This window comes from Trachemys scripta, chromosome 7, assembly GCF_013100865.1.
Source record: "Trachemys scripta elegans isolate TJP31775 chromosome 7, CAS_Tse_1.0, whole genome shotgun sequence".
In the NCBI taxonomy this organism is placed as follows: Eukaryota; Metazoa; Chordata; order Testudines; family Emydidae; genus Trachemys; species Trachemys scripta.
The window spans coordinates 52932876-53077054 of record NC_048304.1 but is presented as its reverse complement, the minus strand read 5'-3'; the positions used below and the strand labels follow the sequence as shown (position 1 = coordinate 53077054).

The following is a 144179-nucleotide window of genomic DNA, read 5'->3' as shown; positions in this document are numbered from 1 at the left end:
GGAGCTAAGGGAAGTGCACTCACTAAACTGTCCTTTCAAGGAATCCAACATTCCTTAGCCCGTGTGTTAGGATAGTTCTTCATTGGCAACTTAAGATACCCAAAACAAGATGTGATTTGACCTAATGTGGGAAGCCTTAGCCCCTTGCCCCAGTTACGAGCATCCTACCATCTCAAACAGGCACAGAGCACATCCTAGCTGAGGCAGAGCTAAGCCTTATCTGTGCAGTTTGGATTCCAATGCAAACTTTCCCACAGGTTTGGAGGGACTGGGCTCAGCCTGTTATGAAAAAGACAGTCAGCTGGGAAGTTTAGATACATAGGAGGATCTGAACTAACCCAAATTCTGAGGCTGTTTGGTTACTGTGAAGTTTGGGCTTAGACCCATCTCACAGACTATGACACCACTGCCAGTCATCCCCTGCACACAACAGACACAAGCCTTCTCAGATGTATTCAGAAAGAGAGGAGAGCCTTTTTAAGCAAGCTGTGCTCTGCTCCCCTGGTTTGGAAGGATGCTTGTCTAGATTAACACCACAGGAGATTGAATCAGTTTGGAAACAATTGAGAAATCTCCCAAGCCCTCACTCATTTCTAGAATGAAACTTGAACCCAACATTCTGAAGCCGGGATGGGCCCGAGACAGAACATGTGGATCCAGGGAATGTTTTATCTGGGGTTTTGGTCCAGGTCCATCTCCAGTTTTAAGGTTCTGAAATGCTCCAATATTTCCCTCCCTCCCACACACGCTCTTGTGGTTTCTGAACACTGAAGTCAATGGGAGCTTTGTCATTGATTTAAACAGGGCCTGGATTTCATGCCTTATATCCAAGTGAATTCCAAAATCCTCTGAGGGTGGGGTGGAGCTATCCAAATCTATCCTACCTTAGAACAGTACCTGTTCCATAGGGGATTGCAGCAGCAAAGCTAGGACATTTCTTGTTTCTTGTAAGACAAGGAACTCAGGCACTTAAAGTGGGAAAGAACGTCTCCAGCATTCTCTTTCCAAGGCTAGTAGTTCACAGCCTCCTGATAACACTGCCCATAGGACCCTACTGGGCCATTTGTGTGAATAAGTCTGAGCACTGAATTGCAGGAAGTGACACACACCTGGAATCAGGAGATAGACAGCTGGTGCTGGGGCTCAGGAAGACCTGGAGTAAAAGGAGCAATGAGGAGAATGACCTCAGAGATGCCTATAATCTGACTGATGGCCGAGCTTTCCTGCTAAAGGACCCAACTACGAAAAAGGTAACTGATAAGCTAACACTCAGACAGACTGGCAAAGCTGTGATGACAGGGCTGAGACAGCAAGGGGAGCAACCATCAGCCAAATGCTAGGGGATCAAAGTGAGGTTTTGGAGACTGTACAAAATTAGGGACTGAGAAAAATCTGCTGAGAAATGGGAGTCAATAAGAGCTGTGGGTGCTCAGCACCAGGCCTGAAATGAGGACATCAATACACTTTATCTGTGGCTTGGAATGTGGTGGTGTAACAACAAGCCTCCGGCCCAAATTCAAACCCAACCCATGCTGATGTGACGCCCTTGTGAAGTCAAAGAAACTCTGGCCGGGTGTTTTTCCTCTTCAGCGCTTTTCCATTGTTTATGGCATCTCTGCACTTTCAGGTTCTGGTGGGGATCAGAAGTGTTGGGATGCTGGGCGAGAGGCTGTAATCGCAGTGTTACAGTTTCACAGGAGAGAGAAAGCAGTGGGAATCTTACAGGAAAGTGCCTGTAGGAAGTTTCCAGCCCAAAGTTGCACACCTAAGTGGTTCAGATTGTTTGCATGAGCTTCAGAGACACAGTCAAGGCTTGATCCTGAAAGGTGCTGCGTGCTCTGGCCCTAACCCAGCAAAGCATTTAAGCACAACCTTAACATTAAGCACATGAGAAACCCTTGTGATTTCAGTGGGGTGCAGGATCAAGCTCTCACAATTTAGGTGCCTATTGAAACAGAACTGTTCGGAGATCCTACTATTATTGACATGTGGATTCCATTAAAACACAATCAGCATTTTCCACACCACCACATTTCACCTTTCTACGGTCTCCATGGGATACTCAGCAATCAGAATGGGAAATGCAGCATTAAATGTAACTGCAGGTGGTAAATGCTGATCTTCGTCAGTCACCCGAAAGTACTTCATCCTCAATCTAAGTGAAAGTAAAGCGAAAAATCAGAGGTAGGATACACTTACGTTATTGTAGTTATGTCAGCAGGGCCTGGTAGAGCCATCCAAGATGTGGTAGGCGCTGTATACTTAAGCTTACAGTCCTAATAGACATGAAAGACAAAGGGTGGGAGTAAGGAAGGCGTATGATCCCCATTTTACTGATGGAGGACAGAGAGATGGATTGACTTGATCATGATGAAGCAGGGAGTGTGTGGCAGAGCTGGGGAACTGAGCCCAGGCTAGTGCCCTTTCCACAAGATCAGCCCTCGCTCCGGCTAATTCTGATTTTTCTTTTGCCTTTGTTTTCAGAGGGCTGACCTCGGTAAGAGTATCCCAGTAAGTACTGACGTCGTTACATGTATTTCCCTTCCACATAGTATTTCTAATATCAGTATTTATTATGAGTGTTATCAATCATAGTACCTAGCAGCCCCAGTCATGACCTAGGAGCCCATGGTGCTAGGTGCCGTACACACACAGAACAAAAAAGACGATCCTTGTCCCCAAAAGTTTACAGCCTAGTAATAGAGCCAATAGTGCCACAGTCCCATCTGCTGATTGTTACCCCTTCTGAGTGTTCTTCACTGGAGTTGCCTCAGCCGTCCTCCATCCTCACTACAGATAAAACAGTTGCCCAACGCATCCTTCACAAGGAAAGAGATTGAACAATTTGTATTGGGTCTTTCTTTAATGTAGACAGTGTAAGCTTTTCTGAGCAGAGGCTATCATATACTCTATGTTTGTACAGTGTCTAACACAATGGGACCCCAACCTAGCTGAGGTCTTCAGACCCTACTACAATATAGCAATGGTGATTTGCTATTTTAGCTATTATCCTGGCCTCACTTAAAAAAAGTTAACTTGGTATCAGTTAAACTAATATTTCAATCTTCATCTGAACCTACGACAGATGGTATGAAACTTAGTAGACCCTGAATAAGCTTAACAGTGATAAAGTCTCCTCTCCTGAACTTGTTTTGCAGCACTGGTATGTGCTGGTGAATAGTTGTCTGATTCCACTCCAGAGGTGGCTGCAATTCAGTGCTTTCTGCACTCTATTACATAGCATATTAAAGCACTTCAGGAGTCTTTCAATTAACATGGGAAACATTTTTCTTCTCTTTCAAAGGTTTCCTAGCAATGGCTCTGGGAATTTTATAACAAGGTGGTGTTGGACATCAAGGCTTTTGAAACAGGAGTAACAAAAGGGGTACCCCATGAGAACTTAGGATGAGTTCAGCCCCAGATGGAACATTAGAAAACTGTTAACAAGAGGCCTTGATTTGTTAAAAATAAAAACAGATTGTAATTAGCATTTAGAAATGAAGTTTTGAATTGGCGTGGGTTGCTGATATGAAAGGAAAAAAATCTGGGCCTGATTCTCATCTCATTTAAATCAGTATAAACCAAGAGCAGCTCTACTGAAACCAGTTGAGTTACACCAGTGTAACCAACACTAGGGTAAATGAGACAGGAGTCAGGCTGTGATTTTTAGGATGATTTTTTTTGTAAAGCCTCCCTGGGTAGGTGTAAGTGGGCAAGGAACCAAATCAGTTGAACTATTTTTGTCCTTCAGAGAGTTAAACAATGAGGTGAAATGTGCCTTAAGGCAGCTCCCCAGCACCACCCACCACCCACCAACTACCTTTCACTCTCTAAAACATTAACTTGGAAAGATCTATCATGGGCACAGCAATGTAAGTGGGGGAAAATGGCAGTAGTAGAAATTTATTGGAGGCTACAGGAACCTCTACCTCCATGTCATGTTCAAGCCACACTACATAATGGTCATAACTGCAGACTGAATACCAAGGGGGGGAAATTGCTAACTCTAAAGTCTGTGGAATAATCTCCCAAGGACTATTATAAATCAATTTGTTTGACCTGAAACTAGACAACTAATTTTTTCGAAAAAAGAATAGTCCTGTATTGGCACCAAGAGGGACAATAACTCTGATGTTCTGGCTAAGTTAGTATTTTAAGCAGAAATCTCCCCTCTAAATCAGTCATCCTGGAAGCACCCTTTAGTACTGCCCACTGGACAGGGAATTTTCTCTAGGTATCAGCCTAAGTTGTGGTTTGGTTTGCACTGCCCAGGGTGAAAGCCACGCTTGGGGCAGAATGAGGGATCTCATGAAGAAGACCAGGCTGAGGAACCAGAGCAAGTTGGGACTGTCATCGGCAGCTCTGAAGAGGTCCTGCCCACAGCTCTACAGGTAGTACCTGCCAGGACTGGGATGTTCATGGGAGTCTTTAGTTTGTAATTGAGAGGATGCAGTGAGGGGGCTTAATGAAGATTTCTCTATGACTGCACATGGCAGGAGAGTACTTTTCTGAAGCTGACAACTCCCTCCTCATCTCTAGCCATTGCAGTTTGCTGCTAGTTCTGGTAAAGGTACAAGTTATTTGTGTCTTCTCTTGTCCAGCCAATTTAAATTTCCACCTGGCCTGTAAAGATTTCCTGCTGTGCCGTGTGAATGCCATTGGATAACATTGAAGTGCTGTAAAAAAGATCCTTTTCCCTAACATGGCAGAGGAACCTTCGGACTCCTGGACAGTCCACCTGAGACATCCAGCGCGTAACTAGCCAGGGCCAATTCAAATCCAGCCCATACACCAATTTTTATTCCAAATCCTTTTGAGCTATATGCTGCCTTCAATCCCCCGATGCGTCTCCATTCAAGGGGAATGGTAACCCCATGTTGTACCCAATCTAGTTCGGAGATGCAGAGTGGAAAAATCAGAATTGGTGTAAAGATTTCCATTCAACTGAGAAGCAGATAATCATTTGCTGACTATGTGTATACTTGGATGGTTTCTATTCATCGTTATGGTTGGGTAATTGGGCAGAAAGCAGAGCATCCCACCTCTGCTAGGTAACCTATGCTGGTCCCTTGGATGGACACTAATAACACATTCACTTTATATTACATGGCCTATCTCTACATATCACCATGCAGTATGGGTGAGTCAAATACTATGGGTACGTCTACAGTATGAAATTAATTCAAAATTATTCTATTCGAATTTTCTGAAGCAATTTTGTACATTCAGTGTTGTGTGTCCCCACTAAAGCGCGTGAATTTGGCGGAGTGCATCCACAGTACCGAGGCTAACATTGAATGTCGGAGTGGTGCACTGTGGGTAGCTATCCCACAGTTCCCGAAGTCCCCACCGCCCACTGGAATTCTGGGTTAAGCTCCCAGTGCATGATGGGGCAAAAAAATTCTCGTGGGTGTTTCTGGGTGTGTGTCGTCACTCGCTCCTCCCTCCGTGAAAGCTACGGCAGATGCCATACTGCCAGCAGATGGTGCAGTGCGGTGCACCGCCTGTCTCCTGGTACTATGAATCCACCTCGCATGTCCTCTTGTGTTTCTATCTACTCTTTTATCTAACCATTTCCCGCCTTTTTTCGGCCACCATGAACCGAGCAGCACAGTTTCCTCTGCTCTCTCACTCTTGCAGCACTTGCTAATTTCTCCATGTTGTCTATCCTGGGCTCCTGTGGAAACTACAGACGGCAACAATTTCCCGCTGTTTTTTGGCCATCGTGAACTAAGCCACACAGCTTCCGCCGCAAACTCTGCTCTCCCGCACTTGCAGCTCTAGAGAGCTTCCCGCCTCCGTGAAAGCTACAGAAGACAACCATTTACTGCCTTTTATCGGCCATCTTGAATCGAACAGCTCTCCTATGTTTTGCGCCCTTTTTCCAGGATTACCTGTGCAGGGCGCCATAGCGTGGTAAGCATGGAGCCCGCTCAGATCTCCGCTGCAGTTTTGACCATTGTAAATACCTCGCGCATTATCCAGCAGTATGTGCAGTACCTGCAAAACCTGGCAAGGAAGCGACGACAACGCGATTACTATACTGATGAGGACATGGACACAGACGTTCCTAGAAGCACGACATGTGGCGATTGGGAGATCATGGTGGCATTGGGCCAGGTTCATGCCGTGGAATGCCAATTCTGGGCCCAGGAAACAAGCACAGACTGGTGGGACCGCATAGTGTTGCAGATCTGGGATGATTCCCAGTGGCTGCGAAACTTTCGTATGCATAGGGCCACTTTCATGGAACTTTGTGACTTGCTGTCCTCTGCCCTGAAGCGCAAAGACACCAAAATGAGAGCAGCCCTCACAGTTGAGAAGCAAGTGGCCATAGCACTGGAAGCTTGCAATGCCCGACAGCTACCAGTCAGTCGGGAATCAGTTTGGAGTGGGCAAATCTACTGTGGGGGCTGCTGTGCTGCAAGTAGCCAAGGCAATCATTGACCAGCTGCTATTAAGGATAGTGACTTTGGGAAATGTGCAGACCATTGTGGATGGCTTTAATGCACTGGGGTTCCCTAACTGCAGTGGGGAGATAGACAGAACGCATATCCCTATCTTGGCCCCGGCACACCGGGGCGGCCAGTACATAAACTGTACTTTTCCATGGTGCTTCAAGCACTGGTGGATCACAAGGGACGTTTCACCGACATCAACGTGGGATGGCCAGGAAAGGTGCATGACGCGCGCATCTTCAGGAATTCTGGTCTGTTTGAACAGCTGCAGGAAGGGACTTACTTCCCAGACCAGAAAATTACTGTTGGGGATGTTGAAATGCCTACAGTTATCCTTGGGGACCCAGCCTACCCCTTAATGCCATGACTCATGAAGCTGTACACAGGCACCCTGGACAGTAGTAAGGAGCAGTTCAACTATAGGCTGAGCAAGTGCAGAATGGTGGTAGAATGTGCTTTTGGACATTTGAAAGCACCCTGGCGCAGTTTACTGACTCGGTTAGATCTCAGCAATATTCCAATTGTAATTGCTGCTTGTTGTGTGCTCCACAATATCTGTGAGAGTAAGGGGGAGCCATTTATGGCGGGTTGGGAGGTTGAGGCAACTCGCCTGGTGGCCAATTTCGCACAGCCAGACACCAGGGCGGTTAGAAGAGTACAGGAGGGCGTGCTGGGCATCAGAGAAGCTTTGAAAACCAGTTTCATGACTGGCCAGGCTACGGTGTGACAGTTGTGTTTGTTTCTCTTGAAGTTACCTGCCCCCTATATATATATGAAAGGAAATAAAGTCACAGTTGTTTAAAAACCCTTTTTTATTATTTGTTCCACAACACATTGCGAGAAATCAGAAGGTAGAGGGGGGAGGGGGAAATTGGGTTAGGGGGGTGGAGGAGGAGGGAAGGACAAGTCCAGAAACCAAATCAAAAGTTTGCATATGCCAACTTTCTGCTGCTTGGGCGATCCTCTGGGTTGAGTGTGTGGGTCCTTGTAGCCTCCCCACTCACGTTCTTGGGCATCTGGGTGAGGAGGCTATGGAACTTGGGGAGGAGGGAGGGCAGTTATACAGGGGCTGCAGCGGCAGTCTGTGGTCTTGCTGCCTTTCCTGCATTTGATCCACCATACAGCGGAGCATGTCAGTTTGCTCCCCCATGAGCTTGACCATAGCATCCTGCCTGCTCTCATCGCGCGCGTCCCTCCTCTCTTTGTGTTCCTGTAATGCTTTACGGGACTCCGCAATTGTTTGCCTCCACACATTCAGCTGGGCCCTATCAGTGCGGGAGGACTGCATGAGCTCGGCGAACATGTCGTCCCAAATTTGTTTTTTCCGCCTTCTAATCTGGACCAGCCTCTGAGACGGAGTAGATAGGGGCCAGTTGAAACATTTGCACCTGCGGGAGGAGAAAAAGGGAGGGTAGTATTTTAAAAGATACATTTCATCATGAAACAGGCAATTCATAGTACACAGCACATGTTCTTTCTGTACAAGTTAGCATTTTGCCTCTTATACTGAAGTGCCTGCCAGTTTGGTGTGAGTATGCCATCACACATGGGCAACAGAATTCAGCTTGCAGGCAGCCTAGGGGCACGCAGGGTTCTGCTTCTTCCACATTCATTTCAATGCTTTCAAACTGCTGGGCCCCCTTTCCCATAGCAAGCAATGCCTGGTGGGTTTGCCATATAAAAGGAGGGTCTGTGGGCTCTCTGGGATGATCGCTTCACACAACACCCCCCTCCCACCCCCTGCACCCACCGTGTGGCTCCGATGAGCCTCTGAGCAGGGATAAGCCCTTTAAACTAAACGCAAACAGCCCAGTGCGGCTGGGTTTCACGCCCCACCGCGTGGCTCCCATCAGGCTCTCACTCACCAGAAATACCTTCTCCAGGGTCATGGTCCGGGAGCCCACCTTGGGAGTGGTAGGAGGCTATTGGCTCCAGCGTTAAGAATAGTTCCTGGCTAGGGAGGAAAACGGATTCCCCACTTACCGCCTGTGCACTGTCCTCCTCCTCCTCCTCCTCTTCATCCTCCAATAACTCATCCTCCTCACTCCATGCAACTCCCCCCTTGCAGGTGTCCACAGACAGTGGTGCGGTAGTGGTGGTGTCACCCCCCATAATTGCATGCAGCTCACAGTAGAAGCGGAATGTATGGGGCTGTAACTCAGAGCACCCGTTTGCCTCCCTGTCTTTTTGGTACGCTTGCTTAGCTCCTTGATTTTTGTATGACACTGCTCTGTGTCCCTGGAGTAGCCTCTTTCTGTCATGGCCCCGGAGACTTTAGCGTACATATTTGCGTTCCTTTTTTTGGAACGTAGTTCTGCCATAACAGATTCATCTCCCCAACATGCGATGAGATCCAGTACCTCCCATTCAGACCATGCTGGAGCTCATCTGCGAATCCGGGACTGCGTGATCTCCTGTGATGGTGGACTCTGCATGGTCACCTGTGATGGTGGACTGTGCTGATGGTCACCTTTGCTGATGGTGACCAAACAGGCAATGAAATTCAAAAGGTCCCGGGGCTTTTCCTGCTCACTTGGCTAGTGCATCGGAGTTGAGAGTGTTGTCCAGAGCGGTCACAAGGAAGCATTCTGGGATAGCTCCCGGAGGCCAATAACGTTGAATTGTGTCCACGATACCTTTAACCCGGGATTGCAATCTCGATTTAACTGCTACTCCTCTTGCCGAGGTGGAGTACGGAAATCGGATTAAAGAGCCCTTTAAATAAAAAAAAACAGTTTAGTCGTGTGGACAGAATCTTTTTTTTTTTTAATTAACTCGGCTAATTCCGAAATAACTGACTAGTGTAGACCAGGCCTATGACACCACTGCCAGTCATCCCCTGCATGGATGTTCCTTTAGTTATCCAAGCTCTCTCATCTGTTTTAATGAATATCTGTTGCTTTGTGTATATAACTGGGTAACAGGAAAAGCCTGGATATCTTACTCACAAGGGCGGGAGGATTACATGGCACAGTGCAACCTTCCCATGTTTTTTCAGCTGGGGACTCAGTAGTATTGACAGCAATTGTTGCAAAGAATGCAGGCTATTTTCAATTTTCAGCTGGCAGAACAGCTGTTTAACTCAGGAATGTCCCAGTGTTTTGGGAGGTAGGGTGCACCTACATTATGAAGACACATTTGAATTAGGATCCATGTAGTTACAGCTGGAAAATCCTCTAATGGTTCACAGAATGGCTTTCCCAGCTGGAAAAAACTTGGTGTGGGACCAAATCCACGTAACAGGCAAGCTTCCTGCTATTGTTTGGGAAACCGAAACAAATACAAAGCAGGAAGAAATCAAACAGCTTCAGCTAAAGTATGTGGCATGGGCAAATCAGCCAGGGAGAAAACACAACCCTTCCTGAACCTTCACTCCAAGCTTGTATTGGACCCAAACTGCATTTAGGGTTCAAAAGAGTTCTGGCTACATCTGTCTCTTTCTGACTGTTTAAGATCCTACCTGGTCTTTGGCCTGCTCTGTGCAGTGCTGAGAATATCACCAGTGCTCCATAAATAAGAATTATGCTGGTGTACTTCAGCATAGCTCCACTGAAGGCAATGGGAGCAGCTGAGGACTGGGTCCCATAGCTCTTTATACAATTGTTTTATCACTGCTGCACTTACTGGTTTCAGCTGGGACCCAGTGGAAATGCTGGGATACCTCAAGAACAGACAGTATGTCTCATCTGGATAGAACTGGGAAGCACCAGAAATATGTTGATTTTCCACTCCTGTTCCTTCCATTAAATCCCTCTCCCCACTCCAAGCCCACTGTTGACCCCTTTCCTCCCCATTTCCAGCTCCCCATCCACTCTCAGTCCTTCAACCCAACTTCTCCTCACCATACTCACACAGCTCTCCTGCGCTCTTTGGGGATGCACTTCCTGCAGCCACTGATGGAGGCAATGACATGGCTCAGCAAGAAGAGATGGCTAGGCTAGATTCAGCAGCAAAGGCAAAGCACCCCCTCCTGGTGGAAGAGCAGGGTTTATGCCTGACCAGCATTTACGAACAACAAAGTATTTTTATATTTTTAAAATCTGGGGACTATGGCTCTTTTACGAACGCCTGGGGTTTGGCCCCAGCCCAATCTCCACTGGGACCCTAGCTATGGGAAATGGAGCATTAGACCTTTATCCCATTTGTAAATACAGTGAAACTGTGATGATCTAATCTTCACTTATCCTAACTTCCCCAGCATCTGAAATAGGGTCAAGTCTCCTGTGATACTGAACTGAAGTAAGCTAGACCTTAATTTCCTCCAGGACCGCAAGCTCGTGCTTGGGGCAGCAGATTCTATGGGGCAGTTTGTTTTGTTCGCCGATCCAGCCGCCCTGTAGGGGGCGGCGGCACAGAGGAGGGGAGCGCCCTGCTGGAAGCGGGCTGCACACTCCGTCGGCCCCAGCCAGGGAGCAGGTCTGTAGCAAGCCTGGCAGGGCAGCCCGCGTCCTTCCCCCCCGCTGACTGGAGTGGCGTGGAGCCCTCCCAGCAGGCGGCGCAGCAGTCAGGGCCATGTGGCGAGTGCCCCGCTGAAGCCCTGGCCACCCACCTTCTCTCTCTCCCCTCTCTCCCCCCGCTAGCCGGGGCACATCTGCAGTGCAGGGAGTCCCCGTGCACAGTGGCTCCAGCCACCCCGCAGGGTTTTTTTTTTTCCTGCTTTGCCACTCCGGCCGTGCTGCAGGGTTTTTTTTTTTTTGCTTTGCCGTTCTGGCTGCCCCGATTTTTTTTTTTTTTTTTTTTTTTTGCTTGGGGCAGCAAAAAAGCCAGAGCCGGCCCTGATTTCCTCTACTAACAGATAGCTCCCAGGGAATTGAAGACTGGTAGCTTTTTACACTTAGTCCCACTTGAGTTATTCAGGCAAATAGGGAAAGTCGCTTTGTTTTTGTTTTTTCACTTAGGTCAAAGCAAATCCCCTTTCATGGGCCCATTCTGGTTATGATGAATGATCTGCTCTGAGGTGTTTTCACAACTGCAAAAGAATTCTCCTATTAGAAAAGGAACAATTTGCTTTACATAGCAAAAGATGGGCTCCTGCAAAGGCAAACCCTTGGCCACGAGCAATGTGGTGTGCCTCATAATGTCCAAAACAGACTGATTTTTGTATATGCAGTTGTCATACTGATTCTTTACTCACGTAGGGCGAAATTCACTCCTGTGCACATAGCCTATCCATCACTAGGGAACTCAAGTGGTGCACAGACCTGGGTCTGGTCCTCAGGAAAGGAGTGAAGAGATCATTCCTAATCCCTTTCTCTTTGGCTGATTTATTGGATTTAAGATGTTCTAAAGTCATATGTGAACTTCACACAGTCAAATATTTGCTCCAGACAAATAGCTAAACATTGGTGCTTCTTCCAAAATCATGGGTAGAATCCAATCTTAGGCATGGAAATCTGGTCTGGAAATCTGCCTTGGTATTTTTACTGCCCCCATCACCATGGTATCTGAGCACCATATCTGCCTCCATCACCATATAGCACCGTAAAGCCCTTAGGAGTAGTCTATGATTTGATCTGAATAGTCACCTCTTCTAGGGTGACCAGATAGCAAGTGTGAAATATGGGGACAGGGGATGGGGGGTAATAGGCGCCTACATAAGACAAAGCCTTGAATATCAGGACTGTTCCTATAAAATCAGGACATCTGGTCACCCTAACCTCTTCCCCCACTCCAGGGGCAAGTAGGGTTCCGTAGCACGACTGCTTTCTATCCTACTCTTTCTTAGCCCACTGAGGATAGGCAGAGTGCCAGAATAGGCTCTCACAGCATCTCCAATATGTCCTTCTGGGAGAGCTACAAATACAGCAAGAGCAGCTTCTCTCAGGGCTAGAGCCCAGAAGCAGCCATGAAAATTAAAAGTAATGGAATCTCCCTAGCTATTTTCAGGGGCATCCGAGGTTTTCTGAAGCAAGCCCACAAGCCTTTAGAGGTACACAGCTCACTAATCCTGTCTAGAGCTGGATCTGAGCTGTGACGTTTTTTGGGTGGGGGGATGACCCACTCACTATTGATTTTTCTGTCTATGTACATATGAACATTTTCATTTTCAAAAAAAGTCTAAAAAAAGTTCAAAAAATTTCAGCTGGCTCAGCAACGATCTTTCACCAGCCCACTGTGCCTGATCCAAAGCCCACCAAAATCAGTGGGAATCTTTATGGTGACTTCAATGGGACCTTCAATCAGGTTGTACACACATCAAAAAAACTGAAGCCAAGACTGATCCAAATAATCAGATATCTTGCCCCTCCAAAGAGCATTTTTCTGCCCATCAAAAGAACTGGATTTTTAAAGGTGAAACTTCCCAGCAATAGGGTTGATTTGATATTTTCTGCCTGTCACTCCCCACCCCGCATGTGGGGACATACTGCGTATTTTCCTGCAGATGGTATTTGTGTCAGCCTGTTTGTTATGCTGGGACAGCATGTGTTTTGGAAATTTAGGCTGGAGCTGGAGAAAATAACAGATCTGGATGTAGCTCAGATGTGTGCATGTAGGCCCAGTGTAATATGTGCAAAAACACAACCACATGTTCTGAGTCCTATAAACATTAATAGCATTTTCCCATTGGTTTAGACCAGAGGTTAAGACTTCGGATCGGAGGAAGATGGAGAGGAACTCCATGATTGTTCTGGGGCAAAGCACAAAGAATGAAAACATCTGGCCTTTCTGAGCATCTGAATCCAATGGACCAAGGTAAAAGAGTTATCAGGGAGGAGGCTTTTTCCTTCCTCCAGCAGAGAAGTAATTTTGCATCCCATTACCAAGTTATGTTTCCATGGGCAAAGACTTGGGTAAGGTCTGATAGCTGTAAATAGTAACTAAGCCCATGGAACTACTGTCATTTACAAGAGCTGAGGATCTGGCCCATGTATATTTATTTTAAAATGAAGACTAATTTGGGGTAAAACGACCTAGATTTTTAAGGCCAGAAAGGAACAACAGGTAATGATCAATGGCTCAATGTATAGTTGGCAGCCGGTTTGCCCCAGGAGTCTGTCATGGGGCCGGTTTTGTTCAACATCTTCATTAATGATCTGGATGATGGGATGGATTGCACCCTCAGCAAGTTCACATATGACACTAACCTGGGGGGAGAGGTAGATACACTGGAGGGTAGGGATAGGATCCAGAGAGACCTAGACAAATTGGAAGATTGAGCTAAAAGAAATCTGATGAAGTTCAACAAGGGCAAGTGCAGAGTTCTGCACTTAGGATGGAAGAATCCCATGCACCACTACAGGCTGGGGACTGACTGACTAAGTGGCAGTTCTGCAGAAAAGGGCCTGGGGATTACAGTGGACGAGCAGCTGGATGTGAGTCAACACTGTGACCTTGTTGCCAAAAAGGCTAACTGCATATTGGGCTTCATTAGTAGGAGCATTGCCAGCAGATCGAGGGAAGTGATTATTCCCCTCTATTCGGCACTGGTGAGGCCACATCTGGAGTATTGTGTCTAATTTTGGTCCCCCCACTACAGAAAGGATGTGGACAAATTGGAGAGAGTCCAGTGGAGGGCAACAAAAATGATTAGGAGGCTGGGGCACATGACTTATGAGGAGAGGCTGAGGGAACTGGGCTTATTTAGTCTGCAGAAGAGAAGAGTGAGGGGGGGTTTTGATAGCAGCCTTCAACTACCTGAAGGGGGGTTCCAAAGAGGATGAAGCTAAGCTATTTCTCAGTGGTGGCAGATGACAGAACAAGAAGCAATGGTCTCAAGTTGCAGTTGGGGTAGTCTAGGTTGGATATTAGGAAACACTATTTCACTAGGAGGGTGGTGAATCATTGGAATGGGTTTCCTAGGAAGATGGTGGAATCTCCATCCTTAGAGGTTTTTAAGGCCAGCTTGACAAAGCCCTGGCTGGGATGATTTAGTTGGGGTTGGTCCTGCTTTGAGCAGGGGGTTGGATTAGATGACCTCCTGAGGTTCTTCCAACCCTAATCTTCTATGATTCTATGAACATTCTGATCATATTGTCTGCCCTCCTGTACAACTCAGGCCTGAGATACTCATCCAGCAATCTCTGCATTAAACGCACTAACTTGCCATTGAACTAGAGCGTATATTTTAGAGTGACATCCAATCTTGCTTGAAAGATTCTAAGTGATGGAGAATCCACCCCATCCCTCAGCTCTTGAGAGCATCCCCATATTCAAATCTGAATAGAAACGGATTCACCCCATTCTCTAGGTCTGTGATGGAAAAGCAATTGACTGTAAGGGAGAAGAATGCCTCCCTTTCTGTTCTCCCCCATGAGCTGCTACATTCCACGGCCTACATTCTTGTTTCAGAGGTAAATGAACTGGGGCGCTGCTGGACATGAAATTGAAAACCACGAGGCTACATTGTGCAGACCAAGCTCTACAGCAGGATCAGCATCAAGGCAGCAGGGAGGGAGGAGAGATAAAAGAAAGATTTGCTGAAGGGCAGGGTGCTCAGCTGTACTAGAGTTTACTCTTGACATGAATGTAAAAGTGAACTTAAAACAATGCTATATACCGGGAATATAGTTACCATCTCAGCAATAATAACCAAGCAGATTTGATACAATTTCATAAACAAGCTACCTTAAGTCCTCCTGCTTGTGAAGTATTATTGATCTCCTGGGCTTTATTCAGCAGAAAGAGGCTAAACCCTCATAGAACACCAGTGCTTTAAGGAAAAACAAAGATTGGGAGACTACATGTAGTAGACACTGCTGGGTGTGGGCAGCAGTGCAAGACTTAAGGGATTTTTTTATATCTCCACGTGTGGGTATTACTAACAAGTCTGCACATTTTAAAGGTCTCCACCCAGCAGTGATTGGCTGGGGAGTTTTACTGAGGTCCCATGCAATGTCCAGCTCAATCAAAGCCAGCAGCCAAGATTTTCTAAAGCTGGATTTGTAAGTGCAAGGTTAGGTGCCAGTCTTGTGCGTGTGACCCCCTTTGCCAGTCTGGAGCTTCACTGACCTCAATAGGTCCAGGGCCGGCTCCAGGCACCAGCCCACCAAGCATGTGCTTGGGGCGGCACCTGGAGGGGGGCGGCGCGGCGTGGCGCGGCACTCCGGCCCGAGAGCGGGGCTGTGACTGGACTCGCCGCCCTCCCCGCGGCGCTCCGGCCGCCGGGGAGAGCAGAGCCGCAGCGGGCTCGCCGCCCTCCCCCGGCGCTCTGGCCTGTCGGGGAGAGCGGAGCCGCGGTGGGCTCGCCGCCCTCCCCCGGCACTCCGGCCGGTCGGGGAGAGCGGGGCCCCAGCCGGGCTTGCCGCCCTCCCCCTTGCACTCTGGCCGGTCGCGGAGAGGAGCCGCAGCAGGCTCTCTGCCCTCCCCCCGGCGCTCTGGCCGCCGCGGAGAGCAGAGCCCCAGCCGGGCTCTCCACCCTCCTCCTGGCGCTCTGGCCACCGGGGAGAGTGGAGCCCTGGCCGGGCTCTCCGCCCTCCCCTGCCGCGCTCCCTGCTGGGGGGGGTTGGGAGGCTTTTTTGCCTGGGGCGGCAAAAACGCCAGAGCCGGCCCTGAGTGGGTCCCCATGCAGACAGACGGTTACAGCCGTGCAGAGATTATTGCAGGACACTGGGGCCTTCAACCGTTCAGCACCTAATAAGTGGCCTGATTTTTAAAAGTGCTGAGTGAGCTGCCCACCTAGATCCATGGTTTCACTGGATACTCAGGCTTTTGGAAAGCCAGGCCACTTTATTAGGAGCCAAATGCAGGCTCCTGTTTTTAAAGTTTATGGCCATATTGGGTGAAGGCTCCTGGTCTGTTTGGCTGCCTTTGCATCACCATGTGCCATAGGATTTAAGAGGCAAAAAAGCCAAATGAACTTAAACCTATGCCTGTGGATCAAGTGCTGGATTGGGGCTCCCTCTGCTGGGAAAGTTAGAATAATAGGGAGATTGGGGATGGAAAGGAAAGTTTAAGTCTCTATTACAAGCTAAGGTAGTTTTTTTTCCAGCTAAGGTCTATAGGCCTGCCCTCTGTTATCTACTAGATAGCTTTAAGGCTATGCCCAGCTGTTTGGATGCTGCACTGTTGCCACTCATCCATCGTCCACCTTTAACAGATTCAGAGGACATAGACCATGGTTAAAAAGGTCCCCCTGAAGCCATGACTACAGCAGCATCTCTGTGCATGTGCTATAAACCCACATTTCTTTTTTGCTACAAGCTCAGAATCCAAAGACTCACCCACATGGAGTGAAAACTAGTCTTTGCCTATTGGGGGAAGTGAATTCTGTCTGCTAAATTGGAATTAGACAGCTGAGCTGTTTAGCAAACAAAGTCCACAGACTCAAGTTACTGCTGACTAAAGCTCCAACTTCACATATATCTGGAACCCTAGGACACTCTCAGAAACTAACAGGCAAATTTCAAAAGGTTCAGATTGAATAACTCTCCAAAACCTTAAGTGAATTTCCTCTGCTCATTTGGGCTATCAGGAACCTATTCGTTCTACAAAACTGGGTTAGAACTCTCTGGAGGACAGGATCTCTCAGGATATGCCAGTATTGCTGCCCAAGTGCGGAGCCAAAGGTGTAAATAAAGTAAGCTAGCCAAACTAGAGCTGGACCCAACTGCAAAAGTCAGAACAGGATCCAGACTTGGGGAGGAAGAGGATGTTAAATCCAGGCAGCTTATCTAGATTTAGAACCCAGTAACAAAATTCGGGATCCAAATTTACTCCACATTTTTGGCTGGTTTTGGCCCATTTTTAATACAAACACTTGAGAATATTTTATAAAGAATTTTGTTCTCATGACAGACAATGACCTGAGGTGAAACAGCTGTTATTTATCAGAACCTCTTTGGACATACAGGCCAAAAATACCAAGAATGTTCTCTAATTGGGGGAGGGGGGGCAGGGGGAGCATCTTGAGATGCCTTCAAAGGTGCTGAGCACCTACAATTCCAAGGGAACTCATATGAAGCTATGGGAAGCTCAGTACCTCTGAAAATCGGGCACAAACTGTCTCAGATTGAGCATCCAAAAATGAAAGCACCCAAAAGAAGGTGCTCTGATAGATCTTTCAGCTGTGCAACAAACTCAGCTGCCACTCTGGTTTTCAGTTAGTCAGTGTATGTCCTGCCAGCTTTATCCAGAGCTGGAGAGGTTTTATCTTGATTATTCTGTGAATAATCATTGTGTCTTCATTAATGCAGCAGGCCAAATCCTACATTAATTTACAGCCTCTGTAATCTCACTGACTCCAGGCAGAATTGGGCCATACGTGTTATAATAAACAGTATAATGAACTGGTATTTTTACACTTAAATGACTTTATGTATAGTTTTTATAAAATGAATTATCACTCTTCTGTTATGATGTTATATGAAATATATTCCTACATTTTCAGCAATAAATATATTTATTCCCTGCAACATATTGTGTATTTCCCCATCCTAGGATTCATTGTGATAGAAATGTAAGGAGCTTAATAAAAGCATCATTATTATGGAATACATTTGATCATAGCATTTTTAAGAGAGACAAAGAGAAACAGGGTGAAAGTGTTGGGAAGCTGAAGGATACATTTTTTAATTCTGAGTGCCTCATCTGAGACACCCATCTTGGACATGATTTTCAAAAGTATGAAACATCCATAATTCCAATGGGAGTGAGGGATGCTGTTGCACATTTCTGAAAATAAGGCTCAAGACATCGTACGGGGAACCCAGAAATGGAGATGCTCAAAATTAGAAGCTACTTTTGAACTTTTCAATGTTATTGCTCAGCTACGAAACAGCCTTTTACAGCAAGAGATGAAACAAGAAGCAATAGTCTCATGTTTCTGTTGACTGATGTCACAATACCCTTTCTGAGTTATGTAATACATGGGTTACATGAAGGCCACTTCCCTCATCCACCAATACACCTTCTCCACTTTCACCCTTACACCTTCATCCGCCCATCCAGCCATATTTCCATTCATCCCTTCACCACCAGTTCATAAAAATGCTTCATTATAACCAAGCCACGAGTCACTCCTGATTGTCAGGGGGACAAGTTGGAAATTACTTAGCCATCTCTCCTGGCTAAGTAATCACGTGATTGATTCGTGAAAATTCTTCATTAAAAACAAAAAAGAAATCCCTGCTGAACCTTTAGGGTGGCAAAGTTCTAAGACAGTGGTTCCCAAAGTGGGGTTCACAAAATGTTACAGGGGGTTCTCGGGAAAAGATTCCCTAATGGCAGACAGAGCTGTCCCTAGGAACCCCGGGCAGCACTGGGCCAGCAGCCCAGAGTCCCTGGACTTCCAAGAGCTAAGCAGATCAAAGCAAGCATATCTATCACACTGAGGAGATTTAAACTTCATGACTCCTTATAAGAAATGGAAAGGGAGGTGGATATTTTTTTGCTGTTTTTAAAATTAAATAGGCAGCTAATATTGTTTTTAAAATTATTGTGAAGAACGAGTTTAAGCTTTGTTGTAATGTGCGTTATTTACCTGTACTGCTCAAGCCCTGAATGCTTATGTAGGAGGAACGATTTGAGTTGGCTTCTTAAATACCTTCATGCTGTTTCACATCTGATTCTCCTTGATGAAACATAGGAGCTTTGTCTTATAACAGGCTTATTCAAAGTGATACAAGCTACGAGATCTTGGAAGAGTGAGATCTTGGAAGAGTGTTGCAGTTTTCATAATGTAATAACAGTATTATAATGATAAATAATCATTAATAATAAATAGTGTGTAATAAGCATGTCATAAAAACAAATTTTATATTTCCAAGATCACTGCTTTTATAATTTATACTCAAGTAAAGGAGAAAATCCCTGGAAATATTCATTTTTAGGAGGGGGTTCACAAGACTTGACATTTTAGTGAAAAGGGTTCACAGGTTGTTAAAGTTTGGAACCACTGTTCTAAGAGAACTCATTGCAGAGCAATTAGGAATCTCTCCTGACAATTCAGACAATGTCTGTTGTGAAAGTTCTTCATTGCAACCAAGCAATCATTCTCTGGTGATCACCTATTTGAAATGCTCTCAATCTTCATTGCAAAGCATTAAGATGCTCTCCTGACATTTCAGTGGATATCGGTTCGTGAAAGTTCTTCATTGCAACCAAGCAACTATTGAGGGCCAAAAAGTCCTCAGCGAACCTACATTGCAAAGCAGTTAGGAATCTCTCCTGACAATTCAGGGGTGATCTCTCATCAAAATTCTTCATTTCAGCCAAGCACAACTGATAGTTTAGGATGACAAAGTTGCTGGAAAATCTGAGTATGAGAGAAAAGGTGGGGAATTGCGGATGAGTGGTTAGGTGGATTGATGGGGAAGGGTGGTTTGGGGGATTAGTGGGGCGGGTGGATGGATGGGGATGAGTGGATGGGTGGGGGAGGGGTTATGGGTGTATGCCTGGAAAAGGTGGATGGGTGCATAGGTGGATGGGTAGCAGAGCATGCATGGGTGGGTGGATATTGGTGCTGGGTGAGGGTGGCTGGGTGAGGGTGGGGAGTGTGCATAGGTAACTAAGTGGACGGGTGGTGAAGGGTGGATGGATGGTTGCGTTGGGAGTTGGTGGATAGGTCAGAGGGTGGGGGAGCATGGATTGGTGGGTTGGTAGATGGGTGGATGTGGGTGCATGTTTGGATGCGTTTATTGATGTATGAGTGGATGGGTGTGGGTGGATGGGTGGGAGGAGATGTGAAATAGGTGATGGAGCATGTATGGGTAGGGGAGGGTGTATGGTTATGGGAGAGAATATTGGTGCATGAGTGGATGAGGATCTTTGGGTGAATGGTAGAAGAGGATGGCTGGGTGGAAGAGTGGATGGGTTTGATAGGGTGGATGGGGACTGGTGGGTGGAAGGGGAAGGTACATGCATCAGGGATGGTGTATGGAGTAGGGTGGCTGGTTGGGGAAGGGGGAATGGGAGGACAAGTGGAAGAGTGTTGATGGGGACTGATGGGATAATGAGGGAGGGTGTATGGGGTGGGGGTGGGCATATTCATGGAGAAGAGTGTATGGGGATGGGTGGATTAGTGAGGAATGTGTATTGGGATGTGGGGGGTGGGGGGTTGATGATGGTTGGGGCAGGGTGTATGTGTATTGAGGAGGGTGAATGGAGGGGGATAGGTGGATGGGTGATTCATAGATTCTAGGACTGGAAGGGACCTCGAGAGGTCATCGAGTCCAGTCCCCTGCCCTCATGGCAGGACTGTCTAGACCATCCCTGATAGACATTTATCTAACCTACTCTTAAATATCTCCAGAGATGGAGATTCCACAACCTCCCTAGGCAATTTATTCCAGTGTTTAACCACCCTGACAGTTAGGAACTTTTTCCTAATGTCCAACTTAAACCTCCCTTGCTGCAGTTTAAGCCCATTGCTTCTTGTTCTATCCTTAGAGGCTAAGGTGAACAAGTTTTCTCCCTCCTCCTTATGACACCCTTTTAGATACCTGAAAACTGCTATCATGTCCCCTCTCAGGGCTTGGCTACACTTGGGACTTCACAGTGCTGCCGTGGCAGGTGTAGTCGCGCCGCCAGCGCTGCAAGAGAGCTCTCGCAGCGCTGTAGGTACTCCACCTCTCTGAGGGGAGTAGCTTGCAGCGCTGCAAGCAAGCATGCAGTGCTGCAGGCACTGATTACACTGGTGCTTTACAGTGCTGTACTCGCTGCGCTTGGGAGGGTGTTTTTTCACACCCCTGAGCGCAGCAAGTTCCAGAACTGTACAGCGCCAGTGTAGCCAAAGCCTTCTCTTTTCCAAACTAAACAAACCGAATTCTTTCAGCCTTCCTTCATAGGTCATGTTCTCAAGACTTTTAATCATTCTTGTTGCTCTTCTCTGGACCCTCTCCAATTTCTCCACATCTTTCTTGAAATGTGGTGTCCAGAACTGGACATAATACTCCAGTTGAGGCCTAACCAGCGCAGAGTAGAGCGGAAGAATGACTTCGCATTTCTTGCTCAAAACACACCTGTTAATGTATGGCGAAGGTGGATTAATGTAATGGGTGGAGGAGGATACGTGGCTGTCTGGGTGGGTGGGTGAAGGTGTATTGGGGGATGGGTGAGGGAGGGTGATGGTTGTATGAATTGGGGAGGGTAAATGGGTGGAGGAGTGGATGGGTGGGGGAGGGTGGATGGGTGGGTGGGGAAGTTGGATTGGCGGCTGGGTGTATGAGTGAGGGAAGGTGGATAGGTGGGCGAGGGTCTATGGGTGTATGTGTGGGGCTGGGTAAATATGCGAATGTGTGGGGAGGTTGGATGGGCGAATGTGTGGAGAAGGTGGATGTGTGGATGGGTTGGGGAGAGGGGAGGGGTGTATTTGGGTATGAGTGGGGAAAGGTGAAATGATGTACTGGTGGGGGACAGTGGATGGGTGGGTGGGTGGTGGAGGGTGCATGGGTCGTGGATCGTGCAGGCTGGCTTCATACGCCCTGCAAAGAATGGGAACTGGCAGCAGCTTTCCTGGGTACAGGTCAGGGAATTGCAACCAGCTCAGCTAGGAGCAGCCAGCCAAAACCTCCCCCTGCAGCCAGGGAGACACCGCTCAGGGGTGGGGGACTGGAAAGATCTCTCTTACCTTCTCTCCAAGTGGTGCCCTCCCTGGGAGCAGGGGCTGAGGCCCAGGAAGGGGTGTCCTGGCCAGGCTGGGGTCTCTGCACTGAAGCAGCAGGAACGTTACTGCTAGAGATTCAACTCTCCCAGCAGCAGCCAGGGCTTCAGGGTCCCCAGCAGCAGCCCCCAGGACTTAGGGGTCTTGCAAGAAATGTGGGCTCCTCACAGCATCCCACAGTCACTGCAGGGAGTGAGATTGACTTCCTGCCGCTGGGACTGAGTGACCCCAGCCATCGCTCCCAGAGCCGCATCCCAGATGCTCCTGGGTCCCAGCAATCAACTGGTTGCACTGCAGCCCCCCTGCCCCAGACCCTGCCTCCTGGGGGCCCCACGTCCCCTAGGCATGGGCAGCTTCTCTCAGCATTAAGGGGGAACTGTGCATTGAAGCCAACATGTCAATAGGCGCACTCAAAGGAAACGTTGCCAAGTCTCACAAGAATAAAAAATGGCGCTGCCTTTCCAAATTAGCCCAAAACAAGCCCAACCCTTTTCAAGCAAGCCAAAAACAAGCCCAGCCCTTTCCACAGGGAGTGGAATTCCATTTTTTTTAGTAATAATGTAAGTACACACAAATGTAGTATTTTCAGATTTTTAATGTGTAACTAAATGTTGTGCGCAGCAAAAACTAGAACTAGAACAAAAAAAGGTCATCCTTGCTCTCCCCATCCTCTGTGGTCTTGGTAGCTTCAGTATGGTACGTTCCCCTGTTGAACCATTGAAGCTTCTCTCTTTGTGGGACAAAATCCTTACAACAAATTCCCAGTCTTCTTAACCCATAGCAGAGATGTGGTAAACTGCTCAGAATCTGGTGATCCATCCTGTTCTGGTGCTTGGACTTCACATTGTTCATCTGAGAGAACACTTGTTCCATATCACCATTACTCAGAGGCATGGCGAATAGGGAAAGTGCAAACAGGGCTAGCTCTTTAAAGCACTGTTCACCTCTACTGGCTTGAAATTTGTATACTTCCACCCAGAACTACTCTGCATTTTTGTCATCCATGCTCTTCCATTACTGGGAGGTGATGGTTTGATACAGTGCTTCCAAGGCCCCCAAGTCACCTTTGAAAATTTTAAGCATGGAGATGGTCATTAGTTGAGGTTTTCCCTGAGAGAGAACAGCTGACAGACTGAACGCTGACCTAGATTTCCACAGATTAATATTTGCTGAAAATCTCGACTGCACTTGTTTAGCAGCTTCAAGAAATAAGTCTTGGCATCTATTCTTTACATTAGCTTCAACAGTATTGTCAAGCTTTGCATCTCCTAAAGCAACAGTAAACAGTATGCCAAAATTAATAGCACACAGTGGCAAGTGGCTGTATGGGTCACACAAATTGACTTCAAGGAGTTTACCATCAGATAAAGGGATCCTTCCTGAAAGTGACACTCTTGATATAAGAGTATGAAAGAAAGACTGGAGGCAGTCCAGCATTTTGAAGGCATTACCACCAGATTCGAGTTGGAACAGTTTATTGATTCTAGCAAATTCCTGCAGAATTGGTGTTAGAAACTGTTAATACAATTTATTAGCAAGGTCACAATACATCTGATACAAAACTTCTGCATCATAGCGTTGTTGTTCATCTTTGCTCACTTGGAAATGCAACTTTAACTTGTCCCAATGATCTAGTACAATGGTTTTCAAACTTTTTTTCTGGGGACCCAGCTGAAGAAAATTGTTGATCCCCATGACCCAACAAAGCTGGAGATGAGGGGTTTGAGGTGTGGGGCCAGGAATGAGGGGTTCAGGATGTGGGAAGGGGCACTAGACTGGGGCAGGGAGTTGGGGTATGGGAGGGGCTCAGGGCTGGGGGTGCAGGCTCTGAGGTGGGGCTGGGGATGGGGGGTTTGGGGTGCAGGAAGGGCTCCAGGTTTGAGGGGACCTCAGGGTTGGGGCAGAGGGTTGGGGTTATGGGAGGGGGTCAGGGCTGTGGGCTGGGGGTTCAGGCTCTGGGCTGGGGCTGGGGATGAGGGGTTTGGGGTACAGGAAGGGGTTCTGGGTTGGGGGGGGGCTCAGGGCTAGGGCAGGGATTTGGCAGGTGGACTTACCTCCCGTGGCTCCCGGTCAGCGGTGCAGCAGGGGTGTGGAGGCAGGCTTCTCACCTGGTCTCACACCACAGACTGAAGCCTGAAGCAGCCAGCAGCAGGTCCAGCTCCCAGGCGGAGGCACACAAGCAGCTCTGCGCAGTCTCACCTGCAGGCACTGCCTGCAGGCACTGCCCCCAAGAGTGCAGAGCCGGTGCTTGGGGAAGGGGCAGCATGCAGAGCCCTGTGGCCCCCTTGCCTAGAAGCTGGATTTGCTGCCAGCTGCTTCTGGGGTGCAGCACAGTGTCAGAACAGGTAGGCACTAGCCTGCCTTACCTAGGCAGCACTGCCGATGGGACTTTTAACGTCCCGGTCAGCGGTGCTGACCAGAGTGACCCAGTGCCTTATATGCCACGATCCAGTACTGGGTCGTAACCCGAACTTTGAACAACGCTGATGTAGTATGTGCACACAACAATCATAAATGGAGAGCCATCTAGTGGCTGATAGCTGAATGAACGTCAGTGGCTTGTTACCGTGATTTATCTTTGCATATTCACTGTGTCTCAGAGGCCTGTGAGAAAACCAGCTTTAGGAATGGGAGACTAAAAGCTCTAGATTGCATGGCAGAGTTTCTACAGCTTTATTGGCACACACGTGGATTGCGTGACATACACATTTGATCAGCCTAAGATTCTCATGCCTTTGGAGGAGATGTGTGTAGACGGAATTTTCCTTCCTGACCATGATGCTACAGCTGTCATTCCCAATCCCAATACACTTGCTGAAATCCAGACCAACCCTGTCAAGAAACTGAATCAGTGCTGTAGCAATTGCTTCTGTTGTTTTACTTTCCAAAATGACTAGTCCCAAAAATGTAGACACAATTTTGTTTAAGGAGGAGCTGAAGTAGCGCAATACAGTGCAAAGCTGCTTTACTGCAGCAATGTCTGTGCTCTCATCTATAACCAGTGAATACGGAGACTCACCAATGTCTTTGATGAGGTCAGAGAACATGCAGGGAGCAATAAGATTGTTTATTAACGCTGTGCATTTTGTGTAATGCAGACTTACAGCTCTCTCGAAAGCTGATCCAACAAGTTCCTCGAGGTGATTCTTGGAACTAACCGCTGAGTGCCAGGCAATGTAGCAGGCCAGTTTTAGCTCCACTTGGTGCATCGTGATTGACGGTTTCAGTACCGTAAAACCAACATCTGTCAGGCACATAGAAGAAAATGGTGTTGCATTTCTTTTAGGTTTGTCAGTTCCTGCATGCTGCACAAGGTCTGTATGATGTGCCCGAATCACCCCTTTTCTTTTTCCCATGCCTTTCTGTATTTTTCCATATTTTGCCCATTTTATTGGCGACATACTGGTCTTTCATTGGCTTAGCCTCAAAATGGCCTAAATTGGAACATGATAGGATGTGTCAAGTGGGTTGGCCAGAAAGTTGATGAATTTGCCCCCCACCCACAAAGGAGCTCAGGGAGTGGGACTTGCAGGGAGTGGGACTTTTGATTATTCCTTGATGTCCACCCCATGGACTGTCACGATACTGTTCAAAGAGTTATAGGGCTTGTTTCATGGTGTGCACAATGACAACCTTTCTTCCTTTGGCAGAATGGAAAAGTGTCCCCTCTGATAATCAGAGAAGATGGAGATGTGGTGATGGCATCAACTGTTGTGCTTAAGCAATTATCAGATATTTTCAAAGTCATAGATTCATTATAAGGCATACACGTATACAAGATATCTGAATACAGAATGGATTGTCCTGCCTTTGATAACGGGGGGAGGGGATTTCAATATATCACTGTAAGTAGATGTTGAAAAAAAAATTTAAACTAGAAGTCATTGCTCAATGAAAAAAATTAGACTTTTTTGGTAATATTTATTGTTCATACTCTTTTGTCATGTAACTGAGAAATACATTGTTACAGTGCCTACATATTTAGGCAAAGGAGATTTTCTTGGAAATGTGAAGAAAACTAGTGATCCTAATCCTGGTCCCAGTGAAGGTAAATTTAACACTTCAAATAATCCCAGTGTTGTAGGACAGGACCATCATGTATATGCTGAAGATTCCATTGTGTTCTCTGTCTTTATTACATGAGAAAAAGAATTGCTTACCTTCCAAAGAAAAGTTGGCAGCAAATCGACACAGGTTAAGTCTGCCTGCTTTATTCATTCCGTCAGGATATGTGTTGCTCCTTTATATGCCAGACCTTTGCAATTTTTTCCTCAAAAGATTTCACTAAGTATTGATCACAGAAGAGAACATTACACACTGTTAACATTCATAAAATTGCAAACATCAAATATCTATGCATATAATAACCAGCGTTTTCGTTATAAGTATGCCATGAAAATTGCAGACATATAAGCAGGGAAAGCCGAACTCAATAAACTCCACAATGCAGCATCATTCATTGGCCAATCACAAAGGCTAAATAAATACATTTGAACTATGTGCATAAATTCAAAGTATTTCTGGCTTACAAAGTCTGGCAGCATTTGATCCATGGAAATCACATTTCATTTGAAATAATGAGATCACCTGTAACATTTTAACAAAGTAAAATCATAGTAACTCAGGATAGGAAATATAACAGCACAAGAATGTGAATTTAAAAAAAAAACACAAGCAGGGATGTTTGCAGACACTGTTTAATATATTCAGAAATCAACAGACTATATATATGGAGACCCTCTTCTTACCCACTTTATCTGCCATACTAATGTTTATTACAGGGAGTTTCTTTCCTAGTCAAGTTTTTTTTTTTAAATCAGTTTTCTGAAATTCGGAAGGATCTGAAATACATAAACCCATGTAACACACACTGTACATTTATGTATCATGATGATAACAGACATGAAAAGCCTTTAAAAAGCAAAAGCATGTATTTGTACAAAAAATAATAATCTCATAATCATATGACAGTTCTTAATTAGGGGGGTTCAGGATCAGAGTGTCACAGCCTTATGTGCATGATGTTTATTACTCAAGAAATCATAAGTGAAACTTCAGCTATACATCCTCACAGTACCTATTAGACAACACTTGATACCAAACAAATTTTTGGAGTAGAGAGAACAAAGCCCACATTCATATCTTTTCAGAACTGTTTAAAACGCATTTTGCAAGTGGAATTTCATGGCTATTGCATGAAAAACCCTTAATGAAAGTCTAAGCAATCTTTATATTAGTCCCTTTCCACGGCATAGTAGGTCACACAGTCTATTAGTAAAGAAACATTGAATGCACACAAAACATTGAGAGTTGTGAAAACCATTATAAATAGTATTTGAAATACTTATGAATTCCTTTTGAAAACAAGCTCATAGGCAGAAAATCTGACATGCTTTATACAGACTTCCACTTTTGTCACTGTTACACATATATGGAGCAACAAGGTATCACCATAAAAATTACACTCAGAACCGTGGCACTCACATGTCGCCTCATTGCTCTCTGGTTTAATTTTTGAGACATTTTCTTGAGCCTTTTCCTTCATTGTTAAAACTTAACTTGTCTTGTTTTCATTAGTTTTTTATCAGTGAGGAAAAGGCCTATGTCTGCATAATGTAGACAACATATACTGTACACACCTGGAGTCTTCAGTGATTGATAATGTTAGATTCTTCTCCTTCTCAGTATCCTGATCTGAAGTGTTTGTCTTCCCAGTGTCCAGGTTGCTTCCAGCGAAGGTGAGTGAAGATATTGAGGTGAATGCATGAGCTTAAGTACATGTGCCTGGAAAATACTTGCCCAGACAGGTGCTGATGGGCTTTGCAGAGTGAAATTATTCATAAATACCCCTGGTATGGTCTGTCATTGAATTGGAAATCCACTGATTACAACTCCCATTAACGAGTAATGGCTGGCAATGAGCATTCAGTGCCCACCCGGCTGTATATTCCCTCTTTTGTTGTCACTGGAGAGCAACTCCCAAACTTACTTCAGTGACAACCATATTTCAGTAACAACCATACAGCAAAAATTCATAATTTCTTTTAGAGGGCTTTCCCTTCACCCTCCCACTTCCCTGATTTTTGTCACGTAGACAGCAAGCAGCAAAAGACCAGAAGTCCGAAGTGCAGACAATGCGATGTTTATTGGAGTTAGTTTCTGTCACAACAGGGTCACCTGGGCCTTCTCTCCTCTCAGCCGTCCTCTGACCCCCTCTGGCCAGAACCGGCTGGTCAGGTCACTGGGGTCCTCTCTCTGCAGCGCATTGTCCTCCCACTGGCCAGAACTGGCTGTGACTCCCAAGCTGGGCCTCCCAGTCACCAGGTCACCAGTCGCTGGGGTATCCATTCTCCAGCCATTGGCTGGGGTCCCAAGTTCCCTCGCTGGTTCTCTGTAACAACAAACTCCCTCTTCCATCACCTTGTTTAACCAGTAACACCCAGGGAAACAGTCCTATCCCCTCTGCATGCAAACCATTGAAAAAACCAAGAAAACCACCCACTTCGTCACAGTTTCCAAGCAAGCATATTCTGAAGCCCTTCATACCAGTCGGGCTTATCTCTATATGCTGATAGAGACTGTTCCCTAGTGTTCCGTTCCCAGCTCTGATGCCATAGAGCATTTACCTCATGTCCCCCTTCCTAGCTCTGATGCTGCAGAGCCTTGCCTGTGTCCCTATTCCCGCCCCCCACTTAGCAAGCATGATTCCAATTTCCCTTCCACTTCCTGTTTGACCCCAGTTTATATAGTAATATTCTCAGCTATACCTTAACCAATCATTTTACTGAAATTTAACTAACTAATCCTAACATATTGTAACATAATTTTCTAACCAATTATATCCCACTACCCTAATTAACTTACACCTAGCAAAATTAATTATACAGCAGACAGAAACAATTAGAGAACCAGACAGATTAAGAATAGAAAAGTGGGGGCCATAAAGATAAAACAATACAGAAATGAGGGTTTCACAACCACAACCATTGATAAGTGATTTCTTGCCAGACAGGATGCTATCAAACTAAGTTTTCTTTAACCATCTTAAGATCTGGTTCTTTTTCTGGTGGTGATGGGCACTATCAGGACAAGATTGTCTTCCTAACAGCCCAATACCACCTTATTTCAATGTGATTGATTTGGGATGTGAGGATGTGACCATAGGCTTCCCAGCTTATGACTGCCCCAGCTGCTTAGCCAAAGGCCTTAGCCTAAGAACAAGGCCTTAGACTATCCTAGTGAGAGAAGGCCCATACACAGGTGGACTTATGATTTTGATTCTTTGTTTTATACCTCTATAACTAGCTAAGTGATAAAAATACACCTAAGTTCTTAAAGTATAGGCCTTTACAGACAGGCCTGAATATCTATATTCTAACAACTTCATACGCACTAACGATATACATACTCTGACAGAACAATGGGTTTCAGCAGATCCTGACCTTTCATGTGATATGTGACATATGACATTTCTTTGTATGAAATATAGCTTATTTCTGTGTGAGGTGGCAGACAGTGAGGAGGGCCAGGCAGGTTTGTGGATTTAGAAAAAAAGATGCAAAAGTTATGTATAAGTTTACAAATGGTATACATATAAAATTAGGGGATGGTTAACAATGCATTATTGGAAGTTGATCTCATGATCACAATCACTCCTGTGCGATCTGTTTGGGCCCCAGCATACAATGCCAAACTAAACCTTCCCAAAATATAGTGCGGTGGACAGTGATGAATTGCACAGTGGGATATCTATTCATGGTGCACCTCACTCTGAATCAATACAAGTGCTTCTGGTGACTACCCTCACTGCCGAGACAAGGAGTCCAGTAGGCATGCACACAAGTGACACAGTAACTGTAGCAAGACTATGCTGACATAACTTGAGTTAACATATGCTTGTAGTGTAGATATAGCCTTAGATTCATAGATTCATAGATTATAGGACTGGAAGGGACCTCGAGAGGTCATCGAGTCCAGTCCCCTGCCCGCATGGCAGGACCAAATATTGCCTAGACCATCCCTAATAGACATTTATCTAACCTACTCTTAAATATCTCCAGAGACGGAGATTCCACAACCTCCCTAGGCAATTTGTTCCAGTGTTTAACCACCCTGACAGTTAGGAACTTTTTCCTAATGTCCAATCTAGACCTCCCTTGCTGCAGTTTAAACCCATTGTTTCTGGTTCTATCCTTAGAGGCTAAGGTGAACAAGTTCTCTCCCTCCTCCTTATGACACCCTTTTATATACCTGAAAACTGCTATCATGTCCCCTCTCAGTCTTCTCTTTTCCAAACTAAACAAACCCAATTCTTTCAGCCTTCCTTCATAGGTCATGTTCTCAAGACCTTTAATCATTCTTGTTGCTCTTCTTTGGACCCTTTCCAATTTCTCCACATCTTTTTTAAAATGCGGCGCCCAGAACTGGACACAATACTCCAGCTGAGGCCTAACCAGAGCAGAGTAGAGCGGAAGAATGACTTCTCGTGTCTTGCTCACAACACACCTGTTAATACATCCCAGAATCATGTTTGCTTTTTTTGCAACAGCATCACACTGTTGACTCATATTTAGCTTGTGGTCCACTATAACCCCTAGATCCCTTTCTGCCGTACTCCTTCCTAGACAGTCTTTTCCCATTCTGTATGTGTGAAATTGATTTTTCCTTCCTAAGTGGAGCACTTTGCATTTGTCTTTGTTAAACTTCATCCTGTTTAACTCAGCCCATTTCTCCAATTTGTCCAGATCATTTTGAATTATGACCCTGTCCTCCAAAGTAGTTGCAATCCCTCCCAGTTTGGTATCATCCGCAAACTTAATAAGCGTACTTTCTATGCCAATATCTAAGTCGTTGATGAAGATATTGAACAGAGCTGGTCCCAAAACAGACCCCTGCGGTACCCCACTCGTTACGCCTTTCCAGCAGGATTGGGAACCATTAATAACAACTCTCTGAGTACGGTTATCCAGCCAGTTATGCACCCACCTTATAGTAGCCCCATCTAATTTGTATTTGCCTAGTTTATCGATAAGAATATCATGCGAGACCGTATCAAATGCCTTACTAAAGTCTAGGTATACCACATCCACCGCTTCACCCTTATCCACAAGGCTCGTTATCCTATCAAAGAAAGCTATCAGATTGGTTTGACATGATTTGTTCTTCACAAATCCATGCTGGCTATTCCCTGTCACCTTACCACCTTCCAAGTGTTGGCAGATGATTTCCTTAATTACTTGCTCCATTATCTTCCCTGGCACAGAAGTTAAACTAACTGGTCTGTAGTTACCTAGGTTGTTTTTATTTCCCTTTTTATAGATGGGCACTATATTTGCCCTTTTCCAGTCTTCTGGAATCTCTCCCGTCTCCCATGACTTTCCAAAGATAATAGCTAGAGGCTCAGATACCTCCTCTATTAGCTCCTTGAGTATTCTAGGATGCATTTCATCAGGCCCGGGTGACTTGCAGGCATCTAACTTTTCTAAGTGATGTTTAACTTGTTCTTTTTTTATTTTATCCGCTAAACCTACCCCCTTCCCATTATTCACTATGTTAGGCATTCCTTCAGACTTCTCGGTGAAGACCGAAACAAAGAAGTCATTAAGCATCTCTGCCATTTCCAAGTTTCCTGTTACTGTTTCTCCCTCTTCACTAAGCAGTGGGCCTACCCTGTCTTTGGTCTTCCTCTTGCTTCTAATGTATTGATAAAAAGTCTTCTTGTTTCCTTTTATTCCCGTAGCTAGTTTGAGCTCATTTTGTGCTTTTGCCTTTCTAATCTTGCCCCTGCATTCCTGTGTTGTTTGCCTATATTCATCCTTTGATATCTGTCCTAGTTTCCATTTTTTATATGACTCCTTTTTATTTTTTAGATCGTGCAAGATCTCGTGGTTAAGCCAAGGTGGTCTTTTGCCACATTTTCTATCTTTCCTAACCAGCGGAATAGCTTGCTTTTGGGCCCTTAATAGTGTCCCTTTGAAAAACTGCCAACTTTCCTCAGTTGTTTTTCCCCTCAGTCTTGATTCCCATGGGACCTTACCTATCAGCTCTCTGAGCTTCCCAAAATCTGCCTTCCTGAAATCCATTGTCTCTATTTTGCTGTTCTCCCTTCTACCCTTCCTTAGAATTGCAAAGTCTATGATTTCATGATCACTTTCACCCAGGCTGCCTTCTACTTTCACATTCTCAACGAGTTCCTCCCTATTTGTTAAAATCAAGTCTAGAACAGCTTCCCCCCTAGTAGCTTTTTCAACCTTCTGAAATAAAAAGTTGTCTCCAATGCAGTCCAAGAATTTGTTGGATAGTCTGTTCCCCGCTGTGTTATTTTCCCAACATATATCCGGATAGTTGAAGTCCCCCATCACCACCAAATCTTGGGCTTTGGATGATTTTGTTAGTTGCTTGAAAAAAGCCTCATCCACCTCTTCCACCTGGTTAGGTGGCCTGTAGTAGACGCCTAGCATGACATCTCCCTTGTTTTTTGCCCCTTTAAGCCTAACCCAGAGACTCTCAACACTTCCGTCTCCTATGTCCATCTCTACCTCAGTCCAAGTGTGTACATTTTTAATATATAAGGCAACACCTCCTCCCTTTTTCCCCTGTCTATCCTTCCTGAGCAAGCTGTACCCATCCACACCAACATTCCAATCATGTGTATTATCCCACCAAGTTTCAGTGATGCCAACAATGTCATAGTTGTATTTATTTATTAGCACTTCCAGTTCTTCCTGCTTATTCCCCATACTTCTCGCATTTGTATATAGGCATCTAAGATACTGGTTTGATCTTTCCTCCCAGTTTTTTCCTGACTCTCCTTTCTCTCTGCCAATATAGCCCACACTCCCTCTTGTTTCCGACTCACTTCCCCGGTCTCCATGTTCCCCACTTACCTGTGGGCTTTGCTCACCTGTCCCCGTCGAACCTAGTTTAAAGCCCTCCTCACTAGGTTAGCCAGTCTGTGTCCGAATAGGGTCTTCCCTCTCCTCGAAAGGTGAACGCCATCTCTGCCTAGCAGTCCTTCCTCGAATAGCATCCCGTGGTCTAGGAAGCCAAAGCCCTCCTGGCGACACCATCTTCGCAGCCAGGCATTCACCTCCATGATGCATCTGTCTCTGCCCGGGCCCCTACCTTTGACAGGAAGAATTGAAGAGAATACCACCTGCGCTCCAAACTCCTTCACCCGTGCTCCCAGAGCCCTGTAGTCACTCTTGATCCGCTCAGTGTCACACCGCACAGTATCATTTGTGCCCACATGGATGAGTAGCATGGGGTAGTAGTCAGAGGGCCGGATAATCCTCGACAATGCCTCCGTAACGTCTCGGATACGGGCCCCCGGCAGGCAGCATACCTCCCGAGATGAAATGTCAGGGCGACAGATGGGCGCCTCCGTCCCCCTCAGCAGAGAGTCTCCGACCACCACTACCCTACGTTTCCTATTCGCAGTGGTGGCAGCAGACTCTCCAGCCTTAGGGGTACGAGGCTTCTCCTCCTTTACTGTAGGGAGTGATTCCTTCTTTCCTGTATCAAGAAGAGCATAACGGTTACCTATAACCACGGCAGGAGGGTTCGGAGCAAGGGTGGAGCACTGCCTGCTGCCAGAAGTAACCAGCTGCCAGCGTCCACCCTGAGCCATTGCCTCCTCCACCAGTGGTGTATCAGCAGTCCTGTGTACTGGGACAGCTACCTCAGCTGTCTCCACATGGACACTGTCGAGGAATTGCTCGTGGATACGGATGCTCCTCAACCTAGCCACCTCCTCCTGTAGCTCTCCCACCTGCTGCCTGAGAGATTCCACCAGCAGGCACCTTTCACATTGGATGGTCCCCCCAGCCTGGATATCAGTAAGTGGAAATTGCAAGTTACAGTCTTTGCAAAACCACACCAGGATCTGGGTAGAGGCATCCATGCTTAGGCACTCTGTCTGGCTACAGGCACAGGTGGAGGAGACAGTAGCAGTGCTGGCACAGGTGTTGCGGGTCTTCCTAACCATCGTAAGCCTCCCTCTGTCAAACTCCCGTCTGCAGCCCCCTGTCAGCTGAAAGGGTTGTTTAAGCAAACAGTTAGAATGTAGTTGCTTTATAGGTATTAAGGGGAATCAAGAGAAAACAGATGGAACCGGCAAGGGACCCTCGCCCCCTTCCTGCTCCCCTTCCAAACTCCCTTGCGAAACTCCCTGTTAGCAGCCCCTGGTCGCAAAGCTCCCTGGTCGCTTGTGCGCTGCTTTATAAAGCCCTGGCCTGTATGAATGCCCCGCCCACTGATAAAGGCTCAGCCACTTACCAGAGACTTCTAGCTTTCAAACCTTCCAACTGCCAGCCACAGCACACGGTCCTTCAAACAACCAAAACAAACAAACAGACTGACAAACACAAGCTCAGCACACAGCAAGTAACCCTCAAACACAAACAAACACACACTACAGACAGTCACTTACCCCAAAAGGTTGCTGTATTGCTCCTCCTTCACCTGGAGAACTCCCTTGCGAAACTCCCTGTTAGCAGCCCCTGTTCGCAAAGCTCCCTGGTCGCTTGTGCGCTGCTTTATAAAGCCCTGGCCTGTATGAATGCCCCGCCCACTGATTAAGGCTCAGCCACTTACCAGAGGCTTCTAGCTTTCAAACCTTCCTTTGAAGCTCACAGCTTCCAACTGCCAGCCACAGCACACGGTCCTTCAAACAACCAAAACAAACAAACAGACTGACAAACACAAGCTCAGCACACAGCAAGTAACCCTCAAACACAAACAAACACACACTACAGACAGTCACTTACCCCAAAAGGTTGCTGTATTGCTCCTCCTTCACCTGGAGAACTCCCTTGCGAAACTCCCTGTTAGCAGCCCCTGTTCGCAAAGGTATATGAAATGTTTGGGAGAGGTAACAGGAAAAGTATTAGGGTAGACCAAGATTCATTCAGGTGTTTAGGCTCCAGCTTTTGTGGTACTGGTCTTACTGTACCCTAAAGGCTCAGAAACAAAGAGGCACATAAGAACAAAATATCATGTATTTATTAAAATTTCTTTACTTCAGGTGTATAACTCATGTTTTTAGAATTCTTGTGGTTGTCAAGCTATCTTGGGGTTGTAGATGTGTGTGCATTATGTTTTGAAGGCCAAAACTATAAATGGGTTTGTGGTGGGGCGGCTGCCCCACGCCCAGAGAGTGTGGGCTGCGGCAGGCCCAGGCGCCTGCGTATTCCGGCAGCCAATGAGAGAAGGGCTTGTTGCGAGCCAATCAGAGAACAGATTGGGGCCAGCCAATCAGGGCCCAGCTCAGCCATATAAAAGACTGCTCAGGGAGAGAGCAGTCAGTCTGTCCCAGACCTCCAGAGGGGAAGGTCTGTCTCCAGAGCTGGGAGGCCAGCACCACGGACAGCGCCGTGCAGGCCAGCCTTAGAGAGCAGGAGAAGGTCCTACTCCGTAGCCTGCCAGGCGGCCGGCCTTGTAGGAAAGGACCTAGCGGGAAGGAGGGCCGTTGGGGAAGCGGTCCAGAGGAACAGTCAGAGGAGGAAGGAGAAGGAGGACAGCAAGGCTGTCGCTAGAGGGCCTCTGGACCGGGACTCAGAGTAGTGGGCGGGCCTGGGTCCCCCCCCTTCCCCCCTTTTTTGTTCCCTTTGACCATACACTCAGCTATAGGCCGCAGGGAGCGGCCAGCCGGAACCATGCCAGATCCTGGACTGTAGGGATCGGACTTAAAGGTGTGGGACTGTTGATCATTCCCCCCCCCCCGGAAGGGGGCACGAATAGACAGAAGGACACTGTCGGAGGGCAGTGTTCCAGAAAGAGGACCCTGTGTGTCGGGAGCACAGCGGGTCCACACGCCAATCCCTGGCGGGATGACAGACGGGACACCACCAGAAGGATGCGCTCTACTGGATCGAACCGATTCCCCGAGACGACCAGTAGGAGACGCTGCAGTGGTGAGTCCCAAACCTGTCACACGTGGTACCAGAAGTGGGGAACTGATCCGGACCTGTTAAAAGGTCCAGAGTGTGGGGGTTGCGTCGGGAGTATCCCGCTGACCCCCAAGATGGAGGCCGAGAAGCTCCTGAAGTGGATGCTGGAAAAGCAACAGGAGCAGTCAGCCCAGCAGCAACAGCAGCAGGTGCAAATGCTGCAACAAATGACTAGCCAACAGCAACTGCTGATGACTCAGCACCAAGAGCACCAGCAGCAGCTCCTCCGGGAGTTGGCCGCCCAGGAGCGGGCGCAGCAGGAACACCTGGTACAACAGATGGCTGCGCTATTACACCTGGCGGGAGGCACCTCTGCCGCACCCATGGGGACAGGACTTGGGGATACTTTGGGTGCACTACCAGTACATCTCACCAAGATGGGGCCTGAGGACGACCCAGAAGCATTTTTGGTGATGTTTGAGCGGGTGGCGACCGCTGCCCTGTGGCCCTCAGAACATTGGGCCACCTTGCTAGCCCCCTATTTGACGGGGCAAGCTCAGGCCGCACACCGTAGCCTCGACCCCCGGGAAGCCCTCGAGTACATCCGAGTGAAGGCGGCCATCCTGGACCATACCGGCATTAGCCCGGAGACCTACCGCCAGCGCCTCCCCAAGGAACAGTACCCCCCGGGGGCCCAACCCCGCACCATGGCCCAACGCATCCAAGACCACTGCTGGAAGTGGTTGAACCCAGAAGGCTTGACGGGACCCCAGGTGGCGGAGATGGTGGCCCTAGAACAGTTCACCCAGGTCCTGCTCCCGGGAGAAAGGGCCTGGGTACGACGGCATCGACTGGCCACCTTGTCAGCAGCGGTAGCCTTGATGGAGGACTACTTATCTGCTGAGGGGGCTGAGGCGCCACCCCGAGCGGCAGGGAACCCTAGTCGCAAGGGCAGGACAGAGAAGGGGAACATCCGCGGGTTGGGACCCTCCGAACCACTGGCAGGCAACCGCCATGGACATCCGAGGGCCCCCCACCCCGAGCCCAGACACAAGTTACCACAGGTGACGACTCGAAGGGAACATCAGCCCCCGGAGCGAGCAGACCCCCTTGGGGGAGGCCCAGGACCGGCCGAGGCTCGAGAGAGATGCTGGGGTTGCGGACAAAAAGGACATTTTCGACGAGATTGCCCTTTTATGGACTGCCGCTACGGGCAAGCCTGGGTGGCCGGATGAAGGGCTCAGAGGAGAGGGATAGGAAAGCTGGTAGTCCCTGTCCGGGTCAAGGGGACCCCCACAAACACCCTCGTAGACTCGGGGTGCAGTCAGACCCTCATACAAGAGGGGCTGGTCCCAAACCTTAATCTTTCGGGGCCCCCGATCCACCTGCAGTGTGTGCATGGGGACATCCGCCCCTACCCCACAGCCTGGGTCAAAATAGGAGTAGGCTGCCTAGAGGAAGGTCTTCGGGTAGGAGTGGCCCCCAGGCTGGCCTACCCAGTGGTGCTGGGATGAGATTGGCCGGACTTCGGGGAGGTTCTCCTGAGGTACCAGCCGCCCAAACCCCGACCCGACAGGACTAAGGCGCCTAGAACGGGACTGCTCGGGCGCAGACCAAGGAGTGACCCCGGCGAGGGGACCTCCACAACCCAGGACGCCCCCATGGATCATCCTGGAGATAGGCCCCATTCAGTGGAGGACGCCCAAGCAGAACTAGAGCGGGACGGGGACTTCTTACAGGAACAACGAGAAGACCCAACCCTAAGCAGAGCCTGGGAGCAGGCCACCAACCCCAATGCCGAGGAGGACATGATGCCACGACCTCCATAGGGCCCCCGCTTTGAAATATGGCGGGACCGCCTGTACCACATAGTGCAGGAACCCCAGACCCGAGAGACATTCCGTCAGCTGTTGGTCCCCCAGAGACTGCGATCCGGCCTCCTCCAACTAGCCCACGCAAATCCTTGGGCGGGACATCTGGGGCGCGAGAAGACCCTACAGAGGGTAGCCCGCCAGTTTTTCTGGCCGGGCATACACCGAGAGGTGGGGGACTTTTGTGCATCATGCCCAGAATGCCAGCGAGCCGGGCCGAAAGGGGTAGCCTGCGTGCCCCTGGTACCCATGCCTGTCGTTGGGGTACCTTTTGAGAGGATTGAGATGGACCTCGTCGGCCCCCTTGAACGAAGTAAGACAGGGAACCGCTTTATCCTAGTGGTGGTGGATTATGCAACGCGCTATCCCGAAGCCGTTCCCCTAAAGACAGTGACAGCACCAACCATCATGAATGAATTAGTAAAGATTTTCGCCCGGGTTGGGATGCCCGAGGAAATATTGACTGATCAGGGCACGAACGTGTCCTCCAAATTAATAGCAGAGCTATGTTGCCTCCTCCACTTACGGACTCTCTGGACATCGGTGTACCATCCGCAGACCGATGGCCGGGTAGAACGATTCAACGGCACGCTAAAAGCTATGCTGCGGAAGTTTGTAGAGGAGGACCCCTCGCATTGGGACGCCTTGTTGCTGGCCTTATTAGAGGTACCACAGGCCTCGACGGGGTTCTCGCCCTTCGAGCTCTTATACGGGAGACAGCCCAGGGGGATACTGGACCTCCTGAAGGAGGAGTGGGAAGCCCAGGAAACGCGGGTCCTCGGAACCACGCAATATGTGCTACACCTCCGGAAGCGATTCCAAACGTTAGGGGCCTTAGCCCAGGAAAACTTGGAATGGGCCCAGGCATGCCAGGAATGCCTCTATAACCGCGGGACTAGAGAGAGGAAATTCAGCCCAGGCGATCGGGTGCTGCTCCTACTGCCCTCAGCGGAGTCGAAACTCCTGGCCAAATGGCAAGGCCCCTATGAAGTAATCCGACGAGTGGGGCCGGTTGACTACGAAGTCAGACTACCGGGACGACATAAGGAGACTCGCATTTATCATGTCAATCTTCTGAAGGCCTGGAAAACACGGGAAGCCCTGTTCATTGGCCCGTCCACCCCAGACTCGGAACTTGGACCCCTAGTAGGAGATCTTCCCGACCCCAGACCAGCCACGCTGGGGTCAGGCCTCAATCCCAGACAGAGAGGGCACTTACAACAGTTGGTGGAGGAATTTCCGGATGTTTTATCTGCCCGCCCGGGCCGGACGACTCTAATGAGTCATCATATCGCCACTGACCCCGGGAAGAGGGTGAGGGACAACCACCGACCGTTACCCAAGAGAATATGGGATACAGTCCGACAGGAGGTAGAGACGATGTTGGAGATGGGAGTGGTGGAGGAATCAACGAGCGAGTGGTGTAGCCCTATCGTCTTAGTCCCGAAGCCAGACGGGATGACCCGGTTTTGCATCGACTTCAGAGAGGTCAACGCTATCTCCCGCTTCGATGCATACCCAATGCCGAGGGTGGATGAATTGTTGGAGCGCCTCGGGGGAGCCAGGTATCTGTCAACCATAGACCTAACTAAAGGATACTGGCAAATCCCCCTCACGCCAAACTCCCATGTAAAGACGGCCTTCCCCACCCCTTTCGGCCTTTTCCAGTTCATAACCATGCCATTCGGGTTACAAGGAGCTGCGGCTACATTTCAGCACTTGATGAACAAGGTCCTCCAACCTCACGACCAATACGCGGCGGCCTACATAGATGATATTGTAGTTTATAGCCTCGACTGGGAGAGCCACCTACACCACCTGGCAGAGGTGTTACAGGTCCTCAGAGCGGCTGGCCTAACGGCTAACCCGGCAAAATGCCACCTAGGGCAAGAAGAAGTGACCTACCTGGGATACACGGTAGGAGGGGAGAAACTAATGCCCCTGATTAGCAAGGTACAAGCACTCAAAGACGTACCCATCCCCAAGACGAAGAAGCAAGTGCGTCAGTTTTTAGGATTAGCTGGGTACTACCGCTGTTTTGTGCCGGATTTTGCATCCATAGCTGCCCCCCTGTCAGATCTGACAAAGAACTCTCAGCCCCAACAGGTACAGTGGTCCAAACAATGTGAGAGAGCCTTTGCCACACTAAAGGAACAGCTCACTCGAGAACCTGTCCTACGACACCCCAACTTCATGAAGGAGTTTATACTTCAAACAGATGCATCCGAAGTGGGCTTGGGCGCAGTACTCTCCCAAGAAATAGACGGGGAAGAGCATCCGGTACTATACCTAAGTAATAAGCTGATTCCCTGGGAAAAACATTTTTCGACGATAGAGAAAGAGAGGCCCTAGAGGTACGGTGGGCTATCGACGCCCTACGTAACTACCTGCTGGGAAATAGTTTTAAGTTGAGCACAGACCACTCCCCTTTGCGATGGATCCACAGCATGAAGGACACAAACTCTAGAATTATGCGGTGGTACCTCTCCCTCCAGCCTTACGACTTCCGTGTGTTCCACCACCCGGGTAAGGCCCATACTACTGCAGATTTCTTCTCCAGGCTGGGGGAGGAGGGCGAGGAAACGGACCGAGATGGCGGATCCTTAGTACAGGGGGAGGTTTGCGAGGGGGCAGCCAGGCCCCAACCCAACTACAGAGGCACCAGGCAGGTAGCCCTGATGGCGGAGGACTCGTCCCGCTCGTACTGGGTATGCCCCAAGTGCACAGAGAGTGTGAAAGGATAGAGCATACCCCAGCCCAGACAGGCAGCCGAAGGGGAAGGACCTATCCGGGAAGCTCCGGTGGAGGACCAGCCCGCACTCCTGAGGCCGCCGGGAACCGGGACTTCTCCAGGTTGGGGTGGAGCCTCACTGTGGGAGGAACCAGAAGAGGCGGCGAACCTCGAGCCCCATGGAGATTCAGGAGACCCGTGGGACACCCCAGCATCCAAACTGATAGGAAGCAGTCTAAGGGCAGTGACGGACTGGTACGTCGGACCCGGTAAGCCTCAGCGTGTTTCGGTGGGACCCCCCGCTGAGACGGTGACTAGGCCATGTTGCCCTGTGACAAGGGCTAATTTCCGGGACTTTGGGCCAGTAGGCCTTGTTGCCCTAGGACGGGGGCTAATTTCCTAGACTTTGAGCCAGTAAGCCGGGCTGCCTTGGGACAAAGGCTAATTTCCGAGCTCTAGGCCATTAGGCCGGTTAGGACCTCCCACCTGGGAGGGCTCTTAAGGGGGAGGGTGTGTGGTGGAGCGGCTGCCCCACGCCTGGAGAGTATGGGCTGCAGCAGGCCTGGGCGCCTGCATATTCTGGCAGCCAATGAGAGAGAGGCTTGTTGCGAGCCAATCAGAGAACAGATTGGGGCCAGCCAATCAGGGCCCAGCTCAGCCATATAAAAGACTGCTCAGGGAGAGAGCAGTCTGTCTGTCCCAGGCCTCCAGAGGGGAAGGTCTGTCTCCAGAGCTGGGAGGCCAGCACCACGGACAGCGCCGTGCAGGCCAGCCTTAGAGAGCGGGAGAAGGTCCTACTCCGTAGCCTGCCAGGCGGCCGGCCTTGTAGGAAAGGACCTAGCGGGAAGGAGGGCTGTTGGGGAAGCGGTCCAGAGGAACAGTCAGAGGAGGAAGGAGAAGGAGGACAGCAAGGCTGTTGCTAGAGGGCCTCTGGACCGGGACTCAGAGTAGTGGGCGGACCTGGGTGCCCCCCTTCTCCCTTTTTTGTTCCCTTTGACCATACACTCACTATAGGCCGCAGGGAGCGGCCAGCCGGAACCATGCCAGATCCTGGACTGTAGGGATCGGACTTAAAGGTGTGGGACTGTTTATCATCTCCTCCCCCTCCCCCTCCCCCCGCGGAAGGGGGCACGAATAGACAGAAGGACACTGTCAGAGGGCAGTGTTCCAGAAAGAGGACCCTGTGCATCGGGAGCACAGCGGGTCCACACGCCAACCCTTGGTGGGACGACAGCCGGGACACCACCAGAAGGAGGTGCTCTACTGGATCGAACCGATTCCCTGAGACGACCAGTAGGAGATGCTGCGGTGGTGAGTCCCAACCCTGTCACAGGGTTCAACAAAGAATTAGATCAGTTCTCAGGATAGGTGCATCAGCTATTAGCCGAAATAATCAGGGATGCATCTATATGCTCTGGGTATCCCTAAACCTCTGACTTCCAGATTCTGAGAGTGGACAGTGGGATGGTTCACTCAGTGATTACCTGTTTTATTCATTCACTCTGAAGGACCTGGCACTGGCCGCTGTCAGAAGGCAGGATATTGGACTAGACAGACTATTGGTCTGACCCACTATGGCAATTCTAATGATCAGAAAAATTACAATAGATTTTTGCCTTTGAGAAGGATGTTACATGAGATAGTATACTGCCTTTATTGAATATTTGAGAATCAAGTTCTACACAATGGCATGCGGAAAAACACTAAGGATTGGATTGAGAGGCAAAATAACAGTTGCAAAAGGCAATCACCATTGGTGGATTGAATGAAAACACAGTTTTGAGACCAGGCCAGAAATTCAGTCAGACTGGAAGTCAGATGATCCAACAGCTCAAACAGGGCCCAGCTGGCCTTGATAAGAGGGCTGTGGGGGAGGAGCTGAGGAGGAGTCTCTCTCTAGCGGTGGAGAGAGAAGGACCTGGCTGCCTGGGAGCTCAGGGTACGAGGAGTAGAGCAGCGCTGGGGAAAGGAAAGAGGAGCTGGGGAGCTCCAGTTTGACACATCCCCAGGCTGTGGGCCTTGCTAAAGGCCTAAGCAGGTACTGGGGTTGCAGAGGTGCAGCCTGGGGTTAGGCAGAGGCAGCTGGACAAACCCCTTGCCAATGATGAGCGGTCTTTACAGACTGCAGTCTGCCCCAGGGAAAGGGGGCTAGATGATGACAGGCAGTGGCCACTGCAGCAAAGTGGGCTTAGAGCAGGGGTGGGCAAACTTTGTGGCCTGAGGGCCACTTTGGGTTTCTGAAATTGTATGGAGGGCTGGTTAGGGGAGGCTGTGCCTCCCCAAACAGCCAGCCGTGGCCTGGCCCCTGCCGCCTATCTGACCCTCCTCTCTGCTTCTTGCCCCTTGACCGCCCCCCCCGGGATTCCTGCCCCCATCCAGCCCCCCCTGTCCCCTGATGGCCCCCATACATGCCCCCCTGACCGCCCCCAGGTCCCCTGCCCCTGACTGCCCCCGCTGCCCCATCCAACCCCTCCGCTCATTCCTGACTGCACCTCCAGGACCCCTGCACCATCGAACCACTCCTTCTCCCTGTCCCCTGACTGCCCCCAGAATTCCTGCCCCTGATTGCCCACTGCTGCCCCATCCAACCCCCCCCCCCGTTCCCTGCCCTCTGACCGCCCTGATCCCTATCCATACACAGAACCCTGAGGTAAAGGGAGAGACATGGGGCCTAAGGCAGGTCAGCCACCGGCCAGCAGAGGGCACTCCGGGCTGCACAAGAGCTAATTCCCAAGACAACCAGCAGGAGACGCGCACTGGTAAGTCTCAGCTCTGCTACAGTCATCCATACCCAATTCATAGGTCTCAGGGTGTACTCTTTTTCAGGTTTATGGCGTCTTTTACCAGTGAAAGAGTCTTACACAGTAATATCCTTAAAAAGTAACAGAGTCCTGTGGCACCTTTAAGACTAACAGATGTATTGGAGCATAAGCTTTCGTAGGTGAATGCCCACTTTGTCAGACGCAAGTAATATCCTTAATGTCTATTTATTAACAATTACAAATACAGACTATACACACTAAGCATTCAATGCCCATCACTCCCAATAAGGCAGATGAACTTTTCTTGATGCCCAGTCAGGATTGGATCATCTGGGAAACTCCAGCTTCTGCATGATGATTGGCAAGGTGTTGAGGTCTGGCAACTCTGATCTCAGGGCTGTGTCCTGGAGTTGGTTCCAAAGAACTTCCTTTTGGACCCCAGTTTATATAGTGAAACTTGAGTCTTGCTTAGCTATACCTTAACCAATCATTTTACTAAAATATTACTAACCAATCCTAATATATTGTAAAACAATTCTTTAACCAATCATACCCCACCACCTTAATTGATTTACACCTAGCAAAATTAATTATGTAACAGATAGAAACAATCAATGAACCAGACAGAGACCATACAGATAAACAATAGAGAAGTGGGGACCATAAAGACAAAACAATAAAGAAATGGGGATTTCACACCCACAACTATTGATAAGTGATTCCTTGCCAGACAGAATGCCATCAAACAACGTTTTCTTTAACCATCTTAAGATCTGTTTGTTTGTTCTTTATCTGGTGGTGGTAGGTGCTATTAGGACAGGATCGCCTTCTTAACAGCCCGATATTATATTATTTTACTGTAATTTAGATGGAACATGAGGATATGACTTTGTGCTTCTTCGGTCATGGCTGGTGCTCTCCTAATATGGTTGCAGGAAAAGGCCTAAGCCTTGTGGACATAACATATACTGTACACACCTGGCTTCTTCAGTTGTTATAACAACATCAGCTCCTTCTTTTCAAAATACAGCAGTGTTGTCACCAAATGAAGCCCTCTCAGCAGACATGTGCTTGTTCCTGCAGGGAAGAACCACTAGGTGACATGGCTGTGTTAAGATGACTGATTTCTTATATTTCCCCGCCTTGCGACCTGGTTGGCTTAGCTATCAGGTGACTACACAGGAATGACCTGGAAGATGGATTGCCTGCAACAAGAACTGCCTATGTCTCCCCTGCCCCGCTCCAAAAAGCATGTGTATTAATTGCCATCACCCTACTGTTTCTGGAAAACTGATAGCTCCGCACATGTGCAGACACACAGCATCACAGAGTTATAAGTTAGTTGCAAACATCTTTCTTGTAGCCTTTCAGAATGTGTCCTCAAACCTTTGGGGCTATCTCAATAATCAACTCATAAATATTGCTAAGGAAACTTAAGAAAGTTGTAAGTGATAATAGTCTGAAACCCACCAACAGTGCTTTGTTGTTCTGTGACTGGAGAGGTGTTAACAGGCCACCGAACATGAAAGGATCTCTTACAATATGTGTTAACTACATATTTACAATAAAGAAATCCATTCCACCTTGTGTTTAGTAGAGAGACCTCTGACTGACTGATAGCAATCTGGTGTCGCAGGTTGCCATAGTGCAATCTATATTTGTGGAGAAGTGTGGTGTGTCACTGATAAGTATCCCACTGTGCAACTCACCCCCATGCAGAAGTTTTGGCAATGCATGCTGGGGCCAAAATGGGTCAGAAAGGGATCAACTTCACATAGTGCAGTGTTTACCATCCCCTAATTTTATACGTATCACATACGTATAAAGAGAACTGGATAAATTCATTTACTGGCCTGCAGATAGAGGTTTTTCAAGTAGAGATCACTTTGGCAAGTTTGGCACACAGATCCAGGAATGTGGTCTTGCGCATCCAAAAACTCTGCAGCCACTGCTCATCATCCCAAACCTGCATTAAGATGCAATGCCACCAGTTGGTGCTGGTTTCTCAGCCCCAAAACTGGAGATCCACCATCTGCAGTTGCTCCGTGAATGCCACCAACAATTTTGAATTGGTTGTTGCTATATCCCACAGCAATCTGTTCTGGATGGAAACATCATGTCCACCACGTCTATTCTTGCAGCTCAGTAAATACTGCAAGATCGTGCACCCTGGGCTTGCAATACTCACGACAATAGTGCAGAGCATGCAGGCTGCATGCTTCTGTCAGAGCTGGCAGAGCGTGAGGAGGGCCACATGGGTTTGTGGGATTTAGGAAAAAAGGTGCAAAAATTATGTATTCTTGTACATAAGAACGGCCGTACTGGGTCAGACCAAAGGTCCATCTAGTCCAGTATCCCATCTACCGCCAGTGACCAATGTCAGGTGCCCCAGAGGGAGTGAACCTAACAGGAAATGATCAAGTGATCTCTCTCCTGCCATCCATCTCCACCCTCTGACAGAGTCTAGGGCCAACATTCCTTACCCATCCTGGCTAATAGCCATTAATGGACTTAACCTCCATGAATTTATCCAGTTCTCTTTATACGTATGTGATACGTATAAAATTAGGGGATGGTAAACACTGCACTATGTGAAGTTGATCCCTTTCTGACCCATTTTGGCCCCAGCATGCATTGCCAAAACTTCTGCATGGGGGTGAGTTGCACAGTGGGATACTTATCAGTGACACACCACACTGTGGATTGATACAAACATTTCTGGTGAATATGCTCAGCGCTGACACAAGGAGTCAAGTAGGCATGCGCACATGTGACATACTAGCTGTGGTGATTCTATGGTGATGTAAGTAAGTTTGTAGTGTAGATATGGCCTTAGCTATATGAAATATTTGGGAGAGGTAACAGGAAAAGTATGAGGATAGTCCAAGATTCATTCACGTGTTTAAGCTCCTGCTTTTGTGGAACTTGGCCTACTACACCCTAAAGGCTCAGGAACAAAGAGGCACATAAAAAGAACCCAATATCATTTATTTCTTTATAATTTCATGACTTGTGGGTGTATAACTCATGATTTTCAAATTCTTGTGGTTGTCAAGCTATCTTGGGGTTATACATGTGTGTTCGTTATGTTATGAGGGCCAAAACTATAACTGGGTTCAAAAAAGAATTAGATCAGTTCCTCACAATAGGTCCATCAATGATTATTAGCCAAGATGACCAGGGATGCAACCCCATTGTCTGGATGTTCCTAATCCCTTGATGATTGCCAGTTCTGTTCATTCTCTCTGAAGCACCTGGCATTGGCCACTGTAGGAAGACAGGATACTGGCTAGATTGACCATTGGTCTGATCCACTATGGCCATTGTTATGTTCAGCAAAAGTTGTAGAAGATTTTTGCCCTTGAGAAGGATGTAACATGAGACAGTATAATGCCCTTATTGAATATTTGCGAATCAAGGTCTACACATAAGCAATAACAGGTGAAAAAGCACTAAAAGGCTGCACTGAGAGGCAAAATAAGTGTAGCAAAAGGCAATCCCCATTGGTGGATCAAATAGAAACGAAGTTTGTAGGGATGCATAGCTCCCGAATCGTCAGCCCACAGGCGCAGCAAACTGCTTCCATGGNTGTAGGGATGCATAGCTCCCGAATCGTCAGCCCACAGGCGCAGCAAACTGCTTCCATGGCTACGAGGCAGGAGTGACCTTCAATCCAGCGTTTGTGTTTGGGAAACTTATTTGGCTGATTTGATTGTACCCTCGCAGCTGGTGTTCACGCGCTCAAGAGATGGGTTCGTTATCTTATGTGCATGTATACTGCCTGGCTTTTCTATGCGCAGGATTTGTACCAATGAGAAGCGTTGTAAGCAGGGAAGTGTAAAGAATAAAAGCCCCAGGAAAAGTTCCTGGAGGAAGAGGGGCTTTTTGGCTACCACAGACCTGGTGTTCTGTTTCCTTTCCTGCGTTGTCACCACAGCAGTTTTGACAACAGGCCAGACTGGAAGTCACATGACCCAACAAAATAAACTTGTGCTATAAAAAGAAAAAAAGTTAGAATTAAAAACTCCAAATTAAAAATCACAGTCAAAAACATAGCAAGTGCTATACTAGACACACACATGGAATTTCTAAAACTACTAGCAATTATTTACTTATAAATATTTTTGATTAGTGTTAGCTATTAAAATGAAAAATAAATAGCACAATGACATGCATATGCACAATGATAACAAAGATAAATGATGAAGTGGTCAGAGTAATAAGAGTAATTGAAATAACATTTTAAAAGGTGCAAAACTATAATTAAAATGGATTACAAGGAAGGGAGCGCAATTCAGGGAATCACAGCAAGAGATAAGACAAATTTGTGAACTGTTATGAGACTTCATATAGACATATAAAGTGATAAGAGATTCTTTTAAATACTCAAAATGTGTGACACAGAGTTTTTGAGGGGGTATATGTAAAATATTTCACTGCATCAATCTCCTGTAGCACCTCAGCACGTTATATCAGATAGAGAGGAGTTGCTGTGTCTAGGCACTGACAGTCTAGGAATTGGGATGCCCGTGCCTTTGAGAACCCAGCCCTGGGAAGCCAGTGCCCTGGAAAGCTTGTGCTGAGAAGTAGTGTCCTGTGAGAGGGGAAATTAAAAAAGCCCCTCTGCCCTCCCATCCTTATTTTTGCAAACATGACAGGTGGCTCACCCCATTGGGGTAACTGTTACCCCCTCTGCCCCTCCCTGTGCAGGGGTTTTGCCCTCTGCCATGGTCTGACAGCATCTCCCCTCCCCCCCGGGCTTAACCCCATCTCCTACCCCCCGGCCAGTAAATTTCCACCCCCTGCTCTGACCATTCCCCCTCTGATTTGCCCCTTTTTAAGCCCTCTAAAGAGCAGGCAGCAGAGTCTGAGTCCAAGTAAGGGCAGAATGAGGGCAGCAGCTTCAGCAGATGTTACTAAGCATGCTCAGTTCATGTGAGCATGCTCAGTGCAACCTAGATAGGAAATTCTGCCATGTCATAATTTGCTACCAGTAGCAATTACTGATACATAAGGTTGTTGTTTGATGACTTGTCCTAATTTGCTATCTATCACCTTTAGCATCATCTGGTCCAGGGAGAGCTAATTGTGACTACTGTGGGGGGAGTTATATGTGTCATAAGTTGCTACCTCTCACCTTGTAGAACAGGGGTTGGCAACCTTTTAGAAATGGTGTGCTGAGTCTTCATTTATTCACTCTAATTTAAGGTTTCGCATGCCAGTAATACATTTTAACATTTTTAGAAGGTCTCTTTCTATAAGTCTATAATATATAACTGAGCTATTGTTGTATATAAAGTAAATAAGGTTTTAAAAATGTTTAAGAAGCTTCATTTAAAATTAAATTAAAATGCAGAGCCCTCCGGACCGGTGGCCAGGACCCTGGCAGTGTAAGTGCCACTGAAAATCAGCTTGCATGCTACCTTTGGCACGCATGCCATAGGTTGCCTACCCCTGTTGTAGAACTATAGGGGTTGCATTTGGCCCGTGGGCCCTACTTTGGCCATCACTAGCTGCACTAACTCTCCTTTATATGTAACAAAGGATGTCTAAAGAAAAAACTTGACACTGTTGTGTGATGGAAGCATAAAGCCTTCAGCTTCCAAACAACCCTGCCTGGTGTACATATGTATCAATTACCTCTTAATAGAGTGAGACCAGGTAAACATAATTTATTATGCAGCTTCATTTAAAATGCTCTCATTATTAGGCCCCTAATTCCATCACATGCTCTACCAAATGCAGATGAGTAAGGCTACGATTATGTCACAGAGGTCACGGAAGTCACAGAATCCATTACTTCCAACGACATCCATGACAATGGGGACCCCCACAGCTGACCAGCCATCCTGCAGTGTGGAAAAACTGCTATCTGACTGAATTTGCTACTTAGGGTGTACAGAGCATGCTCACACGAACTGAGCATGCACAGTAACATCTGCTGAAGCCAGCAGTGGGGGACTCCTGCAGCAGCCCAACCTCCAGGGGCCATAGTGGACCTGCAGGCAGTGGGACACCCTGCAACTGACTGGCCACTGACACCGGTTGGGACCCCTGAGCTCTCCAGCCGCCACCACTGGCAGCCCCCTGCAGCTGCTTAGCCTCTGTGAGCAGCCAGTATTCCAACCTCCCGCATCTCTCAGCTGCCTCCGGCGGTGGCATTGAGACCCTGGAGCTGCTCAGCAGCTGCTGGAAGCCCCCACACACAGCTCCCCAGTCACCGCAGGGACCCCCGCAACTGACTAGCTGCCGGTGGGGACCCCTGAGCTGCCCAGCCTCCAGCAATGGCAGCAGAAGGACCCCGGAGCTGCTCAGCAGCCGTGGGGCCTCACGCAGCTCCCCAGCCAACTGCTGCCGCTGGCAGGGCCCCCCCTGTAGCTGCTCAGCTGCCATGAGCAGCCACCCCCCTTTGCCACAGCTCCCAGCTGCCTCCGACGGCAGCAGAGGGACCCCAGAGCAGCTCAGCAGCTGCTGGAAGGGGCCGCCAACAGCTGGCAGCCCCCCTGTCCCAGCTCCAGCCAGTCAATTTCCACCCCCTGCTCAGACCCTGGCCACACTCTCCTCCAATTTGCCCCCTTTGCCCCTTTTTAACCCTTGTAAAAAGCAGTCAGCAGAATCTGATGCCAGGCAAGGGCAGTGGCTTCAGCAGATGTTACTGAGCATGCTCAGATCATGTGAGTTTGTTACACACTACACAACAGTTCCCACTCCCTTCTGTCCCACCACTTCCCATGGCTTCACACACCCCGCAAACAATGGGAGCTGGCAGCAGCTTTCCTGAGCACAGGACAGGGAATGAGAGCAGCTGGGAGCCAAACCCTCCCCCTGCAGCCAGGGTGGAACCAGGAGACACTGCTAGGGATGGTGGTGGTGGGGATGGGAAGGTCTCTCTTACCTTCCCTCCAAGCAGTGCCTTCCCTGGAAACAGGGGCTGGGGCCCGGGAAGGGGAGTCCTGGCCAAGTTGGGGTCTCTGCACTGGGAGAGGCTCCTGGGGAGCAGCGGGAATGTTACTGCTCAAGAGTCACCTCTCCTGGCTGCAGCCAGGGCTCCAGGGTCCCCAGCAGCAGGCACTGGGGCTCGGGGAATCTTGCAAGGAATGTGAGCTCCCCACAGCACCCCAGAGTCACCGCAGCAAATGCAATTCCCTGCCCCAACTGAGTGACCCCAGCGATCCTCCCAGAGTAGCATCCCAGCTGCTTCTGGATCCTAGCGATCAAGGGATTGCACTGCAGGCCCCCTGCCCCAGACCCTGCCTCCTGGGGCCCCATGTCCCCTGAGCATGGGCAGCTTCTCTCAGCATTAAAGGGGCATCATGCATAGAAGCCACCATGTCAATGAGAAGAAAGCATACATCCAGATCCCAGCCAGAGGGGAAAAGGGGTCTTCTATGGAGACTGGGGATTGTTCCATAGAGTCGCCAGTATCAACAGGGACACGGGGGTAATGGGTCCTGGTCCTAGAGACGCTGCCCGGAACTGGGAGCAGCAGGAGACACATTTCTCAGTAACACTGACTCTGTGTGTGATTCCCTCTGGTAAGAGATTGGCACAGGGAGCAATTTGTCAGAGATGGTCTCTTGTCTCCACACCAGGCTCACTGGCTACTAGACCTGGGCTGGAGCTACAAGTTCTGCTCCCCTAACTCAGGCCTTGTAGATGTCAGTGCTTTGCCACTAGGTTCCTCTGATTATTTGTAAGGCCGGATTAACCCATCACTAGGCTCTAAGCAAACCCCCCTCATGTATGCACCCCCGCCCAGTTTCCCTCTTTCCCTCTCCCACCTGGCTCCCCCATGTGGGCACTGACAGCAGCAACCCCCCATGCCGCATCTGGATGTAAGCTAGGGTTCAGCAACCTTTCAGAAGTGGTGTGCCGAGTCTTCATTTATTCACTCTGATTTAAGGTTTCGGGTGCCAGTAACACATTTTAACGTTTTTAGATGGTCTCTTTCTATAAGTCTATAATATATAACTAAACTATTGTTGTATGTAAAGTAAATAAGGTTTTTAAAACATTTAAGTAGCTTCATAAAATTAAATTAAAATGCAGAGCCCCCCGGACCGGTGGCCAGGATTGGGCAGTGTGAGTGCCACTGAAAATCAGCTCACGTGCTGTCTTTGGCACGCATGCCATAGGTTGCCTACCCCGATGTAAGCGGTGAAGCACCAACTAGTCTGGTTTTGGGACTGGTGCTCTGCCGTCTCAGGATAGGCCCCAGTGTCCCACCCCCATTATGACAGTAGGGATGGGGGGGTCCTCTGGGGCCAAAATTGAGTGAGTAGCATTGTGCCATGTCGGTCACAGCACCAATTTTGGCCTCGTTCCCCTTCCAAAATGGGACACGGGCCAGGGACAAACCTGAGTAGACAGTGGGGCCGCCACATGCAAGATAAGGAAGGGAAAACTTAGTTTGAAGAGCGTGCTGGGGCATTCAAACTAGATGATCATGATGGGTCCCTTCTGCCCTTAAAGTCTATGAAACATTAGTTGGTGACATTTGTGTTTTCACTGTTATAAAGTTTTACATTTGGAATCTCAATGTCTAATGTCATGAAATAATTCTCACCCCCCACACATTGTCTGACAACCCCCCAGAATTTTCCACAACTGTGAAAATTCAAATAGATTAAAAAACGCTCAAAATCTATATTTATGGGCAATGGTGAAAATTTAAATTGACGAAAAATAATAAAAACCTTCTTAAAAATAAACATCAATATTATCCATCAAAATTATTTAAAAAGTAACAATTGACTTTTACCGAGCCTATTCCTAGCTCAGTGGTTTGAGCTCTCTCCTGAGATATGGGAGACTTTTGTTCAGATCCTTTCTCCCCATGAGAGAGAGGGGGAAATTGAATCCTGGACTCCCACCTCTTGCTTGACTATCTTAAATGCTATACGCAGAGCATTTAGGACACCTCACCTAAATGCTACCAAGAGCTCAAGGCATGACTCAATCAATTTAGGCAACCCCACCCTTTCCCTTCTGAGGGCTCAGGGTATAAGGCACCTATCCTTACCCATGGAGCTCAGGAAGAAATCTGGTCAATTTAAGTACCTGCCCTTTCTCTTGAGGCTCATGGCTCTACAGGTCTGCAAAACCTTTTCCCAGCGAAAGAGCCTTACACAGTTGTGCTTAAAACATCTATTTATTAGCAACACACACAGAATACATATACCAAGAACATCTCTTATGCTCACCACTCCCAATATACAGACAAATTTCCAATGGCCAGTCAGGATTCATTTGTCTGGGGGTTCCTAGCAATGCCTCTGCACGTCACAGTCGTGCAGAGGGGACAGAGTTCCAGCAGCTTGATGATGAACTGCAGTCCAGAAATGGTTCCCAAAGTGCATTGTTTTTCATTTATATTATATAGGTAAAACTAGCTACCTCCTTCAAATTTACTGAACCTATCACATTATCTCACACGCCTAAATAGCAAAAATGGTAACCAATTACGCACTGCCACCTATGTGTCCTCCTTCCTTCCCAAGATCTTTACATTTTATCTTTTATGCCCAAATTGTAACTTAATTGTGACCTTTTCACAGTTGAGATGGAGGGATTCCCTCTTCCCCCCTTCACTGTCATGCTCCACCCCAACACCGCAGCCTCTGTCCGAGGCCTGGAGAGTTTATCCTCCTCCCATTCTACCCCCTTCTCCCAGCCTGGCACTTGCCACAATATTCCTTGCTCTCCATGCTTAGGAATCACACTTTGATTTCTTTGATCCTGACTCAGACTCCGGAGGGATAGAGATGAAAGTATCCCAGGCCTGGAGTGGGAATTCAAATGAACCCCAAGCTCTGTTTGAGCTTTGTGAGCTTAAATCCCTATTTCCATCTATTGATAAAGTGGCTTCTGGACTTTTTCCAGCCGAGTCCAGAACATTTGGAGATGGGCAGATTTTGGCTTTGGTTTGTTTTTGTTTCTTTTTTTCTTTTTTTGCATTACGACGCTGCTAAAACTTTTGTAAATGACACAACCAAGTAATGAGGACACTGAGATAATTTCTCTCCTGTGTGAAGGAGGTTCTGATGTCCAATGTGGTGTTAACTCCAACTGAAGCATTTTCCATGCTAAGGACATCTGAAAGGGCTCTTTCCTGTGTGTATTTGCTGCTGTTTGATTCCATGAGAACACCAAATGAAGTTACCCCCACATTCAAAGCTCTTTCTTCTGTGAATTATCCGATGGGGAATAACGTGCGAGTTCAGACTGAATTTTTTCCTGTAGTTATTGAAGCGTTTTCCACAATCCAAGCATTTATGGGTTCTCTCTCTTGTGTGTATTGTCTAATGTGAAGCAAGGTTTGATCTTTTGAAGCAAGGTTTGATCTTTGAATGAAATTTTTTCCACTGTCCCGTGTAAATTCTCTGATGACCTGGGATTAAAGCTTTTCACATCATCCATTTCTCTCTTGTGTGAATTGTCTGATGTCTAATAAGGTGTGAGTTCTCACTGAAACTTTTCCCACAGTGGATGCATTTTCACAGTTTCTCCCCCTTGTGGATTCTCCCATGCTTAATAAGGCCTGTGCGCTGACTGAAGCTTTTCCCACAGTCCAAACATTTATAGGGTTTATCTCCTGTATGGGTCCTCTGATGTGCAATCAGGGCTGATGGTCCACTGAAATTTTTCCCACAGTCCAAGCATTTATAGGTTCTTTGTCCTGCATGCAGTCTTTGACGGGCAGTGAGATTTGAGCTCCGACTGAAGCTTTTTCCACAGTCCAAACATTTATAGGGTTTCTCGCCCGTGTGGGTTCTCTGATGTACAGTAAGGGTTGATGAGTCAGTGAAACTTTTCCCCACACTGAAGGCATTTATATAGCCTCTCTCCCATGTGGCTTCTCCCATATCTAATAAGGGCTGAGTGATGACTGAAGCTTTTCCCACAGTGCAAGCATTTAAAGGGTTTCTCTCCCATGTGTGTTCTTTGATGTGTAGCAGGCAAGTGGAGAATCCGTTCTCCCTGGCAGCCAAGACCTTTTCATCACCCTGGAGCCAATACCTTCCCAAGGTGGTTCCCGGACCCTGAAGCCGGAGAAGGCACCTCTGGTGAATGCACATTTGTAACTACACTACAGGATTTAAAAGCAATTGTTTTTAATGTTTGATTTGCCCTGAAGACTTGGGATGCATTCGCGGCCAGTACAGCTACTGGAAAAGTCTGTTAACGTGTATGGGGATGGACATGCAAGGGACATCTCCATGAAGCTCTTCTGGAGGTACACTGAAAGCCTTTGCAGAAGGTTTCTGGGAAGGGCTGCCTTATTTCATCCTCCACGGTAGGACACCTTACCACGCCAAGCCAGTAGCAAGTAGTCTGGAATCATTGCAGCACAAAGCATGGCAGCGAATGGTCCTGGGTTTTGGTCGCATTCAAGCAACATTCAGTCTATATCTTTCTGTGTGAGCGTCAGAAGAGTGATATCATTCATGGTCACCTGGTTGAAATAGGGGAATTTTTGTAAACGAACAGTAAGAGGTCCCCATTCATGTTGGGCTGTTTGCGCTTGGCTAAAAGGGATCATCCCTGAGAATAGTCACACGGTGGGGTGAGGGGAGGCATGTGCTGCACATCCACCCGAAAACCGCAGCCCTTCCTTTTAAATGGCAAACCCAACCAGCATTGCTTGCTATGGGAAAGGAGGGCACTGCAGTTTGAAACCATTCCCACATGGTATGAAGGCAGAAGAAGCCAACCCCACGTACCCTTTGGCTTTCCATGGCTGCCTGGAAACCGAATTCTGTTGCCCAGCTGTGTGTGATGTGTCACCATACCGGCAGGCGCTCAATATAAAAGTCAAAATGCAACTTTGTACCTAAAGCACATGTGCTGTCTGCTGTGAATTGCTTGATTCACTGTGAAAGAGTCTCCCTTTTGTTCTCAGAAATGTATCTTCTTAAATTCTACTCTTCCTTTTTATCCCCCTGCAGGTGCAAATGTTTCTATGCTCCCCCTATCATCTCTGTCCCAGAGGTTATCGCAGATTAGAAGGTGAAAAAAAATGCACTTGCGATGACATGTTTTCCGAGCTCATGCAGTCCTCCTGCACTGATAGACTAACACGGCTACCCCTCTGATAATTTACAAAGAGGTGTAATATGTACAAAGATACACTCACCAGAGGTCCCTTGTCCGCCCTCAGGGTCCGGGAGCACGCCTTGGGTGGGTTCGGGGGGTACTGGCTCCAGGTCCAAGGTGAAAAACGTATCTTGGCTGTTGGGGAAACCGGTTTCTCCGCTTCCTTGCTGTGAGCTATCTTCCTCATCCCCAAAACCCGCTTCTGTGTTGCGTGATTCTCCATTGACGGAGTCAAAGCATAGGGTTGGGGTAGTGGTGGCTGCACCCCCTAGCATGGCATGCAGCTCAGCATAGAAGCGGCATGTCTGCGGCTCTGCCCCGGACCTTCCGTTTGCCTCTCTGGTTTTGTGGTAGGCTTGCCTTAGCTCCTTAATTATCACACGGCACTGCTGTGCGTCCCTGTTATGACCTCTGTCCTTCATACCCTTTGAGACTTTTTCTAATGTTTTGGGATTTCGTTTGCTGGAACGGAGTTCAGCTAGCACAGATTCATCTCTCCATATGGCAAGCAGATCCCGTACCTCCTGTTCAGTCCATGCTGGAGCTCTTTTGCGATTCTGGGACTCTATCACCTCTGCTGATGAGATCTGCACTCACCTGCACCTTGCCACACTGGCCAAACAGGAAATGAGATTCAAAAGTTCGCTGGCCTTTTCCTGTCTACCTGGCCAGTGCATCTGAGTTGATAGCACTGTCCAGAGCGGTCACAATGGAGCACTCTGGGATAGCTCCCAGAGGCTAATACCGTCGAATTGCGTCCACACTACCCCAAATTCAACCCAGCAAGGCCGATTTCAGTGCTAATCCCCTCATCGGAGGTGGAGTAAAGAAATTAAGAAATTGATTTAAAGAGCCCTTTAAGTAAAAAAAAAAAAAAAAGGCTTCGTCGTGTGGATGGGTCCAGGCTTAAATCGAGGTAACGCTGTTAAATTCGACCTAAAAGTCATAGTGTAGACCAGGCCTTAGGAAACCCCATTGCAGCAAAGCCATCCACTGTGACCTGCACATTTCCCAGAGTCACTACCCTTTCTAGCAGAAGGTTAGTGATTGCATTGGCTACTTGGATCACAGCAGCCCCCACAGTAGATTTGCCCACTCCAAATTGATTCCCGACTGACCAGTAGCAGTCAGGCGTTGCAACCTTCCACAGGGCTATCGTCACTCGCTTCTCAACTGTCAGGGCAGCTCTCATCTTGGTATTCCTGCGCTTCAGGGCAGGGGAAAACAACTCACAGAGTTCCAGGAAAGTGGCCTTACGCATGCTAAAGTTTCGCAGCCACTGGGAATCATCCCATATCTGCAGCACTATGCAGTCCTATCAGTCTGTGCTTGTTTGCCGGGCCCAGAATCGGCATGCCACTGTATGAACCTGCCCCACTGCCACCATGATATCCCAATTGCCACATCCCATGCTTTCAGGAACGTCTGTGTCCATGTCTTCCTCACAATCGTCCTCATGCTGGCGGCTCCTAGCCAGTTTCTGCACATACTGCAGGATAATGCGTGAGGTGTTTACTATGCTCACAATAGCAGCGGTGAGCTGAGCGGGCTGCATGCTTGCCATGCTATGGCATCTGCCTGGGTAACCCAGGAAAAAAGGCACGAAATGATTGTCTGCCGTTGCTTTCATGGAGGAAGGAGGGAGGGGAGACTGACGACATGTACCCAAAACCGCCCGTGACAATGTTTTTGCCCCATCAGGCATTGGGAGCTTAACCCAGAATTCCAATGGGCAGCGGACACTGTGGGTATTCTGGGATAGCTACCCACAGTGCACCTGTCACGGAGTATTGGGGAACTCAGGGCCCTGCACCCCCGGCTTCCTGCGATTCACCATGACTCTCAGCCAGCCAGTAAAGCAGAAGGTTTATTTGGATGACAGGAATACAGTCCAAGACAGGTCTTGCAGGCACAGACAACAGGGCCCCCCTCAGTTAGGTCCAGCTTGGGGTCCCAGGGCATCCCAGCCATCTCTGCCTCCCAGCCATCTCTCCAGCCTGCTTCCAACACTCTGCCTTCAGCGACCCCTCCCACACCCTTTGTTCAGTTTCCCGGGCCAAGGTGTCACCTGGCCTCCAACCCCTTCCTGGGTTCTCAAGTTACACGCCCAGGCATTCGCCCTCGGGCAGACTCCCATCCCCCAATGCAGACCATCCCAGCCACACTCCCCTGTCAGCATTCACACACCACAGCAAGAACAGTCCCAGTTCGTCACAGCACCGCTCTGTGAGTTGATGCTAGCCATCGTATTGAGGACGCACTCCACCAACTTAATGCGCTTAGTGGGGACACACACACAATCGACTGTATAAAATCACTTTAAAAGAGCGACTTCTATAAAATAGACCTAATTTTGTAGTGTAGACATACCCTGAGAAAGTGGATTCTGCCTCCACATCCCATCCTAACGCTCACAGGGAAGTTGCATCAGTGAGAAAACTCCTGAGAGCTAACAGGGTGGGTGGGAAGCCATGAGCAGTATCTGCCATGATGACAGGACACTTGCTGACCACAGTTTGACCTGGGTGGGATGAGGCAGAACTGAGGGTGCTCACACCACATTTTGGGGATTTTCAGTTTTTTCCTTCATTTGCCATATAGTTTCTGTGTCAGTGTCACTGACTCCTCACCTGTGCGGGTGCCTTTTGGGATCTTCCTTTCCTCCCAGGCCTGGAGATCCAGGACCCAAGGTTCTTCCCCTGCTTCCAGCCGAGAGATCAGGTCAGGTTTTGGAATGGGAAGTACTGCTCAGGGGTGAGATCAGGCATGATCAGAGTGCACTGAGGATTGGTGGAGTATTTGTCACAAAGGGCACATCTTGAGTTTAAACTGACCCAGATGGGAGCATGGTCACTCAGCCCCCTTGGGAGAGACCAATGACTGGACAGCGGGGAGTTGTCACACTCTCACTAGGAGTTTCCAGGATCTGTGGGCTCTGGGGGACTTGCTGAGGCACACACAGCTCTGGTGTTAAACCCATTCCTATGTCTAAACCTCCAGAGCCCTCCTCACAGATGGAGCTAGACCCGTGAAGGGAGGTGCACAAAGATCCTGTGTGAGTGAGAATTAATGCAGATAGGATAATGCCCCCGTGAAAGCTGGAGGGATGGGGATGAATTAGCATGTCCATTAGGTCTATGTCTCCCCTATCCCGTTGAACAACGTATGGAGGTGAATGGCTCTCTCACACTGGAGCTGTGGACAATGAGACCAATTCCTCTCTAATCTAACTGACCAGGGAAGAACCTGACCAGATGCAGAAATGCAGGCCGTATGGCTTCAAATAGCTGTGGGGGCAGGAATCCTTACCCAGAAAGGTCACTATCTCATAATTCTCCTGCATGATGTCACTGTAGAGGGCTCTCTGATCGGGGTCCAGCAGAGCCCCCTGCCCCTCGGTGAAATACACAGCCACCTGCTCTAAGGTCACTGGCATCTGAAACAACAGGTGTTCCCCACTCAGTGCCTGCTGCTCCAGCCACAATCCCACTATTCATGGGGAAAGAAGCACAAAAATGAACAGCTCTGGGAGGGCCAGAGGAGTAGAATCCCATCCTGCTCTGTACCAGGGAACAGAGAGAAGACAGAGGAGGGCAGGGTCTTCTCATTTACCACTCAACTATTAGGCACAGGCTGATATGGGAAGCAGAGCTCTGCGCAGGAAACAGGGACAGCACCTTCCCTTTGTATTTCACCGCAGTCTCTGCCTAGTGGGTTCAGGCTCCAACGCTCTGATCTGTTTTCCCAGGACTGTCCAGGGGGGTTGTTTCCTGTTTCAGAAATGGGGGAATGTTCACCTCTCCCCTCAATGGGCCTGTTCATAAATCAGGCCCTAGGCATATCCCAGTAGGTTTATCACACCCTGTCTCCCTCCGTGCATCACCCTGTGTATTTCCTGCCCCCCCCTTCTACAGCAACCTTCTCCAGCAGCTCCACCCCAAATCCTCTACCTGAGCTGGATCCACCACAGCCATTTCCCTTCCCAGTCACCCAAGGAAGATCTGGAGGAAAATGTGGTCCTTATTCTGCAGCCTGTCAAGGTAAGAAGGGCAATTGGGGAGATTTCTGAATTAGCGTTAGTCCATTTCAAACCCTGATTCCCCCAAGGCTCTTTCCCTGCAGACAGATACTCTAGACCAGGGGTGGCTAACCTGACCCTGAGAAGGAGCCAGAATTTACCAATGTACATTGCCAAAGAGCCACAGTAATATGTCAGCAGCCCTCCCTATCTGCACTCCCCCCCCCCCCACACACACACACACTCCCAGAGCCTCCCACCCACCGGCAGCCCCGCCAATCAGTGCCTCATGCAGGAGGCTCTGAGGGGGAGGGGGAGGAGCGAGGGCATGGCAGGCTCAGAGGAGGGGGGCGGGAAGGGGTGGAGTGGGGGCAGGGCCTGTGGCAGAGCCAGGGGTTGAGCAGTGAACACCCCCTGGCACCCTGGAAAGTTGGCACCTGTAGCTCCAGCCCCAGAGTTGGTGCTTATACAAGGAGCCAAATATCAACTTCTGAAGAGCCACACGTGGCTCCAGAGCCACAGGTTGGTCACCCTTGCTCTAGACTCTGCCATGCCAGGAAAACTCTCAGTGATGTTATTACAACACAGTCCTGACCCCTCCCACCAGGACACTTTTATTGCTCCTCCTGCCTCTTCCAGTCTCTCCTCTCTCCCTTCTGCATGGAAGAACTGGTTACGGTCCTGCCATTCCTGTGGGCATTTCCTCTCCAATAGCTACTGCCACTGCTAACAGGAGTGTGAGTCTGGGTGTGCCAGTGAGGACAGCAGCTCTGGAACTCACATACCCCCAGGAGCAGAGATGGGGTGAAGAGGGGCCGTTTGTGCAAAGTCATTTTCCTGCCTGTCCCCAGCACTTTCCCCCAGGTCTCTCTCATCACCTGGAACTGATGCTGGCAAAGTTGTAGGCTGCCCTAGGGGGCTAGTTCCAGTCACAGGACAATGTCCCCCCTCAGCTGGGCATAGAGGGAGGTTTAGTGATGGTCTGTCCCAGCACAGACCCCTCTGGTAGCAGCAGCTGCTCAGCCTGGGCTCCCAGATCACAATGGCAGCTAACTCTAGGGCTCTAGTATCCTAAGCACAGAGAGAGACTGACACAGGGACAGTCAGGCCGATGCTGATCTCATTTGCCCATCTGGTCATTCACTGGAACCGGACAACCAGTTCAAGCTGGTATTTCATACTTGAATCGGAACCAAACCTAAACCATAATTTTGTTTTACCAATGGAACCTGAACTGAACAACAACAACAAAAAGGTGGGGGGAGGGCTGGGGGGACCAGTTAAAATAAAGATTCAGCATTTTTTTAACCTCAATATTAAAAAACAACAAGGGTGTGTGACAAAGTTCCTCCTCTATCTTGGTGGGTCGTGCACTTATTGGTGGATTTTCTTGTCTCAGAGATTCACCATGTGGGTTGGGGAACAGCCCAGAGACCTTCCCCACTGGAAGAACCCACAGTCCAGGTCAATTGGGAGGTTTGGGGGGAACCCAGGCCCGCCCTCTACTCCAGGTTCCAGCTCAGGGCCCTGTGGACTGCAGCTGTCTATAGTGCCTCCTGTAACAGCTGCATGACAGCTACAACTCCCTGGGCTACCTCCCCATGGCCTCCTCCAAACACCTTCCTTATTCTCACCACAGGACCTTCCTCCTGGTGTCTGATAACGCTTGTGCTCCTCAGTCCTCCAGCAGCTGACACTCTCAGCTCCTTGCGCCTCTTGCTCCCAGCCCCTCACACTCACACCACAAACTGAAGTGAGCTCCTTTTAAAACCCAGATACCCTGATTAGCCTGCCTTAATTGATTCTAGCAGCTTCTTCTTAATTGGCTCCAGGTGTCCTAATTAGCCGGCCTGCCTTCACTGGTTCTAGCAGGTTCCTGATTACTCTAGTGCAGCCCCTGCTCTGGTCACTCAGGCAACAGAAAACTACTCATCCAGTGACCAGTATATTTGCCCTCTACCAGACTCCTGTACCCAACTGGTCTGGGTCTGTCACAGTGATATTATTTTCATTTTAAGAGCTAGCCAATGGGCTGGTGATTGCTCCCAGAATGGCCTGCCCCAGGATAATGAGATGAGAATGAGAATAGAAGGGGAGCCAGACCACAAGGGCAGGGAGGGAGAGGGGAAACGTGGGAGCTGTCTGCACACCATGGTAGGCAGAAGTGGGCCCCAGAGGTAGAAGAACCATCTCTGAGATGCCCTCCTGGGGAGGGAAGAGGTGGGATGGTCCCTGGGCCCTGAATTTTATAATAACTCTTCAAACCCATGGACAAAGCTAATGGCTTCCGAACCATCTCCCCTTAGAAGGCCTCCTTCCACCCTCCCCAACTCCTGAGGGAGTTCCTCTCTCCAGTTGTCCCACTTGAGACAGGGTTCATGCTCCAAACTCCCTTCCTCACTGAAGCCAGGGACACAGAATGAACTAATTGGGATTTGGGAGGTTTGGGAAGAAGGTGGCTGGAAGATGGAGAAGATGGAGACCCAGGAACTGGTGAGCGTGACCTCCAGGCTACTGGGGAAGAGACACTATGGTGGGAAGGAGCTGCTGGGAGGTGTGGGAGGGGGAATGTCATTTGGATGAAGGTGAGCTGGCTGTGGGAATGGAAGATGCAGGTAGAGGGCAGGTTTAACTAGAAGGGAGAGAAGAAATGAAAGGGAAAAAACCCAGGCAATAATGAAATAAAACAAGAGTAAACAGAGAAGCCTGGGGAAAGGGATCGTCGGTGATCCCCCGAGGTCGAGGATGATCTCTTTCACGGGTTTTATTTTTCATGGGTCCCTTGGTGACTGACGAGCCCAATTCTTGAGCCACAGGCTCCTTGGCAGACATTGCAGGTGGTGTTGGAAGACAGGGTTGGGTCACAATTGCTGCATGACCATTGTCTTTCCTTTCTTTTCTGGTGCTTTTCTGCAACCAGGGCAAGGCGATTTTCCTCAAAAGTGGACGTTCCCTTTCTGACAAGTTTTCACCAGTTATCCCTATCCTGGGCTGCTGTCTCCCAGTGTGCAGTGTCGATGCCACATCTATCAATGTTTATCTCGAGGGTGTCTTTAAAGCATTTCTTTTGGCCTCCTCATTTCCTTTCTCCTTTGGTGAGTTGGGCATACAGCAGTTGTTTTGGTAAGCGTACATCAGGCATGCGTACACAGTGCTCGCTCCCACTCAGCTGGTGCTGGATAATCAGGGCCTCAACACTGAAGATGTTGGCCTCTGTGAGGACACTGACATTAGTGCGATAATCCTCCCAGTTTAAGTTGAGGATCTTCCAAAGAAAGTGCAGGTGCTGGCGTTCCAGGTTTTTCAGGTGTTTTCTATAGGTCACCCAAGTCTCAAAGCCATAGAGGAGAGTTGGGATTACCACTGGTTTGTAAACTAAAAGTCTAGTATGTGTTCCGATATTGTGATTGTTGAACACCCGGCAAGACAGTCTGCCAAAGGCTAGGCTGGCACAGCGAATTCTGTGCTGAATCTCGACGTCTATGTCTGCCCTCTGTGAGAGATGGCTGCCAAGATAGGCAAAGTATTCTATATTTTCCAGTTCTTCTTTGTCAATATAGATCTTCCTTGCTGGGTCTGATGATTGACCAGGGACTGGCTGATGGAGAACTTTTGTTTTGCTGAGGTTCAGAATTAGCCCTAAGCTTTTGTAAGCTTCAGTGAAGCAATTAGGGGCTGTTTGTAGATCCTCCTTTGAGTGTGCAACTTCAGCACAATCATCTGCGCACTGGAGTTCAGTTATTGTTGCTGATATTACTTTAGTTCTGGCATGGAGACAAGAAATGTTGAAGAAGTTGCCATCAATCCGATATTGGATGCCAATGACCTATGGTAGAAAGTCTTGGGTTAGTGTTTTCATAGCTGCTAAGAAAATGAAAAAGGATGGGTGCCAGTACACAACCTTGTTTTACGCCAGTTCGGATGACAAAGGCCTTAGAGATAAAGCCACTGCACATGATGGAGGCAGTCATCTTGTCATGGCGGAGTTTTACAATGGTGATAAATTTGCTTGGGAAGCCAAACTTTGACATGATTTTCCACAGAGCCTCACGGTTGACAGAGTCGAAGGCTTTGGTCAGATCGATAAAGGTCATATACAGCTCCTGGTGGTGTTCTTGACATTTTTCCTGGATCTGCCTGGCTGCGGAAATCATGCTGGTTGTGCCTCATGATGGTCTGAAGCTACACTGGGCTCTGGAAGTACTTCCTCGGCAACAGGGAGCAGGCAGTGTTAGGATATAGATATTCAGGCATGTCTGCAAAGGCCTATACTTTAAGAATTTAGGTGTATTCTTATCACTAAGCTAGTTATAGAGGTATAAAAGAAAGAATCAAAATCACTGTCTGTCTGTGTAAGGGCCTTCTTTTACTGTGACAGTCTGAGGCCCTGTTATTAGGCTAAGCCTTTGGCTAAGCAGCAGAGGCAGCCATAAGCTGGGAAGTGAACGGTCACATCCTCACATTCCAAATTAGTCACATTGAAATAAGGCAATCTGGGCTGTTAGAAAGGTGAACCAATCTATCACCTCCAGATAAAGGGAAGAGCCTAGAAGATGTAAAAGGAAACTTAGTTTGATAGCATCCTGTCTGGCAAGAACTCACTTATCAATAGCTGGGATGTGAAATCCTCATTTCTGTATTGTTCTATCGCTGTAGTCTCTACTTCCCTATTGTTTGTCTGTATAATCTCTGTCTGGTTCTGTGATTGTTTTTGTCTGCTGTATAATTAATTTTGTTGGGTGTAAACCAGTTAAGGTGGTGGGATATAATTGGCTAAATAATCATTTTACAATATGTTAGGATTGGTTAGTTAAATTTCAGTAAAAGGATTGGTTACGGTATAGCTAAGCAGAACTCAAGCTATACTATATAGTCTGCAGTCAATCAGGAAATAAGTTGGGGGAATGGGAACAGGGAATGGGGTGGAGGAATTGGAATCATGTTTTGCTAAGGGGGGAAATGGGAACAGAGACACAGGCAAGGCTCTGTGGTGTCAGAGCTGGGAAGGGGGACACTGAGGAAGAAAACTGGAATCATGCTTGCTGGAATTTCACCCCAATAAACATTGAATTGTTTGCACCTTTGGACATCGGGTATTGTTGCTCTCTGTTCATGCGAGAAGAACCAGGGAAGTGAGCAAGTGAAGGAATAAGCCCTCTAACAAGCGATTCAGCAAGATTCTAGCAAGAATCTTCCCAGCGATGGAGAGGAGGGCAATGCCTCGATAGTTGCCACAGTCAGCCTTGTCTCCCTTTTTGAAAATGGTGATGATGTTAGCGTTACGTAAGTTGACAGGGATTGCTTCAGTGTGCCAGATTTTGAGGAGTAGCAAGTGAAGCTTGTTAGTCAGTGTTTTTCCCCCCACTTTCAGTACTTCAGCTGGTTTTTTTTATAAACAGGACCTGGTGTTTTATTGTTCTTCATTTGTTTAATTGTTTTGCAGACCTTCTCAGATGTTGGTGGGTTGGCAAGAGTTTCCCAGATTGGGTGCTGAGGGATGGAGTCAATGGTGTCGTCAGTCAATTCTCGATTTAGAAGTTTTTGGTAATGTTCCTTCCAGCACTCTTTGATGGATTTGTTATCTTTAAAAAGGGTACTATCATCTTCTGTTCTCAGAGATATGAGCTTGGTCCGTACAGAAACTTTGTCTCACAAAAAAAAACCTCTGCATATCATGTCTGTCAGCAAATGTTTGGATTTCTTTTGCTTTGTCCTCCCACCATTTGTTTTTGATTTCTCAGATCTTCCTTTCAACCTCAGCTTTGAGCTGATGGAAAGAGCTCTGCTTCTGACTGGATAGTGGTTGCTTTTGCCAGTTGCAGAAAGCTTCTCTCTTCTGGATACGATGGTGGGGAACTGATACGAAAAGAGTGAAAACAAAGCAATCCTGAGAAGGAAAAGGGTCAGGGGGAAGTGGGAGGAGAAGGAATAAGATCAGGGGAGAAAACTGGGAACCCAAGTTGGAATGATCTATGATATTTAGGGGGAGACAGAGAAATAAATGAATGGCAAACACATGCTAGAGATAATGATATGCAAAACTGGATTAAATGAAATAAAATGGAGAAGGAAAGAGAATGCGAGGGCAAGAGGAATCTCAGTCCCACCTGACACACACATGATCCCTGGAAAGGATTTTGCTAATATGACGGGAGGAATGCTGATGAAATGCTAAGGGAAATTAGAGAGGCTATCAAAATTAAGAACTCAATAATAGTGGGGGATTTCAATTATCCCCATCTTGCCTGGGAACATGTCACCTCAGGACGAAATGCAGAAACAAAATTTCTCGATACTTTAAATGACTGCTTCTTGGGGCAGCTGGTACGGGAACCCACAAGGGAAGAGGCAACTCTAGATTTAGTCCTGAGTGGAGCGCAGGAGCTGGTCTAAGAGGTAACTATAACAGGACAGCTTGGAAATAGTGACATAATATAATAACATTTAACATCCCTATGATGGGAAGGACATCTCAACAGCCCAACACTGTGGCATTTAATTTCAAAAAGGGGAACTATGCAAAAATGAGGGGGTTAGTTAAACAGAAATTAAAAGGTACAGTGACTAACGTGAAATCCCTGCAAGCTGCATGGGCGCTTTTTAAAGACACCATAATAGAGGCCCAACTTAAATGTATACCCCAAATTAAGAAACATAGTAAAAGAACTAAAAAAGAGCCACTGTGGCTTAACAACCATGTAAAAGAAGCAGTGAGAGATAAAAAGACTTCCTTTAAGAAGTGGAAGTCACATCCTAGTGAGGTAAATAGAAAGGAGCATAAACACTGCCAAAGAGGAGTTTGAAGAATGGCTTGCCAAAAACTCAAAAGGTAAAAACAAAATGTTTTTTAAGTACATCAGAAGCAGGAAGCCTGCTAAACAACCAGTGGGGCCTCTCGATGATCGAGATACAAAAGGAGCGCTTAAAGACGATAAAGTCATTGCGGAGAAACTAAATTAATTCTTTGCTTCAGTCTTCACGGCTGAGGATGTTAGGGAGATTCCCAAACCTGAGCCGGCTTTTGTAGGTGACAAATCTGAGGAACTGTCACAGATTGAAGTATCACTAGAGGAGGTTTTGGAATTAATTGATAAACTTAACATTAACAAGTCACTGGGACCAGATGATATTCACCCAAGAGTTCTGAAAGAACTCAAATGTGAAATTGCGGAACTATTAACTAGGGTTTGTAACCTGTCCTTTAAATCGGCTTCTGTACCCAACGACTGGAAGATAGCTAATGTAAAGCCAATATTTAAAAAGGGCTTTAGAGGTGATCCCGGCAATTACAGACTGGTAAGTCTAACGTCGGTACTGGGAAAATTAGTCGAAACAATAGTAAAGAATAAAATTGTCAGACACATAGAAGAACATAAATTGTTGGGCAAAAGTCAACATGGTTTCTGGAAAGGGAAATCGTGTCTTACTAATCTATTAGAGTTCTTTGAAGGGGTCAACAAACATGTGGACAAGGGGGATCCAGTGGACATAGTGTTCTTAGATTTCCAGAAAGCCTTTGACAAGGTCCCTCACCAAAGGCTCTTACGTAAATTAAGTTGTCATGGGATAAAAGGGAAGGTCCTATCATGGATTGAGCACTGGTTAAAAGACAGGGAACAAAGGGTAGGAATTAATGGTAAATTCTCAGAATGGAGAGGGGTAACTAGTGGTGTTCCCTAAGGGTCAGTCCTAGGACCAATCCTATTCAACTTATTCATAAATGATCTGGAGAAAGGGGTAAAAAGTGAGGTGGCAAAGATGATACTGAACTGGTCAAGATAGTTAAGACCAAAGCAGACTGTGAAGAACTTTAAAAAGATCTCACAAAACTAAGTGATTGGGCAACAAAATGGAAAATGAAATTTAATGTGGATAAATGTAAAGTAATGCACATTGGAAAAAATAACCCCAACTATACATACAATATGATGGGGGCTAATTTAGCTACAACAAATCAGGAAAAAGATCTTGGAGCATCGTGGATAGTTCTCTGAAGATGTCCACGCAGTGTGCAGAGGCGGTCAAAAAAGCAAACAGGATGTTAGGAATCATTAAAAAGAGGGTAGAGAATAAGACGGAGAATATATTATTGCCCTTATATAAATTGATGGTATGCCCACATCTTGAATACTGCGTACAGATGTGGTCTCCTCATCTCAAAAAAGATATACTGGCACTAGAAAAGGTTCAGAGAAGGGCAACTAAAATGATTAGGGGTTTGGAACGGGTCCCATATGAGGAGAGATTAAAGAGGCTAGGACTTTTCAGCTTGGAAAAGAAGAAACTAAGGGGGAATATGATAGAGGTATATAAAATCATGAGTGATGTGGAGAAAGTAGATAAGGAAAAGTTATTTACTTATTCCCATAATACAAGAACTAGGGGTCACCAAATGAAATTAATATGCAGCAGATTTAAAACAAATAAAAGGAAGTTCTTCTTCACACAGCGCACAGTCAACTTGTGGAACTCCTTACCTGAGGAGATTGTGAAGGCCAGGATTATAACAGTGTTTAAAAGAGAACTGGATAAATTCATGGAGGTTAAGTCCATTAATGGCTATTAGCCAGGATGGGTAAGGAATGGTGTCCCTAGACTCTGTCAGAGGCGGAGATGGATGGCAGGAGAGAGATCACTTAGAATCATAGAATATCAGTTTGGAAGGGACCTCAGGAGGTCATCTAGTCCAACCTCCTGCTCAAAGCAGGACCAATTCCCAACTAAATCATCCCAGCCAGGGCTTTGTCAAGCCTGACCTTAAAAACCTCTAAGGAAGGAGATTCCACCACCTCCCTAGGTAACCCATTCCAGTGCTTCATCACCCTCCTAGTGAAAAAGTGTTTCCTAATATCCAACCTAAACCTCCCCAACTGCAACTTGAGACCATTACTCCTTGTTCTGTCATCAGGTACCACTGAGAACAGTCTAGATCCATCCTCTTTGGAACCCCCTTTCAGGTAGTTGAAAGCAGCTATCAAATCCCACCTCAGTCTTCTCTTCTGCAGACTAAACAATTCCAGTTCCCTCAGCCTCTCCTCATAAGACTTGTGCTCCAGCCCCCTAATCATTTTTGTTGCCCTCCGCTGGACTCTTTCCAATTTTTCCACATCCTTCTTGTAGTGTGGGGCCCAAAACCGGACACAGTACTCCAGAGGAGGCCTCACCAATGTCGAATAGAGGGGAATGATCACGTCCCTCGATCTGCTGGCAATGTCCCTACTTATACAGCCCAAAATGCCATTAGCCTTCTTGGCAACAAGGGCACACTGTTGACTGTTGACTTGATCATTACCTGTTAGGTTCACTCCCTCTGGGGCACCTGGCATTGATCACAGTTGGTAGATAGGTTACGGGGGTAGATGGACCTTTGGTCTGACCCAGTACGGCCGTTCTTATGTTCTTATGAAGGAGGAAGGAGAGAATAAGACGGAGAATATATTATTGCCCTTATATAAGGGCTGAGCTAAAGGGCTAATTCCATCTCCAATATCTATGTGTCTGTAATTCTTCAAAGAACAATAGTAATTCACATTTCAGGAATGCCCACACTGAGTTACACTGCAATCTCTGACTGTCTTGTCCCTGTGTTGGGATCAGGGATGTTTCAAACATAGTCTCACCTGCAGGAATTTGCTCACTGGCTTCTGATACTTCTCCCTTAGCTCACTGATCAGCTTCCTGAGACAAGAAATCTCCTCAGAGAGTTTAGTGATTTATTTTCATTCTGGATCTTCAGAATGAGCTTAGTCGCTCTTGCTCCTCAAGACACAATCTTTCACCTCTGGTTTGTTTCTGTTTCAGTAAATAAAAATAGGGAAAGGACTGGGCAGGGACATGGAGGGAGCTGGAGTCCTTTCATGGAGTGGTGAGTGTTTAGCAGGAGAATTTCTTTTCAAACCCTAACATTTCGGACACTTAACTATACCCTGTGCATTTTCTCACACAATCCTGTTTGACCCCAAGTGTTTTTTAGTCTAATTAGCTAAAACTTGGAAACACACAGCCATTTCAAACTGGAAAGCTGGGATCTTTGGGTTTGACCAGTTTGAAACAAAACATTTAAACAATGTCAAAACTTAAAAATTGAAATCAGGCGATTTGTCAAACTCAGTCCTGTTATGTGAACAGTTTGGTTTTGATTGATCAGCATTTGTTAACAACAAAAACAAGTTTCATTAAAAAATTACTGCTCAGCTCTACCCCTTCCTTGGTCTCTTCCAAGCCCTGTTCCTGTGTTTCAGTGGCTGGGCCCGGACAGACCAGAAGGAGCTACAGAAAAGAGATTCACTTCTCTGATCCACAGTGAGGAGCCCTCACACAGCCGCTGTACAGCAGCAGCAGGTCAGGACAGGCACTTCTGGTTGTGAGATCTGAGATGATGACAAGCTCCTTGTCTTGTGGGGTCAGGGAAGGGGAGAGTTTGACAGCAGGGAGCTCAGGTCCCTTGTCAATGAAGCTGGGTGTGTGTGAGATGTGGCACTGAGAGGAAGAGGCGGAGTTGGTTCTCAGACATTCATCTCCCTCATCCTCACTCTCCATGGATGGGGTCTCACTGCACATGCTCTGCAATTCAGCCACCCATCTGCTCTCCTTTCTCTGAGTGGGGGATACTGTCCCTGACTTTAGCTGTCTTCTCAGCCCACAGCTTCCCCAACACGGGCTCTGTCTTTTCACCCACAGAGGCTAGGTTCTAGGCTATTCATGGCTGCTGTTCCCTCCCCTCCCCCTCTGGGAATGCAGAGTGCCCCAGTGCAGCCTCGGAATGGCAAGGTCAATGTTTCTTTCACAGTGAAAAGGGAACCGTGTCCCTATTGGTGTTTGGGTTACAGATTCCATCCCGAAATAGATCAGGAGATACAAATGACAGAAAATACCCTCCACATAGAAAGGGAAGTTTTAATAACTGATTTATTTATGATCAGGGAAACTGAGGCCTAACCCAAGTGGACAATGAGTCTTGCCTATTTATGTGAATTTTGGTGGAATGACTCAGTTGTTCCACTTGACACCCTAATCACAGACATTCTGTGTTAACATCTCACTGCACTGACACAGTGGAAACTGTGCCCACAAGCTGTGCTCACTGGATTGTTGGACAGCTCCAAGCAAAGGGAGCAGGTCAGTTGAGCCTGGAAGGTTTTTGCTGGATTCTCAGAAGCCCCAGTGCAGGGAAGAGAGGAGCTGAGTTTCATTTTCCTCATTCCACAAATGGGCTGCACCTGAACCTTGACCAGCAGCATTTGGGGATTTCTGTGTGAGGGAGGTGGAAAGGGCCAGATTCACAAAGGGGACTCAGACCCAGCATTACAGCGCCTATTTTTAGGCACCCCGGCTCCCTGTACAGTGCACCGGGAGAGCTAGGGGCCTAAGAATGGGATCCCACAAAAGACAGCGCTCTGAGTGGGAAGCTGCCTCAGCCAGACAATAGGACATGCCATCAGTGTGGCCTAAGCCCCATCCATCAAAGGGACTTAGGTGCCTGGCTCTAAACTGGAGGGAGGCAGCTCTCCCTACTTGGGATTCACAGCCATAAACTCTCTTCCAGGGTGAGGGGCCTACACCAGGTTAACCCCTTCTCATGGGAAATGAGAGGGATGGTACTATTGCCTGCCTTGCAGAGGTGAAAATAAGGCGGTATGGTCTGGTACAGTGGCAGTGATTTAAAGAGCCCAGGGCTCCAGCCGCTGTGGGGAGCCCCAGGCCCTTTAAATCACCGCCAGAGCTCCGGCAGCTGGGTTTGGGCGGGGATTTAAAGGGCCTGGAGCACCGGGTCCTTTAAATCACTGCTGGAGCCCTGTTGCCGCTTCCCCAGCAGCAGCAGGGCTCCAGCCGGGATTTAAAGGGCCTGGGGCTCCCCGCAGTGGCAGGAGCACCGGGCCCTTTAAATCCCCATCCAAGCCCTGCTGCCCCGGGGTAGCGGTGGCAGGGCTCCCATGGTGATTTAAAGGGCCCAGAGCTCCATGGTGGCTGGAGCCCTGGGGCTCCCAGCCACCTCTGCAGCTGGTAGCTCCGGGGTGATTTAAAGACCCTGGAGCTTCCAGCCACAGCCGGAGCCCCAGGGCCTTTAAATCTTGAAAGGCCCCGCCTCGTCCGGTTGAGGCTCAGGACTCCGGCATACCGGTAGGTCCTTTAAGTTACTTTCACCCCTGCTGCCTTGTCATCTATGGCCCAGCAGTGAGGGCACTCAGCCAGGCTGAGGGATGCACAGCTTCAAATCCCTTCTCTGCCTGGCCTGGAGCAGGGGCCTGAGCCCAGGTCTCTCATCTCTGAGGGGAGTTCCCTGGCCACTTGGGCTCCGGGAGCTGGGGCTCTTGCAGTCTCTCCTCTTTGAGCTATTCCACTTTTTAGAAAATAGTCATTGGAGCAGAGCCTGGAGCCATGGTCTCCCCAGAGAGAGCACTAACCAGTAGGCCAGAAATTGCTTTTCTTTGCTTCCTGTTCTACTTGTCTCTAGACACAGGAACCATAAATACTTCAGACATGACAGTAAAGAAATACCAGCTGCTCTTCAATTAGAGGCTAGTGCTAAAGGTGCATGTTAACCCTTTGCTTGCTAAGAATTATTACCCTTGGGGTGTAGAAAGAAAAAATCCAAAATGGCTTTTCTTTCCTTTAATCACAGTGATAGAAAACAGCAGAGTTTGTTGCTGAAACTTTGTTTGCAAAAAACTCTCTTCATCCTGAGAGCCCATCGTCATTGCCCTTAGTATGAGCTGGCCACCAGCAGAGAGCCCTGGAGCCCTGAAGCCTCCATGTGTCCCCTGAATTGCACAAGCCTGCTCCTGAGACTCCTCTCTGTGGGGACACAGGGGCCAGTGCAACCTGCCTCTGAGGTTCTAGCAGCACAGCCTCTGCACAGATCGTGCTCCTCAGGTCAGACAGAAGTGCAGAGGAAAGGACCTCAGCAATGATCTCCATTCATTGCCTCCGGCATAGCCCTCTTCCCCCAACACAGATCGTGGAACCCATGGGTTGGGACAGTGGGACAACATCCCTGACATATCCATGGAGCAGAAACTCCCATCTGTAAGAATAATTCAAAGGAAACGCTTTGATGTGAAGTTTGCTGAGTTTCATTTCCCTGCTGTATCTGGGAATAGACCACAGTATGGCTCACATTGTCTCAATGGACTCTGAAATCTTTGCTCAGGGAGAACTCCCATTGTAGCCACTTCTCTCTTACCCCACGTTTAGTGTCAGGGGACTTGAGGAGTGAAAGGCAACATTAGCATGTGTGCTGACTCCTGGCTATGATGTGAAGTAAGAATAAATAAACGTAAAGTTGCCAGATGCAAATTCTCATTTTTTTTAAAGTGACCATTCAGTTTTTTCCCCTGCAAACCCTTCTCCATGTGCGTAAATTTGAACTCAAAGGGATAACTCACACACACAAAGATCAGCATGTTCTTAAGAGGCTTCATGATCCTTATCCTCAAAATGAAGCTCCCAACTAATGACTGCAATTTTCAAAAGTACCTAAGGGAGTTAGGAGCACAAATCCCATTGACTTTGAATGGGACGTATGCACCGAACTCACTTAGGTGTTGTTGAAATTCCACCTTAAGTACTTAATTAACCACAGACCAAAAAAAAAAAAAAAAAGTTTGGAGTGAAGGTTGTGACTACATTTCTATGGTTTGCTTCCTTTACATGAGTTACAAAAGCAGTGAGAAGGCAAGGACATTCTTGCTGATTTGGGTGTCCAAAGCCCTTAGGACTGGAGGCTTTGAAAATCTCATTTTGCCACATTGGACATAGAAGACTGACAAACCATCAATGGATCACCATTGAGAACATGCTAGCCCATTGTGAGCTATGAAAAGAAATGGAAATGCTTGGCAGGCCTAGATAACCTATGGAAAGGTTCATGGGATGGCCCTATGAGTAAGACTGGTTGAAATTTTTGTATAAAAACTGATTTTTGATAAAATTTGGGTTTCATTTAAACAAAAATTTTACACTAAAAGTGTCTGTTTTCCATGACATTTTTTTGATTTTTCATCAAACAAACAAATGTCCCAAAACTGAACTATTTCAGCAGAAAACCAAAATACTTTGATGGGGGCATGCCACCATGACTGAGTCTGTTCTATTGTTTCACAGCTATCTCTGATTACATTGGGACTGTCTGGTAGGAAAAGAGCCTCCACTGATTTGACTCACGACTGTGTCTTTACTTTCAGATGTAAGAGAGTGCATCAACATTAACGTGTTCTCTGAAGGACTTTTCTATGAGGCCACGCTAATCCAGGCAGAGCCCATCTCTTATGCTGTCTGTTTCTACAGGCAGAATCCTGGCTGTCGGACCTCGTATGTTACCAGAGCCTTCCACTCAGTGATCAAGGTGAATTTTATCCTAGACAAGTGAAATATTCTCCTGTGAATTGTAATTACCTCCAAAAATAATGTCTGGTATCCCAGTCTCTCTTCTGGATTCCTTACCACAGAACATAGCATCTCTCCTGTATTTCTCATGATGACATTTCCTGAGATCACAAACAGGACTGCAGGACTTTCAAATGTTTGTTTTTATTTGAAGTTCATTTCGACAAAAAGTGAACATGCTCCTGTTTCTCATACTGGTCACAAAAGATGCGCTCTGCAACAAACCAGAATTTTTTTTTTTTAATCTTGATTCAAATTCCCCTCTCAGTGCCCCCACTTGCCAGCAGCAATGATGCTGAAGAGGTTGATCACAATGGCTGAATTTGGCCCACTATGTTTATATTATGCCATGCCTTGCGGTGAGGTGGGGGGAAGGAGTTATTGTCAGCTGGAAGTGAAGTGGTGCTCTCTGGATCTTAAAGCATGACCCACCACTGCCTGAGCTATGAGACCCAGCTCTGTTAGCTAAGGCTGTAGCAGGATCATCAATCTCTCCCGCTACTGCTAGAAGTGGACTGAGCACCATGCTGAATGGGGGTGGGTGATAGTCAGAGCCAGACATGCCAGCTACTAAAAGGCAGTGTGTTCACTGAACTGCCAAAACTTATTTTGACATTTAGATCTGTTGCAATGATACAGACAAAGCAAAGTACAGTGAAGATAAAATTGGCTCAAAGAAGGATTTTCTTTCCTAATTTCTCCCTTAAAACATTTTCCATTCCTTTTTGCAAGAGAATTACATTTATTCCATATTGGTTTCCCCTTCTACAATGCATGTTAAGGTTTGTGTATTTTGTTCTGCTGGGTAACTGACTCTCCCCTCCTATCTCCTTAGCCAACTTCACCTCTCCACTCCCAAACATCTTCTCTATAGGTTTTCCCCTCTCCAAACTCCACCGTCACACTCCCCACAGCACCTTCTCTCCCTGAGCTCCACCTCTCTCTCATTTTCTGCCATTTAAGACTGCTAGAGTCCTCCACCCTCGTGACGTTCTTGAGAGTCATTGGGATATTTTCCCCCATGTCTCAGGGACACACTGTGATATGGGATGGCCCACACAGGTATGAGAAAGATGTGTATATTCCTCTTTCCCCAACTGAGAAAAAAGGGCGGATTTTGTCCCCAGAGAAAGAGGCCGGTGGGAAAGTGAAGATCAGGGCCTCATTATCAACATCAAAAAATGTCACCTGCCCCCGTTCGTAGTCCAGAGAGACCCGAATCCTCCTGGGTTTATCAGCAAAAGGGAGGTGGGTCCCCTCAGGGGAAGTGTAAGCCACCAACCACCCTGCCCCGCTCCGCCGCAAAGCCCAGAAGCCCTGCTCAGGGCTAACACTGATCCTTCCCTTCCTGCTCACAGACTCTCTGGCAACCCCCAAAACCCAGCTTCTTGCTTCCCCCACCTCCACCTCCCAGCAATGTCTCCCCGAGGTGAATCCCTCACAACCTAGCACAAAGGGATCATTGTCAAATCTCTCCAGATTGTTGGGCAGATTCTGCCGTGTGAATCCCCATCTCACACTTTTCTGATCCTCAGAGAGGACGAGTCGGGGATGAGCCGTATCTGGATCCAGAGTCACATTCACTGGGGAGAGAGAGAATCAGAGCGTTAGAGGCAGAACTTAGCCCTGGGGGAGGCTGGGGGCCATTTCTCACACTCCCCAGCAGCTCTGGTCCAACTAGAACACTCCCTGATTTTCTGCTTCTGTCGCAAGGAGCTGCCTCCCTGGTTGGCTGGGCAGGGATCTCACTGCAGCTCCTGTCCCACAATCAATAGGGGTACTGTTGTAGCTGCTGCTATGAGTGCAGAAACCTTCCAAGCTGCTCCTTGTTCCCCCTGTGGGGCTGCCACACTCCTAGCTGCAGAGACAGACTGGGAGGTAGCAGAGCTGGAGTTCACAACATTCAGCAAAGCCACTAGTGATATCTGGGGCAGGGAAAACAGCCAAGGAAGTGGCACAGGGGAGAGATCCTTTCCCCACTCCTGAAAGCAGTGACCCCAAGCTTCTCTTCCCATCCTAAGGGAAAGAGAAAGAGAGCAGGGGAGAGTCCAGGAAGGGGATAGAAGGATGTAGCAGAGGGACAGAGTTAAGGTTGTTTGGGTGCTAGCTGAGTCTGTTACTGTGGGATGATTTCCTTAGATTTAATTTTTTGTTTTCTTTTTAAATTTCAGTGGGGTGTTTTGCTCTGTTTCAGCTTAATTTGTATTTAGGGAATTTATAAATTAATTAGGATTTTTGTGAGAATTTTACCAGATTTTGAAGAGAAAAATCCACATGAGGACTTACCTTTCTCATCTGGTCCCATAGATTGAAATATTTTTTTCTCTAATTCAGATGTCAGATTGTCCGGAGAAAAAAAAATGTTGACAGAAATTAGATGTTATCCTGATACATTCGTAATTATATCCCCTCTATTAATTAACAAACTTGTCTTTTGGAGGCCTATAGATAGGAGCATAGAAAGAAATAGACAGAGATTGAGAAATGAAGAAAGACACAATTTTTTCAAGTGAGGCTGGATTAAAATTAAACAATTTTTCATTTCTATTTACCAATTCGTCCTAGCATCCCATAGATGTCAAAGGCCAGAGGGGCCCATTAGGATGATGTGGTCTGACTATCTGCAGAACTCAGGCTAGAGAACATCACCCAGTGATTCCCACTTGGGGTTAGTAACTTGTGGCTGAACTAGAGCATTCTCTCTTCTGCTGATGGAGACCCCTCCCCCTCAAATGCTAAACTGTTCCACTGAGGAAGAATATTGGATTATTTTTAGGGCTGTCAAGCGATTAAAAAAATTAATCTCAGTTTTAATTGCACTGTTAAATAATAATAGAATGCCATTTATTTAAATATTTTGGGATGTTTTCTACATTGTCAAATATATTGATTTCAATTACAACACAGAATACATAGTGTACAGTGCTCATTTTATATTATTATTTTTGATTAAATATTTGCACTGTAAAAAAGAAACAAGAGAAACAGTTTTTTTTCAAGTATCAGAGGGGTAGCCTTGTTAGTCTGAATCTGTAAAAAGTAACAGAGGGTCCTGTGGCACCTTTAAGACTAACAGAAGTATTGGGAGCATAAGCTTTCGTGGGTAAGAACCTCACTTCTTCAGATGCAAGATGCAAGTTTTTTTCAATTCACCTCATACAAGTACTGTAGTGCAATCTCTTTATGGTGAATTGAAAAATACTATTTCTTTTATCTTTTTACAGTGCAAATATTTGTAATAAAAATAATAATATAAAGTGAGCACTGTACACCTTGTATTCTGTGTTGTAATTGAAATCAATATTTGAAAATGTAGAAAAACAAAAAATATTTATAATAAATGTAAAGTGGTATTCTATTATTGTTTAACACAGCGATTACAAGCTGCGGTTAATCACAATTTTTTAAATCGAGTTAGCTCAAAACAAATTAATCCCTTGTGTTAACTGCGATTAACAGCCCTAATTATTTTACAATTATGTCTTATTTTGTTTTATTGTTAGTTATTTGTTAATATAGCAGAAGTGAAGCAAGGCACGTTACATACAGAGAGGAGCAGATAGGGACAAAATACACAGAGAGACTCTGGACCAAAAATGGAGACAGCTTTGGTGAGGGGAAGCATGCCCAGTGGTTAGGGCATGAGCCATGGACTTGGGAGATCTAGGTTTAATTCTCTGCTTCACCCTAGACTTCCCTGTGTAGCCTTGGAACGCTATGGGTACATGTGCACTGCAAACTAAGGTATAACTGTAGCGTGGGTAGGCTAGCTAACATGGACAACAAGAGTAATTAAGTTATGGTCACATGGACTGCAGCATGGGCTCCCCACCCAGTACAAGCCTGCTGAGAACCCTAGGTATGTACTCAGATTGTTGGTCCATAGTGCTGCGTTTTCACAGCTATTGTTACCTGTGCTTGGCAGATTAAGGGCACATGGTGCAACAATGCACACTAAAGGGGTGTAATTTCTAAAGTGTACTAATTTGTGTTGCACAATAACTGGTGTGTGCAGACCCTGCTGGTGCACACTAAATGTTCCCTAGTGTACTTTAGTGAACTATCGTTTCAAACTGCACTAGTTAGAGTGCTCTAGGGAACGTTTAGTGTGCACCAGCAGGGTCTGCATCGACCAATTAGTGCACAACAGAGCACTGGTGCATTTTAGAAATCACAGCCCCCTTCTGTGCATTGCTACACCATGTAGACATGCCCTGAAGCTAGCACTGATATACCTGCCCATGCTACAGTTCCACTTTAGTTTGTGGTGTAGCCATACCCTTAGTCACTTTATGTCTCAGTTCCCCATCTGTACAGAAGGAGATAATAGTATTTCCCTATCTCACAGGAGTGCTGCGAGGATACATACACTGAACTGTAAGGGGTTCAGATACTAGGATAATGGCCAGTGCCAGGTGCTTCAGATGGAATGAACAGAACAGGCAATCATCAAGTGATCCATCCCCTGTGGTCCATTCCCAGCTTCTGGCAAACAGAGGTTAGGAACACAATCCCCGCCCATCCTGGCTAATAGCCTTTGATAGACCTATCCTCCACGAATTTGAGTTCTTTTTTGAACCCTGTTATAGTCTTGGCCTTCACAACATCCTCTAGCAACATCCACAGAGGTTGACTGTGCGTTGTGTGAAGAAATACTTCCTTTTGTTTGTTTTAAACCTTCTGCCTATTAATTTCATTGGGTGACTCCTAGTTCTTGTGTTATGAGGAGTAAAAAATAACACTTCCTTATTTACTTTCTCCACACCAGTCATGATTTTATAGACCTCAATCATATCTCCCCTTAGCCATCTCTTTTCCAAACTGAAAAGTCCCAGTCTTATTAATCTCTCCTCATATGGAAGCTGTTCCATACCCCTAATAATTTTTGTTGCCCTTTTCTGAACCTTTTCCAATTCCAGTATAACTTTTTTGAGATGGGGTGACCACATCTGCACGCAGTATTCAAAATGAGGGTGTACCATGGATTTATAAAGAGGCGATATAATATTTTCTGTCTTATTATTTTTTCCTTTCTTAATGAATCCCAACATTCTGTTCCCCTTTTTGACTGCTGCTGCACATTGAGTGGATGTTTTCAGGAAACTATCCACAATGTGTCCAAGATCTCTTTCTTGTGTGGTAACAGCTAATTTAGAGCTCATCATTAGATTCTAACCTGTTAGAATCGCCATTATATACTGTGAATATATAATCCAGCTTCTTTCCAAATAAAGAACAGAAGTATTTACTGAATACATCTTCCTTGTCTGTATCATAGAATCATAGAAATGTAAGTTAGGAAGGGACCTCAAGAAGTCATATTGTGCTGGGGAAAAATGAATCAATACCTAGACCATCCCTGTCAAGTGTTTGTCTAACATGTTCTTAAAAACCTCCAGTGATGGGGATTCCACAACCTCCCTAGGTAACCTGTTCTAGTACTTATCGTGAAGTATTTTACCATCTCCATTTGGTTATAGACTTACACCATTGTTATGATCTCATTTGTTTCTACTTTATTTTTTTTTAAATCCTCTGTATTGTCATTAACCTTAATGGTCATAGATTTTTCATGAATATTTGTAGCTTCCCTTATCAATTGTCAGTTCCTTCCCACATCCCATTTGTTATATGTTCTTTTCTTTAACTTGTTGCTTTCACTTGCCCTCTTAAAAGGATCTTTTCTTTTCAAGCTCATGACATTATACTAACATTCTTTAAGGGCTTCTCTACACAGAGTTAGTACACATTGAAATGGCTGATACACAAAATGCAAACCCTTAATGTGCACTAAATCTCCATTAGCTGCACAGTCTGTACTACTGTGCTACTTTCATGATATTATCATCCCTGATTTTAAGATGAGGGCATCGAGATTCCAAGGTTTCAAGATTTGGCACACAGAGGTTAAGGTCCAAAATTTCCAGCATAATTTCTAAAGAGGAGATCTTGCTAACTTGTGCGTGTGCCTAACTTTAAGGAAATGAGTAGTCCCACTGAATCCTTCTAGCTCCCCTTCTCGGTACCTTTGAATTTCCTCTGAGTCTCCATTAGAGCATCACTTTGGTTATAAGTATTGAGGCTCTCAGACAGTTCAGGAGAAATCTCCACTTGGTGCTGGAGCTTCACCTCCACACGCCTAGAGAAAATAATAAGATTGTTATTCATGTTAGGGAAAGTTACTGTCCTAAGGAGCCTAGGGAATGAATTACTTTGTTTATGCCAGCCTCAGAGCAGGTATAGCTCAGGCAATTGCAGTATAAGCTTCCCCCATGGTGTCCCATCATGGTGCTTCAACCTTACCCATGAGAATCCATGGTAATCTAGGGATAAGAAAGAAATTCAGTCTCCAAAGCCAATTTACTTTCGAGCTCTGTGTTATTCTGAACAATATGAGAGGACCTCTTCAAAGGCAGAAAAGACAATTTGGTGCCTATCTCCTCCTTTTATCCTTAAAAATTTCTCACTCTCTGTTATCATATTTCTGGTGCTCTTTTTTTTCTGTGGACACCTGCCCACCGGGAACTGGAGTAAGACCCCCGGCTCTGCTCCCTAGTATACTTCACAATTCTCTGAACACTCCTCAGATGGTAAACATTCTGGATCCCTGCTGACTTGGGCAGGATCCAGTGGCCTATAGGTGAAAAGCCCATATTCCATTCCTGGAATCCCAAGGAAGAAAGTCCTCCAAGGATGGACTTTACTGGGAAAATATTTCAGGTTAATAACCCTTCCCATCTTATTGACATTTAAGGAGAGGACACCTACCTGCTCAAGATGCTGCTGTCCTCCTAGAGGAGAGAAAAATAGAGAGGGAAGCTCAATGTACATGTTGTAGTTAACAAAAAATTAGTTCTTAAAATCAGATCTTTGTGTTATTGTTATGATGAAGTTTTGTTATGGATGGATACAGTGCTCCAAGTCTCTCAAGGCATCATGAAAAGTGCAGAGTTAAAGTTGTTTATGTTTGCTATGACTTTCCAGACTGAGTAGCTTCTTTACATTTAACACTGTATTTCTGGTTGTTTAATGTTTTTGTTTGTTTCTTACTTACAATGTTTTTGAAGGATTTTTACTTTTAATTGAGAAATTTGTAATATCAACCATGACTTCACCTTAACACATATGTTTGTCTGAGGATCATTGGTTGAATTAATAATTAAGTCTGGTAGAAGGTCAGATCTTCATCATAACTGCTCATTGCCTTTTCTATTTGGTGATTTTATCCATGGAAAGAGTATCATTGACTCCAAGAGATTTAGGGGGGCCTCACAAGTCTGTTTCACATTTGGAGCAGAAATTGGTGATGTGGAGCCAGGTATTTTTGGGATGTTATTTATTTACCAAATGTACACAAGCCCTGTTTCTTCAAGCACAGGTGGTGACAGGCTATATCTACACTTAAAATGCTACAGTGGCACAGCTGCAGCTCTGCAGCTGCATTGATGTAGTGCTTCAGTTTAGACATTTACTACAACATGAGCTACGCTGACAGAAGCACTCTTTTGTCGGCATATTTGTATCTACACGGGAGGCTTGTTGACATAGTTATGTTGGCTAGGGGTGTTGCCCTGGATTGGAGGGAGGGAGTGTAACCCAGTATATGATCAAGCTAATTTGAACCATATTATGTGCATTCAGCCACCATGAATTAATAAAATAGAACACCGCGTAGTTAAGGGTTATTTTGAAAGCAGGCTTTTAGAGGCAAGGTCAAAAGAGAGGAGAGAAAGGTAAATAATTGAGACTGAAGGAAGATAAGTGGATGGAAGACCTTGAGTCCAGGTGTCTCTGATATTAGAAGTTTATTGAAAGTTAGGAAAAGTGATGATCACTTAGGGGTCATTATGACCTATGTGTTTTGTTACTTATAAAAAGTCTAGATAATAGAGTGTACTTTGGAGCGGTCCTCTGAAGCCATCCTAAGAGAGATGATATTCCTGACACTTTTACTCCCCGGCAGGTGAGCAACTGGCCACTGTGTATCTGCTCAATACCATTCCAGACTTTAGGTAAGTATTTGGATGTTCTAAACCTATTGCTTATGTCTGTGCTTAAAACTAATAAATTAGATAGAGCACACTTACTTGCATTAATCTTTCATTCCACAAGTCCATGGGTCCAGATCTAATGCATCCAAGGGTGCTGAGGGAGTTGGCTGATGTGATTGCAGAGCCATTGGCCATTATCTTTGAAAATTGTGATGATCTGGGGAGGTCCTGGAGGATTGGAAAAAGGCAAATATGGTGCCCATATTTAAAAAAGGGAAGAAAGAAAACCCGGGGAACTACAGACCAGTCAGCCTCACTTCAATCCCCGGCAAAATCATGGAGCAGGTCCTGAAGGAATCCATTTTGAAGCACTTGGAGGAGAGGAAGGTGATCAGGAACAGTCAACATGGATTCACCAAGGGCAAGTCATGCCTGACCAACCTGATTGCCTTCTATGATGAGATAACTGGCTCTGTGGATATGGGGAAAGCGGTGGATATACCTTGACTTTAGTAAAGCTTTTGATACAGTCTCCCACAGTATTCTTGCGAGCAAGTTAAAGAAGTATGGATTGGATGAATGGACTATAAGATGGATAGAAAGCTGGCTAGATTGTCAGGCTCAACGGGTAGTGATCAACGGCTCGATGTCTAGTTTCAGCTGGTATCAAACGGAGGGCCCCAGGGGTTGGTCCTGGGGCCGGTTTTGTTCAACATCTTTAATGATCTGGATGATGGGATGAATTACACCCTCAGCAAGTTCGCAGATGACACTAAGCTGGGGGGAGAGGTAGGGATAGGGTCCCGAGTGACCTAGACAAATTGGAGGATTGGGCCAAAAGAAATCTGATGAGGTTCAACAAGGACAAGTGTAGAGTCCTGCACTTAGGAAGGAAGAATCCCATGTGACGCTACAGGCTGGGGCCAACTGGCTAAGCAGCAGTTCTGCAGAAAAGGACCTGGGGATTACAGTGGATGAGATGCTGGATATGAGTCAACAGTGTGCCCTTGTTGCCAAAAAGGCCAACGGCATATTGGGCTGTATTAGTAGGAGCATTGACAGCAGTTCGAGGGAAGTGATTATTCCCCTCTATTTGGCACTGGTGAGGCCTCACCTGGAGTATTGTGTCCAGTTTTGGTCCCCCCACTACAGAAGGAATGTGGACAAATTGGAGAGAGTCCAGAAGAGGGCAACGAAAATGATTAGGGGGCTGGGGCACATGACTTACTACGAGAGGCTGAGGGAATTGGAGTTATTTAGTCTGCAGAAGAGAAGAGTGAAGGGGGATTTGATAGCAGCCTTCAACTACCTGAAGGGGGGTTCCAAAGAGGATGGACCTAGGCTATTCTCAGTGGTGGCAGATGACAGAACAAGAAGCAATGGTCTCATGTTGCAGTGTGGGAGGTCTCTTCCAACACTAATATTCTAGGATTCATCACACGGAACTGCTGTGTTCTCATTGATTTATTCCTGACACCACCTGGAGTGAAATAGTTAAGTTACCCCTGCTGTGGTTTCTGAAAACCCTGAGTAGCAAGGGGAAGTGGGTTTTTTTGCATCCCTGACTGACATAGCTATGCTGTTATAAGTTTTAAGTGTAAACCATTGCTTAACTCACTGTAATTTTATCCCAACAACACAAGGAAAGCCTGAGTCTCAGATTTGGTCTCACTTAAAAGTTGTGTGCGCATAGATTGTCAGCTGGGGAATGAATGAAAAAACCACACCCCTAATGAACACAGCTATGCCGATAAGCCCACAGTGTACAAGACATAGCTGTGCTGATGGAGTGCTTCTCTCAATGTACCTAATGTGTTGGGGAAGTGGCATTCCTACCCTGGCAGAAAAACTCCTTCTGTTGGTGTACTCTGCACCTACACCAGGGGACTTTCCTGGCATAGGTATGCTGATATTGCTATGCCAGCATAAACTCTGTAGTATAGACATAGCCCAAAACTCCGGGGCCACGTGGCCTTTTCTTTACACCCACTCTGGGCAGCTTTTACAACACAAAGAAGCCTCAAAAGTGTTTACTGTGTGGGCTTGTCTAATAGGGAAGTTAATCTGGAGTTATGTAGGCTGTGAATTTAAAGTGCAATAGATATTGGAATAGCACCCTGTGTGGATATTCCTATTCTGGAAGAAGAGTGCCTTTTTCTGGCTTAGCTTATTCCACTCTTATTCTAGAAGAAGTATGTCTGTACATGGAGTTATTGTGATATTGCAACTTTAAATCCACAGCCTACATACCTACCTTAATCTGAATGAATTTTTAAGCGTAGACAAGGCCTCTGAGTTAACCACTCATTCTCACTAACAACCTTCTGAGTGTGGTTATTGTGTGGCACATTAACCCTTAGAACAGGGAGTTTTGTCCTGAATGTTGATACAGAGGTTTCGAAGGATTAGATTTGTATTGGTAAATACTGATTTCACTGTACACACACAAACTACAAAAATATTTCCATCAATAATAATTGACATTTAGATATAGGCAAAGTAAGAAAAATGCTGCTTGAGAATTTATTTTATTTTAGAATATTACTTTGTATATTTTGACATGTGATATTGAAAATTTTTATTTGAATGGTTATAATGCTTTACATTTTTGAATCTACATGTCAACAGTCATTAAATAATTCTTGTCTAACCTTTCATTGTTTGATCCCTCTATTATTCCCAAAACTTTGAAAATTGGAATTAATAAAATAAATTAAAATTCTTAAAACATAATTTTGCACAACTGTGAAAATTTAAATCGAAAAATACTTTAAAATAAACACTGAAATTACAAAATAATAAAAATTGAATTCTGCCAAGCCTAGTTATACTTCAAAGATCCCCAGTCAGCAAGCCATTAGCACCAATGACCCCCTAACAGACAGGAGAGGACCCTATGTTTGCAACTTTATCCCCAAGTTATCTGTTAGCAGTGTTTTCTTTGGGGAGGTAAAATGCAATGGATCATCTTCCCTGCTGTGTTTTCTACTTGTGCCATTTCCCACAGGTCTCTGATATTAATCTACATGCCGATGGGCACCAGGTGAAGCTTCCCCTTGGGAAGACTAGCCCCCTGTCCCGCCTCTTACAGTGGAGGCCCCGACTCTTCCGGCCAAAGCCTTGCCAGCTGCTCTCAGCCCCCCGTGTCCCCAGCCAGGGCAGGCAGGGGGGCTGAGAGCTTGGCCCCTCCCTTCCATGGCCCCGCCCGGAGGCTGAGAGCTCAGCTGGGGCTATGGAGGGGGGTTGAGAGCTGTGGCAGGGAGCAAGAGCTCCTCCAACCCCGGGGCTGTGGTGGGGGAGATTTTTCCAGGGGCCCCAAATTGCCTGCCACTGGTCCCCCTCCCGCCCACAGCATGAGGTTTGGGGAGGCTTACCCTCCCCCAGCCTCCATTACACACCACCCATGTACATGCCCAAGGCAGGAGAATGTTGGATACTGTTGTTCTCTTCCATCTGAATGCCCTGGCTGCCTGAAGGAGGCACATTCCTTGCATTCACGGCCTGGTAGCACCATGTGCCGATCATGATCTTTAGGGGACAAGTGCCACCCATTCACCCCCAGGGATTGCTGAGGGTAGTTAACTGTTGGGTGCTGACAGTCTAGGGTGGCAGTGCTGAAAAGAAGTCAGTCCGTAATTCAGAACTATGGTTGAAGCCAGCTTCCAAGAGAAGAAATCTGTGAAACTGGGAGAATCTGGTGTTTCTGAGAAATACTCAGAGAAATTTCACTTCCTGGGGGGGAAAAGTGTATCATTAAAAGGTTAAATCAGCCAAGCTTGTTTGTTTCCTACCTTGTCCTCCTTGGCAGAATCCTCTATGGGAACCACAGTGTGAGCTCTGTGTTCCTTGGACTCTCTGCAAATCACACAAATGGCTTCGCTGTCATCCTCACAGAACAACTTCAGCTCTTCCTTGTGTATTGCGCATAGATTCACTTTCTGTTCTCTCTCTGCTTCAACATGTAAGTGTTTAACTTGCTCTACTCTATTTGCCAGCTGCCAGTTCAGCTGGAAATTCTGTCTCCGGATCTGGGCTCTGCAGCTGGGGCAGCACAAAGGGTCATAGTCCCCCTCTGTACATGTCTCACTGTGCTTAGTGATGCAGGCGAGGCAGAAGTTGTGCCCACAGTCTAGAGTCACAGGCTCCGTCAGATACTCCAGGCAGATAGGACATACGGCTTCATCTTGCACCCTCCCTGCTGAAGTTTTTGAGGCCATGTCTGCTGGACTGACCAGTGTTTTGCTGATTACTTATTTTTAGTCTGTATGGGGAAGACAGAATGAGAAAAAATCAGTGAGAACTAATGGGAGAAAATGAAGAGTAAATGGCTGGGGGAAGATGTGGAAATGCAACGTGAGAATGGAGAAAGGACAGCAGAGGAGATAAGTATTCCAGACAGGCTTTGGACGGGGTAGATGTACTGTAAGCTATTTGTACTCCCAGATACTTCCAACTCAGAGCCCCAGTGAGCTAGCTCTGATATTGGACTTGCTCTACTACTCTAGCTAACAGCACTTTCCCTCTAGATGCCCTTCTTCAGTTCACACTTGACTGAGTGATTTCTGTTCTTTTGTTTCTGCTCTTTAAGATTGTGGCCAGACCATGTGGAGAATCAGGGATTTATTCACTTTTTAAAAGCCACACTGCTTGCAAATAATCAATCATTCTGTTACAACCAGGCGGCGGTTCTTCTTTACCCTGGCTTGACCACACCGATTGGGCCAGAGAGTCTGGGCCTGTCAGTGATTCATACTCCATAGCGAGGTGAGGGATTTATACAGAGAAGAATCCATTCTGCCTTATATCAAAGAACAGCAGACAGGTATATTAGAATTCAATCACCTAGACTGATGACGATTGTCTAAGGCTGTGAAGATCACAGTGGCCTTTGAAATGCTTGACTTTGAGCTAGGAAGGTGAGGGCCCTTCCAAAGCTAGATGAAGAGGCGTTATCAGAATAAGAGTGTGACACCCAGAACCAGAAGTCACTGTGTTACCCCTCTGCCTCAGCAAGAGGGAGCTTTGCTGGAGCTTAAACTGTGTCAGCTCCCTGACACACCAGTCTGTCCACCTCACCAGCAAACTCCTTGAGACTGTCAGTCTTACCCCTGCCTCGCAGATAACATTCCCTGAACTCGAGTTCCTGAACCCCCTGGAAAAGTGTTCCTCTGCAGTATTCAGCCCCTATCACTGGATATTCACAGAAATTACCAAGACCACCACTTCCAAAGAGCCAGGGCACACCCAGCCAGTTAGTTTAGCTGAGGATCCACACTTTACTTCAATACACGGCACTGAGGTGAGTTTATTAATAAATTAGTTTTTTATTTTACCATAAGGAACTGAGATTTAAACCATAGTGAACAAGGATAATAGAACCAGGAAATGGCTACAAAGAAAACCCACTTTGCAGTGTCTTGAACTGAACAGATCACAATCCTGGTCTCACGCAATTTCTCATTCACAGTCAGTTCTCAGAGTCCTCAGCCCTCATGACTGGGGGACCCGCTTTTAATGGATTGCAAGGGCACTGGCCTCTTTGTCCCTTCAGAGATGGAGCCACAATATCTTTTCCCCTTTGCTTAGAGTTCAGAAATCCTTTGAAATGCATTTTTTTAAAGTAACCACAGCCAAAGTTCTTCTCCCCTGCTACTTGTTCCTCAGGGAGCAGACGTCATGTCCCCTTTTTGTCCTCTTGTTAATTAGCTCTTTCTGTGGGTTTGATCACTTTGTTTACCTTAGATACAAATGTATTTTCAGTGTATCTGACTTAAAAACTTGATTCAGGCATAGTGGTAAATTCACAGGCCTTTGTCTGAGACGAACCTGTTTATCTGCTCTATTCAAATTGCTCGGTCTGAATATATTTTAGGAACATATTTTCAGCACATATACATAACTCTTTACACGCTAACCATACATATGCCAAGTACTAATATAATTGACCAGAGAGTAACCATTTTTCATATGGTACCTCACAAGATACTTTGTGGATAAGTATTATGTCAACAGTGGGTTAGGCATAGTGAGTTTGTCAGGCCTGGTAACAGTTGTATTTACAGAGCAGTGAGCCCTTTGCCATTTGACACCGAGAGGCTCTTAGTGTCCCACAGGAGACACTAATCATGGTATTGAGAACAAAGAACCAATCATAACTAATACAATGAAGTCTGCCTGAGCCTGTAGAAAACCTGAGACCTTAGGTTTGGAAGGTGTGAACTGCCCCATGCATCTCCACAGGGTGTTAACTCCAAGATGCCCTGTAGCAAGTCGAGCACTCATCAGTGTGGCACCTCCTGCTGGTCAGTCCGGGAATTAGCTCTTTTCCAGCACTCAGAGCATGTCCTGCTGGCTGGTATCTCGCCTGCCTCTGGCCCCGTGTCCCTCCCAGGCCCCGGTGCCCTTTACCTTGGGGTTCTACCCACAGCAGTCCCCACGCTCTGGGTCTCCACTCCCAGGGGAACCCTGACCCTCTATGCCCACCTTGCCTCAGTGGCTACTGCAAGTCAGGCCGGCTCCAGGCACCAGCCAACCAAGCACGTGCTTGGGGTGGCACCTTAGAAGGGGCGGCTAATGTTGGGGTGGCGGGGGGCGCTCGCGGTGGGGTTTTTTTGTTTTTGTTTGGCTGGTCAACGCTTGAGGGTTTTTTTGTTTTGTTTTGGCCAGACAGCGCGGGGGATGTTTCGGCGACGCAGTGCGGTGTGGCACTCCGAGGGTTTGGGCGACCCGGCCTGACGCTCGGGGGGGGGGGGGGATTTCGGTGGCCCGGCGCGGCGTGGTGCGGGTGGAGCGGGGGCAGCGGCGCGGCGCTGGGGGGGGGTATGACGGGGCAGCGCTCTTCTTTTTTGCCTGGGGCAGCAAAGAAGTTAGAGCCGGCCCTGCTGCCAGTCGTCAGCTAGCCCCCTTTCTCTGCAGCAAACTAATGGTCTGACTGTAATGGAGTGACTGTAATGGTCACTCATCATTGGCAAGGGGGTTGGACCAGCTGCCTCTGCCTATCCCCGGGCTGCACCTCTGCAACCCCAGTAACTGCTTGGGCCTTAAACAAGGCCTCAGCCTGGGGAGTTGCCGGGCTGGAGCTCCCCAGCTCCTCTTGCCCTTCCCCAGCACTGCTGTGCTTCCGGTACCCTGAGCTCCCAGGCAACTAGGTCCTTCTCACTCAAGGCTCGAGTGAGACTGTTTGCCTTCTGGCCCAGCAGCTCTTTTATAGGGCCCAGCCTGGCCCGGATTGGCTGCCTCCCAGCCTCTTCTTATTGGCTCTCAGCCCCAGCCCTCTCCAAGGGTTGGCTTTTAACCCTTTCAGGGCTGGAGCGGGGTGACTGCCCCGCTACACTCCCCTAGGTTGTGGGTCTGGCTGCAAGGAGTCCTGTATCACAGACCACCAAGGGCACTCTGCTGAATAACAGCACAAAATGTTACCCTTTATCTTAAAAGATTCTTTAAAAAAAATCTGCAGTGAACCAGATCTAGTCAAGATTCATCTCTGTTTTGTTTCATTTTGTTGATACACAACATTGTTTTAAAAATACAAGTGCACAAAAAAGTGAAGCTACCATGAATGAATTTCAAAAAGACCTCAATTTCAAACACTTCCTATTAACAATGTATGAAAGGGAACCAAACAAGAACTACACAGACAATGTAAAGGACATAAAAACATGTGTGTGAAGTTTCACATTGAACGGACACGTACACAAGAATTTGTAACCTATTTCAGCACTTTTGAGAACACACCCTTAATGATGGAGCCATGACCATCATCTCTAATAATAGTAATAATATTTTTAAATAATTGTTGCTGTAAAGAATTAACTAATGAATCCTTACAATTGCCTTGAGAGATATGGGAGTATTAACAACAGAGCTGGTCAATTCTTTGACTTCACATTTTTTGAACCACTTCCCCCGCAAAAAAGGTTTTTTATGGAAGCAAAAAATCTCATCTTGATTGAAATTTACTAGGTTTTGACCAAACAACGAAAAGATGTAAGTAAAATGTTTCAAAAAATCAAACAGTTTTTTCAATGAAAAAAACAAACAAAAAAATTGCAGGAAGTTTTCAGAAAGTGCATATATTTATTTCCTGAAGAATAATTGGCATTTTGCAACCCTCTCTATTAATAAGCTGCTATGGATTCAGGGGATGTGCTATGCCTCTGACCTTTTTGTACAGTCTTTCAGGGAGCATTGCTAGGCCCTGAGCCTCCACTTTTGACAAGGAGGAGCCCCACAGCTCTGCTACTCTGAGACTGGATCCTGGCTTCAACACCTCTGTTTCTCACCACAGCTCCTTCAATGGGTCAAAAAAAAGCCCTGATGGAAATATACCCTCTTGGGAGCGATGGAACCTGCAGATGTTTGCAGAGACGCAGCATGCCCTTTTCAAAACAAGCCATTATTTATTAGTGAGCTGGAATACGGTGTTTAGGGACATTGGGCTAGAATGGAAAGCAAAGCCCGAACATATTTCTGTCACCCAACTTGCCAGCTTCTCCTTGTTCCATTAAGCAGGCCTCACTGTAAGCTCTGGCCTGGAAGGCCAACTGCCGGCTTGCGGCAACCTCCCTGCCTTGCAGAGTCATCCTTGATTGACTTCCCCTATCTGCTGGGAAACAGGTTTTTATGCAGTCTGCTCACACCTCAGTCCTTTTGTCTCCAGTTCCAGTTATGGTTTTTTCACATGTAGAACCCCCACTACCACCACCACCACCACCACCACCTCCCTTGGCCAGCAGTCATTAACAGTGAATAGTCTGGTTCTTGGTCTCCATTGTGTCTCACATGTTGACAGTTCTTGACAGTCCCTTCCTACCAATCCCAGCCAGATCCATGGGACACCCACCCACAGGGCCAGCTCCAAGCTCCAGCTTAACAAGCAGGTGCTTGGGGCGGCCAAGGGAGAGGGGCAGCACCTGCGACAATTTGGGGGTGGCAGGTCCCTCACTCCCTCTAGGAGCGAAGGACCTGCCGCTGAACTGCCGCTGCCGATTGCGGCTTTTTTTTTTTTCCAATTGCTGCCGCCGATCGCAATCGCAGCTTTTTTTTTTTGCTTGGGGCGGCAGAAATGCTGGAGCCGGCCCTGCCCACCCAGATACTCATCACTTCCCCCTAGCTCTGGAAAGAGATTAACCCCTTCATACCTAGTAAGTAGCAATACAAAAGTAAGTGAGGAAACTGAGTCACACATTTTTCATAAATACAAGTATCAGAGGATGTCATCCGATGAAGTGGGCATTCACCCACAAAAGCTTATGCTCCAATACATCTGTTAGTCTTAAGGATGCCACAGGACTCTCTGTTGCTTTTCATAAATACAGGCTTTCTCCACATTCTCCACAGAAACCCTTTTGAAAGGATGGCACAAAGAAGTCCCGTGATCACAAATCTCAAGTCACTGGGCTCTATGCAGTCAAAATGAGGAGTTTGGGGTCAGTAAATGCACCTCTATCCTGTGGCCTGGGCTACATCTGGCAGCCATTATACGGTTTGGGGTCTAGAGTAACAGCTGCAGTCTCACTCTACTACCTGGTGTTACTGGACACCCCTTCCATGGTGGTCAAGTGCAGTCACTGCTGCTGAGATGTGTCGCCTCACCACCGCCCCAGACCGAGGCCTACACTTTGTGAAGCACTTGGTAAACATACCCACCCCATGATAGCTGGTAATCATCCGGAGCAGAAACAAGTACTGGCAGGAGACCCTTGCTCCTTAGTCCTATGCTCAGACCACTATGACATGTCACCTCCTAAATGTAAAAAACTGACACATGCTCTGGACACACCCACACATGCACAGAGGAAAGACTCACACTTTAAATACAGATCAAAGGTAGGGTGACCAGATAGCAAGGGTTAAAAATCAGGACAGGGGGTGGGGGTAATAGACATCTATATAAGAAAAAACCCCAAATATCAGGACTGTCCCTATAAAATCGGGACATCTGGTCACCCTAATCGAAGGACAAAACAAAAATTCTTCCCTTACCTTATGTGTCTGCAAACTCCAGGGTCCCTGGGAAGCTCCCAGCTCCCTCTTTGAGTTACAGTGAGTCCGGGAGAGGCCGTTTTTAATAAAAATATTTTATTCTAAAATATAAATCCATTCATCTGAGTGTCTGATGTAATTCCAGTGGTTTCAAATGAATGATTGACTACTTGCCCCTCTCTGTGCAGTGAGTGGGTCTGACTGCTATAGGGAAGGGAAGGGAATATCAAGTAATCACTTGATGTTTTTGGCATGAAGAAAACAACTCACCATTTTTATAATGCAACATATCTGTGATTTCTGCCATTCATCAGCCTCTCAACCAGCCTCTGGTTCAAGCAGAGTCACAAGACAGTTTTATTTTCTTTTTTTGAACCCTTCCCAGCAATAAAGAGGGGGAAGAGGAAAGACTGGTTGAAGCTACAAGGATAGAGATAACAGTATGGGGTCATTTTAATTGTGCGTTTCTTTGCATTCAAATGTGTCTTTGTGTTGCAAGTTCAACCCTCACCTATAATAATTTAAAGTTTTGTGTAACTTTAACTCTGGATTTCTGAGTTTTCTCAAATTGCTTAGTAGTTGCTTATTGATAGTTTGTTTCAATAATTGATGGCTTAATGGAACTTCCTACTGCAAGCACAAAATTTATCAGTGCAGGAGACAGAGCATTCTAGGCAATACGTCCAAGACTGTGGGATGAATTCCTGCTATTCTAAGAACCAGAAAAGTAATCATAAACAAATCCAAAAAACTTCTTTATGTACCAGCTGCACTGCTTTAATCTGCCTCTGTTAACCATACAGAGCAGAGAAGCAATTAACTTAACCAAAAAAAAAAAAGCAATTTTCTCTCTGGAAAAGGGAGGAGATAAAATAGAAACATACCACACATACACATGGCAGTCATGCCACTGAATGCAGGACTGGGAGGTGCTCAGATAGTTCAGTGATGGACACAGGATACATTCTGGTTGACACACACTTTCTATACCAGTATAATTATGTTAGTTGGAGGTGTGATTTTTTTTTAACTGATATAGTCATAGCATTACAACCCCTAGAGTGGACACAGTTATACTGGTGTAAATGTATTTATACCAGTATAGATGTAGGGGGAGGGGCAAAGGGGTAGAGAAAGAGAGGAAGGAAAAGGGGGGAAAACCCCCAAAATGTTACCATAGAATCATAGAAATGTAGGACTGGAAAGGACTTCGAGAAGTCATCAAGTACAGCCCCCTGCGCTGAGGCAGGACCAAGTAAAAGTAGACCACTCAATTCCGCCAACCTGTTTTTAAAAACGTCCAATGACGGGGATTCCACAGCGTCCCTTGGAAGCCTATTCCAGAGTTTAACTACCCTGAGAGTTAGGAAATAAATCTCCTTTGCTGCAGATTAAGCCCATTACTTCTTGCCTACCTTCAGTGGACGTGGAGAACAATTGATCACAGTCCTCTTTATAACAGCCCTTAACGTAGCTGAAGACTATCGGTTTCCCCCTTGGTTTTGTTTTTTAAGACTAAACATGCCCAGTTTTTGTGACCTTTCCTCATAGGACATGTTTTCTAAACCTTTGATCATTTTGGTTGCTCTCCTGTGCCCCTCCTCCCTCCCCACCTCCATTTGTCCACATCTTTCTTAACATGTGGTGCCCAGAACTGGACACAGTACTCCAGCTGAGACCTCACCCGTGCTGGGCAAAGTGATACTCCTGTTAATACACCCCAGAATGATATTAGCTTTTTTTGCAACTGTATCACATTGTTGACTCACATTCAATTTGTGAAAACAACCAGGAGTCCGGTGGCACCTTAAAGACTAACAGATTTATTTGGGCATAAGCTTTCGTGAGTAAAAAACTTCACTTCTTCAGATGCATGGAGTGAAAATTACAGATGCAGGCATTATACACCTCTACCCCGATATAACGCGACCCGATATAACACAAATTCGGATATAACGCAGTAAAGCAGTGCTCCAGGGGGGCGGGGCTGTGCACTCTGGTGGATCAAAGCAAGTTTGATATAAATTTCACCTATAACGCGGTAAGATTTTTTGGCTCCCGAGGACAGCATTATAACGAGGTAGAGGTGTATAATGACATATGAAGAGAAGGGAGTACTTCACAAGTGGAGAACCAGTGTTGACAGGGCCAATTCGATCACGGTGGATGTAGTCCACTCCCAACAATAGATGAAGAGGTGTCAATTCCAGGAGAGGCAAAGCTGCTTTTGTAATGAGCCAGCCACTCCCAGTCACTATTCAAGCCCAAATTAATGGTATTAAATTTGCAAATGAATTTTAGTTCTGCTGTTTCTCTTTGAAGTCTGTTTCTGAAGTTTTTTTGTTCAAGAATAGTTACTTTTAAATCTGTTATAGAATGTCCAGGGAGATTGAAGTGTTCACCTACTGGCTTTTATATGTTACCATTCCTGATGTCCGATTTGTGTCCTTTTATTCTTTTACATAGGGACTGTCCGGTTTGGCCAATGTACATGGCAGAGGGGCAATGCTGGCACATGATGGCATATATAACATTAGTAGACATGCAGTTGAATGAGCCCTTGATGGTGTGGCTGATGAGGTTCAGTCCTCTGATGGTGTCGCTAGAGTAGATATGGGGACAGAGTAGGCAATGAGGTTTGCTACAGGGATTGGTTCCTGGGTTGGTGTTTCTGTGGTGTGGTGTGTAGTTGCTGGTGAGTATTTGCTTCAGGTTTGGGGGTTGTCTGTAAGCAAGGATTGGCCTGCCTCCCAAGGTCTGTGAGAGTGAGAGATCATTTTCCAGGATAGGTTGTAGATCGCTGATAATGTGCTGGAGAGGTTTTAGTTGGGGGTTGTACACGATGGCCAATGGTGTTCTGTTATTTTCCTTGTTGGGCCTGTCCTGTAGTAGGTGATTTCTGGGTGCCCGTCTCGCTCTGTCAATCTGTTTCCTCACTTCTCCAGGTGGGTATTGTAGTTTTAAGAATGCTTGATAAAGATCTTGTAGGTGTTTGTCTCTGTCTGAGGGATTGGAGCAAATTCGGGCTTGGCTGTAAACAATGTATCGTGTGATCAATTTGTGATCTACTAATACCCACAAATTCTTTTCAGCAGCACTACCGCCTAGCCAGTTATTCCACATTTTGTAGTTGTGCGTTTCATTTTTCCTTCCTAAGTGAAGTATTTTGCACTTGCTTTACTGAATTTCATCTTGTTGATTTCAGACCAATTCTCCAATTTGTCAAGGTTGTTTTGAATTCTAATCCTGTCCTTCAATGTGCTTGCAACCCCTCTCAGCTTGATGTCGTCTACAAATTTTATAAGCATATTCTCTACTCCATTATCCAAGTCATTCATGAAAATATTGAACAATACCGGCTCCAGTAATGACCTCTTTGCGACCCCCATAAATACACACTCCCAGTTTGACAGCAAACCATTGATTACTACTCATAGAGTACAGTCTTTCAAACAGTTGTGCATCCACCAGTCAGTTCATCTAGACCACATTTCTCTAGTTTGCTTATGTGAATATCATGTGGAACTGTGTCAAAAGCCATCCTAAAATCAAGTTAGATCACGTCTACTGCATCTCCCCTATCAAGTAGGCCAGAAACCCTATCAAAGGAAGAAATTTGGTTTGGCATGATTTGTTCTTGACAAAATGCATCCTGGCTTTTCCTTATAACTCTATTATCCACTAAGTGCTTACAAATTGATTGTTTAATAATTTGTTCCAATATCTTTCCAGGTATCAAAGTTAGGCTGACTGGTCTATAATTTCCCAGGTCCTCTTTGTACCCCTTTTGAAAAATAGGTACTATGTTTGCCCTTCATTTGTCCTCTAGGACCTCACCTGTCCTCCTTCTCAAAGATAATCACTAATTGTTCTGAGATTCAGCTAGTGATGAACTTCAGCTAGTCCTCAGCTGTTCTTCCACATTCCAGCAGTACTGGTCAGGGACTGTAAGGGGGATGGTTCCTTATTCAATGCCGGGGAGAAAGTATGCCCTAGTAACAGCAATAAGAAATATATTTGGTACCAGCAGACTTCTCTGCACCACTGTTGGTTCCGGATCCAACACTGATCCAGATGTTGGTATTGGCATGAGTGTTAAATATGTAGGTTTCAGTATTGATATTAGTCCTAGTGTTGGTGCCAGTGGAGTTTGTTGCAGCACAGACTGCTTCCACACACCCAGTTTCGATACCTGGTGAGATTTGGAAGATTTTAAGATTTTAAGATGTTAAGAGTAACAAGAAGGGTTTCTTCAGGTATGTTAGCAACAAGAAGAAAATCAAGGAAAGTGTGGGCCCCTTACTGAATGAGGGAGGCAACCTAGTGACCGAGGGTGTGGAAAAAGCTAATGTACTCAATGATTTTTTTGCCTCTGTCTTCATGAACAAGGTCAGCTGCCAGATTGCTGCACTGGGCAGTACACTATGGGGAGAAGGTGACCAACCCTCTGTGGAGAAAGAAGTGGTTCGGGACTATTTAGAAAAACTGGACGTGCACAAGTCCATGGGGCCGGATGCGCTGCATCCCAGGGTGCTAAAGGAGTTGGCGGATGAGATTGCAGAGCCATTAGCCATTATTTTTGAAAACTCATGGCGATCGGGGGAGGTCCCAGATGACTGGAAAAAGGCTAATGTAGTGCCCATCTTTAAAAAAGGGAAGAAGGAGGATCTGGGGAACTACAGGCCAGTCAGCCTCACCTCAGTCCCTGGAAAAATCATGGAGCAGGTCCTCAAGGAATCAATTATGAAACATTTAGAGGAGAGGAAAGTGATCAGGAACAGTCAGCATGGATTCACGAAGGGGAAGTTGTGCCTGACTAACCTAATTGCCTTCTATGATGAGATAATTGGCTCTGTGGATGAGGGGAAAGCAGTGGATGTGTTATTCCTTGACTTTAGCAAAGCTTTTGATATGGTCTCCCACAGTATTCTTGCCGCCAAGTTAAAGAAGTATGGGCTGGATGAATGGACTGTAAGGTGGATAGAAAGCTGGCTAGATCGTCGGGCTCAACGGGTAGTGATCAATGGCTCCATGTCTAGTTGGCAGCCGGTTTCAAGCGGAGTGCCCCAAGGGTCGGTCCTGGGGCCGGTTTTGTTTAATATCTTTATTAATGATCTGGAGGATGGTGTGGACTGCACTCTCAGCAAGTTTGCAGATGACACTAAACTAGGAGGCGTGGTAGATATGCTAGAGGGTAGGGATCGGATACAGAGGGACCTAGACAAATTAGAGGATTGGGCCAAAAAAAACCTGATGAGGTTCAACAAGGACAAGTGCAGAGTCCTGCACTTAGGACAGAAGAATCCCATGCACTGCTACAGACTAGGGACCGAATGGCTAGGTAGCAGTTCTGCAGAAAAGGACCTAGGGGTCACAGTGGACCAGAAGCTGGATATGAGTCAACAGTGTGCTCTTGTTGCCAAGAAGGCTAACGGCATTTTGGACTGTATAAGTAAGGGCATTGCCAGCAGATCGAGGAACGTGATCATTCCCCTTTATTCGACATTGGTGAGGCCTCATCTGGAATACTGTGTCCAGTTTTGGGCCGCACACTACAAGAAGGATGTGGAAAAATTGGAAAGAGTCCAAAAGAGGGCAACAAAAATGATTAGGGGTCTGGAGCACATGACTTATGAGGAGAGGCTGAGGGAACTGGGATTGTTTAGTCTCCAGAAGAGAAGAATGAGGGGGGATTTGATAGCAGCCTTCAACTACCTGAAGGGGGGTTCCAAAGAGGATGGAGCTCGGCTGTTCTCAGTGGTGGCAGATGACAGAACAAGGAGCAATGGTCTTAAGTTGCAGTGGGGGAGGTCCAGGTTGGATATTAGGAAAAACTATTTCACTAGGAGGGTGGTGAAACACTGGAATGCGTTACCTAGGGAGGTGGTGGAGTCTCCTTCCTTGGAGGTTTTTAAGGCCCGGCTTGACAAAGCCCTGGCTGGGATGATTTAGTTGGGAATTGGTCCTGCTTTGAGCAGGGGGTTGGACTAGATGACCTCTTGAAGTCCCTTCCAACCCTGATATTCTATGATTCTATGATTCTCTTTCAAGGTCATAAGAAGATAAGGACATAAGAATGGCCATACTGGGTCAGACCATAGGTCCATCTAGCCCAGTATCCTGTCTTCCGACAGTGGCCAATGCTAGGTGCTTCAGAGGGAATGAACAGAACAGGCAATCATCAAGTGATCCATTCCATCGCCCATCCTGGCTAGTAGCCGTTGATGGATCTATCCTCCATGAACTTATCTAGTTCTTTTTTGAACCCCTTTTTTTGTTATAGTCTTGGCCTTCACAACATCCTCTGGCAAAGCGTTCCATAGGTTGACACAGGTCTTCCCATGCCTATGCATGTTTGGGATACGGATCTTTTTTGCAAGCTTTGATCCCAGTGTTTTATGCAGCATCTATCAGTCTCCTTTGCTTTTCTCAGAATAGACAACTGAGACAATTGTTTCATCCCAGCCAGGACTGTTGTACCAGCCTGTCTGGGGCCATTTCCAATGGACAAGCTAGACCCTCCCACATCAACCTGGCCCCACATCAGTGTACTGTGCTTCCTATTCCCCTCACAGCACTGCCCACCAGACTGTCCCAAGGATGGACCAGGGCACACAGGCAAATGCCCTTGTGGGTGCAAATAATGTCAGGATATAGAATAATCACATGGTTTAAATAACTTGAGAAAAAAATGATTGGGGGAAGTTTGTTTCTGTGTGAACTTCCTGCCTTTCCTCATCACCCTCCCCTTCTCACCCAGTTTCATTGAGGGAGACTCCCTTTGGAACTGAAGAAAGCCAATTAAGCAGGGAGGGTTTGTGGGTTTTTAATGAATTTTCCCACCAGGTATTTTTAACTTAAGGAAAAATATGTATCCTTCTTTCATTTAGTCCATTTGCCTTCACTGTTTGGGTTGGGCGGGGGGGGGGGAGGAGGGTTTCTGGTTTCCCTTCTCAGGGGTGCTGTCCGGTGTGAAATACTGAGCTAAGGAAGAAGAAAGAGCTTGAGAGGTGCTGCTGATGGGTAACTTGAGCAACTGATTGCACCCAAACTGAGTGCAGCAGGTGAGGTAGCTCTGGATGTGCATTTTCCCTCTATCTCCCGGATCATAAGATCTGAGTGATACAAAAATCTTCAATGTATTTATCCTCACACCAGCTGTGTGAGAAGTGCTATCATCCCATTGTACAGATGAGGACTAAGGTACAGAGACATTAAGTGATTTGCATGAGGCCACACAAGTCTGGCAGAACAGAAAATACAACCCTGGTCTTCAGTCTCAGGTTCACCCCCTAACCCTTCCTCTGAAGTTATAGCTCCTTCATATGCAGTTCTAGCCCTTCTGCTTGACTGAGCTTATGTAGTTCTGTTGGGGAAGAGGTGACCTTAAAGGCACTGGAAGCTTGATGGGGCAGACCTCAGTAGCATTCTTGAGCTATGAAAATTTACATTGAGGATCTGCCCAGAACTGTCTTACCAGAGATAAATAAATAAACAAAATGTAGAACAGAGAGCACTTTAAATTTAGGATCTTTCCCAGCACAATGATAATGGTCCTGCAATGCTTCTCAACCTATTTACCATTGTGGGCCACAAATATAGCTCTCTGTGTGTTAGGTGGGCCGCATCCACACACTATATATACTACCTCTACATCTACAAAAACAATAAGGTTTAGTATTTGTTACATGACAGCAATAGTACCTTTCATTTCAACATTGGAAAATGTCTACCAAGAGCATTTTAAATTAGCAAATAAATCAAAACATTAACCATTAAAATTAATTAATTTACTGTAAGGCTGGCATGGCGTGGTGTATTGCCACCCTTACTTCTGTGCTGCTGCTGGCGGCACAGCTGGGCTGAGTACCTGAAGAGCACGGCTGCGGAGCTTGCCTGCAAAGATGGGGAGCCCTGCCCAGTGTGGGATGCCCCCCCAGCCAGGTCTGTCCCTCATGAACCCAGTCCCCCCACCCAGAGAATTTCCCCCCCCCCCCCCCGATCACCCAACCCCTCTGGGTCTGTCCCTTCAGCATCCCGACCCCCGCAAAACTGGGCTGCCACATGTGCCTGCCCTTCAGAGACAGGGTGCCCTGTCCAGGGCAAAACACCCCCCCTAGGGACTGCCCCCTCCAGCATCCAGTCCAGCACCCAAGAACTGCCCCCCACGCACCCAGCCCCCCACCTAGGGACTGCCCCATAGCACCTGCCAGCAACTGCACCCAGCCCCCACAAGGACTGCCCCCCAGCACTCAATCTCCCTATCCAAGTTTGAAAGGATAAATTTTTATTGGTAAATGTCAGTAATTGTTGATTTCAGCGCACACACATACACAAAGCAATGAAAAAAATATTTACATTGTTAATCATCAATATATACAGATAGACAAAGTAAGAAAAATGCTGCTTGAGAACTAGTTTGATGTAAGGATATTTACTTTGTCAACATTGCATGACAAAATACACAATTTGTGCTTTAATGGTTATAAAGCTTTAACGAATCTCAACGTTTACTGCCATTAAATAATTATTGTCTGACCACCCCTTATTTACAGACTCTCCTGCAACAGTGAACATTTCACTAGATAAAAATTGGAAAAACATGTTTAAAATCCCCAATTTTGCACAACTGTGAACATTTGAACAAATAAAAATAGAGAAAATGCTTAAAAATAAACATCAAATGTTATCGATCAAAATTATAAAAAACACACTGAATTCTGCCAAGCCTGCCTCTGAGGAGTAGGGGAGAGTGTAAAGTCCCTTGGGGGAAGAGGGGAAGTGTGTAGGGCTGTGTGAGGGAGTGGGGCTTTGAGGATATTGGGAGGCATGGGGGAGAGGGGTTAAGCTGTACATTTTATTGCATAAGAAATGTCACCTTGACTCTGTATGTCCCAGTTTTCTAATATTTGTTGTTTGGTTTTTATTCTAACACTAATATTCCTGTTGCCCCTTTGCCCCGTGGTAGCAGATTTTACAGCAGGTCATTTTCCCATTGCAGGAGAATTTGGTGACCCAGAGTCAAGGTATTTTCTAGTGTAATATAATAATTTTTTACAGTGTGTGCATGGGTCCTATTTCCTTCTATGTTCTCATCATATTACCATGCAACATCTGCTTCTACTGGTGTTTGGTCAGCAGGGAATGACCGTGGTCCTGTCTGCTCCCTCCAGGGAAAACAAAATGGAACAAAACAAAAAAAGCATTAATCTGGGGGAAAAATCCACAAAAATCACTTCATATTTTTTGAAAATATTTGATCTCCCATCATTGTGAGGGCTTCAGCAGTGTTGGGAGTGGTCATTTAATAATCAGAATAGGAACAAGAAACACTTCAACAATTTTTAAGGCACTAAAATAACTCCACTTCTCATGAACTAATGCATAAAATGGGTAAGCTATGCCATGAATCACACCCTGACTTTGAATAGCATTTACCAATCTCACTGTCACACTGACTTCTCTCCTTCATTGTGTGTGTGTGTGTGTCTGTGTGTGTGTGTGTCTGTGTGTGTGTGTGTGACAATTAGTGCTGCCCACTCTTCCATGTTTGGTAAGGTGTGTGCCCCAAGCACCAGGCTATAGTTATTCTCACACTCATGCTGACGCCCAATGACTATGGAAGTATTTCTATACAATGGAACAGCTTCTACAGGGGAGACTGAGGCCTGGTCTACACTACGAGTTTAGGTTGACTTTAGCAGCGTTAAACTGAATTAAGCCTGGACACATTCACACGACCAAGCCCTTTCTTTCGACTTAAAGGGCCCTTTAAACCGGTTTCTTTACACCACCTTCGACGAGGGGATTAGCGATAAAATCAGCCTTTGCGGGTCGGAATTGGGGTAGTGTGGACGGAATTCGACGTTATTGGCCTCCGGGAGCTATCCCACAGTGCTTCATTGTGACCGCTCTGGACAGCACTCTCAACTCAGATGCACTGACCAGGTAGACAGGAAAAGACCCGCGAACATTTGAATTTCATTTTCTGTTTGCCCAGCGTGGAGAGCACAGGTAACCACGCAGAGCTCATCAGCAGAGGTAACCATGATGGAGTCCCAGGATCGCAAAAGAGCTCCAGCATGGACCGAACGGGAGGTACGGGATCTGCTCGCCATATGGGGAGATGAATCAGTGCTAGCTGAACTCAGTAGCAGTAAAAGAAATGGCAAAGTATTAGAAAAGATCTCCAAGGCCATGAAGGACCGAGGCCATAACAGGGACACACAGCAGTGCCGCGTGAAAATTAAGGAGCTACGGCAAGCCTACCACAAAGCCAGAGAAGCAAATGGAAGGTCCGGGGCAGAGCCGCAAACTTGCCGCTTCTACGCGGAGCTGCATGCCATTCTAGGGGGTGCAGCCACCACTACCCCAACCGTGTGCTATGACTCTGTCAATGGAGAAACACACAGGGAAGAGGGTTCAGGGAACGAGGAAGATGAGGATGGAGGTAATGTAGGTAGCTCACAGCAGCAAGGAAGCGGAGAAACCGGTTTCCCCAACAGCCAGGATATGTTTGTCACCCTGGACCTGGAACCAGTAACCCCCGAACTCACCCAAGATCCTGAGGGCACACAGGGGACCTCTGGTGAGTGTACCTTTGTAAATATTACACATGGTTTAAAAGCAAGCGTGTTTAATGATTAATGATTAATTTGCCCTGGCAATCGCGGCCAGTACAGCTACTGGAAAAGTCTGTTAACGCGTATGGGGATGGAGCGGAAATCCTCCAGGGACATCTCCAGAAAGCTCTCCTTGATGTACTCCCAAAGCCTTTGCAAAAGGTTTCTGGGGAGGGCTGCCTTATCCTGTCCGCCATGGTAGGACACTTTACCACGCCAGGCCAGTAGCACGTAGTCTGGAATCATTGCATAACAAAGCATGGCAGCGTATGGACCTGGTGTTTGCTGGCATGCAAACAACATCCATTCCTTATCTCTCTTTGTTATCCTCAGGAGAGTGATATCATTCATGGTCACCTGGTTGAAATGGGGTGATTTTATTAAGGGGACACTCAGAGGTGCCCGTTCCTGCTCTTCTGAACAGAAATGTTCCCCGCTGTTAGCCACGCGGTGGGGGGAGGGGTGAAGTGATCATCCCAGAGAATTGTGTGTGTGTGTATGGGGGTGGTTTGGTTGGGTTTGTGCTGCATGTTAACCTGGAAACCACAGCCCCTCCTTTTACATTGAAAACCCATTTTAAATGGCCAACCCAATTCATCCTTGATATGGGAAATGAGGGCGCTGCTGTTTGAAACCATTCCCACATGTTACCATGGCTGCCTGCAAGCCGAAATCTGTTGCCTGGCACTGCGTGAGTGATCTCTCATACCAAACCGGCAGGCCCTCACTATAAGAGGAAAAATGTGACCTTGTAACGAAAGAGTGTACCCATTGTTCTCTAAAATGTGTCTTTTTTAACCACCTCTCCCTTCTCCTTCACAGAGGCTAGTGAACATTAGAAAGAGAAAACGGGACGATAAGTTCACAGAGCTCCAGATGTCCTCCCACGCTGATAGAGCACAGCAGAATGCGTGGAGGCAGTCAATGTCAGACATGAGAAAAGCACAATATGAACGAGAGGAGAGGTGGCGGGCTGAATCGCGGGATGAAAAGAGCAAGTGGCGGGCTGAAGATGATAGGTGGCGTCAGCTTGCAGACAGAAGGCAAGAGTCAATGCTCCGTCTGCTGGAGCATCAAACTGATATGCTCCAGCGTATGGTTGAGCTGCAGGAAAGGCAGCAGGAGCAGAGACCGCCGCTACAGCCCCTGTGTAACCAACAGCCCTTCTCCCCAAGTTCCATAGCCTCCTCACCCAGACGCCCAAGAACACGGTGGGGGGGCCTCCAGCCACCCAGTCACTCCACCCCAGATGATTACCCAAGCATCAGAAGGCTGGCCTTCAATAAGAGTTAAAGTTTTAAAATGCAGTGTGTCCTTTTCCATCCCTCCTCCCCTACCCATCCCATGCTACCTTGGCAATTATCCCCTTACTTGTGTGAGGAATTAATAAAGAATGCATGAATGTGAAATAACAATGACTTTATTGCCTCTGCAAGCCGTGCTCGAAGTGGGGAGGGGAGGGTGGGGTGGTTGGTTTACAGGGAAGTAGAGTGAACCGGGTGGGGGGGGGCGGAGGGTTTATCAAGGAGAAACAAACAGAAGTTTCACACCATAGCCTGGCCAGTCACAAAACTCGTTTTCAAAGCTTCTCTGATGCGCACCGCGCCCTGCTGTGCTCCTCTAACCGCCCTGGTGTCTGGCTGCGTGTAATCAGCGGCCAGGCGAGTTGCCTCAACCTCCCACCCCGCCATAAATGTCTCCCCCTTACTCTCACAGATATTGTGGAGCGCACAGCAAGCAGCAATAACAATGGGAATATTCTTTTCGCTGAGGTCTGAGCGAGTCAGTAAGCTGTGCCAGCGCGCTTTTAAACATCCAAATGCACATTCCACCACCATTCGGCACTTGCTCAGCCTATAGTTGAATAGGTCCTGACTCCTGTCCAGGCTGCCTGTGTACGGCTTCATGAGCCATGGCATTAAGGGGTAGGCTGGGTCCCCAAGGATCACGATAGTCATTTCAACATCCCCAACGGTTACTTTCTGGTCCGGGAAGAAAGTCCCTTCCTCCAGCTCTCGAAACAGACCAGAGTGCCTGAAGACGTGAGCATCATGTACCTTTCCTGGCCATCCCACGTTGATGTTGGTGAAACGTCCCTTGTGATCCACCAGGGCTTGCAGCAGCATTGAAAAGTACCCCTTGCGGTTTATGTACTCGGTGGCTTGGTGCTCTGGTGCCAAGATAGGGATATGGGTTCCATCTATGGCCCCACCACAGTTTGGGAATCCCATTTCAGCAAAACCATCCACTATTGCCTGAACGTTGCCCAGAGTCACTACCCTTGATATCACCAGGTCTTTCATTGCCCTGGCAACTTGGATCACAGCAGCCCCCACAGTAGATTTGCCCACTCCAAATTGATTCCCGACTGACCGGAATCGTCCCACACCTGCAGCACGATGCGGTCCCACCAGTCTGTGCTTGTTTCCCGTGCCCAGAATCGGCGTTCCACAGCTATAACCTGCCCCAGTAACATCATGATTTCCACATTGCTGGGGCCTGTGCCTTGTGAGAGGTCTATGTCCATGTCAATTTCCTCATCACTCTCTTCGCCGCACTGCAATCGCCTCCTCGGCTGGTCCGGGTTTCGCCTTGGCATGTCCTGGCTCTGCATATACTCCAGGACAATGCGCGTGGTGTTCATAGTGCTCATAATTGCCGCGGTGATCTGAGCAGGCTCCATGATCCCAGTGCTAGCTATGGCGCCTGGTCTGAAAAAAGGCGCGAAACTAGTATCTGACGGACCAGGGGAAGGAGGGAGGGCGGGCCAAGTGACGACATGACGTACAGGTACAGGGAATTAAAATCAAGAAAGATGGCTGTGCATCAGGGAGAAACACAAACAACTGTCACACAGAATGGTCCCCCCAAAGATTAAACTGAAAACCCTGGGTTTAGCAGGCCGTTGATTTGACGGAGGGAGGGGGAAGCAAATGAATACAGAACAAATCTATTTTTTACATCTTAAGACGACGGTGCAGCATGACTGATAGCCCTCGGCATCTTCTGGGTGCTTGGCAGCAAATACTGGGCGCTTGGCAGTTAGTGTACTAAGACTGATAGCCACATTTTTCCTGTATGATGACGATGGCCTTCAGGCCTATTGCACGATCTGCTGCTCAGGGAAGACTCTGCTAATGTGCAATGATCCAACTTGTAATAGGACGGTTACCAGTCGTAATACACCATCTACTGCCAAAAGGCAAAAGGCAAGGGACTGGTGCAATGCAGCCCTACGGCTGCCAGCCCCACAGCTGCCAGCACCCAGATCGCCGATGAAGGCTACCAGTCATGCTGCACCGTCTACCGCCAAAAGGCAGTTAGCTGCTGCTGCTGTGTAGCAATGCAGTCCCATGTCTGCCGGCACCCAGAGGACATATGGTGATGGTGAGCTGAACTGAGCTGAGCGGGCTCCATGCTTGCTGTGGTATGTTGTCTGCACAGGTAACCCAGGTAAAAAGGTGCGAATCTATTTTCTGCCGTTGCTGTGATGGAGGGGGAGGGGCCTGACGACATGTACCCAGAACCTCCCGCGACACTGTTTTGCATCATTCGGGCATTGGGATCTGAACCCAGAATTCCAATGGGTGGCGGAGACTGCGGGAACTGTGGGATAGCTACCCATAGTGCAATGCTCCGGAAGTCGATGCTAGCCTCGGTACTGTGGACGTGGTCCGCCGACTAGAGCACTTAGAGCATTTTATGGGGGGACACACACAATCGGCTGTATACAACCGATTTCTATAAAACCGGCTTCTATTAATTCAACCTAATTTCGTAGTGTAGACATACCCTGAGAGAACTCGCATTAGAATAGCCCACAGCTCAGTGATGAACACCTGCTTGTGAGAGGTGGGAGACCACCTGTTCAAATCCTTTTCCCCCTGAGGCAGGCGGGAAGGGGGGAATTGAGCCAAGGTGTGGGAGACCCAGGTTAAGTGCTTGTTCTAACCACAAGGCTAACAGTTATAAGGTAGGCAGCTGCAGAAGCTCCTCCTCCTGACAGATTCTGAATGGGACCTGAGTGGGCAGGAGGCCTCTGAGCACACCTTCTGGATTAGACCCTGCAAGCATGATAGGTATATGGATGTCTGTCTGCCCCTGCTCTGTGGATTGCACTGGGGCTCTCAGTGGGAGACAGGCATCCAGCTGCCAAGAGTGAGGCAGAACTCAGGCACTTAGGACCTTTTACCAAGAAAATTCAGGTGTCTACAGGGTTGGGGGGTAGGGTGTGTGTGAACTGCAGTGGTACCAAAACTGGGACTTAGGTACCTATAGTTGACTTGTGAATCTGGCCTCAGATACTGTGGTGATGGACCCAGGATAAGGCCTGATGGACACACAGCATTTGTACCAGCATAACGATGTCAGTTATGGATGGGATTTTTTGTACTGATACAGTTATACTGGTACAACCTCCAGAGCGGACACAGTTACAGCGGTGTCAATATATTTATACAAGTTCAGCTGTGTGAGGAGAAGGGGAGCGGAAGAAAGGGAAAGCAAACTAACAAAAATGTTGTGGTTTTTCATTATATAAAAATTTCATATGACATTTTTTATTTTCATTAAAAGTCTTTTTAACACTTCTTGCTCTAGATCCTCACATCCAGGCTAGGTATAAATTGTGCTGATTCTTTCTCCACAACATCTCTAAGACGCAGCCTCTCCCATCCACCCACACAGCTGAAACGCTTATCCAAGTTCTCATTATTGTGTATCTCAATTGCCGCAGCATCCTTTTCCTTGGCCTTGACAATGCCACCTCACTTGCTCATGTCCACTAAGAATGCTGCTGCAAAGTCATGCTCTTAACCTCATCACTTTGCCCGTCACCCCTCTCTTTGCATCCTTTCACTGACTCCCCCTTCTCTACCACATCAAACATAACCTGCTTGTCTTCGTTTTCAAGGCCCTTTCTGACTTATCTCCACCCAATTATCATCTCCCATTCACTACCAAAAGGTCGACTCCGACCTCCAATCAGCCCATAGGACCAGCCTCCATCCCCCCTTCTTACATTGCAAATAAGCACCTTCATGCTTCCTCCCATGCTGCCCCTCAGGCCTCAAAGAAACTACCCATAAACATCCACAAAGCTCCCTCATTCTCCTCCTTCAAATCCCTCCTTACAACTCTTCTTTGCCCTGATGTCTACAAAAGGCTGGACAACAGTTAGGCCACAGTTGTACCGAGACCACCACCTTTCCTGCTGAGCAGTGCTGTCTCTTTGTTTCCTTGTGCTGCCCTGTCTGGCTGGCTGTACCCAGCTGGTGGCTTAGACTGTACGCTCTCAGGTGCAGGGACCATCATTTCATTCTGTGTTTGTACAGCACCTAGCACAGTGGAATCCTGGTCCATAAGTTGGACTCCTAGACACTGTGCTAATACAAATAATATAGAGAAATAATAAAACAATAATGTAGCTAATACCCACTTCCAGGCCCCTTTACGCTGCCAGAGTGGTATGAAGGGGCTTCAATGTAACTGACAACCAGTCCCACTTTTTAACTCAATGTTCTTTGAGGTGGGTCAATGGCCAGGTATAAGGGACCACTGAAATTGAAAAGGTATCCATTAAAATGTGGTCATCTAGCCCACATGAAGCCTATAAACTTTGGCAGACAAGCTGGTGGGGGGTCAAAGGGGAGCTGAAGAGCTAGTAGCCAATGACATAACAAACAAGGGATTCTTTATGCAGAGATCTTTAGTCAGCTTTCTATGAATATCTAGAAAAGCTTATACTGTACATCTGGGATTTTCAGTGGAGTCTGAGGGAGGGAGGTACCCGACTCTGATGGAATTTCAATATTTATAAAGAAATCCCCACTCTTATCTGGCTTATCATGACAGATCCCAAAGGGAAGTGGCCACCTTGCAGATTGAACTCTACCACATCAATCTCTACCTAAATCTTTAACATGGCCCAGCTGGATATTCATTTTATGTCCATCAGTGGTGATCTTATCACACCACTTTTGGTGGCCATGTGCTGTGTTGCAGCATTCTGTGGGAAACGTGTTTTGGAATTCCTCGCTATTCCAGCCTAATAAAATATCCATGCCTTGAAAAACATCAAAACCGATGGAGATGATTATCGGATTCAGCTTTAAATATCCTTCAATACTTTATTGACATAACTCTGTTTTAATTTATGACTGAGAAAAAGGCAGAGAGAGAAGAAATCTTTAATAAAACTTAGTTGGGAAATCATATGAGCTGAGATTAGGTGTAGGGGGGCTGGTCAGTGACAATGTTTCTGATTACACTGCTCTACAGCCAAAATGCTTCTGAAATAAATGTAGTCAAACTTTACTAATTCTGGGTCACTGAGAACGAAAATTATGCTTAAAATTGTTGATTGGCTCTAGTTTTCAAGATATGCTATTGGGTCAGTATATACGACCCTTGATTTGGGATTGGCAGAGGATAAGTGAGTTATAAAGGGAAGGGATCTCAATTTAAATTAGAAATGACTAAAATACATCTTTGACTGGATCTATGAATAAATCTATGACTGGGTTTGGACAGTACTTGCTTTTTAGGCAAAACAATGAATGATGCAATCTGAAGCTGGTATTGCGTCATACACGATATGAATTGCATCATGTTATTCCTAGAAGTCATGGATGATGCAATCATAACGAAGCTTACATCACTCTGCTGAACAAATTGCCCTATATCAGCTCTAGAAATCATACAGTGTCGTGCTCTCTTATTTGTCAGTGTTTGATTTTGCAAAGGGACACATTTCTGTTTAGCCAAAGTGAGGAGAGATGCCTCGTACTTGTGTGAACAGTGCAGATAACTTCTGCTATGTTTGTGGTGAAGTGACTTTTGCATCACAAAAGCGCAGTATCACCACTATGGTTAAGAAAGCCTATCACCTTTATTTTGGCTGCAAAATTGGAGATCAGGACAAGAGGTGGGCCCCACACATATGCTGCAACACTTGTGCAACGAATCTTCGCCAGTGGTTGAACAGGAAAAGGAAATCTATGCCTTTTGCAATGCCAATGATTTGGAGAGAGCCAACAGATCATACCAGCAATTGTTACTTCTGCATGGTGTCCTCCAGTTGGGAAAGGTGTGCCAAAGAAGAAAAAGTGGACTGTGCATTATCCAAACATTCCATCAGCTATATGCCCAGTACCCCACGGAGAAGGGCTGCCGGTTCCTGATGCACCAGAATCACTCTCACTTGAGTCAGACGAGGAAGAGGAAGAGGATGAAACTTCTGGTCCTGAACCATCAATGTCACAGGACCCACATTTTCTCTCATCCTCCTCCTCTGAACCACACCTCATAACACAAGGTGAACTGAATGACCTTGTGTGACGAAGTGGGGAGGTTTCTTGTTTTCTGTGGAGTTTCAATGATTTGCATGCAGAGGGGGTGGGACTCAGTTTCCCTGGGTATTACTGGTTTAACGAGGTGAGGGGAGAGGAAGTGTGTTTTGCAAAGGACTGGAGAGAGGACTTGGGGACCCAGCCGATGTCCGGGAGGATGGATACCCCAGCGAGCAGTGACCTGGCGACCTGGTGACCCGGAGACCCATCTGAGGAGACGCAGCCAGTTCTGGCCAGTGGGCGGACAATGGGCTGCAGAGCGAGGACCCAGTGACCTAACCAGCCGGTTCCAGCCAGAGGACAGAACCGAGGAGAGGAGGCCCCGGTTTACGACCCTGTTTACCTGGAGAGAAGACAATGGACAGAGGCAGGGCCTGGGGCCGGTGATCTCAGAGCCCAGCTGGGAGCAGGGGAGCTCTGGGCTGGAGACGGGGAGCAAGCAGAGCCCACCTGGATGCAGAGAGAGTGGGATGTGCTGGGCTGAGGGAGGCCAGGCCTGAGGCCCTGAGAGTTTCCTGTGCTGTGTTCAACTCTCAATAAATCCTCCTGTTTTATGCTGGCTGAGAGTCACTCCGGTCTAGAGAACAGAGTGGCATCAACCCCTTTGGAGGTGGAGGCCCGGGGGGTCCAGAGCGAGTGGACTCCCTGAGGGGGCCAATGGCGAGAAACAGGTGTGCTAGGGCTCTGAGAGGTGCGGTTCCAGGAAGTGGAGGGGCCTGACCCCAAGAGAGAGTGGACCCCCGAGAAGGGCTGTCTCACTGAAAGGGGCACCCCCCACGGACTGCACGGGGCCAAGAGTGGGCACGATCTGTGAGTCCGTGACACCTTGTCAGGGATTTGGAACTACCCAAGAGTAAGGCAGAGCTGTTGGGCTCCAGAATACAGCAGTGGAATCTCCTGGCAGGTGATGTTAGGGTTTCCATGTTCCATGACAGTCAAAAGGATCTTGTCCCATTCTTCTTCATGGAAGGTGATCTTGTAGCCTGCAACAACATCGATGGTGTGATGGCAGCCCTCAACATCGTTCACGATCCAGATGAGTGGAGACTGTTCATTGATTCATTGAAGACGAGTCTTAAAGCTGTTTTACTGCATAATGGCAATGTTTTGCCATCAATTCCAGTTGGTCATGCAGTCCATATGAAGGAAACCTATGACAACATGAAACAACTTTTGAGGTGCATAAACTATGACCAACATCAGTGGCAGTTTTGTGGCGATTTGAAGGTTGTTGCTCTTTTGCTTGGTCTGCAGACTGGATACACAAAGTACTGCTGTTTTCTCTGCGAATGGGATAGTCGTGCAAGAGATTCCCACTACATCAAGAAAGATTGGCCACTCCAACAGTCATTGGAGCCTGGGAGGAAAAGTGTTCAGCATCCACCACTTGTTGAATCAAGGAAGATTTTGATACCACCCTTACACATCAAGCTGGGTCTGATGAAGAACTTTGTCAAGGCCATTGACAAAACACAAGCAGCTTTCAAGTACCTCTGTGGAAAATTTCCAAGGGTTAAGTGAAGCTAAGATAAAGGAAGGTGTCTTTGTTGGTCTTCAGATTCGTGAACTTCTTCGAGATGATGCATTTGACCATGCACTGCGTGGCAAGGAAAAGACGGCATGGAAAGCCTTCCAGTTAGTGGCAATAAATTTTCTTGGAAACAACAAGGCAGACAACTACAGGGTGTTGGTGGAAAACCTCCTCAAGGCATACAAAAGCCTTGGTTGCAACATGTCACTAAAGGTACCTTTTTTGCATTCTCATCTAGATTTTTTTTCCACCAAACTCCGGAGCAGTGAGCGACGAGCACGGTGAGCAATTTCAAATGGAGCCCATCAGAGCTTCCAGACTATTGCTGGACAGTGACAAGAGATGCTCCATTTAATGAATACAAGAGACAAGCCAAGAAGCGCCGAGTAGACACTGAATAGGACTAAACTATGTACATAATAGTTTTTTGTCTTTTTTTTCATAATAAATTTTATTTATATAACCCTTTCGCTGATTTTTAAAGTGTTACATAAACAGGACAGGTGAAATATCATGTAAAGCAACCATAAACACATGAAAAGACCTAGGTTTACAATTTATGATTAAAACTCTACTATCTACACAATATACATAGACATAAAATGTAAAAACTTAAATATCTTAGAAACAGTAGCCAATCAGTTGTTTTAATTGTCATATTTGAATTCAGCACATCAAAATACATAATAAATAGCACATTTTATCTCTGAAGCAGATGACTTCTCAAAAATTGTAGACCAGTGTTATTAGTGTGCGTTTCAGTGGTGTGTTCACGTTACTTTAACAAAGAAGTTTTCATATGTGAATTTTCTCTTAATTTTTAATATAAACACCACCTGAAAGCTCACCCTTTGTATATGACAACAATCACTTCCAACACTCCCTCTCCATTTCAGATGGCAGAGCATCTGGAGGAAATAACAGAATAAGTGACATGAGATTTTACTTTGTCACATTTACGATGGCAATGCCACTATTAACTGACAATGTTTTTATTATGATAGAGGAATACGCACACAGAGATCTTTCTAAAGAGGCCAGATAAAAATTAATTTGAAGCCTTGCACTTTTATTTCCTCTTTCATTCAGGTATATCAAAGCTGTTGAATCAACCACCACTCAACATCACAACCATCTTAAGAAATACTATCAGTAGAAGAGTATTAGAACAACCATACTGAGTCAGACCAATGGTCCATCTAGCCCAGTATCCTGTCTTCTGACAGTTGCCCGTTGTGACAGGATCCCCTGGGTACAACCTGGAATTGGAGTATCACTGTGCCCCCTTAACTCTCCAGCCTGGGCGATCTCTCACAATGCTTTGCCAGTGACAAGCAGCAAATCCCTCCAGGCACTGTTATAACTCAGTACAACAGGATGTGGAGCCCCACACCCAGCTAAACTGCGTGAAAGGCACCAGCAAATCTCCCAAGCCCCAAGCCTTGCACCTCAGATATGTACCGTCTTGCCCTGGTCAGAAGCCTGGCCAGTGTTAGTTTATTACCCAGTCTGCCACTGGCCTTTGTAACCTGAGCTGAGATTTTCCAAGCACTTCAACCAAAACACATTGTTTTTGGTAAAATATAAAGCAGATTTATTAACTACAGAAAGATAGATTTTGAGTGATTATAAGTGGTAGGCACAAAAGGTCAGAGATAGATACCAAAGAAAATTAAAGGTAAGTGCACAGACTAAATCTTAAACCTTATTAGACTAGGCAGTATTTAGATCAAGCAGTTTTCTCACCCCACTGGATGCTGTAGGTAGATTTCAGTTCTTAATACACAGGCTTCCCCCTTAAGCCCAGGGCCAGTCTCCCCAGTTCAAATCTTTGTCTTCCCAGCATTCTTGTTGCTTCCAGCATAGGTGGGGAGGAGAAAGGCCAAAGCATGATGCCACTGTCCCCTATTTTATATCTCAGTACATATGCCTGGAAAACACTAGCCCACACATGTCCTGGTGGGCTTTGCTGAGTCACAGGTTGAGCAAAACCCAATTGGGAAGCCCTCTAACAATATTATAAATCCCTTATTTACAACTCCCCTGTTGATTAATGGTTACTTACCACCCTCCTGGGAGTGGCTCACCACCTAGCAGTAGAGACTCACAGAAATATGTTGTAAGTTTGATACAACCATACAGCAGTCATAACTTCATACATACTAATGATATACATATTTGGACAGAACAATGGGTTCCAGCAGATCATGTCCTTGCATATGATATCTTACGTGGCATGCTTTGTATAAAATATATCATAATTATATGATGGGGGTGAATATGGGGGTTTCAGGGTGCTGCTTTGAGGTACAGAATGCCACATCCATGTCAGTTGCTTTTGGCAGTTGAAGGTTTAGGAACTTGGGATTGCATCCCTGATCATCTTGGTTAATACCCATTGATAGACCTACTGTCCATAAAATTATCTTATTCTTTTCTGAATCCAGTTATTCTTTTTGGAAGAGTTATACTTTTGGCTTTCACAAGAAGTTCCACAGGTTGACTGTATGTTCTGTGAAGAAGTATTCCTTTTGTTTGCTTTAAACCTATTGCCTATTTATTTTATTTTGTGACCCCCGGTTCTTGTGTTATGTGAAGGGGTATATAACACTTCTCTATTTACTTTCTCCATGCCATTCATGATTTTATAGACCTCTAACATATCTCCCCTTAGTTGTCTCTTTTCTAAACTGATCAGTTTCAGTTATTTAAATCTCTACTCATATGGAAGTGGTTCCATACACCTAAGCACTCTGTTGCTCATTCTCTGTACCCTTTCCAATTCTAATATATCTTTATTGAGATGAGGAAACCAGAACTGCATGAAGTATTCAAGATGTGGGCATATCATGGAATTATATAGTTGCATTATATTTTGTTTTATTATATATCCCTTTCCCAATAAATAGTTCCTAACACTGTTAGTTTTTGTGACTGTCACTGTATGTCGAGCACATGTTTTCAGAGAACTATACAGGATGACTCCAAGATCTCTTTCTTGAGTGTAACAGCTAATTTAGACCCCATCATTTTGTATGTACAGTTGGGATTATTTTTTCCAATGTGCATCACTCTGCATTTATCAACACTGAATATCATCTGCCATTTTGTTGCCCAGTCATCCAGTTCTGGGAGATTCCTTTGTAACTCTTCCCAGTCAGCTTTGGATTGAACTATTTTGAGTAATTTTGTATCATCTGCAAAATTTTCCACCTCACTGTTCACCCCCTTTTTCTGATCATTTATGAATATGTTGAACAGAACAGATCTTTGAGGGATCCTGCTAATTACCTCTCTCCACTGTGAAAACTGACCATTTATTCCTACCTTTTGTTTCCTATTTTTAACCAGTTACTGATTCATGAGAGGACCTTCCCTCTTATCTCATGACTGCTTATTTTGCGAAGAGCCTTTGGTGAGGGACTGTGTCAAAGACTTTCTGAGAGTCCAAGTAAACTATATCCACTGGATCACTCTTGTCCACATGCTTGTTGACACCCTCAATGAATTAGATTGGTGAGGCATGATTTCCCTTTCCCACCAGTTTGTCTGGTTCTAAATTTAGGCTTACCAGCGTGTACTTGCAAGAATCACCTCTGGAACTTTTTTTTAAAAAATCAGTATTATGGTAGATTCCCTCCAGTCATCTGGTACAGAGTGAAAGGGTACATACCACAGGGAATAGTTCTGTAATTTTTTATTTGAGTTCCTTCAGAACTCATCTGATCCTGGTGACTTATTATTGTTTAATTTAACACCTCAGTCTGGGGCAGTTCCTTAGATCTGTCACCTAAAAAGAATGGCTTGGGTGTGGAGTTCTCCCCAACATCCGCTGCACTGAAGCCCATCTCCCCCTATTCCTTCCACGCCTCTGCACCCTAATCATCTCCTCCAAGGAAGCATTCACATTTTATTTTCTGAAATAACCTGAACACCTTCTGAATTTTCTGCTGTACTCAAATTACATTTCTCCAACATAAAAAGCCCCTTTGGACAGAGGCAACAGGCCAACAACTCATTTCCAGATTTCTGCCTAGAATGGGTTCTCAACTTACAATGTCTGGGTGTTGTTCTGGTTTAATGGCCACAGCACATTCCTTGAGCCATGCAGGTCACAGCAAAGCCTGGTGGCTAGTAACCCTCTTGGGTACTCTGCACATGTGCAGTATAATCCATTCAGTGCATGAGGAGAAAGCTCTAGCTGGTCTGGAGAGCTTAACTCTTTATTGAATAGAACATTTTAAATGTTGCTCCGCCTAAGACAGAGGTCCCCAAACTAGGGGGGCACGGAGGAATGTTTGGGGGGTGCGGCAGGCCTGGGCCAGCCCCCACAGGGAATGGGGAGGAGCACCACTCAAACCGACAGCACCCCCAGCTCTACCTCCGATCCCAGTTGCAGCCCCATCTCCTGGCCCCATCCCCAGCCTCAGTGCGGCTCCACACCCAGCCATGGGCCCGGCTGCTGGCCACCTCCACGGCCTGGCGGCAACTCCACTCCCGCCTCTGCCCCCAGTCTTGGCCCATGGCCATGGTCCATTTTCAGTCCCAGCCCCGGTCCTGGCCCCAGACCCACCCTCAGCTGCGGCTCCAGCCTGAGCCCCCTTATCTCTGTCCACACGTTTGACATCCTCAGGAACCACAGCACCCCTCCAAGCTCGGGGGAGGGCCGGGGAGAGGGGAGCAGACAGGGGTAAGGGGGGGCACAACCGTCAAAAGTTTGGGGCCACTGTCCTAAGAGGTAATGGGTGTCAGGCACATGGGAGGATAAATGCTAGTGAGATCCTTTGAGGTCCGATCAGAGCAATGACTTGATTCCCCAAGTGTGCACAAAAATTTGTTGGAAAATCCATCAATTGTAAGAAAAACGGTTGGGGGGGGACTATATCTTAGGAACTCCTTTGTCAAATGACCCCTAATTTGATCATTAACCCTATCCCTTGCTCCTATGAGGCACAGCAACTTACAAGGCAATCCAAGTATCTGTGCAGATTTGAGAGCACTAAGAAATGTCATCCTTAAAACAGAAAGGGCTTCTCAATTTTAACTATAGTGGTGCTGGTGCTCCTGCACAATTTGCCAGCTCTCTGCTGGCCTCAGGTTTCTCTCTTGCACAGCTTGTCTGCACTGAGGGCAGGAGACATCTGTATGCGATCTCTCTCAACACGGGGAGATGCAGGCTAGACAGAAACTGGGCCCACAGTCTAGAATGACAGGTTCTGATGTCGCAAGAAGCTTCACTCTGGAGACTTTTCCTAGGCTTCCTTGAGGCCCTGGCTCCCTCTGGAGAGTGGAAAAGGGTAAGTCTCACTTTCCTGAGCTCAGAGATATGCCCCAACTGCAGGGCAACTGCGAGTTTCCCTTCCTGAAACTGATTCATGCTGTTTGCTGAGATGTTAGGAACCCATTCAGAGAGTCACAGCCCTGGAGTCTTTTGTGAAAACATAGCATTGCCGACCTCCATGCGTCAGCCCCCTCAAAATAATGAAATTAACCCCCACATCGTTTTTTTTTTTTAATTATAACATGTTTTTGGTCTTTTTTGGTGTCTTGCCCCCCCCCATCCCCAGTTTGTGTGAGACAATTAGCTCCCCCCTCACCCACATCTACGGAGTGAATTGATGTCTGCCACCCTGCACAAGCTCCCACCCCCTCATCTGCCCGGCCCCCAGTCCAGCAATTAATCCGCCCCCAACCCTCAAATCAGTCCATTCCCCCACAGCCCCCGCATCAGTTCTGCCCCCCAGATCTGACTGACCCTTCAATCCTACCTAGCACCCACATCAATCCCCCATCACATCTCCCCCTCCCCCTGCCCCCACATCAATCCCCCACCACATCTGCCCCTCCCCAGCCCCCACATCAGTTCCACCCTCATATCCGCCCTTCAGCCTCACCTCTGCTCCTCCGGCAGCTCCTGGGGCTCTTCATGTCCCTCTCCCAGGCCTGGGGGCTGCCATGGGGTCCCCTCTCTCCCCTTCCAGGCCGGGTGGTGCGGGGAGAAGCAGAGGAGATGAGCTGGCTACTACTCACAGGAGGGAGGAGAAGAGGGAGGAGACAGTGCTGAGCTCGCTACCCTCGCGTGGGATCAGAGAATCCGCTTCCCATCACGATTTGCTACTTTGCTGTTACTGAGCAGGCTGGAGGGACCGGAACATGCTCAGCCACGTCTGCTGAAGCCGCTGCCCTCACTTGCATCCTAATCAGCTCACTGCAATCAAAGTGGGCAAGTCGGAGGGGCGGGGATGGGGGGGGTGGAATTTGTGCAGGAGCCAGATAGGAATGCCAGGCATCCGGTTTTCCACCGGAACTCATGGTCGAAAAGGGACCCTGGCGGCTCTGGTCAGCATGGGGGCCCGGGTCTAAGGCAGGCTCCCTACCTGCCCTGGCTCCACACTGCTCCCAGAAACGGCCGCCAGGTCCCTGCAGCCCCTAGGCGCTGGACAGCTAGGGACTGGGACTCGGGAGGTTCCATGCGCTTTCCCTGCCCCGAGTACTGGCTCCACAGCTCCTGTTTGCCGGGAACCCCAACGAATAGGAGCTGCGGGGGGCAGTGCCTGTGGGCGCGAAGACACTGCACACTGCCGCCTGGCTGCACATGCGCCTAGAGCCTGCAGGGACCTGGTGGCGGCTTCCTTGGAGCCACAGTAAGCACCGCTGGGACCCTGCACACACATCCCTGCACTCAACCCCCTGGCCCTGTCTGGAGCCCCCTCCTTCATCCCAACCCTTCTTCCCTGGCCCCACCCCAGCCGGAGCCCTCAGCACCCCAACCCCCTGGGTCAGCCCAGAGCCGCCTCCTGAAGCCCAAACCCCTCATCCCCAGCTTCACTCCCAGCTGGAGCCCTCACCCCCCAAACACACACACTAATCCCCACCCGAGCCCAGAGTCCCCTCCCACACCCCAAACCACTCATTCCCAGCCCCACCCCAGAGCCCACACCCCCAGCCAGAGCCCTCACCCCCCTGGCACCCCAACCCCCTGGGTTAGCCCAGACCCTCTCCTGCACCCCAAACACCTCATCCCTGGCCCCACTACCAGCTGGAGTCCTCACCCCATGACACATCCTAACCTTAGGGTGACCAAATGTCCCGATTTTATAGGGACAGTCCAGATTTTTGGGTCTTTTTCTTATATAGGCTCCTATTAGCCCCATCCTGATTTTTCACACTTGCTGTCTGGTCACCCTACCTAACCTCCTCCCCCAACCCAGAGTCACCTCCTGCACCCCAAACCCCTCATCCCTGGGCCCATCCCAGAGCCTGCACCCCCAACCCAGAGGCCATACCCCCTTCTGCACCCCAACCTCCTGCCCCAGCCCAGTGAAAGTGAAGAGCGAGTGATGGAGGGAGGGGGGGTGGAGTAAGTGGGGAAGGGGTGGGGCCTTGGAGAAGGAGTGGGGTAGGGGTGTTTGGTTTTGTGTGATTAGAAAGTGGGCAACAGTAGGACCAAAGTGTGTCCAGAGAAGGGTAAAACAGGGGAAGGAGATGGACAGATGAACAAAATTGGGAACAGGGTGCAGGAGCTGGGGTTCAGAAAAGGGGTGATGCACTGCCAGACAGTGGGAGAGGGGGAAACCCCAGGACAGGGAGGGGCAGATGGGATAAAAGTTACCACAAATGGGGTGAGCCATCTGCTGTGGTTACCAAAATAGGGTGTGGGTGGCTTTGTATTCCTGGCTTGTCCATCCCAGCACCCCCACCTCTTTTATATATATATATAGAGAGAGAGAGAGAGAGACACCTATCTCATAGAGCTGGAAGGGATCTTGAAAGGTCCTTGAGTCCAGCCCTCTGCCTTCACTAATAGGACCAAGTACTGATTTTTGCCCTAGAACCCTAAGTGGCTCCCTGAAGGATTGAATTTACAACCCTGGGTTTAGTAAGCCAATGCTCAAACCACTGAGCTCTCCCTCCCCCCTATCACTGAGCTCTTCTCTATCTGCAATGATGGACTGAGCTCCCAACGGAGACTTGATTCAGGGAGATATGTTACACGGAGACACACACACTGCCATAAAACAAACGGATACTTTTTGTGTGTGTTTCTGATGCTTCAAAGAATTCCTGCGTTGTTTCCATAGGTGTCAAACTTCTGCACAGGGCCTCACAGCAGTTCACCAAATGGCCTTATCTGCTGTCCTAGATTGCCTGTTTTGGACTCCCTTTCCTGTCATCCACTGGAAATGCAGTTTCACTCCTTTTAATTTATTTTAAATATACAATTTTTAATATGATGTTTGCTACCGTACAAAGAAGAGGGCAATGTGATAGCTACCCTCAGGCTAAGTCCAGCTGGGATTTGTCTGTTCATTTATCCATCTATCTGTAATATATGTTTTTCTCTCCATCCTGTGTCTATAACATGGCTAGGTATTATAGCCAGTCCAAATCCTTACAGGGTCTATTTCTGTAGAACATAGAGGCTCTCCCTCTATGTTTTATGGGCTAGATTCTGCTCTCCTACATCAGTGCAAATCTGGAATAAGGAGGAGAAACTTGAGATATGGATTTATTTCAGATTTACAGCATTGTAAATGAGAGCAAAACTTGATCCTGTCTAGTATGTAAATCTCCTCAGCAGTGATGAACAGCATGCTGTCTACAAAATTATCTAGCAGAGAGAGCAGTGAATGTGGGGTAAGAACTTTTGGGTTTGATTCCTGGTTCTGCTACTGTGTATGGAGAGCAAGTTGCTTACCTCAGTTTCCCCATCTTTAAAACACCCTGACCACTGGACCATAAGATGTTTTGGACTGTACAACGATTTGTGCTTGTTCTGTGACCCAATTAATGGTTAATTATTTAAATGAAGTGAAATGGCTTCTAAAAGAGCTATTGAGAGACACCCCTGTGACAGTATTCTATAGCTCAGTGGTCAGTGCACACCTAAGACCTGGGAGCTCCTGTTAAATCCTTTCTCTGTGTCAGTTGGAAGCCAGATTCTCAGGTGGGGTAAATTAGCCTGAAGTCAATGAAGCTTTGCTGATTTAAACCAGCTGAAAGTCTGGCCCAAAATTACCATTTAAGATCATTTTGTTAAATACAGTACACAGTTACAGCTGTGTAACAACAACTGGCTATTTACTGCATAATTTGCTTTCCCAGTCCTTGATATGCCTTAGCAGCCAGAGGCCATGTCCTAATAATTTAAATAGGAAGCCACAGAAAACAAAGTCACAGCCCTGGAGTGGGTATGTGAGTGTCTGAAACTTTTTCACCCTTGAGCTCCCATCATTTAGGCCTTGTCCATGCTGGAGATAGGGTGTGTTTTTTACAATGTGTAGCCCAAGGTCCAGTGTGCTTCAACAGCAGCCCTGGGAATTACAGTTTGTGGACTACAGACTGCAGCATGTTGGGAGAACTCCCTGGTTCCTGCCGGGATGTACCCGCAACCCTACCCTCTTCCCCCCCACCTCCCAGCAGGAGGTGTCAGCACTGACTGAACTGGGAGCATATAGCAGGCAAGCAGAGAGGAGGCTGATGGACTGTAATCCTGTTCTATGTTCTTTACAGAATAAAGTCTTGTTCTGGTCTGAGGTGAACACATACTGACACACAGTGACACTGTGTGCAGAGCACACAGAGGAGCCTCAGGCTCAGTTTCCCAAAGTTGTGTAAAAGGTTGCAACACAGGCTTCCCCTATCTTGAACAACCTCCTCCTACTGGGCCACTGAACAGGACGGGGAGCTACATTTTTTTAGTTATTGGTGCTGTGACTCAGATAGGGGAAATTTAATTTTTTGTACAGTAGGGAAGCTGCCACACAAGAGAACCAGGAGAAGACATTCCTGAGCCTTTGAAGTTCCCCACTCTTGTCAGATACATGGTGTGGGGGGAGGGGAGTGTAAATTAGTTCTTAACCTGCCACCTCAGGAGCAGTTTCCAACCCGAGCTATTGAAGAGCTTAGAGCAGAGTACAGTGACTGCCATTTATCACTGGACCCCATGGCAGACTTTTATGAGAGATGCCAATGCTCTAGAGCAGGGGTGGGCAAACTGTTTGGCTCGTGGGCCACATCTGGGAATAGAAATTGTATGGCGGGCCATGAAGGCTGACACAATTGGGGTTGGGGTGTTGGAGGGGGTGAGGGCTCTGGTTGGAGGTGTGGGCTCTGGGGTGGGGCCAGAAATGAGGATTTCAAGGTGTGGGAGGGGCCTACAGGCTAGGGTGGGGGGGGTGAGGGCTCCGGCTGGGGGTGCAGACTCTGGGGTGGGGCTGAGGATGAGGGGTTTGGGGTGCAGGAGGGTGCTCTGGGTGGGAGGGGTGTCAGGGCTGGGGTAGGGGGTTGGGACATGGGGAGAGGCTCAGGGGTGCAGGATCCGGGCGGTGCTTACCTCAAGCAGCTCCCGGAAGCAGCAGCATGTCCCTTCTCCAGCTCCTACACGGAGGCACAGCCAGGTGGCTCTGCACACTGCCCCATCTGCAGGCACCACCCCTGCAGCTCCCATTGGCTGTGGTTTCTGGCCAATGGGACCTATGGGGGCAGTGCTTGGGAAGGGGGCAGCTTGCAGAGTGGAGCACCCTCGCTGCCCCTACACATGAGGGAGGGCGCCATGCCACTGCTTCCAGGAGCCGCGTGGAGCAGCCCCTGACCCTGCACCCCAGCTGGAGCGCTGGGACGGGACAAGTCCCAGACTCCGCTCCCCAGAGGGAGCTCAAGGGCCAGCTTAAAATGGCTGGTGGCCCAGATTTGCCCACCCCTGCTCTAGAGAGACAGCTTCATCCTGTGCCATCAAGTTAGAGGCCCTATTGCGGGTAGTAGAGGAGAAGCTCTGAAGGGGCCATCCTTTCTGTGATCGGGACTATAAGTTGACATAGCAGTTCATGCAGGGCATCCGGGAGCGAGAAGTGCAGGAGAGGTTGGCACCTATGCAGCCTCCCTACATGACATTCGGACAGCCGCAAGAAGAACTGTGTCAGCTGGCCCAGCATAGGAACTGTCAAGGCTGCTTCCCCACTCTGAACTTTAGGGTACAGATGTGGGGGCCTGCATGAAAACTTCTAAGCTTAACTACCAGCTTAGATCTGGTCCGCTGCCACCACTCTCGATGCTAATTCCCTTCCCTGGGTAGCCTTGAGAGACTCTTCACCAATTCCCTGGTGAATACAGATCCAAACCCCTTGGATCTAAAAACAAGGAAAATCAACCAGGTTCTTAAAAAGAAAAAGATAAAAATCATCTCTGTAAAATCAGGATGGAAAATAACTTTACAGGGTAATCAAACTTAAAGAGCCCAGAGGACCCCCCTCTAGCCTTAGGTTCAAAGTTTCAGCAAACAGAGATAAACACCCTAGTAAAAGGTACATTTACAAGTTGAGAAAACAAAGATAAACTAACACGCCTTGCCTGGCTGTTTACTTACAAGTTTGAAATATGAGAGACTTGTTCAGAAAGATTTGGAGAACCTGGATTGATGTCTGGTCCCTCTCAGTCCCAAGAGCGAACAACCCCCAAAACAAAGAGCACTAACAAAAGCCTTCCCCCCCCCAAGATTTGAAAGTATCTTGTCCCCTTATTGGTCTTTTGGGTCAGGTGTCAGCCAGGTTACCTGAGCTTCTTAACCCTTTACAGGTAAAAGGATTTTGGAGTCTCTGGCCAGGAGGGATTTTATAGTACTGTACACAGGAGAGCTGTTACCCTTGCCTTTATAGTTATGACAGGAACATAGAGGGTGGAATGGATATGCCAGCCCAGAGGATAAACAGCACGCAACAAGCTGCCCTGTCAGATGGTGCTGTGCAGGCTGCCTCCACCTAGCAGTACCCCAGATCATGTGATGCTGAAGGCAGTAAAGGGCCTAACTGGGCTAGTCCAAGAACTGACTGTCCTCCAGAGATAGAGCCATGAGAGAATGGGACAACTGGAGGAACAAATACTGCAGCAGGGTGCAGTAGCGAGGACGACACCCCAAAACTCTAGATGGGGAAATGGTCAAGGTTCCCCTGATGTTAGTGTTCATGGCACCAGAGACCGTTTCATATGGCACCGCTGTGGACAAGAAGGCCACATAGCCCAGGGCTGCCATCAACCCCCTCAGCCTCACCTCATGGGGCCAGGGCAAGGCGAGGCTCCCTCTTCTTTAAACTGCTAAAGCCTGACAATGAGGGGCAGGTGAAGGGCATAGAGCTGGTGAGAAGTCCACCAGTAGCATTAGTGTTCACAGCTTCCCAGCGTACTCTACCGGTTGCAACCGGCATGCCTGCCTGGTGGGGCCCTTGAACAAGGAAATTGTGGAAGTGAATGGTATCCTGTGCAAGGCTCTAATTAATTCAGGGTCTCAGGTCACAACCATCACAGAGGATTTCTGGAGAAACCACCCTACCCTGGGCAAGTTGCATCCCATGCCTGTAGATACCCTAATAGAGGGAGCCGGTCATCAAGGAGTCTCCTATCAAGGAGCAATCAAATTAGATGTATCTTTTCTTGGCCGATCCTACAAGGGGGTCTCTGCCCTTGTGGTGCCTGGGACAAAGTACCGCCAGGGAGTCCCTATGTTGTTAGGGACAAATGTCATCTGTTCCAGTTGGCAGGATTTAGCTAACCAGTGGGGGAACCAATTCCCGGCCTGCCTAAAAGGGAAGTCACCAGTCTGGTATGCAGCCTCTTAGCAAATGATCTCTGGCCAAGAGAGGCCATCCTTGAGATACACTGGCAAGCGGCCCATCTTGTTAAGAGCTGGAGAAGGAAGAAGTATACCTGTGAAGGCCCCCTGGGGTACAGGATGTTATATTTATAAGAAGCACACGGAATCTTTTAAAAAGGGGATAAGGCAATATGCTGCGTTTATTGAGAGTACAATTTAAGCATTGAAATCAGCATGTTTTCATTCACACATATACACACACACATCCCAAAAGGTTCTGCTGCTGGATCTTATAGTTACGAGTCTTTAGTGTTGCTCAGTCAGTTCCAGTAAGCAGCTGAAACTGCACACGAGGGAGGGGAGCTGGGGTTCTGTCAAACGCATTCGAAGCTCCAATGTTGCTGCAGAATGAACCCCAAGTTCCAAGGCAATACACCCTTCTTTTATAGTGATAAGTGCCCATACAAGTCTATGGAAGTAGTATAAGGGCCCTACCGTCAATCAAACCCTAGCCCCACCCATTGATCCATTAAGCCCCGTGCCTTGACCCCTTGGTTCCTCCCACCTGTCACAGGAAGTCCCGCCCCATGGGGGTATTACTTCCAGGGTCAAGGTGCCACCAGGCCGGAAGCAAGGTGTGTCATGTGACCCCCTCTAAGAACTCCTCCCACCACCCTCTACCAATCAGGAGGGGTTTTGTCCTGATAGGACCGCCCTGAGAGGAGATGTTGACCAATCAGGGTGACTTCTGGGGCAGGGGTGACCGGTCTGGACGTGGGTCATGTGACCCCTCTAAGAACTCCCCCCACTATCCTCTACCAATCAGGAGGGGTTTCATCCCAAAAGGACCACCCCGAAAGGAGATTTTGACCAATCATGTTGACTTCTGGGGTGGGGGTGACCCGTCCAGAAGTGGGTCATGTGACCCCCCTATGAACTCCCCCCACCACCCTCTACCAATCAGGAGGGATTTCGTCCCGACAGGACCTCCCCGAGAGGAGATTTTGACAAATCAGGGTGACTTCTGGGTTGGGGTGACCCCTCCGGAAGTGAGTCGTGTGACCCCACTAAGAACTCCTCCCAAGGCCCTCTGCCAATCAGAGTGCAGCACCATTACCCCCTAAGTCCTAGCGCCAGACAGAGAAGGCGGCCATCTCTTACCAAGGATACGTGTTTTCGAAATCGCGGAAAGGCTGCTGAGAGGAAACATGGACTCCTTCACCACCCCCGTGAGAACTTTGGACTTTGTTTTAGCCCCGAGCACCTTTGAACTTGTGTGGAGAAAGTGCTACATCAGCGACAGTTCCGAGAAGGAGGAGGGAGCAACCGAGTTGAGCCCTTTGGCCCAGCCGTTGATGGATACGCCGGAACCTGACCCTGAAACCCTTGTGAGACACCCCTATGAGCGTGACGGCCTCTCTTTGTCCACCCCCTCAGAGGTGGAAGGCGATTGCAGCTCGGGGGAGTCACCAGCGGACAAGGCAAACGGAAAAGATAGCACTCAGGTAAATGAATGATTAAGAAGCGACGGTCGAGGAGGGGTGGGTAATGGGTTAGGAACCGGGGGTTGCGTAAATTAAAAAAAAAAGCAGTGGGGTGCTTACAAGGTTTCTTTTTTCTGAAAATCTCTCAACAGCTCGATGATGCCTTTCTAGAGGACCCAGAGGCCCTCGACAGCGTTGCATCAAGCCGCGAAGATGAACCGAGCCCACCATGTTTTTGCTCAACGCCGATACAAATTGTTGAAGAGGACTCTGAGGATGATGGCTATGAGGAGTTTAGGAGGCAGCTTGGCATAGAAATCGTGGAAAGGCTGCTGAGAGGAAACATGGACTCCTTTATCATCCCCGTGAGAACTTCGGACTGGCTTGGCATAGAAATCATGGAAAGGCTGCTGAGAGGAAACATGGACTCCTTCACCACTCCCGTGAGAACTTCGGTCTTCGTTTTAGCCCCAAGGGTCTTTGACCATCCGCGGATAAAATGCTACATCAGCGACAGTTCCGAGGAGGAGGAGGGAGCAACCGAGGGGAGCCTTTTGGCCCAGCCGTTGATGGATACGCCGGAACCCGACCCTGAAACCCTCGTGAGACATCCCGATGAGCGTGACGGCCTCTCTTTGTCCACCCCCCTCAGAGGTGGAAGGTGATTGCGGCTCGGGGGAGTCACCGGTGGACAAGGCAAACGGAAAAGATGGCACTCAGGTAAATGAATGATTAAGAAGCGATGGTTGAGGAGGGGTGGGTAATGGGTTAGGAACTGGGGGTTGCGTAAATTAAAAAAAAAACAAGCAATGGGGTGCTTACATGGTTTCTTTTTTCTGAAAATCTCTCAACAGCTCGACGATGCCTTTCTAGAGGACCCGGAGGCCCTCGACAGCGTTGCATCAAGCCACAAAGATGAACCGGGCCCACCGTGTTTTTGCTCAACGCCAATACAAATTGTTGAAGAGGACTCTGAGGATGATGGCTATGAGGAGTTTAGGAGGCGGCTTGGCATAGAACTAACTGAGCCAGTGCCACGTCGTGAGCGTAAAAAAGTCATGCGGACTATTGTACGCGTTGCTGTTTATGCTGTCCTTAAACACTGCCTTAGGGAAAAGCTTTTTGAAGATTGTGAGGGCTGTGTCATAGATGCGCCAGGCCAATGGCACCATGACTGTGTGACTTGGACTTCAGTGGATATAAACTGCAAGCTCCAGGGTCTGTGTGCTGAGCTGTGTTTGGAAAGCTTATTAAATACTGTTATTGCCATAGGTTATGCTATGCAATGTCTGTGCCTAACCCAAGAACATTTAGCACAAGGGGTGACCTTGATAAATGCTGTGCAATTCAGTGGAGACCCTGACCATGTTTTAAAGAATATGACCAAACCAGAAGATGCCTGCTTACAGCATTATATTGACTGTCTAGTCCGCACAAAAAGTTACAGAACCCTGCTTAAGAAAAAGACTATTTGTAAGAAATCTAAAAGGATTAAGTTAGAGAATGGTGAGGGGACAAACATGCGATATAAAACTTGGTAGCTGTAAATTAAAAAAAAAAGGGGGGGGGCAGAGGATTTCTGACTATCTGTGTTTTGTTAGAAGGTCTTTGGCCCTTAAGTGAGCTAAAAAAGTTTTAATGAAGCATCTTGGTTTGTTTTCAAGGAGCTGTATGTCTTTTAAATAAAAATAAATAAATTGTGAGAATTAGCTCTTGTGTTTCTGTGTGTGTGTGTGTGTGTAAAACAGACCCATTTATAGCAAAAAGCTGAAATGTATGTTTTGGTAGGGGGGGGGAAATCCTAAAAGTGTGCTTACAATAAAACAAACAGGGCTAGTTCAGACACGTGTTTGAATACAATGGAGTTAATATGGAGATATACCTATCTCATAGAACGGCCTTTACTAGGAGAGTCAAATATTGATTTTGCCCCAGATGCCTAAGTGGCCCTCTCAAGGCTTGAGCTCACAACCCTGGGCTTAATAGACTAATGCTTAAACCACCGAGCTATCCTTAGTCTGTTGAGCTGAATGGGTTTAACCACACACACCTCTCACTGAATAGCCGGGTGACTGCAATTACTTACCCTTGTTGCTATAGGGTTACATTTGATGGGAGTGCACCCATAGTAAGTGGTGGGTGGGGGTGGATGGTGAGTTCTGCTTAATATGAAATGAAATTAAACCTCAGGAATTCACAGATGCTATTGGACAGTTTAAATATAACCTCTGGGGTTGGTAGAGCACTATTGGTCAGTTTAAAGGACCCAGGAGTTGGTGGAACGCTATTGGACAGTTTAAATATGGACCAGGAGTTGGTTGAATGCTATGGGTCATTCTTTCTAGGAAACAATCCCACCCCCCAAACTTTAAGCATGAAACAAACATGTTTTAAAAAACAACCAAGCCCCAAGACATTCATTGATATCTGCAAAGGGCCCCCCCACTTGGAAATGGGTACTGTTTAATACTGTAAGAAAGCCACAAATGTATTTTAACTTAAAGGGGGGGAAAAAAAGCCCTGTTGTGCAGACAACATGGTTTCACTACCCCATATCACAAAAGGGAATGCTATGGGAGGGGTGATTAAATTAACCTGTTAGCAACTGTGTTGAAGTCTGTTTGAAACAATGGGCTAAGATGGTATAAAAACCTCAGGTATGCTGGAGCTTGTCATTTTCAACAGAAAACTATCTTGGATAGCTGCTAGACTTCAAAAAGAGGTAAGACTTGCTGTCTTTAACTCTGAAACTATAATGCCACTCTTTGCCCATGCTGTCTTAGTAAATAATGGTGCCTATGTTTATTGCAGTGTGATCTGTTTAGCATGGAACCAGTAACTTTAAACTGCATTTCACCACCAGGCCAAGGTAAAAATCATTTTAACTATAGTTGTGCTTAATACTTTTTTTTTTTTTTTATTCAACAGTATTACACAGGCTGTATAGGGATTTGGTGGTAATACTAACTAACATTTTTGCTTGTTCTTGAAGCTGAATTCCCAAACACACATGAGGGAGACCAGAACAAGCATGTGCCTGCAACACTTTATCCCATAGTGAAAGGTGTGTTTGTTTGTTTGTTTTTCCAACTGGTTTTTAAATGCATGTGGGTTTTTGAAAAGTATATGGCTGCAAACTTGGTTTGGTGTGTTTTATAAAGCTGCTGGTGTGTGTGAGAGAGAGAGGGGCCTGTGCAAGGCATAGGTTTTGTGTGGTTTTTTTTGGGGGGGGGAAGGGGTTAGTACTTGGTTTGTTTCAAACTAACAGGGTTTTTTATTGTGCATAATGTGATGGGTTTTTAAAAATGGGGTTTGAGGCACTTGTGGGGGGAGCGGGGGGGAATGCTAGTAACTAAACCAAAGGCCCCAAACACACATGGCTAGGGGACAGCACAACCATGTGGCATTTTAAATGCATGTGGGTTTATTGAAAAGTATTTGGTTGCAAACTGTGGGTTTTAAACTGGTGGTATGTGTGTTTCAAACTAACAAGGGTTTCTGTGCAAAATGGATTTTAAAAGCAGTTTTGGTTTTTATTCTGCAAAATAAGATGTATTTAAAAACTCGTGTTTGTTATACAGCCTGAAATGGACTATTTTGTTGTAAAGCTATGACTTTCTAAATAGAAAAACACCCTAATGAAATGAGGTGTGTGTGTGTGTAAAATAAATATAAATATGTATATGTGTGTATATATGTGTGTGTTTACAAGACGGTTTCACGTGTCTTATAATAATAATAATGTTGTTGTTGTTTGCTCCACGGTACGGTCAAAACATGAGAGATCCTTAGACCAGAGGGAAAACAAGCTGAAAAGAAAAAATTCACCAGCATCAGTGACGGATGGATGGATGGATGAAGCCCTTCAAATATATTTTGCTTTTTGATTTGGTTGCTCTGAGGTTTTGTATTTTAAGTAAATACATAGGTGTGGGTGAGAGAAATGGTAAAGTTCAGTTTTGTAAAATGTTGTTGTTTGTTTTTCCCCCTCATAGGCCTGGGCAACTTTTCTGACAATGCTGTAGTCAGAGCTACAAGGACACCTCCTCCAGAACTGCACAAGAATGCAGCTGAAGCATCCGGGTGGTCCAAACCTCATATATGTCAAACCCAAGGACAAAACAAAAGACTCTGGTAAAAAAACAACCATGCCACCACAACTCCAGTTCCTCAGCGGCCACCACCACACCAAGCCCTGAGGAAACTGAGCGAAAACACCCACATTCACAAACCCAGAGCACGCACTCTAGGGGTTCTGAATGTGCGCAAACCTGGAGCATGTGTTCTAGGAGCCACATTTAAAAAACAAAGGACTAAAAGCTTCTGTGATGCTGAGATATTGCAATCACACAACCAGCATTCTAGATCCTCAGCGGCCACCACCACACCAAGCCCTGAGGAAACTGTGAATGTGGGCATTTTCGCTCACAAAACCGGAGCATGCGCTCTAGGGGTTGTGAATAAAAAAACCAAGAACTGACAAACCATAAGCTCCTCACAGCTCCCCTCTAGTATTTGGGAAGTTTGATGCTTCCCTCAGAAAAGTGATGGATGCTGTATCCTCGGGGAGTCTAAAAGAACAGGATTCTAGAAAGAAATGGGAAAAATATGATGCTTTGTTCAGAACCATGCTGAAAGACATGAGGGCTGGAAAGGGTGGCTCTGAGCAGGCATGACTAGTCATGAAAAGGGGCCTGGGTAAAAGGGGCACCCTCCAGGGTACACATAAGCTCATGTGTAAACAAAAGGGGGGACAGCGCTTGGGGGATAAACAGATGGCTGCCAAAAAGTTACAGGCCCGGGTTGTTGTAAAAATTTTAAAAAGGGCTAAAGAGATAATGAGGGACAAAAACAGAAAGAGATGCTCCCTACTGGAGGCTCTCAAACTGGCTTGTCTGAAAATGGGGAGGTGGAATCAGACTCTGGTTTAGCAAATTCCCCAGAGGGCTCTCTAGATGGGTCCTGTTCTACTCCTAATGACCCTCATGGAGACGCCTCAGAGTCTGACTCTCAAATAGCATCTGATGTAGAAGATGCCGCTAATGATCCCATAGAGGAACCCACAAGTAACCCCGAAAATGCCGAGGTGTATATGGAGAGAGTGAGAAGTTGGCAACGTGAATTATCCAGATTTGGGGGGTTGGTGTATTGTGAGGAATTTCATTTTGTCAATCGTGAGCAAATAAGTTCAACTCAGCAGGTTGTTGAAGCCATACACTCGGAATACAGTCAGTGCTCAATGACGTTAATGGTAGGGTAGGCCCTGATTATGTTCAGTTACGGTTAGAGAGCTGTAATTTAACTAACTTTGTTTTCGGTCAAAAGAACTAGGGATGAACTGTCTGCTGAGGATTTCTTAAATCAGACCTCAAAGCTGCTACAGAGCAATAGAGAGTTGCATGTCGATGGGACGTTGTGACAGTTGTAAAAAAAAAAAACAGGGGTGGGGGCGCTCGTAGAGGGTTTTTAAATTCTATCTTTAGTAGTCAAATTTATTTATAAAAACAGTGTTTTTAGTAGACCTGACTTACACCGGTATCAATCTGTGTTTTGCGGGTGGGCTCTTGGCCGTCATGTCCGATCGTAAATATACGGACGCAAAATTGTTAGCAGAGGCGAGAAAGTTACATGAGAAACTGGGGTGGTCAGATCAAAAAAAGGTTATGCTCAGTGACATAGCAAAGTCTGAACAGCATTTAGGAGTTAACATACAGGTGGTGCTGTATACGGCAAAAGGCGGCTGGGGCTTTTTTAAAACAGGGGACACAGTGTACCCCAAGACTTATTTGCTCCTGTTGCACAATGAGCATTACTATGGGGTTCTGGATGTAAAAAAGTTGTTCAGAGTGAAAAATTTATTGAGTTTTGCCACACGGTGTACAGCCACGACCACTCTTGCAGGTATCATTGCCGCCTATGCTTGAGCGTAACGTGCTCAGACAGCGTGGGCATGCAGCAGCGGTGTCCTAGCTGTAGACTGTATTGTCAGTCCAAAGAGTGTTTAGATAGACATATCGACTGTGCATCAAAAAAACAAGTTGAATGCCTGTCTAAAACTTTGTGTGATAAGTGTCAGTCTTAGGTGGATAAGCGGCATAGGTGTAAAGGGAAGCGGTGTAAGCAGTGTCAGGGTTTGATTGTTGGTGATGTAGACGGTCACCTCTGTTTTATGGACAGCCTTAGAAAGCCCGAATCTTCAGAAAAGTGAATTTTTTTTATGATTTCGAATGCACGCAGGAGACTAGGTTGCACACTCCCAGTTACATTTTTGCTATGTCCCTAAAGCCAGAAAAATCCTGGGACTTTAAGGGAGGTGAGTGTCTTTCTGTGTTTAAGACCTTTATTGGCAAAGAGTTTCGGGACTACACGTTCCTAGCACAGAATTCTAAAGGTTATGATGCATACTTCATTGTTAGACAGTTACTCAAGGAAAAGATGGGTCCAGAACTGATCACTCAGGGTAGTAAACTAATGTGCGTGGACGTTAAGGCTCTGGGCATTCATTTTATAGACTCTTTAAACTTCTTGCCCATGAAGCTTAGCAAGCTTCCACAGGCGATGGGGTTTGAAGGGTGCAAAGGGTATTTTCCACACTTTAACACGTTAGAAAATCAAAATTACGGGGGGCCTATGTCCAGTATGGAGCACTATGGTGTAGAAAGCATGATGCCCAGAGAAAGTTTCTCGACTGGTATCGGGACCACAGCTCTGAGGCATTTGACTCGCAGAAAGAGCTCATGTATTACTGTCAGCAGGATGTAAAAATTTTGAGACAGGCCTGTATTGTATACAGAAGAGAGATTATGAAAATGATGGAGAAGGGAGATGTAGTAGAGAAAAAACCTGGTAAATTCACCGAGATAAAACTGTGCATAGATCCATTCCGGTACATAACACTGGCATCTGTTTGCATGGCTATGTACAGGTTTGTTTTTGGAGCCTAACATGGTAGCTCTTCTCCCTCCAGACAACTATCACAGGCAGAAAAAGAGATATACAACAGCCACTGAATAGATGGGATCGAATATCTCTCAAAGAAAATATACAAATACGGCACACTTTACAGGGTGGGGAACTACAGGCAGGCCCCTACTTTTTAGACGGTTATGCCGATGTTGATGGGGTACGCACAGCCTTTGAATTAAACGGGTGTTTTTTCCACGGCTGTGTCACTTGTTTTTGTGGAAAAAGCACAAAATCCTATGACTGCAACATCTTTTGGGTTTGTTTATTACAAGACGCAGCTCAAGACCGACTATCTGAAACGACTTGGTTTTGTAGTGAGGACTCTTTGGGAGGTGATGAAAGAAACAGACAGGGAGCTTGCAGACTTTTTAAACCGAGCCCAGTTACCCCAGCCTCTCATGCCTAGGGCTGCTCTTTTGCGGGGGAGGACAAACACTATCCGCCTATAATACAAGCCTAACCCGGGGGAAGAAATCCACTATTATGATTTTACCAGCCTGTACCCTTTCGTAAACAAAACCAAAGAATACCCTATCGGACATCCTGATATAGTCTGACAAATTTGGACCCCTTGCAAACTATTTTGGAATTGCAAAAGTTAGTATACCCCCCTTGAGGCCTCTTTTTCCCATTGTTACCTGTCAGAGTGGATGGCAGGCTTATGTTCCCACTATGCCAAACCTGTGCGGAAACCAAGCAGTGGGAGACATGCACCCATACTGACGAGGAGCAGGCCATCCTGGGGACTTGGTGCATGGTGGAATTGAATGCAGCCATAGCAAAGGGGTACGCGGTGGCTAAGTTCTATGAAATCTGGCATTTTAATTAAAGATCTGAAACTCTTTTTCAGAGTACATAAAATTACACCTCCACCAGAAACAAGAGGCTTCACGGTATCCCAGTTGGTGCACAGATGAGGAAAAACAAAATAAGTACGTTAGCGATTTCTACCAGAAAGAAGGCGTGCATTTACGCCAACACGAGATCAGATCAAACCCTGCTAAACGCCAAATCGCTAAACTGTTTTTAAATTCTCTGTGGGGTAAATTTGGCCAAAGATCCAACCTACCCAATACCAGCAACGTGAGAGACCCTGATGAACTCTTGCAGTACCTGTTCTCCCCCCAATTAGGAGGGTTCATCCTGCAAGTTTATCGATGATGAAACAGCATGCGTGTCGTGGAAGCACGCAAAAGAACGGTACTCTCTGGCAATACCAATGTTTTCATAGCCTGTTTCACCACCACTTATGCCCGCTTAGAATTATACAGCCTCCTAGATGGTTTGCAAGAGCGGTGCCTGTACCATGACGCTGACTCGGTGATATTCGTGAAAAGGGAGGGTGACAGGAATCCCCCTCTGGGGGATTATTTAGGGGACCTCACGAGCAAGATCCCGCCAGATCAACACATCACCGAGTTTGTGTCGGCAGGCCTGAAAACTTATGGGTATAAGCTGTCGGGTGGAAAGGCCTGTATGAAAGTCAAAGGTATTACCCTAAACGTAGCAAACTGTGAAAAGATCAATTTCGACAGTTTGAAAGATCTAGTCCTGGACTATTGCACGGGTCTGCAAGAAAATGCCTCAAAAAAGATAGAGGTGCAGCAGCCCTCTATCATCAGAAACAAAAACCAGTGGCAAATAGAGACAAAAACCCTTAAAGACACACAAAGTGGTTTACAACAAGAGGGTCCTAGGAGAAGGTTTTAAAACCCTGCCCTATGGCTTTTGGGAAAAAATGGATACGAGGTGGAAACACCCCTTTTCTGCAATTCTCCCGGGGCCTAGCAACTGCAGGAAAAGTTACTTTGTAAAAAACGTGTTGGATAATGGCAAACACACAACGTCTGTTATGCCAGAGAATATCGTGTGGTGTTACAGTTGTTAGCAACATCTGTATAAAGAACTGCTTTGTAAATATCCCTTTATCAGTTTTGTGGAGGGGCTGCCTGATGCTTTTGACAATGACAGTTTGTTTCCTACTACTAAAGTAAATATGATTATCAGACGATCTGATGAACTCTGCTTGTGAAAGCGATGAAATTGAGAGCCTTTACCAAGTACGTGCATCACAGAAACCTGAGCATTATGTATATAGTTCAAAACGTATTTTGTCAGGGGAAAAAGAGTCTCACAATTAACCTAAACACAAAGTACATGGTTCTGTTCAAAAACCTCAGGGGTAAATTACAAATTGCTATGCTCGCTCGGCAAATGTACCCCGGCAAAGCTCAATTCTTTCTAGAAGCTTTTGAGGATACTACCAAAAGACCTTATGGCTACCTGCTGGTGGATTTAAATGCTTCCACACCAGAAGCTTATAGACTAAGAACTGGTCTTTTCCCTCCAGACTGGCCGGCGGTTTATACTTTGAAAAGAACAACAGCCGGGTATAAAAAGAAATGAAGAAAAGGGCAACTAAAATGATTAAGGGTTTGGAACGGGTCCCATATGAGGAGAAATTAAAGAGGCTAGGACTCTTCAGCTTGGAAAAGAGGAGACTAAGGGGGGATATGATAGAGGTATATAAAATCATGAGTGATGTGGAGAAAGTGGATAAGGAAAAGTTACTTACTTATTCCCATAATAGGGGTCATCAAATTAAATTAATAGGCAGCAGGTTTAAAACAAATAAAAGGAAGTTCTTCTTCACACAGCGCAGTCAACTTATGGAACTCCTTACCTGGGAAGGTTGTGAAGGCTAGGCCTATAACAGAGTTTAAAAGAGAACTGGATAAATTCATGGTGGTTAAGTCCATTAATGGCTATTAGCCAGGACGGGTAAGGAATGGTGTCCCTAGCCTGTCTGTCAGAGAATGGAGATGGATGGCAGGAGAGAGATCACTTGATCATTGCCTGTTAGGTTCACTCCCTCTGGGGCATCTGGCATTGGCCACTGTCGGTAGACAGGATACTGGACTAGATGGACCTTTGGTCTGACCCAGTACGGCCTTTATGTTCTTATGTTATGTTCTTATCGGCAGGCCCCTTATTAACAGCCAGGGCTGCTGACCGAAAACATGTCTAGCTGTGTGAAGAGAAACCTGGGCCTTTTAAAATTACTTAGCAAATCGTGCCCACAGCAAAGGAGGGCTGTATTGTGTTCAGCCTCTGACGATCTAGTAGCGGCCATCTCAGAAATAGCGCTCAATACCTTTAAAAGGAAACGTACCTTTAACACAGGATCAAGTGCGTGTGCTGAAAAAGAAACACACGCTTATAAAAAGTTTGTGTAATAAAAGGGTTTCACTTAAAAGAAAAAAGCATCTGGTGAAGCAGTCTGGGGGGTTTATCGGACCTCTGTTAAGTTTTGCTATCCCTCTGATAACGGGGCTTTTAACTAATCGATAATGGAGTATGCAGAAAAAATGTTCCTGATGCCCAGCCACCAGTTGGAGCAATTTAGGACCCCCCCTCTGGCAGAGGACAATATCAGAACAACCGCAACTCGCTTACTGGATGCTGAAATGAAGTCTGTTCTTCAAAGAACTGACTTGGCCGAATATGAAAAGGCTAAACTTTACAGCGCTGTGCTTCAAAGGTACCTAATGTACATGAAGCAGAGTGATGCAGATAAAGGGAAAATAAGTCTGTTTCTACCGGAACAGGAACAAACTGTGATTGCTAAACCCCCAGAAACACCAAAGAACTCATATTCTGTTGCTCAGGAGGTGTTAGATAACGTGAATAAGGGTTATAAGAAAAATGCAATAGTATTGCTAAATAAGCTGGGCCAGGATAAAAATCTCTCTTCATGGAACGATAAAGGGTCTTTTGTGTACAAAGGCTCTGTGGTTAATGGTTCTAACATGCTCGACTTAGTCAGGGCCGTCAGCCAGACTCGCTCTGTTCCTAGCAGACATGTACCTAAAGGATGGGATGCGTTTATGAATGCCATGGTGGAACTGAACATACCATCTTCCGTCATGGGCAATGCAGCCAACAGAGATCTTTTGGAACACCTTAAGGCCTCGACTGCTGACACTGGGGTGGATTGAGAAACCATGACCCCTTTTTTGCCATCTAAAAAACGAAAATTGGCTAAAAGAGCCGAATGGCTCAGTATGTAATGGTTTTTCACATTCTAAATTTTTTTTTAAACTGGTAATGTTTTGCTTTAAATAAAACATTTCTATAATTTAAAAAAAAAATCTGTGTACTTTTTCTCAATTGGTCATTGTGGTTTTTTTTTTTAAACAAACACCAAACATCAATTGTCTTTAAACCCCTCACCTGGGGTGCTTTATTGGGTAACATGGCTATGAAAATCATTGCAAGATATACATGTCTGGGCTTGTTGAAACATGGTTTGAGCAAGGCTAGGCATGCCCAAGAATTTAAATTTATTTTTTACAAAATTCATCACCATCCGGTCATTTTGCACTAAGTCATTAGAATACAATTTTAAAATCCGGTCAAAAGATAAACCTTGCTACGATGATGTAAGAAACATGCAGTGATAGCCACAGGCAACGGAGCGGGGGACTTGTAATTGTGTATTGTGAAACATCATGTCTGTGGCATTTTTGTTTAAAAATTTCATAATGCTTTTAGGAAACAACACGCTGTTCGGGGGGTGCCCATATGAGTCAAAAAACTCTCCACGGTTATACTCCGCCAGATACAAGGTGAGCCAGTGTTCACCCAGTTGGTTATGTGGATGTGTGTTCACCACCAAGCCTAGGGGTCTCTGAGACAGCTTGCCTCCAGGGAGCCAATCGCAAGGGAACACATCTAAGAAATTCTTTTTTGTGTAAGGGTCCATTGATGAAACACGTGAGAGCGGCACGGTGTCCATGTTCACGTATAGTCAAACAGAACGTTTCTCCTCTGATTTATTTCTATGCCATTGTCAAAAACCCCATAAACAATCATATTGACGGTAACTGTTAAAGCCTTCCCAAAATGTATTTCTGCTCTCAGGTTCCCGGTTTCAATCAGGGAATAGTGATCAGCGCATTCCTGGGCAGGAGACAGGTCAAAGGCAAACAAGGTGTAACCCTGTGCAAACTCCTCATGGTCAATTAACAGAGAACAATCTTTCATGTGTTTACCAGCTGTCTGTACCAAATTCATGTATTCTGTCACGCAGCGTCCTGCCTCGAAGTCCGGTTGCAGAGGCTTGGTCGGTATCTGTTCACTATCCATATACAAGGCCACAAAATTAATATCGTAATGTTTAAAATGAAAGGGATTTTTAGCGTAACTTCCGCTAAAGGCATTGTTATCCACAAACCCTAGGACAAGCATTTCGGGTAACTGTCCCAAGAACAGGTTCTACTGGTTACTGCCCCTGCTGCCCCTGGGGATGCTAATCACTTTCATTCCCACACAGTCCACGGGGTATTTAGCATTAGCAGTAAGCAGGGCCTCTGCGTGCCCCAGACGGACTCCTGGGGCCACCCGTACTTTCTTCACAAAAAGGGACGCTGATACAATGCGCAGTTTAAAGCCTTCAGCTCCACTGCCCATTAAACAGAAAGCATCTTTACTGCGCGTCAGTTTAATTTTCACATCCACTCCGTTTAACAAAAGCTTTTCTTGAAAAAACAGGTTGCTGTGTAAATGGCCCAGCAACTTTACCGTTCTGCTCTGGGCCATCAGCTTTGCACGCCTCACAAACCCTAGATTCCCTCCATCCAACTCTGTTTCTTCATGTTGTCCAGCAGTGTCTTTGTAAAACAGGCCGGTGGAAAATTGCGTGGCGAGTGTGTCTTCACTATAATTGAGCACCGATTCTATAAAAGCCTTGTAAGGGTAACAGTTGTTGCTTTGGCTTATGAGGCGGTCTCCCAGCGTGACATCCAACTGACTGAAAATAGAGGCCACGGGGTAATTCACCAGGCCCACTTCAGTGTCCACGGCGAGTTCAGTTCCGTCTCCTTTTACAATCTTGCAACACAGGTACAGCAGCATGTTGTTTAAATCCATATAATCTATGCCATTCCCTGCTATAAAAAAGTCAATGGGGGCAGACTCCGTAATGGCTGATAGAGGCGGCATCTCGATGTAGATGCTTTTCTCGATGCTGGTCTGCGTAGGGGCTATTTGAAACAAGTCTAGTTTGGATTTGGTGCACTCTTCAGACCCGCAGTGAACAAAAGCCATGTTGATTAAAATATGTCTCTTTTACCAGGCAGAGCACGTCTCCTCTTTCGCCCAGGCTTCCTCTTGGACTTTCGCTTATGGCCGGCCCTGTGTGTCAAAGCCCTTCTTTTAAAGGGTTTTGGGGGACCTGTGCATTGCGGGTATGACATATTTCTCTTTCTCCTTTTAATGTACATCAGCCCCGATCTTTCCTGTGAAGCTGTATTCCCCACCTTCTCCAGAACAGCACAGGAGACATGACCTACCACATCTTTAGCTATGTTTTGAGCAGCGGTTTTTATGTGGGGTTTAATAATCTCTAGCCCCCTCCTCAAAAGCGGTACAGCTTTTTGAAAGAGGCTATGAAATATTCCACCCACACCCGCCCCGTACATCACGGGGGCCCCATGATATCCAGAAAGGGCATATCCAGCCTGGGCTTTGTAATAGTTCCTGTAAATGGTGGGGTCGCCATAATTTTTTGGGATCGCCATAATAGTGTTTTGCTTTTTAGAAACCTCGCTCTCTCTGTGGACACAGATGCAGCTTGACGATCACCTTGCCGAAGCGAAATGAGACATGTCTGTTCTGATCTGTCTTTATTTCAATGGTGATGGTGTCGATGTGGTGTTTACTGACAGGGACATAATGAGGTTTATCGTAGGTGATGGTAACAAACTCGTTGTTCCTTCCTCGGACAGGGACGCAGCATAACAGGGGAACAGAAAAGTCCCCCACAAACTGGTGTTCTACGATATCTGTGTATAGATACAAGGAGTTAAAACCTCCTGTGATGTCTGCCGAGAAGGAGAATTTTTGGACGTTACGCTTGGGGCCCAAACCAAGAATGTTAGCTAGCTCCCCGCCAGTAGAAAACACATACATAAAATCGGTAGATTTAAGTCTCACTTTTCTACCCACAGGGTCGTAGTTCATGACCACCTCAGGCGGTCCGGGATGACGAGCCACGTTGCTGTTCATATGCTCCAGTAATTCAGGTATGGTCGAGTAATAACCTCGTCGTAGGATGAAATTCCACGTTGTAGCTCCAAAGGTGATTTCGAAAGGGGTGTCTTCGTTGATAGTATTCCAGCTGTGTGGGTATTGTATTTCAACTAACCCCACCTCCCAGGCACCTGGGAGATCCAAGGGCTTAATTAGCCGTATTGTAAAGTTTGAGATGGTGTTTTGGGGAAAAACTGCAGAGCTGGCATTGCTGGGCAAAGTAATGTAAAACCCACCGTCGCTCATTTTTTCTCTCTCTCTGTCTTTGCAGAAGGAATTTTTTTTTTCTTTTCCATGTCTAAATGTCACAGAGTTGAGAAGCTTCCACCCAGCTGTTAAACTTATCGGGCCACCCCAACCATTTCACCAGTAGCTGCTTTTTTCTCCCTTTTCCTTTCTCTGCTAGAACTTTTTCAATCCTGTAAATCCTGTCTCGTTTGGGGTTTACTTTTTGTAATTCTTCAGGGTAAAAAGATCCAGTAACTGCCTCACCCTCGTAATCTTTTAATCAGTATACAGGTCTCTGGCCCCTGGTTAAGGCTTCATCCACTATGAATATATCATCGGTAAATGTCTGTTCATAACCTTTTTCAAAAGCACCTTTGGTTTTAGATAGTCTCACGTGGTCACCTTTTCTAAAAGGGGCAACAACCAGTTTTATTTTAAAACCATCTCCGTAAACCGTTTTCCATACCTTCAGAGAATTTGAAGGGTTAACATCAACGGGTTTGGTATGTATAGTTCTGTGAAAGCTCTGGTTGTAACTCTTTATAAAGTCAGGTAAGACATCAATGTAGCGAAAGGTGGTATGGGCTGTAAAATATCTCCACATCCTAGTTTTTAAAGTTCTGTTAAATCGCTCCACAACCCCTGCTTTGACTTCATTATTGGTAACAAAATGGTGAACTCCATGACGCTTTAACAATCCGCTTAAAGGTTTGTTTAAAAATTCTTTCCCCCGATCGGTTTGTAATTTTTGAGGCATCCGACCTTCACTGAAAATAGCTTTAAAGGCCTTGGATCCCTCACCACTCGTCTTGTCTTTTAGGCCTAAGGCCCAGGCATATTTGGATAGAATGTCTATCACTGTTAAGATGTACTTAAAACTGCTGTTGTGTTTGGAGAACCGGTGCATATCCACCAAATCTGCCTGCCACTGAACATCCACATCTGAAACAAAGGTCTTGTTTCTTTTAAAATGTATTCAAGCCAGTTTGTGTAAAGTGTAAGCATCCTGGTCTGAAAGCCATGCTGTTACCTGTCTTCTGTTTAAAGTTTTACTATGCTTTCTGGCCACTTGAAAAAGAGGGTTGATCCCACCGAAGGTCCCAACTTCCCCGGGGGCGTAATATATTTTCTTTAACAGAGCCGTCTGTGTAGACATGACTGTTACTGGTATCGTCTTTTACTACCGTGAGTATGAAAGGGGACACATTCATATTGACACATTTAAATAAGTTTTATTAATCGCCTGGTTTAACACGACCTTTTACAGCCACCTGTAAAAATGGATGCCATGACCCCTACCATAAGGGAGACTCAGATGGTTCATTCTTCCATTTTGTTCTTTTCAGCTTGAGATCTGTGTCTCAGACATGAGCAAAAACAGCTGATGCACGATATATTTACTCCCACAGGGCTGCCAATGTGTAAGTTCTTAAAGGCCTCTAAAAAGGCATAGTCGAGCTGTTGAGAGATTTTCAGAAAAGAAACTATGTAAGTACCCCCACTGCTTGTTTTTTAATTTACGCAATCCCCGGTTCCTAACCCATTACCCCCACACCTTGACTGCCGCTTCTTAATCATTCATTTTACCTGAGCGCCGTCTTTTCCGTTCACCTTGTCCGCTGGTGCCTCTCCCGAGCGGCGATCGCCTTCCACCTCTGAGGGGGTGGACAAAGAGAGGCCATCATGCTCATCGGGGTGCCTCACAAGGGTTTTGGGGTTGGGTTCTGGTGTATCCATCAACGATAATATAAAAAGGTCAAAGGGTCCTCCTCGGAACTGTTGCTGATGTAGCACTTTCTCCACACAAGTCCAAAGGTGCTCGGGGCTAAAACAAAGTCCGAAGTTCTCACGGGGGTGGTGAAAGGGTCCATATTTCCTCTCAGTACGACCCCCCTCCTGATTGGTAGAGGGTGGAGGGGGGGAGCTCTTAGAGGGGTCACATGACACACCTTGCTTCCAGTCAGGTGGCACCTTGACCCCGGAAGTAATACCCCCATGGGGTGGGATTTCCGGTGACAGGTGGGAGGGACAAAGGGGTCAAGGGGGGGGGCTTGGGGGGGGGGTCAATGGGCGGGGTTAGGGTTTGATTGACAGTAGGGCCTTTATACTACTTATGGACCTTGCTGTGTCACACCGGAGCTGTCAATAATGAGGTATGCTCTTAATTATCATTATTTTGAGTTGTTACCAGGAGTATTCGCAGCTGTTTCTTATTTGTCTCTTTGGCTCAACTCCTTATCTTGTCCTTGGGGTGTATGCCTTTGCTTTAGGGTCGTTAATCTGCCATTGGGTGATTGATAATAAAGTTGGTTCCTCTTGTCTCCTCCACTCCCTTCTTGACCATCTGGCCCAGTTGTCCTTTTTCAGTTAATTACCATACATTCTTCACTCACACCAAACAGTAAATAAGGCAGTTACAGCCATAAAACTTTTATTCTTTTAAGAACAAATATTAACAAAATAAGCAAAGAATAAACTTAGAACAATTTCTTCTTTCTAATTTAAGGCTACAATTTCTTTTTACTAATTCAAAGCTAGCAAAATGGAATATAATGCAAAATAAGCAAAATGGAGGGCAATTTTACAAGACAATTTCTTTCCATTAGGCTTTTGGCCTACAAGGATGAGGACCATACACTATTCTGGAAAAACCTAATGCTAAAACTCATTTGCCAGAAGGTGTTGAACATGGGAAGACTTATGTTTATCTGCAGAATGTAGGACAAACAACAGCTGTAATAAAGAGGAACCAGCATCTAGCTTCAGTTTCAGTAGTCTACAGCATGACTAGCATGCACAGCAACTTAAAATATTCTTCAGGACAAGAACTGAGGGATGTGCCACAGGCCCATGCTGCTGTGCCAGAAGTGGACTTGAGTCAGGTAGCTGTGCATGACCCAGCTCAACTGAAGATATTGGAAGAATTGCTGAGATGGAATGCAGAGGTATTCTTTCAAAATGATCTTGACTTGGGCTGCACTTTCACAGTCAACTATGAGATACCCCTGATTGATACTATTCCTGTGAGGCTACCCTATCGGAGAATACCTCCAGCACAGTACCAGGAAGTCCGCAAACACTTTCAGCGGATGGCAGAGGCAGGAGCAATCCGACCGAGTCAAAGCCCTTATGCTTCACCAATGGTGGTGGCAAGGAAGAAAGATGGTTCTATATGAGTATGTATTGACTACAGACAGTTGAATGCTAAAATCGAGATGCATTTCCTCTGTCCCATATTAAAGAAGCCCTGCATGCCCTAGGAGGATCCAGATATTACTCCACAATAGATCTTACCTCGGGGTATTGGCAGGTAGAAACGGCAGAGGAGGATAAACCCAGATCCGCATTCATCACCCCATGGAGCTGTTTGAATGTAATCAGACGGCTTTCAGACTACAGAATGCCCTGGCTACCTTCCAGAGGCTGATGATGCTTGTCTTGGGGATTTAAACTTCTCAGCAGTACTGATTTACATTGATGATGTCATAGTGTTCTCCCATACCTTTGAGGAGCATCTGCAGTGCCTGGAGATGGTTTTTGATAGACTCCGTCAACACAATCTCAAGCTGAAGCCCAGGAAGTGTCACTTGCTACGAGAAGAGGCACATAGTGTCTTGCATACTGATCAATGGCAAAAATTTGAATCATGCTTATTCTAAGGGGTGTGTGACTTCCTTGAGATAATTTAAAACCTGCACTACACCTTACCTCCCGCGGTCAGACACACTGTTGGTGTCAGGAATCAGGGGCTGCAGCAGAGTCGGTCTCTGGGCAACCTAACAAGCGCAGCTGGCCTGCGATAGGCTGCCTGATTAGCTACACCACCTGACTGGTTGGAAGAGACAGTGGACCAGCTCTTAAGCCCAGTTGCAGCAACAGTTTGGTGGCTACTCAAAGCATTTGCCCATGGTTGTGATAGCTCCTGCTCCTGCCTTGTTCCAGCCCGGCTCTGTCCTTTGGCTCCAATTCTTGACTTTTGACTTTGGTTCTGGCACCTGGTCTCTGGGTCTGACCCTGGGCTCCTACTCTCCTAATCCTGGCTACCAACTCCTACTCTAAGCAGTAGTCATGACCAGCCACACCCAGGTCTCTGCCAGGTGGACCGTCTGAACTGTACACTCGCAGCTATGTTGTAGATGCCAGTCAACAGAACTGGGACAGTTTTCTTCCCTAGGTCATGATGGCCTACAAGACTAATGTGCAGTTGTCCCTGGGGCACACAGCATATAATGTGATGTTTGGGCATTTGACCACCCTCCTAGCAGAATTGCTGGATGGGAAAGGGTAGCCATGACAGATGAGTATACTAATCCCACAGAATACCTAGCACTTGACAGGCATCCTCAGCACTGCTGTCCAAGCAGTAAAGCCTCACCAGGGCCACCTAGAGACAGAAGAAGCCCTAAGATTTAAGGGGAACTGCCCAGATATACCAGGAGGGTGAACTGGTTTGGGTCCACAGAAGGAAAAAGGAGTTTGAGTGCTAAGTTGCAGCAAAAGTACAGGGGCTCGTACAGGGTGGTCAGCCAGACATCAGAAGTATTTTGTGCACAATCCACTTCCTTAATGGAAACAGTTTTGTCCTCCATTACAACAGG

General features: G+C 46.8%; 3 protein-coding genes across 3 annotated transcripts in view; 2 read left to right on the top strand and 1 right to left on the bottom strand.

Annotated features, from left to right (window-relative positions):
* Positions 1–15529, top strand: part of LOC117880071 — a 44579-nt gene extending 29050 nt beyond the window's left edge. Inside the window, exons 5-9 of the mRNA XM_034775783.1 lie at positions 1096–1250; positions 2485–2511; positions 4273–4391; positions 13032–13151; positions 14748–15529. Of these exons, the coding sequence (XP_034631674.1) occupies positions 1096–1250; positions 2485–2511; positions 4273–4391; positions 13032–13128 (398 nt within the window). The 3' untranslated portion in view covers positions 13129–13151; positions 14748–15529. The remainder of the gene's footprint in view (positions 1–1095; positions 1251–2484; positions 2512–4272; positions 4392–13031; positions 13152–14747) is intronic.
* A 58340-nt stretch (positions 15530–73869) lies between these two features.
* On the bottom strand, positions 73870–117506 carry LOC117880272 (E3 ubiquitin-protein ligase TRIM68-like). The gene is made up of 6 exons (XM_034776283.1): positions 117120–117506; positions 85531–86000; positions 80517–80539; positions 79775–79887; positions 76035–76073; positions 73870–75331 (listed from the first exon to the last, which is right to left on the bottom strand). The coding sequence occupies exons 2-6, from the start codon at positions 85954–85956 to the stop codon at positions 74775–74777; spliced, it is 1158 nt and encodes a 385-aa protein (XP_034632174.1). The 5' UTR covers positions 85957–86000; positions 117120–117506; the 3' UTR covers positions 73870–74774.
* A 5325-nt stretch (positions 117507–122831) lies between these two features.
* On the top strand, positions 122832–127144 carry LOC117880275. The gene is made up of 3 exons (XM_034776291.1): positions 122832–125316; positions 125448–126015; positions 126150–127144. Exons 1-2 carry the CDS (start codon positions 125020–125022, stop codon positions 125958–125960), a joined length of 810 nt encoding a protein of 269 aa, XP_034632182.1. The 5' UTR covers positions 122832–125019; the 3' UTR covers positions 125961–126015; positions 126150–127144.
* The last annotated feature ends 17035 nt before the right edge of the window (positions 127145–144179 follow it).

What these genes read in the sequence shown, in the direction of transcription:
- LOC117880272 (XM_034776283.1), bottom strand. Translation starts at nt 85,956, where the DNA reads ATGGCCTCAAAAACTTCAGCAGGGAGGGTGCAAGATGAAGCCGTATGT. An exon ending in GACAGCAGCATCTTGAGCAG is followed by an intron (nt 79,888 to 80,516) that starts GTAGGTGTCCTC and finishes TATTTTCTCTAG; the next exon opens with GCGTGTGGAGGTGAAGCTCC. An exon ending in TATGGGACCAGATGAGAAAG is followed by an intron (nt 75,332 to 76,034) that starts GTAAGTCCTCAT and finishes CTCTCTCCCCAG; the next exon opens with TGAATGTGACTCTGGATCCA.
- LOC117880275 (XM_034776291.1), top strand. Translation starts at nt 125,020, where the DNA reads ATGGACTCCTTCACCACCCCCGTGAGAACTTTGGACTTTGTTTTAGCC. An exon ending in ACGGAAAAGATAGCACTCAG is followed by an intron (nt 125,317 to 125,447) that starts GTAAATGAATGA and finishes ATCTCTCAACAG; the next exon opens with CTCGATGATGCCTTTCTAGA.